The sequence below is a fragment of the Xiphias gladius genome, chromosome 3 (genome assembly GCF_016859285.1).
Source record: "Xiphias gladius isolate SHS-SW01 ecotype Sanya breed wild chromosome 3, ASM1685928v1, whole genome shotgun sequence".
NCBI lineage: Eukaryota > Metazoa > Chordata > Actinopteri > Istiophoriformes > Xiphiidae > Xiphias > Xiphias gladius.
Window position 1 is genome coordinate 12,515,324 of NC_053402.1, and position 123,963 is coordinate 12,639,286.

The 123,963-nt window shown below is 40.1% G+C and overlaps 9 protein-coding genes across 14 annotated transcripts; 3 read left to right on the plus strand and 6 right to left on the minus strand.

The window, feature by feature from the left end:
- Nucleotides 1–11,353: 11,353 nt before the first annotated feature.
- On the minus strand, nt 11,354–14,198 carry LOC120788060. 2 transcript variants are annotated; one of them, XM_040123551.1, is made up of 4 exons: nt 14,046–14,192; nt 13,555–13,890; nt 12,609–12,733; nt 11,354–11,857 (listed from the first exon to the last, which is right to left on the minus strand). In XM_040123551.1, exons 1-4 carry the CDS (start codon nt 14,110–14,112, stop codon nt 11,771–11,773), a joined length of 615 nt encoding a protein of 204 aa, XP_039979485.1. In that variant the 5' UTR covers nt 14,113–14,192; the 3' UTR covers nt 11,354–11,770. The 2 variants fall into 2 exon arrangements, with proteins under 2 accessions (XP_039979485.1, XP_039979486.1); XM_040123552.1 differs by lacking the exon at nt 13,555–13,890 and having other exon boundaries at nt 14,046–14,198.
- A 5,385-nt stretch (nt 14,199–19,583) lies between these two features.
- Nucleotides 19,584–28,921, minus strand: LOC120786278 (jupiter microtubule associated homolog 1-like). Its single transcript, XM_040121632.1, has 5 exons — nt 28,723–28,921; nt 26,059–26,201; nt 22,806–22,954; nt 22,038–22,068; nt 19,584–20,187 (listed from the first exon to the last, which is right to left on the minus strand). Exons 1-5 carry the CDS (start codon nt 28,776–28,778, stop codon nt 20,036–20,038), a joined length of 531 nt encoding a protein of 176 aa, XP_039977566.1. The 5' UTR covers nt 28,779–28,921; the 3' UTR covers nt 19,584–20,035.
- Nucleotides 28,922–29,916: 995 nt separating this feature from the next.
- Nucleotides 29,917–35,572, minus strand: LOC120786286 (small ubiquitin-related modifier 2-like). The gene is made up of 4 exons (XM_040121642.1): nt 35,443–35,572; nt 34,395–34,526; nt 31,111–31,182; nt 29,917–30,664 (listed from the first exon to the last, which is right to left on the minus strand). Exons 1-4 carry the CDS (start codon nt 35,461–35,463, stop codon nt 30,602–30,604), a joined length of 288 nt encoding a protein of 95 aa, XP_039977576.1. The 5' UTR covers nt 35,464–35,572; the 3' UTR covers nt 29,917–30,601.
- A 673-nt stretch (nt 35,573–36,245) lies between these two features.
- On the plus strand, nt 36,246–44,531 carry nup85 (nucleoporin 85). Its single transcript, XM_040155265.1, has 19 exons — nt 36,246–36,439; nt 36,967–37,057; nt 37,161–37,317; nt 37,450–37,520; nt 37,610–37,653; nt 38,054–38,123; nt 38,286–38,407; nt 38,690–38,824; nt 39,438–39,560; nt 39,966–40,097; nt 40,196–40,302; nt 40,616–40,699; nt 40,783–40,848; nt 41,174–41,325; nt 41,468–41,585; nt 41,967–42,067; nt 42,553–42,704; nt 43,921–44,022; nt 44,338–44,531. The coding sequence occupies exons 1-19, from the start codon at nt 36,407–36,409 to the stop codon at nt 44,434–44,436; spliced, it is 1,959 nt and encodes a 652-aa protein (XP_040011199.1). The 5' UTR covers nt 36,246–36,406; the 3' UTR covers nt 44,437–44,531.
- A 112-nt stretch (nt 44,532–44,643) lies between these two features.
- On the minus strand, nt 44,644–55,103 carry gga3b (golgi associated, gamma adaptin ear containing, ARF binding protein 3b). Of its 3 annotated transcripts, none has more exons than XM_040158032.1 (17): nt 55,049–55,103; nt 51,704–51,788; nt 51,527–51,602; nt 51,339–51,437; nt 51,112–51,235; nt 50,884–50,987; nt 50,478–50,558; nt 50,169–50,306; nt 49,525–49,606; nt 49,305–49,424; nt 48,926–49,174; nt 48,340–48,422; nt 48,097–48,236; nt 47,594–47,883; nt 47,311–47,480; nt 46,358–46,468; nt 44,644–46,155 (listed from the first exon to the last, which is right to left on the minus strand). In XM_040158032.1, exons 4-17 carry the CDS (start codon nt 51,420–51,422, stop codon nt 46,045–46,047), a joined length of 1,887 nt encoding a protein of 628 aa, XP_040013966.1. In that variant the 5' UTR covers nt 51,423–51,437; nt 51,527–51,602; nt 51,704–51,788; nt 55,049–55,103; the 3' UTR covers nt 44,644–46,044. The 3 variants fall into 3 exon arrangements, with proteins under 3 accessions (XP_040013966.1, XP_040013950.1, XP_040013959.1); XM_040158016.1 differs by lacking the exon at nt 55,049–55,103 and adding an exon at nt 53,776–54,050; XM_040158025.1 differs by lacking the exon at nt 55,049–55,103 and adding an exon at nt 53,618–53,805.
- Nucleotides 53,872–56,370, plus strand: mrps7 (mitochondrial ribosomal protein S7). The gene is made up of 5 exons (XM_040158061.1): nt 53,872–54,095; nt 55,092–55,283; nt 55,374–55,437; nt 55,553–55,720; nt 55,831–56,370. The coding sequence occupies exons 1-5, from the start codon at nt 54,052–54,054 to the stop codon at nt 56,050–56,052; spliced, it is 690 nt and encodes a 229-aa protein (XP_040013995.1). The 5' UTR covers nt 53,872–54,051; the 3' UTR covers nt 56,053–56,370.
- Nucleotides 56,371–56,779: 409 nt separating this feature from the next.
- Nucleotides 56,780–64,841, minus strand: mif4gdb (MIF4G domain containing b). 2 transcript variants are annotated; one of them, XM_040158077.1, is made up of 7 exons: nt 64,799–64,841; nt 62,980–63,361; nt 62,163–62,287; nt 61,940–62,049; nt 61,454–61,609; nt 60,831–60,923; nt 56,780–58,405 (listed from the first exon to the last, which is right to left on the minus strand). In XM_040158077.1, the coding sequence occupies exons 3-7, from the start codon at nt 62,239–62,241 to the stop codon at nt 58,178–58,180; spliced, it is 666 nt and encodes a 221-aa protein (XP_040014011.1). In that variant the 5' UTR covers nt 62,242–62,287; nt 62,980–63,361; nt 64,799–64,841; the 3' UTR covers nt 56,780–58,177. The 2 variants fall into 2 exon arrangements, with proteins under 2 accessions (XP_040014011.1, XP_040014004.1); XM_040158070.1 differs by lacking the exon at nt 64,799–64,841 and adding an exon at nt 63,451–64,238.
- On the plus strand, nt 63,652–69,763 carry slc25a19 (solute carrier family 25 member 19). Of its 2 annotated transcripts, none has more exons than XM_040158053.1 (7): nt 63,652–63,844; nt 66,452–66,612; nt 67,211–67,366; nt 67,464–67,634; nt 68,417–68,597; nt 68,711–68,841; nt 68,932–69,763. In XM_040158053.1, the coding sequence occupies exons 2-7, from the start codon at nt 66,481–66,483 to the stop codon at nt 69,115–69,117; spliced, it is 957 nt and encodes a 318-aa protein (XP_040013987.1). In that variant the 5' UTR covers nt 63,652–63,844; nt 66,452–66,480; the 3' UTR covers nt 69,118–69,763. The 2 variants fall into 2 exon arrangements, with proteins under 2 accessions (XP_040013987.1, XP_040013978.1); XM_040158044.1 differs by lacking the exon at nt 63,652–63,844 and adding an exon at nt 65,027–65,230.
- Nucleotides 69,764–71,947: 2,184 nt separating this feature from the next.
- On the minus strand, nt 71,948–112,160 carry pitpnc1a (phosphatidylinositol transfer protein cytoplasmic 1a). Its single transcript, XM_040123643.1, has 9 exons — nt 112,113–112,160; nt 89,013–89,161; nt 85,400–85,488; nt 83,852–83,859; nt 80,223–80,294; nt 78,315–78,410; nt 75,698–75,853; nt 74,968–75,031; nt 71,948–72,258 (listed from the first exon to the last, which is right to left on the minus strand). Exons 1-9 carry the CDS (start codon nt 112,158–112,160, stop codon nt 71,948–71,950), a joined length of 993 nt encoding a protein of 330 aa, XP_039979577.1.
- Nucleotides 112,161–123,963: the final 11,803 nt, after the last annotated feature.

The following is a 123,963-nucleotide window of genomic DNA, read 5'->3' on the forward strand; positions in this document are numbered from 1 at the left end:
TATCGCGTTAACCAAGGTTTTAAGGGTTTTAGCATCTGCATTTTTGCAGGGAGGATGTAAGTGTAGACAACTTAAAAAAACAATGTCATTCCATCTTAACACTGAAGCACTAAGCACCGTAGTGTTACCAATGTATGTGCTTATACAGGTCTGTGTGTTTGTATATTGGTGTGCATGAAAACCCTGGGCTAAATGTAACAAAAAGACTGTGTGTCACCATTATCTAAACTGTTGCAATACTGTTTCTGAACTACCATGTATGAACACTGGTCAAATTGAAACCGGAAACCACTGAAGTATGCCAATGCAGATAATGTTGATTCAACTCCTAGGTAGTTATGATCTTATAAAGAGTGGTTGTCTTGAATACTTCTTTGCTATAAATGAGATTATTTTACTAATTCAGGAGAGCAATCTCCGATCCACTAAGCTCTTTGAAAAGATCTGAATCACTAACACTTAATCTGATTGCTAGTTACAATATAATCTTTATTCATGTCATGACAGGACAAGGCTGCGCCTGTGAAACAGTAGAGTTGCTATCTCTTGCATTGGCTCTTTCTCTGTGGCTTGAGGAGGTGATCAGATCCATATTTCTTCATATGGACTTTTTCCTTAAGGATTAGTGGTAAAATCCTACTGATCAAGTCTCTAAGACAATATGGTGCAATAAACTTGAATTTAAGGTCACTTATAAGTTTGAAATATTTAAATTAATCCGGCTATTTGAAATGGTGAAATAAATGTATGAGTGCCTGTCCAAGCACTTCATCATTTTATTACCCATGTCTAGATGTAAGCGCACATGTTCTACCGCACATCAGAACATCTCTGAGCCTGCTATTATCTTTTTACAGGCTCTCTCCTGTCCTCAGGCCTTCAGTACAGGCAGTCTGTTGTATCAGTTGACACCCCCAGCAGCAGCAGCAGCAGCCAGCATCACAGAACTGCATTCTTGGCTGCAGATAATAAACACGGAGCGGAGTGGACACTTCAGAGCAGGCTCCACACGGCTGAGAGGGGAGGACCATACACAGCAGAGAAAAGAGAAAAGATATAGACTGTCATAGATAAGTCTCCTGCAACGGGGAGAGAACTCCACAATGCTAAGTGTATCAATGACACTGTGCTGCAAACACTTTAGAGTAGAGTGTAGTACAATGTGGTCAAGTTATGGATAAGTTAAATTCATGTGAGCCCTGTGCGAAGCCAGATAGGTTTGTGATTAATAACCTATCTACCTATATAAAAATACCTGTCAGACAAATGGCCCAGTTGACCGATTGCTAAGCCATGGCCCCTCATTGTTATTGTTGCTACACCTGTCAAGCTTTGCGTTCTGGCACTGCTATATACAGTTTGTAATGAAAACGGGCAATTCTTGTTTTTTTTGAATTTTTGAAACAATGGCTACTTGATTTCAATCAAAGTTATACAAAAGTAGTCCTCTAATCTCTAGCCAGCAAGCACTGATTTTGTCAGCTGGAATGATAACACCTTTAACAGATTTTATCAGCTTTAGCTAGGTAGTTAATTAAACCAACATTAGCTCTATGGTAAAAACTGTTTGACTTTTCCATTTCCAGCTGACTCGTTTTAAAACGAGAATCCTGTAAAGAGGTTTTCGAATATACGCTCGATGGCTAAATGCGTGATACTGTGCGAAAAGACTGAAGCTAAACCTGCACGTCCCAGGCAAAGCGTCAGCACCGGTTGATGATCGTTGAAGAGGACGTGAAAATAGAGGAGCAGCATTGTTCTTGTACTGTTGTTTAGAGCCTGATTGTCCTAGTATTACAAGTATGATGCAAAGTATAAGAAGGATGGAAATACACAACATTAATGCTACCTTAACTGTTTAGCTGCTTATTTTACATACTTGGTGAGTAGAGACAGAGGTAAGGTTTATGGTTCATTGTATTTTCAAACAGTATCTTTCACTTTTAACATTACATGAGAAAAAGCTTTTAGGATGAGGACCGACTGAAATGTCTGTTGAACATAATAGTGTCTCGACTAACAAGTTTGGATGGGGTTGCTGGAGTCCACTCTGATATAACCCCAGCATCCTGGACCACCTCCCACATAGTGGAGAAATACTACACAGTGGGATGTTTAACATAAGGCGTAGCCCGACAAAATAATGCAGTATGAAAAGCCTCTGACCTTGGAAGTATTACTGGCTAACTACATAGTAAGTTAGCTGGCTGGACATGCTAATGTTTAGCTTACACTTAATCAACTTCTTAACACTTTTGCTCTTGGATTTTTGGTTTTGGAAAGACAAAAAAAAAAAAAAAAAAATACACCCCAAACCTTTTATGTACAGAGTATTGCAATTACTACATCCCAATGTACATCATTTCACACGGTGGAAAAATCCAAAGCTCCACATGTTTGCCATGCCTCCTTAGCAAACGGTCAGTTATAGTGAGAAATTCAAAACCAGTTGTGAAAGTGAACATTTAAGAGGAGAATAAAGGTACATGTATTCTGACCAACAGGTTACAGTTCGGTTGTACTAACATGAATGGGTACAGTACACCACAAAATCAAACCATTTGAAATCCACATTTTGGTGTTTCCTTTGTCATTAGTTCATTCCGCGGGCAAATGTTAACTAGCCCACAGATGCGTCCTGCTTCCTTACACTTTCCTTACTGGCCTCTGATGCTGTTTTCAAAGCTATGCCCTAAACTCAAACCTGTAGCTCCATGACACCACTCTTCTAGATCATACCAAGCAGAGCACTGTACATGCATGTCCACGTGCTCCAATACCTTATTAGTATTATTATTCACAGGCTTCTAGGAAGCCAAATTGAGGGTTAGACCATCCTCGGCATGCTCTGCTAGATGACAGGGGAAATATGTCTCAACACAGTTTATAGCCCGACTTTCAAGTTACCATCCAACAATAGCTTTAGGCTCCAAATCAAAGCATCGCGGACTCTCCAGTATAAACAGGCTAAAAGCCGTAATGCGGCACAGAGTAAGGCATTTGTCATACAGGTACAAGTAGTCGAATTAGGTGTGTATGTGTGTCTGTTGAGTAGGACATAAAAGCACATACCAGTAGGAGTGTACTTAGAAAATAATGACTCTGTGTGTGTTTCTTGGAGTGGGCTGTAATTCATACGGGTTACTCATTGATCCAGACGACTCGAGGGAGTGGTGTGCAAGGCAGGGATCGGCTCCACGAGCAGGGTTCAGCTGTGAGGGGTTGGATGAGTGAACACAGGCACACACACACACACACACACACACACACACCTATTCATATATATACAACCCCCTGACATGTAGGCTACACACATTTCTATACATAAGGTCTAAAACTTCAGATGTGCCAGGTACACAATCAGTCAGTGTGTGTGTGTGTGCTGGTGTATGTGTGTGAAAAGGCATTTGCGTACAAAACATACACACCCATGCTGACACAAAGGCCAACCGTACTCTCTCAAAGTCACCCCTCCACATCTCTGACGCCTGTCTAAACACCCCTACACATTAGAGAGGAGAGCGTTTGACAACACACACACATCAGACTACACACACGCTTTGTTATTAGACTATTCCCCGAGTGTAGCCTTGACAAGGAATGTGACAGCTCCACACACGTCGCACGGCAGAGGGAGATCGCACACACAAACGCAGTAGGAGGAGAGGCAGCATGACCCAACATGCACTTGGCTCCGATAGAAAACCGTCCGACGCTCCATCGCACAAAGACTCAGGGAAGAGGAGCCGGGAAAGACGGCATTCCGGGGGATAGGGTTGTGTAAACCGGACTGAGCCTGAGCTTACAGGACGACAGAGGAGGGGGGGGGGGTCAGAAGAAGATGGAAGTGATAGTAAGCAGCGCTAACCTGGCTTTACCTGCACAAATCCGTATGATCACAATTCAGTCTTCCAGAGATTAGTGATGAGCTGCGGGCTGCCTCATACCAAGTTACCATCACCTCCACATCTTGTTAGACACAGTTTCATAATTAACCACACACAGATCCAGCCAGTCCCTAGAGTTAACTGAACCAGTGGGCTTGTGTAGATAAATCAAGTCATTCTTCAAGCAATTAGTGGGGAGCAGTAAAGGAACTGCACCATAAAACTGTCAATCAAAACAGATTATCAAGCAAATAGTCCTACAATTGTAGTAAACCGTAAGCTGTTATAAAATATTACTGTTTTTCTTCCACCAACTTTAAATCCTGCAACGCCAGTGAGCCCTCTTTGTTTTACTGTCCCTCAAGAATAAAACACCAGCAGAAGGGGCCATCAGCGATACATTTAGCTTTCTTTTTTGATATGTTCTCCTGAGCATAAAATAAACTCACACGTTGCCCGAGGACTTTTAGAAAAACTGAGCTCAGCTCATTGTGCCAGCTCTCGGTCATGATGTCATATGTGTTGGGCCATAGTCAGAGATTTGGAGTCCAAACCTGCCAGAAATGTTTTATAACCACACCCACAGATCCATGTGTGGGGCCCTTTTGCCAAGGGGGGATTAAAAAGAAGAGCAGTTAGAAATTGTCGCCTCATCTGTGGAGCTGAGGTATTTTGAAACGTAGACTATTCACTGTTAATGCTGTTAAATATTTCCCTGGAATTACATTATGTCGAGCCTTCCTAACTCTCTGTTTCTAGCACTTTGTCACATGGGCACACTCATGCACCCACACACCGATATTTCACAAGTTAAAGTCGTTTCACCAGGCTGCGACTAAAGTCTGGTCGCATCTTATAGGAAAACACACGATTAACCACTGTCACCTTATCTAAAGGCAACGCGCTTACCTGGATATGAAGATTTCCTCATTGTTGTGGATGTTTCCCCTCCTAGTCGTGAAGCGTTACTTCAGTTTTACTTCAGTCTTATCAGCTGATTATTCTCTCCGGTTTCTCGTTTTTGTTTTTGGTCAAGGGCACCTTTGCATCCGTAACTTTTCCAGGTTGTGTCTTTTGGTGCGCTCCTCTATCTCGCTTCTCTGCCAGTCCCTGACGGTCAGCTTTCCAAACGCACCTGGGCGCAGGTAAACTTGCTTCTTACTGTACTTATCAAACTAAATTCCCGTCTTTGTTTCCGCCGTGGACCACTTGGAAAGGGGGGGGCGGTCGTTTTTAGAATGAATACAATCACACCTGCGCGCCTGACTCACGCCCCGTCCAGGAGTGGCTTACTGTTACTCAGAAGTGGGGGTAAAGGCGGCTATCTGTGAATAATATTTGCAATGGGCTTGCGGTTTGAAGGCAACTATCTGAGGCAAATGAATGAACTGGACAGCTCAGTAATCCTGCCACGCAGCTGAACGAAAACTGTCAAGAGGTGATCAGACATGATAATTATCCCTAATGACTGACAAATACAACATGACGGGAATGTTGGGAATCCCTCTCTTTGTGTGGATGGTATAATTTAGCAAGGAACTCGTGCCATCACCCTCACACATCCCTATGTGTATTGTGTGTGCGGGCTTGTGCGTGTGTGTGTGTGTGTGTTTGGTGGTGGTGGGGGGGGCACAATTTGTTAGTAGTATAAACCTTGTGGCTGGGTGGGGCCACATGTTGAGGTAGCCCACATCTATTCAAATATTCAGCTGTGACCATGGCCTTTAACCTTTTTAAATTCCACATGTCAAACTGTGGCAACCTGCTTCATGTTGCTCAGACCTGAATGTACATTCTGCCACAAAGGGCTGCAGTTCTGAGCTGCAGAGACCTCTTGTGGCTGCTGCCTGGTCTCGTCCTCTCTCGTACTTTCTGGTCTGTGCTCAGCGGCTCAGCAACAGCAGATATCTATATTATCTGGCACGTTTGAGGTCCCCTGTCCAGCTCTGGGCCAATCAGTCGTTCAATTCAGGCAGAGGGTTTCCTGCTAAATGAACTGATACAAAGTTCATTTAAAGCACGTTCAGGTCTTTCCCTCTAGATGATTCAGAAAGCTAACATCCTCTCATTCTTTGGAGGGGCATCAGTGGGCAGAGATTAAAATTACTATGCAAGCGTTCACATTTAACTATCTGGCAGATGATTGGCAAATGCTTTCCCTCATTAAAATGTTAACAGGAATAACCGACTTTATGAGCGCCTCACTAACTGGGTGCTTCTGGGAACTGACTTGAGTTTTCAAACAAGAAAAAGAAAAAACAGGACTTGCTGTTACAATCGTGGTTGGACATGTAAGATGTCTGATACAGATAAACAAGCAAGAGTAGGCCGAATCAGATAGCAGGAATATCAGTCAAAGGTAAGGGCATGCATTTTCAACAAATGGGACCCATCTAGAAAGAACTTTAAGATCAGTGATTCTCTGTTTGGTTGCTTTGTTTAGACATTTATTTAGCACTTTAAAGCAAGACTATGTAACTTTTGCTGAACAGCTAAAGCCCACAAGAGACAGTTACAGGAAAATCTTAAATGTAAAAAATTTGCATAAAAGTAGCAGAATTCACAATGATCATAAAGTCAGATAAGTGATTCTGTAATGTCAGCTATACAGAAATATCAACCTAAAGTTGGCTAACATAAGCTAACATTAGTCAAAGTACTGAGCATACCAGACCAAGTACGGCTGTGGCAGCAAAACCCTTAAGTGTGTTGAAGTAAGCAACGTTAGGGTTTTCCATTGTAAAAGGAAGAATGTGTTGCTTCTTCACATGTTCTTACTTTAATACGGGGGTGGCAAAGGAAGTGACAGAGAAGATGCCAAATGAGACATCTTTATTCTCAGAAACCAGATGAATGTGAGTGGGGTGCATGGCATGGACCAGAGATGAAACCGAGTGTTTGCTTCTGACTTTGAAACCTTGATGCAGGTGTTAAACCGAAGATTGGAGGCTTCAGGCTCACAGAACACCTCTGAGGACAAGAATGAATTCAAAAGCTTGTCAAAGCATTTCTACCGTAAACCTCCACCCACAGGGTTTAAGTAGATACTGGATGGTTGGATAAGCATAAAAAAAGCAATGTAGTAAAAAAGAAGCATGTCCTCGAATAAGAACATTTGAATTATCAGGACATTTGAAAAAAGGCCTTTAATTAAAGCCTGGGTCACTGAAGTGAAAATACGATGCTGAGTCAGTTTCCTTTGTGTTCTGTAATGCTTCAAATGTGGGATGCTTTTGATCACAACGTCAGGAGACATGACCCTCTACAGGAACTGCATAATATCCCATGACTGCTGATTCAGAGGTTCAGTGGCTCTGTGTACCACATCTATCAAACAGTGGTGGCTGCAAGAAGCGACCACATAACTGGAGGACTCCAGGGTCCCACTATGCAGGGATACTGGGTCATCTGAGAATCAGTAAAATCTAAAACCCACCAAAAATCCGAAACATTCTGAATGAGAGCCGTTAAGAGTTTTTTTTGTCTTAATCCAACTAAATTGTCTTGCATTGTGAGACAAACCCTGTCCTAGTATTGTCCATCAAATCATCGTGCATTCAATCAGTTTGTATACGTAAACATTTTGACATTTAGCCACATACTTGCCTAATTGTGACCAAGCCACTAACACTGAAACCACGTCCTCTAATTTTAAGATTCGCTGAAAGGTTGTGTAGCATTTGAATGGAGACCCTTGTCATCCAGAAAAGCTGCTTTAAGTCAGGAATTTAAGCAAGAGGAAAGAGTTCTCAGCCATGGTATTTGGGGAAAAGGAGTGCCAGCTTTGGTGTGTAACAGGCGAGGCCTAAAGCTGCAGAATAATGCAGTTTGCACTAGCAGATGTTGATGAAAATATATTCATCTCCTGCACAGAGCTATTTCCAAGAAACTGTTTGCATCACAACTAATTCTTAATTTATGTCAAATTTATCCAAAGCCAAACATATTTCTCTAAAAGATAACCTCCGTGTGTTGCATTGCCTTCATGTTACATTTAACTTAAAAAGGCTGACTTGATACACATGAAGGGGCCTCTGCCCTGTGCTGTTACATTTAAGATCATAACCACATCCCCTTACTGTCTAGGTTACCCATCCTAAGGTATACTGTTAAACATCATGCGACTTGTATGGAAAACACTAATCGGATCATTTCAGAATTTGACACCAGACACTTTGACTCCAAACCCCTTTGCACCCAAAACCTTCCTACACTTCTGAAAGCGCCTCGTGAATGTCAGTTTCTGCTCATACCTCTGTCACAGAAAACAGCTTCTGATAAATTCAGTTCTGTAACAGCTCGAAAAACATGAAAAGTGAGTAATGAAGCCACATTTCAAGTGAACCGTTTTAGTCCTTCATCAGCAGCACCCGTGTGTGTATGGATCATCAAAGATGATACTGGGGCCTCTCAGAGGTTACATTAGAACAGATCAACTGTACATGTGTATTTTTGTAAACACACATCACAGTGCCTATTATCTGTGTAAAATGGTGGCAAATTGTTATCAGTTACGGTGAATTAAAGTATTTTTGCACGTCAGGTAGGCTGCCTTATCATTCGGTGTTTCCTGTAACAAGTTGTGACAGGTGTAGAAACTGCTGCAGTTGCACAATCCAAAGTTTTTATGTACTTTGTCTGTATCAGTCCAAATGGGTGGATGAAATGGAACATTTGCTAAGTTAAAAAAAAAAAAATCTACCTTAGAGTAATGGTGACATTGTGGTGTAGTTGCTCTTGGTTTCGTGGTTATAGAAGTGCTCGAATTGTTTTCTGTAAGAGGGGTCTCACTTTCCGTTTGTTCGTCACCACTTACCTGAAAGCACAGTTTCGTCTCATTGCTGGACTTTTTTGCAAGTTGTTCTAAGTGGTCTCCCTACACACATTCATCTCACAGAAAACGCACACTTGCAACAGTGATGCGTACCCCACAAACATGCGTAAACACACAATTCACACTTAAATGCGTTGTGTGATCTTTGCTGCTTCGGCAAGCAAAAGAATAGTCACAGCTTGTGACCACACAGACACCACACAAGTAAACACTCGCCTTTTTTTTCTGTATGACATTTTAATGTTGACTCGTACGGTTGCACTCGGTCCTGCGTTTGGATGCGCATTGTCTTGACTTATATTGTTTGAACTGTTTCTTGATTTACAGTGTCTGAAGGTTTAGTGTTTGCATTAGTGAGCAAATGCACTAGGCTCAACTTGGCACGGGTAATAAACTACTGTACTGTTTTTCAAAAGCTTGTTTATTCTTGTGTGGTTCAACATTGACTGTGACTTGTAGAATTTTTTTTTTTTTTTTAAAGATTTCATTTAACCTCAAAACAATTCTCTAAATTCTCCTGAGTTACAGTACTGTCAAAGAAGCAGTGTGTCTCAAAAAACTACAGTGGCTGATTGGATATGGGATGTTGTTGTCTGAGGCCGTTTGAAAATTTCCACCACAGACTAATTGCAAAATAATTCTGAAAACAGTAGAGGTTTTATCTGTATAGCTTGTTTGCTGCTGGGACCATCCGTTTTACAGTAAGTCAGTGTAAGGGAAATTTTACAGTATAACTCACAGATGTTAATTTCTGATTGAGGGGTTTCAGATCATTTCATTCCGTTTTGCTTTTTTATTTTTTATTTTTTTGTTGTGCTTCATCATGGCTGGGTGGTTAATCAGTGAGCATCCTGGTTTTCTGAAAATTCATTTCAGTAATTAATTTATTGTACCATCCTCAAGAAAAAAAAAGTGAATAATAAAGCTGATTATGTTAAACATGGCTACACATCGCACAAATGTATTGTTTTATATATGTAGATGGTAAATTACAGTTTTTATTATCACAATAGTATATATCTTATATGGCATTCAAATGAACTTTATTAATACAATTAATCATCTATAACTACTATACGAAATTACTGAAATTAAAGAAGACATATTTACATTTTTTAAAAAGTCCTGGTTGAAATTAACGGCACACCGGAATTTTAAGAACAGAAAATATCTTCAGAAATGAATGCAAATTAACCAATTTTGTATAATCAAAATATTTTAAAAAATTGTCCAAGGTTACTGAGCAAAAGAAAATTTAGAAAAACAAAACTTGCACAATAGTGAAATAATACAAACACAAAATGTAACCCTCGCACAATTATTGGCAACCTTCCCTGATTCTTGGTTACAGAACCTTTGGCTACAATGGCAGCCTCTAAACATTTCTTGTGACCGTCTAGAAGCTTCTTGCACCTGTCTGACGGTAGTTTTTGTTCTGCCGCTCCTCCATCGCTCTGCGTTAAGTTTGCAGGAGTCATTTTTGTAACGGCAGATTTCAGCTCTCTCCAAAGGCTTTTAATGGGATTAAGGTCAGGATTCATTGCTGGCCAGTTTAAAACAGTCCATCTTTTCCTTTTTAACCATTGTCTTGTGCAGTTGGATGTGTGCTTTGGGTCGTTGTCCTGCTGAAAGACCCAAGTCCTTCGCCTCAAACCTAGTTTTCTGACACTGGGTAACACATTTTGCTCTAAAATGCCTCGGTAATCTTCTGATTTCATCATTCCTCTTGATATATTCAATGCTTCCAGTACCAGAGGCAGCAAAGCAGCCCCAAAGCATGATAGAACCTCCACCATGTTTTACTAGGCAGGGTACTCTTTTCCTTATGGGCTTCATTTCGTCGCCTATATAACAAACTGAATTACTCTATTCCCAAACAGCTCTACTTTGGTTTAATCTGTCCATAGAACGTTACCCCAGACAGACTGTGGCTTATCTGTGAAAGCTTTTGCAAACATCAGTCTTTCCTTTTCGTGCCTTTCTTTCAATAGTAGTGTCCTCCTTGGCCTTTGCCAATGGAGCCCTACTTGGTCTAATGTGCGGCATATGGTACGGGCTGAAACCACCACTCCAAATTGCACCAGGTCAGCATGAAGCGCTATAGATGTCTTGCATGTTGTTTTTTCCACAATACACATCAACCTTTGCAGACTTCTCATCGAGTTTCTTCTTAGCACCATGCCCTGGAAGCTTCTTAACGGTTTTATGTCTGTGAAGCTTCTTGATAACATTACAAGGTGTGGTAACAGGGATTTCAAGATCTTTGGCGATTGCCTTGTAGCCTTTGGAATTGTTATGTTTTTTGATAATAGAATTTCTGATGCTCTCAGACAGCTCTCTTGTTTTCGCCATTGGGAAAAAGAAACTGGAAACAATTAACCTCTTTTTATGCAGTAAAATGATCATTCATGGTTAATTCACGTCATGTGCAAATGAAAATTAAGCACAGGTGAGTCTTATTTTTTTCTCTTTATTTTGTATGAGGAACTCATTTAAATTAATCAAAAAGGTGCAAATAATTGTGTCAAGCATACATTTTATGTCTGTATTTATTTTGCACTATATAAAGCATCTTTTTTTGTTGTTGTTGTTCAGTAACTTTGGACATTTTATTAAATATTAGGATTATACAAAATTGGTTAATTTGCATGTTTTTTCTGAAGATGTTCTAAATTCTGTACTTAAAATTCAGGGGTGTCAATAATTTCAACCAGGACTCTACATTGCATCAAAAGGTACAATCCACTTTTGATTATTTTTCCACTGAAAAACAAGACAAACTGCAACATTTGTGCCTCTCTACTACTTTCATAATAGTGGAGATGTGTTATGTAATTTTATACACTGTTCCAAACCGTGCAAATCAGGCACCATATTGCCGTAACTGTCCTTTGCTGACATACTCTGGCACACACAAAGCCTGCAGACCTATCAGGGTATGCTGGAGAACATGCTGAGTTGCTACATCGCTTCACATGCATCACTTGTACCTTAGTGGTGCAGAGTTTGTGGAGTTTCGGGTCGGTTGGTTGCTTGCAGGCTGACATTTTCAGTGTCTGACCGCACCACGCATGTCCTCATAAACATCATTGTTGGTGATGCGCCTTGGTTTCACTGAGGTGTGCAAAGTCTGGGTCTGGTAACAATGGATATTGTTGTCAACACGTTAGATTTGGCACTGTTATACAGCAGGTAATATGATTATCATTCAGTGTGTTTTTTTTTGCAACTTCTCCTTGATGAGGCTTCAGTCTAATTTTTGTTTTTTTCTCTAAGGTCATACTTTATCTTTGCAATGTTACAACTTGTTTGGAAACATTTTAAAGTGGTATTTCACATTCAACATTTCTTCTACATTTTCTCTTCAGGCGTAGTTTAAAACCTGACCATATCAAATATGTCAGATGCATTTAAAAGTAAACTGACAACAATAATGCAGTCTAATACATCAGTCCTGCAATAAATCCTACCTTCATGGAGATATTAATGCTCAGTTTCTCTTGAGTAGTTTGTGGTGCTGTTGAATTCAACTGCTTTACACTGACAGGTTTTATTTTTTCTCCAACCCATTTACATCAGTGAGGGTAGGCTATATAACATCTCTCTGAATTACGCAGTACAGTTACACAACAACACAAACTACATCCTCTAAAATGACCATAAATCTGATAACATGGTGCGGTTATATATCTGATTATGTGTGTGTATATACACACAAATAATACTGTGTTAGACAGAAAAAGCATAACAGGAAATGTAGTGGTAAGAATATCAGTAACATGGAAACAGCCCCTTAGATCCCATCAGGTCGTGCGAGTCAAAGCAAGAATACATTCAAATAAAGAAACACACTCACACATAAACACATTAAATCACTTAGGAGGTACCTTGACGAAGGTCCATATGAGGGCACCCATGATGACGCAGAGCAGCAAGGCAGCAGAGATTACAGTAGGCAACAGGACCGAGGAACCAAGATGAGACTGATTTGGTGTTTCACACTCCTGGTTCTCTAGAAATGAAGTTGGTATATGAACAACTTGTTTTCCCATTTACATCATGGTGACAAATAGGTAATTGCTGTCTGGTTTATGTTCGGAGGCAAAGTTTTTTTTTTAATGAATAAAGCATAATATTTATGAATTGCAGCGGAGTCTGTCCCTAACCTCAATCAAGCTTTGTCAGTGCCTAAAATAACGATAAAAGGTTTAATAATGCTGTAGACACAACAAGTAGATATTGTGTTGCAAGTTTGGATATTCTGCCGTGAAAAAAAAAACTTGTCAGTGAACATTTTACTGATAAGATCAGTATCAAGATTTTTATGACTACATTTCCCTGTAATGTTAATAAAGAATTTTATCCGCTGTTGCAGTGTACCTGTATATAAACATCATTTCTAGGAGACAGGATTGGTTATCGACACAATGACTCAAGGTTCAGTGTTTTCCTCTTTGTCCTTGCTACCACAATGTTATTTGTTTGTGGCCCTGGAATTGTTTGGTGGTATTTCGTTTGGCCATTGCTTAAGTGACTTTCCATTTTGAGTGAAACTCTTGCAATTCGTGAACACAGCGGTGCCTCAGAGAAATGACAAATTCCCCACTCAAACTAAAGCAGTAGTTTACAGTTTCTGTAACAGCCTTTGGTTTAAAATGGTGCAGAGAAGTTCAGAAGGTGTGTGAACTGAATGTGAAACTATTTACATCTCTTATTCAGATTAGGTAGTCATGCAAAAGCACCTTTGAATTACTCACACAGTGGAATAGTGACAAGGTTCATTTGTAAACTCAGTAGGTTTGGTGGCAAAAGAAATAATCTGAAGAGCCTCACCTGTCACAACCAGGAGGACAGATCCGTTGCCTTTCGTCTCTACGATCTGACTCGAAACTACGTCAAACTTTTTGTACACACACCAGTAGGGTCCTGTGTCGTTAGAGGTCAAGTTTTTGATGAAAATGTCCACGTTGGCAAATTCTTGATTTATCTGAACTCTTTCTTTGAATGGTGGGGCAATGACAACTTTTTTTGACTCATTTTCCGTATGAATAATTTGAAACTCCTCTCTGAGACCCATCTTCAAAGTCAGGTACTCTTCTGATTTTTGAAAGGGCCTGCACTGGATTGTGATGGCTTCTCCAAATCTTTTCCATACCACACTGCTTCCTTCTACATATATAAAGAGAAACAAAAACTAAGTCATCCCATTTCATCTCAATTTACTCTTGATAAAGCTTTATGAATTTGTCCTGCCTTACATTACTGTAATTACTTCAAAACATATTGGTTTCATTATTTATCATTACACATATAATCAGCCTTACCTGGGTCACTCTGGGCTGTGCAGGAGAGACAAAGGATGGTCATGAGCTTAAGCCAGACAGCAGACATGCTGACAGTGAGTGGTGTGCAAAGAGATATGGAGAGAGATATGGTTCTAACACTTCAGTAGGAACTGGAAGTGTGTTTTCGCCCCCAGAATTACTAGCAGCAACACGTGACCTACATAAAGACTCTGATGTGGGTGTCTGAAGATGACAGCCAGATCAGGCAGACAGCTTTCGGTATATTATCATTTGATACAGGTAGATTCATAAAAAACTGCTTCCCCTTGTGGTTGAACCACTCGTGGCGGAAGTGAAGATAAACCTTAAACTGTTTTTACCCTTCTCTAAAGCAATATTATGTTTTGCGAGCTTGCAGTAGTGCAAGTGCAGTGTTAGCAGACAGTGTAAGGGCCCCTGTTTTGCAGCGACTGTGTCTTGTGGTGGCAGAAGAACAAACATGTCTGAAAACTAATCAGATGAGATCCAGATGAGCTTTTATTTAAGCTAGCTGTCACAGCAATTAAAATCCTCAGACATTCTGTGTATGGTTTAACACGACTGTAGAATATATATTTTATTCTACAGTAGAGTATTCTGCGTAGGTATAGTCATATAGACAAAACAACAGAGAGAATGCCAGCCGATGCCATGTTTCAGATATAGGAGGAGAAACCACTTCATTGGCTCAGTACATCTCCAGCTGTGGAACAAAACAATTCTCAGTTACAAAAAAACAAATTTAAAGGTCCAGTAAATTTCTTCATGGACAGGCAGCCGTAACCACACCACCGATTTAACTAATTTCGCAACAGGAATTGGTAAAAAGGCATTGTCATTGGTCAATATATTTTTAGAGAACTTGCTCCACCGAGATCCAGTGTCAGTGCATATGCCACACCAAAAAGTCGGTCAGGAGTTCAGTGTCAGCAGAGAGGGGAGCGCAACTGTTTTGCAGTGCCCCCTAGTGGCTGGAGAATAAACAGGACTGAGTGTTTATTTACAGCGGTGGGGACAGTGGTTTACCTTGAACACCCATGTTTAGCAATTATAAGCAGTATATAAAAATTTAACAAATGGTTTATAACACGCTATAATGTTTTTTTAAGCAGATGGAAGTGTTTATGAACGTATTTGTCAGCAAATGTAACCCCTCCTGTGTACACCCATAAGTGGAGGCTGGTGTATAAACAAATAATCAATGACAGTACAGTAAAACACAGATGTAATAATGTAAAAATATGTCTTCATAGGAGGAGTAATGATTGTTAACAAATACTATATATTAATAAACACTTACAAATGTCCTTAAAACTACATTATAGTGTTTATAAACCACTTGATGTTTATATAGTACTTATAATTGCTAAATACAGGAGGTTAAAGTAAAGTGTTACTGATATGGGATATAACAGGATACATGGATATACTAAAATAGAGACAGCAACAGATAAAATGCCAGCCAATGCTATATTTAAGATCTATAGGAGGATAAACTACATTACTGACTCTACATTACTGTACATTTCCAGATGTGACATAAAACAACACTCACTTATATGAAAACAACGATGTCCTGTTTACACTGTCAATGTTTTTATAGGAACTATTTTGTTGCTAGAATGTAGTTCAGTTTAATTACAAAATAAACAGTGGTAAAGGAATTTAAAAAATGTAATTGAAGGGCTAAGATGAACAGAGATTTTCTGATGTGGAGTGACCATTTAAACACAGGGTCCAAGTTAGGATGCAAGTAATTTTACAAATCAGAATGTCAGTAGTAAACAAAGAATTGAATGAATAAAGCAAATCGGGTTATCATTATTTTCCTTTACAGCATTCGCGCATCCACAATCCTGGCATTTTGGTCGTCATCAGGTTTACTAACATAGGAATCTAATATAACGTAATAAAAAGAAGTCTATTAAACATTCAAACCAGCCACGAAATAACAAAATCCATGAAATATTAACCAAGAAAAATAACTGATAAGGTTGAAAGTGAAGTTGAAGTCTCAAAGACCTAAATAAAACAAAGCATAGAGTTGGTATTGATAACAAAATATCCCACCATATAGTCCAAGGCCAGGTGGGGAATTAATGACACAGCAAAATCACATTTATGTACCCACTGCTGACAAGGCTCTCGAATCTGGTAAGTACAATGTTACATATAAGATGACGGCCAAAGTAGTGTGACGCTGAAATGACCTCAACAAACTCCATTAAGTTGTCACTGTCCTGGGAGAATTGTAAACTCAACATCAGTAACATCAACACAGGCTTTCACAGTCTTTGGAGATAAATTAAAAAAAAAAAAAAAAAGTACCCACCCCCCTGCTCTCTCTGCCTCCATCTGGGACACAATAAAAAAGGTCCCTGTCCATCCCGCCGCTCTCTCTTCTATTAGTTCCCTTCCTCCAGTCTTATCCAGTTAAGGAGGGACAACGTGAGCCAGAACAGACGCTGCAACGAGGGCTTTTACGCTCCCTTTGTCGCTATGGAAATGGCCCTGTCCATTTGCCAGCCAGTGCTTCCTGTTTAGTGCTCCTGGTGGGTGGCGTTACATTTTTGAGACTGAAGGATAATCTGGAGGATCTGTCTCTGGTCACAGAGAGAGACGGGAAGACAACGCAAATAGGATGGAAGATTATAGAATTGTTTTAGTTTTTACTTAACACAGACAATACGACATATTAAACCTCGCTGTTACTGAGGACACTGAGCAACATGTTTAACAGCGTATCTCCTTGAATTCTCCATTAGGCTGCCTGAAGTAGTTGCTGAGTCAGTGCAGTATGACTGACCGGGGGTATTGATTGACTGATTGTTTGCCATGTCACTCAGAGATGACTCACCTCGTTTCCCCTATTCGTCATCCGTGGTCACGTACACTTTTCCTTTCCAGAGCTCTCCTGGGACACACATGGACTCATCTGGAGTGCACATGGTATAATGGCCCTGTCAGTAGACTAAAGTTGCAAATGAGCAAGGATGCTGAAGCAAATCATCACAGACATCAGTTAAATAACTTGGCATATGGCTGTGGGGGAGGAAAATGGTAATCTCCCGTCTCTCTAGAAAGATTAGTAGGATCATCAAGGGGGATAGACGAGAGAGTCTGTTTCTAATGTGGTTTTACTGATTAGCCGTTGACCAGGACAAAAGAGCCAACTGCAGTGTTGCATTTGTTTGGCACAGCAAATTCAAACGTCAATCAAAATGAACACTGGCTATCACCATGACTCATTTCTCATGTGTTTGCATGTTTCCAAAGTGGTGGAGGGAAGAAGTATTCAGATCTTTTACTTGGGTAGAACTAGCCATACCACAACTTAAAAATACTCAACTACAAGTAAAACTGCAGTATTAAAAATTTCATTTAAGTAAGAGTGTACAAGTATTATCAGCAAAATGAAGCTGAAAATGTAAAAGTAAAAGTATTCACTGTGCAGAGAAAATGTCTTTGTCAGTGTTACTTTATAGTACGTTATACTGTTGGATTGTTATTGTGGATGGATTAAGATGTATTCAGCATTTTAATATTGTAGCCAGCTGTGGTAGGGCTAACTGTACTCTTGTAAATCAGCAAAAGTCTGCAAATAAATAAATGTAGTGGAATAAATGTATAAAGTAGCATAGAGCTAAAACACTCAAGTGAAGTAAAAGTACCTCAGATTTGTTCTTAAGTACAGTACTTGAGTAAATATACTTGTTAACTTCCCACCACTGATCATATGTATAGCAGGAGCAGACTGAGGAAAGAGAGATCCAGGCTGACTCTGTGTCTTAAGGTAAAACTAAAAGGCACAGGACTTTCCCTGTGGGTACAGCGCTTACAGAAAACAAGCCTTCATTGACTGCTCTCCAACGTCCTGGCATTTCTCCAGGGCAGGAAGTTCTTTTCCTGATCTTGAGTGACCTCTGCATGCCTTTCACGGCAGATGAGGGCTGAAACACACCGCTGTGCCCCAGCACTCTTCACAGCCTGCTCAGGGCTTGGCTCTGAAGGAGCTCGGGTTGTAGCTTAGGAGGAAACAGAAAAGGAAAGAAAAGCCACTGAAACTGTTCTGACAGTAATTTTTGTGTAGGTGTAACTTCTGATCGAGACCTTTGCGGCTGGCAATGTAGACATAAGGAACTGGCACAATATATTTTAAAGACACTGTTTGGTTAAACACAAGGTGAGCGTGAAATGAAAACTTGCAGAAAAATACTAAACTCAGATGGTCTGGGTCAGCGCAACCTGTCAAATTATTTATCGCTGTCGTGCCCTCTTATTTCTAAAGAGGGTGTCGGAACTGCTAAAAACCTTGAATCAATGAAGATAAGATTAGTCATGGCCCAGCTTTACAGAAAAATCATCCCACAGTGATGACCTGCCTTCTAGACACTTTCAGCTGTGCAGTAACAGGCTTACGAAGAGTCATCAGGTCAATACACCGCCATTCACAGAAAAGCAACGAAGCAAAGACCAGATGACTTTCAGTCCAAGTGATTGTACAGTCACATATAATTAGAGGGGATCTCCTAATTTGCTGACAGTGTTAAGGTGTATTGTGAGCCCCTTACAAAATGGAAAATATATACAGTAGAAATGCATCAACTATAGGTAATATATCCCAAATCTCCCTTTTGTAGTTCACAACAAGGGCAGAATAAATCTCTTCTCCAAATACAACAGTACTAAATTGTACATTGGAAAGCTTTAATAAATTAGTCACAAAATTGGATAGAAAATAACCTCTACATTTGGTTGGTTACTTATTGGTAAAAAAAGGGTTGTAAATGATCTAACTAACTATAGACATGATTCACATCATTGGTGGTTTTATTCAGGGGATACATTTTCAAAATTAACATCTTAAAATTATCTAGGTCTAAGAAAAATCAAACCAACAGGAACTGGTATTAGAGTACTGCATCCCCTTTGTATGTTCCTAATGGTGCTTAAGAAGGCCAAGTGCTCAGATTAAGGCAAGCTTTCCCAAATAAAGCAATCTGCAGGAGTGCTATCAAAGCTAATGTTGCATAAGTAACATTACATCTTGCAGGAATCACGTTTCACCCTCTGAATCCGACTTTTGTTTAAAAAAAAAATCCCAACTTTGAGTTTGAACAAAACGCATCGCCTATCTTAAATCAGAATCAGAAACCCTGTAAAGAGAGCCAAATAACCAGAGTATGATGTAATGAAACGATACTGCAGTTTCTCTTTTGACAGAATTGGCGGCAGCTCTCATGATTACTTTGGCTGGGCAGATTTCCAGTCATGGAGCCTGTCTCTTCTCTCAACGGCCGCAGTCTTCAGGCTCCATCTCACTGCACATAAATAAAGTTCATCACAATGTGTGGATCCATTTCTGCACATGGAAACTTAAAAAGGAGATTTTTTGTGTCTACATTTTTACATTTGGAGTGCCTTTATCTACATTATTTTATGTTGCATAATATTCACTTCAGCATAATTAAATATCCCTAAAAAAAATACTATTACATCACTATTACTACATAAAAAAGAAAAAGAATCAGTCCCAGCAAATTCATATCAATCTTTATTGTATTTAGAAATCCACGCATCAAATCTTTTTTATTATTTTTTCCTTTACCATTTACAACAGGGAAGAATGAGAGACAAGCTAAACTTCATGCCTTTCCCAGCAGGCGCGATGCACTACAGGATGGGCTGAAATGGAAGGGGGGTGGGAGATACATAAAGTGCTTTTGTCAACAGTTTTCTTCTTTTTAATAGAAAAAAGGATCAAAACAAAAGGTTTGAGGGTGGAGGGCGAGGACTCGGGGGTCCATGGACGTGACAGCATGAGTGCATGTGAATTAGGGAAGAAAGTGACATGTTGATGAGGAGGAAGAGTGGTGGGGGTTTTTTTCTCTTAAAAAAAAACTAAAACAAAAAAAACCAAAAATGTTCGAATGAAAAAAAACAAAAACAAAAAAACAAAAAAACAAAAATAAAAAAAAAAAAAAGGGGTCTCAACCCAGGATGAGGCTGGACTTGCCACCAGGTGGGTTTCTTCGGCCACCCGCAGCGGCGTTGGCATCTCCCGATGGGGCAGAGGGCTGTGGCGTCTCCTGCTGTTCTTGCTCCTCTTGCTCCACCTCCACATCCACATGGTCAGGACACTCTACAGATGGAACAAAAAGACAACACGGTTGAAAGGTGAAAATGTCCTCAGCAGTACTGCCCAACAAAGACTATCTAAATTGGTGAACTGTGTAACAGATGGATATGATGTAATGCTTTCATTTTATGTCTTTTTAGACTCTTTACAACAAAAAACACTGACAGAGACCATAGACACAACCTAAAGACTCAACTCTGCCCTTGAAAAAAACTATGGAATATGAAGGAAAAACATAGTATTAGACAAAATATGTTCTTTCAGCTTTCCATCTACCATTTGTTAATAATTACCTTGATAAATATAATACATTAATTTACATTTTAATTAATTTAAATATATGACTTGTGAGTAGCTTAACCATTTCAAAACAGGAATTCCTCTATAGTCAAAAGCTGAGGTGGCAGTTACTACTAGTCTGCTATACCAGGCGAGTTACATTATAGCAGGAGCAGTTAAGCTGTTGTAATTCCCTATCACCAACTGGCTACCGTTTTATTAATGTGGGATAACAAACTAAATCACCAAAATGTTAGTTTATCAAACTTGACAGGATTTCAATTAGAGGAAGTAGCTAGGGGTAAAAATAAAGTAAATTAAGCTGTAGCCAAGGCTATCTGTCTCTCCAGCTAGCTGTAACGGGGTTTAACTGCCTTACTTTCACTGGTTTGTTTTGTAGTAATTGAAAATTTATCACATTTTTCTTTGAACTAAATACATTTTAAAAAGAAAACTTTTTTCCTTTTTGATTCGATTAAACTAATGACAACCAGCCAGACTCTGGGTTAACTAAATTCTGACAAAATATGTAATCACTGCATTTTGGCTTGCAAGAAGATGCATAAGTGAGGTGAGCCAGTTCTGTAATAAAATCACGCTTCTAAAGCACTGTGCTCTTGTTATCCATTAGTGCCTGAATTGCTGTAAAATCTGCACACTGAAGGGGACTTTCTACCTTAAATGTCACAAATAAGGGCAAAGCTTTATTTTTTCAACAATTTTAAAATCTTTTTTAGGCAGAAAGGACTCTCAGCTCCCAAATACTCTCTCCTTGACACCAGAGGGAGTGGAGGGGCTGCTGCAACAACTGCATTAATTATAGGTTTATAAGACTGGTGCCATGGATATCAGAACTGCACAGCCTGATGAAGCTCACACATTTAAACTGTGCCTGAGTAGGACAACGCACTCTTATCTACTCCAAACTGTCCACTCCTGACTGACCTACTCTGTGTAAGAGATATGTGGATAAACAAATTACTACTTACAATGGGTTAACAAACTGATTGCCCCAAAATGTTTTAATTTCCTATAAATATTAACAGACATATATAATACACTCGTTCACACACAATCCCATCACATTCAAAAGGAGAGCAAACAAGTGATCTTTGATTTCTAAATGGTCATAGAGCTATGTGGTCAAACCCTCCATTATCTGAGGAGCCAGCCACTCTCTTACAAACATGCACCTGGGAGGTTAATAAAAAGCTTTTCATACTGATTGAAGCCTGCTATCAAGAACAGCTGCCTGACTACAGACCATCACGCCATTATGACAGGGAAAAACCACATCAAAGAGATCATGTGATGTTGACTTAGAAATGGAGAGCATGTGTGCTGTATCTTACAAAAAAAAGTTGTGGTATGCCAGCAGCGTATGGGACAAGGCCAGTCACCACAATCTGATCCTTTAGAGGCGAGGGAGAGTGGACTTACCTGATCTGTTACAGTGTACCGTGGAGCTCCTCACTGAATAATCTAAGTCATGCATTGCTGTTTAGACATAGTGAGTGTGTGACAGAAACTTAAAAAGCCTTTCTATAAACAGCTGAAGAGTTCCGGATACTTACCATCATTTGCCTGTTCTTGGCCATTCTCAACCTACAATGAAAACATGAGACAAGAATATCAGATATCAAGAAAACCCTTTCTGCATTCCTTTATCTAAATCCTATTACTTCTACTTTGTGACAACACAGTGTCCTGACAGGCAGTCTGGACAACATCTAAAAATTGCCAATACTGTCAAATGTCACTTCCACTGCTGAATTTTCTTGGTGTGAGAGGAAGTGATATTATTCATAGCCCAAAGCCAAAAGAGAAAATAATGCAGAGGAAGATATTTTTTACAGTAAACCATTCAGGAGTTAATTACTCAAACAGAAGCTTCTTAGGACAGCCAGCTCATTCCCAATGATTAATAACACCAATACTGAGCATTCTGATTCTTGAGATAGTATATGTTTCTGGTAGGTAAGCCATGTCTTTGTTTACCAAAAGGTGGCTTGACTGATGACTGATATCCTGTTTCACTTTCTCTTTATACTTCATTCAAATTTCTCAATTGGAAAATTCAGCCCATGTCTTCAGTGAGGACTGGTTTATTCCCAGAATAAAAACTAAACCTCCACAGGGATTACAAATGTCAGTGGAGAATATCTATCAAACAACATCCTGGGTCAGTTTCAAATAGAAGGATAAAAGTCTTCCATCCCCCACTGATTTTTCCACTGAACTGTTTAGAATTATACTTAATCTATCACCATGTGCTTTTCAGTCCTAAACTAGTCTGTGGCACTGTTGTGAAAACAGCATCTGTCAGACTAAATGAGAGGTACCTCTCGTCTCTGGTTCCAGACCATGGCTGCCCCAGAGTTGTGGATGGTGGTCAGTTCCGGTTGAGGGTTCTTGGGGAAGAGGAGAGGCTGCTGGCACCGCCTCAGTGGGGCCGAGGGCTCCCCGCACAGGGTCCCTGTGGGTGCCCCGCCTGGGAAGGTAAGAGGTAGACAGATAGAGCAAGAACCCTATTAAAAGACTGAGCAGACACCAGATGTCTTTTTATTACTTTTTTTTTTGGGCCAACAAAATGTTATGTAACTATACGGGAAACAGAAGAGATAAATGACAAAACATGAGTCAGGTTTCAAAGCAGCAGGGTCATACCATATGGACACTAATCCAATTAGCGACAAAGCTACTCCAGACCCCTGATGTTTCTAACCCATGCTCACCACAAGATTCATCTTCTCAGATTTGACAAAACATCAGCTTTATGAGGGAATTTGACTGAAATAACATGAGACAAAATCACTGAGAATCAAGAGGAAACGTCACCAAATCCACTCGGGCGTCTGCAACAGACCCAGAAACACAGTGGAACACTTCCAGGCAGACAACCTGAATGCCAAAACTCACATAACCTTGTAACGCCTGCATTCTCCTTTAGCAGAAAGAGCATTAAAACCCAGTGTTTGGCCCGCTGTGGGGAAGCAGGCTGTGCTAACCAAAGCCACATAAGGTAACAGCCCAGCTCTAGCCTAGAGGGCCAGGGAGGGGACAGACTGTCTTTGTCATGAGGGAAACAATGACTGCTGAAGAAGCGGAGGAGTGGCCATTGTTGTTAATGAAGTGAAGTGAATCAGCACTGTTAAGAGCTTCTATCACTCAACAAGAGCCCCCTCACATGTTGTTCACTGGACAGTGAACAACAAATAGCAAATGGAAGAAGATTAAACTAGATTGATGGGCCAGATAGTGATGCATTATGTTATCATCACCATAACACATAACCTTCTACTTAACCGTACAGATCTCCTGATTCCATTATATAAATGTATGATATCACTGACCTTACTGGTCAACAAGCTTGGAGACAGGAACAGCAATCATGCTGCTGCTGGTAGTTTTGGCTTCCTCTCTGATTACAGAGCACTCATCATGTAGCCAGAAGCTTTGGGCAATCGAACAAACCAATAGCTCTGCTATCTTAAAACCCTAAAATCCAGACCAACAACCTGCCAGACACTCTGGCTCAATAACAATATGCTTATGTGTCAGCATAAACATAATACCAGCACATTCCCTGCAGTAAAATTTGTTTTTAAATATTTTTAAAATCCTAAACCAAGTACTAGAATTAGTATCACACATTTAAGGACTGACTTGTGAATAACATTATTCGTACACTCGAATACCTGTCAGTTGAAGGGTAGGTACGATTTCAGTCAACCAACATTTTTTTTGGGTGACTACAGCCTTAGAGGTTTCTGCCATCACCCCAGTACAGTCAAGGTGAATTCAATTTAATTGATCAAAGCATTAAAAAATGACACTTGAAAAACTCCACAGCAACATATCTTTTCCGGAAATAATGTCCTGGTCACTATGGATAATGCACAGACCTTGCTGTGAAAAGTTTTCACCGGAAATACTTCTACAGAAGAAATAGCCCATATAAAAACGCAGTTTATCCAGAGTGTACAGGACATTGTACTTGGTCTGAAGCTGTCAGGAGTTAAATATTTGAATTGTGAATGATCAAAAACTACAATAAAAAGGTGTGCAACCAGGCCTGCCCAATTTATTTATTTTTTAAAAATGTATTAAAAGAAAAAAAGACCAGGTCAGACCTTCAGTGATCATGAAAACCAGCTGTCATGGCTGTCAAAGACCTGTACTATGTAAAAGCATGTGTCTAGTTTGAATCCATGGTGGGACCTGTGTTGCTACAAAGAAGTGTTTTCTAACCTCTGTTAGTGTAGACAATGTTGCAAGAGCCTATCTTATTGTAATAAAGCTAACAGCGATTTTCAAAGGGTAAAGCATGAGAACGTACTGCAAGACAGTATTCACAACCAGACATATCTTAAGCTTATGAAAGACACATTTAAAAACAATCTACGCGGTACAGCATGCCAAAGCAAACAAACCTGTTCATCTGCACTAGGAGTTCATACCCAGGCCAGGCGGATCGCACAATGCTTATAAAGCCCGCTATTGTAAAAAACCTTGCTAAATCAGGCAGAGACAAATATCCTCATCCAGTTGTATCCGTTAAAGTGGGACAACTGAACTTGACCTAGGCCCAAGTGAAACAATGCAAACAGGAAAAGGCTTTACTGTCAGCAGCTGCTGGCTGTAGAGGTCAGAGGCTGAAATAATGATTTTATGGAGAATTCGTCATTGTCCACAACCAGAAAATTTGATAAACCCTGTTAACGGTTTTCTACAAAGTGGCCAGTGTGAAAACATGTGATCCTTGGCTTGTCAGAAACTGAGGGCTGTAGAATCCTACTGCTGTAAGGCTTGAATTATCCTCCTTACGTACTTTATCAAATCTTTGAGCCCTTACCAAACACTGACTAGCTTGGTAAAAATTTCAATCCTTAATTACAGGCAATAAAGATAATGCATACTCAAGAGTGAATTATATTCAGCTAAAGCCTTACCTGGATTATTATAAACATAATGGCAGGAACATTAATGTCAGCCCACATTAATTTTTAATTCAAGCCTTTGTAGCTGCATGCTTGCTGAGACCTTCACAACTCAAACCCATTTACAGGTCTCATATCCCCTGCTGCTGCATTTGCCTGCCTCTCCCTGTGTACTCAAAATAAAACTTCCCTCATGTCTGTAAAAGGCCACACATTTCACCAATTGACACATTTTTTTAACTGACCTATTTCTTTCCAGTGAGGGCTGATCCTCATCTCCGTTTAACAAAGCCTAGCTTCAAATTACCCTTATCCCAGTGCTCCAGGGCTTTTTGGCCATTACACTTGTGGGATGTTCTGACAAATGGAAAAATACTAAATAACATTCCAGTTTGTATCTTTTCCTAGCTCAAGTTAAAGGAATTAATTCCATGGTGCTTTTTGCTTGCTTAAGCCTTCTGATAGTTCTGCCTACTTTTGCAAGCTTGAACTTGCCCTAACATAGGTGCTTATACACTCTCCCTGGTGCAAAACTCAGACCACTGTTAATGTTACCTTGTAAAACAAAACCCTTTTGTTTTCATTCATTTGGCTCTGATATTATCACTAGGTAAAATGAACTAAGCTAGGTTAGAGTGATATTAGATTGAATTACTGGGTGGATTGTTCCTCCGATGAGCATGGGGGTCCTCGGGTTCAGCAAAGATGCTAGAGGCCATCTTGTTCTTGCGCTGGGGGGTCGTGTTGTCATCTGTGCCGAAGGAGAAGCTGGAGTCCCCGCCTGGCGGTCGTAGTACCCTGAGGAGCAACAAATGACTACTTTTAATGTCAGTTGATTGACATCCTGCTGACTAAGCTGCCATCCCCCACTCTTTAGGCCAATCTAAAATACCCAGCCTTCATGTCACACGCCACTGATCAGTTGCACAGTGTTAAAAAGGGAAAGGAAAAAAAAAAATAAAAAAAAAAATCAACAGTCAAATAAAACATGAGGATGCCTCAAGCTGCTAACAGCCTTCTCCCTGCTCCACCCTAACCCTTTCAAACACATACCACGCACACACACGCACTGGAAAAAAAAAACCCCACACAGGCTACCAGCAAGGTCTCCACTCTCTAAGCCCCGGCTGTCAGCCTGTCAGACAGTCACAATCTCTGCCCTGCAGCTGACTCCAGTCGCATATAATCACAGAGTTAGCTGACTAGCTGCTGCCTCTCCTCAGCACAGATTCCTTTGCAGTGACACAAGAGGGGTTGGTGTCAGGTACTGGTAGCATTTTTATTCCATTATTCAATGAGTAAATCCAATTCCATGCCCCTTTTTGGGTCAATATTACAAAAAAAGGGGTGAAAAGTTTGAGATCCACTGTTAATATAGGTCACCTAATAAAACAAACTGTTCTAGAACAATATTGAGAGCCTGCGTGCAACAATGCCCGCTTTCCACCGACATTCCTACCAACAAAAAGCTGAACAAAAAGGACACGATAATGTGTAGGGAAACCCTTTTTTCCTTGCTGTGCTGAAGGACAGTTGGGGTGGACACCAGAAACTGATGTGTTTGCAGAGCCCCTGCCGGACCCCTCCCTCTTCTTTCCAGCAAACTCTCCTCAGAGTCCCTATAGCCACCAGCTGACACACTGAGCAGCTGTCCAAGGGCCAGGCAGACAGATGGAGTCCAAAAAACAAGTCGGCTCTCGAAGCAGAACTACAAAGAAGGCAACTAGAGCAGGAATATCCACATCGTGTGGACCGCACCAAATTTTTCTTAATTAATTCTTGTATATACACTAGTGTCCATCAAGCTTGGTTGTGACAGTAATGCCTAAACCAGACTTCACCTCCCGGGCCAGAGAGGATGAGCTCATGCTTTCCACACGGATTGCGACGGGGGAAAAGCTTTTAGCTGCCTGGCAGCAGACCCCACCCTAGAATGAAACTGCACATAATATCAGTGAAATGGCATTAATGTCAAGACGCTGAGGGGCAGCTTCAGGCAGGTGGGGCTACGGCAGATAAAGCTGAGCTCCAAAGCCAAAGATGGCATGTCTGATAAGGCAGGGTAGGAGGCTTTTGATGGCCTACTAAGATTTTTGTCTAATTCTGCTCAAGTTGCTGCTCTGCGGGTCTCTTTGGTCAGCCAGCAGCAGAAATGACCAGCAGCCCGTACACGGGGGTTTTAAAGAGCAAAAGCAAAGAGCTAAGGAAAGATTTACAGGCTTAGCAAGCTAAAAGCCCCCACCCAAGCCCCCGCATCATCCGAAAACAGCATGCGACTTCAAAACGCTTGATGATTGACCGATATTTGACAATTTCACTCAGCAAAGGCTCTGAGTGCTAGCATTCCTTAAAAATCTGATTTAGAAGCCCTAAAATTGTGCCTCATTGTTGAGACTGTATTCATTTAAAGGCATTTTTCTTTGCATTGCTTTCACTGCAAAGTGGGGGGGGGGGGTTTACATCCAGACGAGACGCATCACTTACAGGAAAGCTATGACTGCGTGCTTAAAGGATGAGTGGTCTTCTTAAGGTGTTCCTCCATTTACATGAAGCTTTAACAGATAATGCGCGTCAGACAAATCTTCTGAAAACACAACATGGATATCATCTAAGTTTCTAAAACTTGCATTCTCCCTAACCAACGATGAACCGAATCAGAGATAATGACATATGCAGACCCAAGTCTAGTCTAGGATTCTTCCTGTAATCAATCACATATTTGGACTCTGGCTCATTAGCTGTTCCATTGGTCCTCCACTGAAAAAGAAGAAAAAAACGCAAAAAAAGCAACAAAATCCACAGTGTCAGATAGGGTAGAACATTATTCGTAGCTACAAAGCGCAGTACATTTAGAAATCACAGCAGGAGAGGAGCTGACTCGAACTACAAAAAAAAAAAAAAAAAAAAAAAGTTATTTTGCAGTCGGCCGCAGCCACTTGAGAGCTGACGTTAGGTAGCTTTGGCCATTTTCCCCCAAAAAACAGACGGAAAAGATCTCCTCGGGCACTTGGTTTCTCTCTTTTCTTTATTGAACTCGCATGACTACTTGTTCTACCAAGCTCAAACACGCTAACCAAACTAACTTGGTGTAACTAAAGGCTGTGGCGCATCAGTAACCCAATAAGATTAACTTAATTAGCGAGACTATGTGACAGTTCAGCTAAATCCAGAAAAATCCCTCGCCAGCCACAAGCGGGCTAATGTTAGGTAGCAGGCTGCCCTTAAAGCAAAAGCAGAAAAAGAGGCGTTTGCTAGCTGAGAGGCTTGCCCGCATCCCACTTCTTTTGTTCCTCCGTCAAAGGCTTTCAGCTCCTTTTACCTGGAACTGCTTTTAGCACCAGGGTCCATCCCTTGAAAGGTGGTTGTCGTCGTCATCTTTCAAGAGTATTTCGATGTCTTGGTAGTAACAAAGTCAGTGAAAAACTAATAAAAAAAAAATCCTCGTCGTTCCCCGCAGATGCGACGGGATGTAGACTCCACCCGACACTGAAAAACATAACGACGACCAGATCCGTTGGTTCTGCTGTGCCAGCCCATGAGACCCAGCCCACTAGCGTTCGATACGCTCTGATTGGACACAACACCACAGAACTCCTCTCTCATTGGACAGAACCTAGACGATTGCCTATCTTGTTGGTGGCAGGTCCCGACTTCATGTCAGTGGTCAGACAGGGGAGTCCAGATCCCTCAGGGGCCCTTTTTCCTGTCATCTAGTCTATTAGCATTGATTATGACAGTCTGCAAAACGTTTTAAGGGCGAAGAAAAACATGGTTAAACGGTGACCTCCAGCTGGTGAAGATCTCGGGACTAACTTTCAGTCTTAATGATCCCCTACAGGCAAATCTGAAGATGTAATATTCCGCTTTGAATATTTTTCTGCTTTTGCATAATAATGTGCCTGACATGGTTTTTCCACAAAAAAAGTTCAGTTACCTGCTCTACAACTCCTTCTTCATGAATATTATATGTATGTGATATATACAAATATACATACATATACACACGTATATATATATATATATATATATATATATATATATATATATACACACACACACACACACACACACACACGCAAATATTTTTCATTTTCAAACTTTTAACCAGTGGATACAAGGTGTCTCCTACATCACTGAAAGACATGTGCAATACAGGCCTCAAGTTTCCACATCACACTTGGTGTAAGTTGCCTATTAGACCAGGATTTAAACTTAGATTTTAGGTGAGCACAGAGAAACTTTCTTCCTTCAGCAGATGAATTTAAAAACCGCCTTCTAGTGTCAAACTGTGAACATACTGCAACTTTCTGCACAGTGAAGGTCAAGCATCCAAGAGAAGCAACAAGAACCGGAACACATTTTTGAGTGGAGGTGGACGTCAACAAAAGTTGGCAGAAAAATTACTACCTGGACTTGTTCTCCTAGATTAGCTCTACAAATTTATTTTGTATTGATTGTATTTCTGCACAGAAGAGGGTCAGAAAATTACACTGGAGAGCCAGACAAAAATAGATAAAGTTTGGAAAAAGACAATAGCTTTATTTTAACAGGCATCTTAATAGACAAGACAGATGTTTAACTGAAACATCTCTTCAGGCTTCCCAAAATTTGAAGCTTGGCCTAGTCAAATGATTAATCAAAACATTTCTCTACACATCAGCTACTATATAAAAATGTATAAAATCAAATATTTTTTTCTGAAGAGGACAGAAACCAAATGACAATCCAGCCCCATTCCCAAACTGGACATACCATTCACTAAGTGATAGCCAGTCCCCAAAAGAATACACTTTAAGAAGAGATTTGCTGGACACTGATCAAGCCTAGCCCAATGATATCCAACCAGTAAAGTCAGTTTCATTAATTCTCACTCTATCACCAGTCCTATCTGTCTGCAACTTTAGAAACAGCCCTTCAAATTGGGAAGGGAAGTCCTTAATTTTTACCACAATACGGTATAAACAAACAAAACCTGAACTCAGGGTGATCTCGATGTGGTTTATGTACAAAAACAGAAAAGTAACAGGGGCGAGAATGAAAATACTATACAGCAGTTATGTGTGGCAGAGAAATGACAGCTTCTTCTGAGTGGAATTCTGTCGAGATAATAGGACAAGTTGCAAAGAAGCAGCCGCTGTGTATCACAGGCCAGGAAGGTTTGTTGTGTTGACGAGGAAAACGGTGGCTCATGTGGTCGATTAAATCAGGCCTCCCGTCTGTTGTTGAAACACATCAATTGTATCTTCATCTTCCATTTCCAACTGTTAAGAGAGAAAAGGTTATCTAAACATGTGTGTCCCTGGGACATTTCATATAGCAAGACAGAGGGGGGCAGAGCATATGTCATGTCAAGGTGTTATAGTTACATGGTATGTGTCCAGAGGGCAACAGTATGGTCTATACAAACTCAAATTTGTCTTTGGCATAGGCAAAATGGCACCGTTGCAGCCAAAATGAAACACTGTATCAAGCACAATAAGATAAGCATCCCCTGCAAGGGCACAGAAAATAATGCATGAAATGTGCATACCTTACTGGTTGAAGATGGCACAAACGCATCAGCATGAATAATGACACATATGGAAGTGTATGAAGTATGTTTAAGGGCAACAGGGCGCCCTGTTAACGCACATTTTGTAAGCACACTCCTATATTCAGTAACTTGTTTTGAGCCGTTTCACTCCTTGTTTCAAGACTTCAAACTTACCTGTGCTGGTGTGTCTGTCTCATTTATTGGTTGTCCATCAAATCTGAACCTGATTTGCCTCATTGACAGTCCCTGGAGAGACAAAGACATAAAAACTTTTGTAGTAAACCAGGCCTGAACCCCCTCATCAGTCGTCAGAAAGAGCCCATTATCTTCATCCCTTCCCATAAATTGTTACACAGACAGTAATAACCAGGCGAATTTTACCAGTGCTTTGAACATTTAACAGCCTAACAGAGGGAATTAAGGACGGTTCGCAGAATGAAATCATAGGTTCAGGAGAGCAACAACAATGTAAGGGGAAGGCTTCCAGTTGCAGTAAGGATTCTCATATGGTGTCAGTGGCTGCGATTGCTTTTTGATTGTGCCATTTTACAATGAAAGTCGTATGCACTTTCAAAAGCTGATGCGAAATTCCTACACAGAAAGGATGAGTGAAAATCCTGCAAGTCTACTCACTAACAACAACTGACTACACGGTGATTTCATCTCCAAAAATAGAGATTCTCTGCGAGGGACATGCATACCACCACTGCGTTTTGTCTTTGCTTTTATATACTTTAGCTAAGTGGGTCTCAACAATGGATGGGTCTTTAAGGTGTAAGCACTACTATTACTATTACTACTATTTACAACTACCACTTTAACAAAGATACAAAGTGGAGTCACAAAAAAAGATAAGAGTGTAAACATATACCAGAACAGTAAAATATCAGTAATGTTTCTGGCAATACAAATAAAAAGAAATTTTATTTATAATGATGTAACAAATTAATTAGACAAGGCACAAAAATTGTACTTGCTGTCGAAATGCAAAATTAAAAAACATTTAAAATGAGTTTAAGTTGGGATTTGTCCCTTACAGATTTCTGTCACATACAGCACCAGAAGAACTTGACATGGAAATACTATTGTGAAAGCCAAGAAAAGAATAGACAGCAGACTATTTTAAAGCATGTATTGCCTCGTTTAAGATATGCCTGCTGAAATTTGAGGGTCACAGAAACACCATAATGAAAAAACATCTGGTTTTCACTGTAGTTTTAAAAATGAGTGGCATGACAAACATGTCTTTTTTGCCCTCCTGGCAGTCCAGGGAATAGACAATTCTGGGATTGGATTTTCAGTCTTCCAGAGAATTGCACCCTCATTTGACTTTCAGATAAAGAGGAATGCCAGAGGCTGTGTTTCATTAGATATTTTCTTTGTAACTTTTAGGTATAGATTTTTCAGAATGTATAAGTTATCGTCAAACCTTAGGATCTTTTTTTGTAGCCATGCGATCACAGCTGCAATCAAGATTACAATACAGTTTTAAGAACTGAACTGGCACTCATCCCAATGTTTACTCATTAGAATAAGTCATAAGAAGAAGCCAGCATTCCTGCATCCCATTATAGCAAGTGGCCTGACGAAGCACAACTTCAGAACTGATTTGGATCATAACTGCTGATGGAAAAGACGAGATATCTTTTTTGATTAACATGTGGAATACCAGATGTAGATAAGGCGGTTTGGTTTAGGGGATGAGAGAGAGGTAAAGCTTTCAGCTGTGCTCAGCTACTGAGGTAAGATTTGGATTGACCCTGTAGCCCTAACTGCGTTCGAGCAGGAAAGGAAAGCTGGGTCATAGCCAGTCAACAATGGACAATAACTCTTTCAGGAAAAAAAAATTACTGACCATGATGAATAACTTTTTAATGGACATAAACTGGCTTCTATTTTGGATTTGACGTTTTAACATACTGCTATGTCTTTAGATATCTTGTATGTGATGTTTCTGTAGGATATAACTGTGGTATTAGGGACTCAGGTAGATCAGCATGTCTCCAACATACTGAACTGTGAGCTTTAAAATTAAGCAAATATCTGCAGTCAACTGCATTCTTCATGTCAAATAAAAAGTTAACACATTTTGACCAGATAATTTATGTGGTGTGGGGGACTTTTAAAATGCACAGATAAAACTACTTGTTTGCTTGAGTTCAACTTTGCATCATTTAGAACACTGTAAAACTAAAGCTCCAATTACCGGTCACTAAGTGCATGCGTGATAAGTGTGAAAAGGCTGAAAATGATTACTTTCATCGCAGCCTTTTTCTCTTCAAACAAGATTAAACATGTGCATACCCTCAAGTTGTTGCTCTGAACCACCAGGTAGTTCCAATAATTATTTCCATATGATGTAAATGCAGAATAACTTCACAACATAGCTCCTGTAAGCCTTGCTCCACTACCCAAGCAAATCTTGTTCTTTCATAAATATTTAGGCCTACACGGTCTCTGCTATGCTAAAAATATTCCACTCTGACAGGCCTTTTAAATGGCAGACGTTTTGACATGTCATAGCAGCGAAAGCTTGGGTGTAATTAATAACTTAAATAGTGTCTGCATTACATTCAGATGTACCACTTCCAGGGCCCCCAGAAATGTGCATGCTGGCTCACTGGGGCACTTCAATGTTAAATGTTATTAGTTACACCTACGTTTTTTTTGACAAATCAAAAACATGCCGTGAAAAAGGCCAATTAAGAGACGGCAAGGGTTTTATTACAAATTTACAAGCGGGACTGGGGGCGTCACTTTACCAACATATTGCTTCAAAAATTCAATAAGCAAGTGGAAGTATTACATGAAGTAGTTATGAGTAATAGCAGAGGTGCTACACCTTTTCTTCCACTTCGAAAAGATTAAAAAGCTATAGGAAGCAGATCCTATCTGTACAGTACAAAAAGTGCAGTCTCAAAACTGCAAGTCCACTAAAGGCAAATTCAGAGAAATTCCAACTACACTCGCCTTAAAAAAAAAGGTTACTAATTAATGAAAAAGAGAGTGGAAGATATTTTACTTCCAAAATGGGCTCTCTTTTTCTTTGTTAACATTTTCCTGAGGGGCTGAAAAAACAAGCACACAGTTGAGGGTGAATATCAAAAAGGATCCTTCTTCGGATTATTCACTTCAATATAGATAAATCCTAAATCACAAAGGGGCAGTATGCACGAGAGAACAGTTAACGGCATCTGCACGTAATAGAAAATGTTGTATGTCAAATAGCTGTGAACTGCAATGCAATGCAGTGATTGTGCTGTTTGTTAGACCTGTGTCTGACAAGTCAAAATGTCTGCTGTGAAAAAGGTCTATGCAGCTATAGAGCACCCTGTGGAATAGCTTTGCACCCGCCTGTCTGGGAACCCCTGGTTTAGGGAGTTAACCTGTTACGTCATCCTGAATTTTCCCAATCAATCAGTGACAGCTGTCGCTTGCTGATATTGTGCCATGCCCACCTGTCTCTCGCAGTAGGCCTTCATGAGTTTGATGAGCGGCGTGTGTCTTTTGATCTTGAACTGCACTACAGATCCATCCTGACCTGCTACCTTCAGGTTTATGTGTTCGTTGTTTTCTGTCTTGACTGCTTCCTGGGGGATAGAGGCGGAGAGAAAAGAATAATTAACACAGACATGCAAGGAACCAGAGCTGGAATACTGATTCATTAGTTAGTGGATCAACAATAAAATGATCTGAAAGCTAGTTAGTCAGTTTTATCAACCAAAAACAACATGCGGGTTACAACTTTACAAATATGAAGAGCTGAATGTTTCTTTGCGTTAATAGCTAAACATTAACATAGAAGATTTTTGCATCAGCAGGATGCAAATGTGAAATATGAAATAATTAAATCACAGCGTTCGGCAAAAACAAACATCACCATGTGGTTTAGATATACATTAACGGTTCCTTAAACGAATTCCCGGTAAACTTTTAAAACTTTACTAGAGTACATTTTCCCTTTGTTTACATTCTGTTCCAGCGCCTGCAAGATCAGATCAGTACAAGCCACAGCCTGATATCAGCAAATAGAGGATCAAGATAAAAAAGAAAAAAAAAACTGCAGTTCCAGAAGCATATACCAGCTCTTACAGGTATACCACTGCTGAGTGCACAAACTTCCTCCCACTTGCACAAATGGTGATATATATATATATATACACACACACACACACACACACACACACACACACACACACACACACACACACACACACACACACACACACACACACACACACACACGTTGGTCAAATGGGGCATGCACTGCAGACGACACCGGTTGGTGGGCTGTGTGTGATCAAGCAAAAACCGATCTGCGCGCCTGCAGATGCGCGTTCACAAACCTTCCGGTCTAAAGTAGGGATAGCTAGTAGTTGAATTTTAGCTCTCAACTTTAACAAGGTAAAACAGAATACGTAGCAATGTGCGTTTTTTTCTACGAGCCCCTATGCAACAGATCCAGTGAAATGAAATGGTATTTTGACACAATGTGGAGACACTCACCTTTGGTTTTTCATCAGCCATGGTCACTCTTTTGGCGCTTCTCTACGCTGCCACACAAAGAATACGGGTACGCGCACGTACTCGTCCCCGTTTAAATTTTTCGAGCCGAACGTGCGCGGTCACGTGCCTTTGCGCGTCCACTGCACTGGGCTCTGAATGGCTGCAGGTAGTCACGAGGTTGAAAGCGCAGTCTGTGCATGGGCAGGAGAGTCTCAATGCGCGTTAAAGAGGCAGTCAGCAACACATGCACGCGCACAGCGGTGTTTTGCTTTTTGTTGTCGGGTTTAGAGGGGTAGTTATCCCACAACAAGCACCTGACCACCCCGCTGACTTCTCATTAATGTGGCATGGTTCAGCCATCATCACCATACTGTACATTACACGTACTGGGAATGTAGTATTGGCACTTTATGGTTTTCTTTTCTTTTCTTTTTTTTTTAACCCTATAAACCCCAGTGGCCATCTTGTTTTTCTGTCATAAATGAAGGTGCACTAAAACTATATTAATCAAATACTTTTACATAAAGAAAGTGTGTGTTTGCATACACCAATTCTTAACAGATTCCAGTGAAAATTTTTGTATGATTTTTTTTGCATTTGAATAACAGGAAAACATTCACCATATTTTGATAATTCATCAATTCCCTGTTGTATTTGAACCTAGTTCCCCGGAGCTTAAGGGTTACTGAATATGCGTGTTAATATCTGTATTAATCATATTTTTTCAAATTTCTATCTGTTTGTCGGGGCGAAACCACATCATGAGCCAAACCCACCAGACGTTAGAACAGGCAGGAGGAATGGCAGCCCTTTCTGTGACGTCATTACACATGCGCCGTTAGGGCTTTCGGCCGAATGACTGAGGCGCGTACGCATCACCACACCTGTAGTTCATGGGCTGAAGTGTTTCTAGCTGAAAAGCCAGTAATTTCACATTTTATTGTGTTTACAACATTGTTCACTGATGGAGGAGGTAGACGTCGAGCCGGCAATCACTGTGAGTAACCGGTGTAGCTTGGTTTTCTCTCTTTATTGCTAGTGAATAGCATTGCTAACAAGCTAACTGCATCGCAACAACCTATCAACTAATGTAAGTTGCACAAACACACAAAGTCACACAACGTGTGTCAAAAACATTAAGAATAATATCAAAGATACGTATGTGATGACATATGTGAAGGCAAAGAGCATGATAAATTAAATGCTAGAGGACTTGTTACAACAAATTCTAAGGATTTAAGTACATTTTCTTAATAAGTTGTGAATTTGGCTTGAATGTGAAAGCTACCATAGATCATTTCTGAGTCACAACTCAACCTACGCATGTTATTATGTGTGCATTAAAGCATTATGTCAAACAAATCTTGCTGGACTTTGAATCTAAGTTGCAGTCATGCGTGGAAAAAAAGAGATATCAATATTAAAGAAATTAAATTTTAGTCAGTATTTGATTGGAATCTTCCTATCACCCGTTTCACAAGATAATTACAATGTTATTACCCTGTCTCTCTTCTTTAAATGCAGAATATTCCTGCAGCCAGTGATGGGAAGCATTTGGGATTTGTGTGGGCTCCCGGTGATATCCTCGTGTATGAGACCCTTTACAAAGCATCAGGTAATTGTCTATATTAACTCAAGCTCCCTTTTTTTGACAATCTTGCTCTCTCTTTTGCCTGATGTTACTTACTCTCTCGCATCCTTCTGCCCCGTGTTTTCAGGTGCTACAGGGTTAGGCTGCTCCTACATCCATGAGGTCAGGAAAGACGAGGACATATATTCCCCCATTTTGCGCAAACTCTTCAATGAGTCACATCACATCTTTGTTGGCCTGCAGACGATTAGAGAGGACCTTCCCAGCAAGAACAAAAAACCCCAGTAAGTCTTGTCATCCTTTGTATGTCCCTGTATTGGTTCCCAGTAACATAATTCCTAGTTGCAAAAGGCAGATGAAGCAATCGCATAAATGATTGAGAAATAATATACGCTGGTCTCTGTCTTACCTCTTAGATTTGTCAGCATCAGTAAAAACTACAGATCTGTGATACGAGCCTGTATGGAAGAACTTCAGCAAGTTGCAGGTAACAATTTTGAAATATGATTTTGAAATTTTAATCTGAAGTGTGATTTCTCAGGGTTAGTCCAGTTGACCTTTTTGTCTTTTCTGCAGTTTCTACAAAAGATGCACAAGTGGCCATACAGTATGGAAATCAGGTATGTACTACTATTGTGTGTATATCTGTGCTACAACATGCAAACACATTAAACTCATTTTTGAAGAATGTACTAATGCACATACAGGATACCGTGGGTGTGTTAGTTTCTGGGTAGAGTTAGGCAATAATTTAGTATTAACATTTATCATCTTTTAGTTGAATGGTATTGTTGCAATATAGTAAGACACAATTCTGTTGTATACCAGTAACTTATGTGAACAAAAAACATTTTATTTTAAACTGAGACACATACGCATTAGCTACAGTAAGTAAACAAACAATTAATGCTAATGGAGAGGAATATATATTAATTTTTTTTTTTACTCAAATCAGCTTTTGGATGATTTTGGCTGTAGTGACACTGTCCTTACTTCAGTTTCTGCTTTGTTTTGTCACAGGTGTCAATTCTGTTGGCCATAGAGCTAATCTGGAATCTGTGTGAAGTGCTGTTCATCGACGCTGCTCCTGGTTAGATTTTACTTTGTTAATCTCCCCTCTTTATTTTTGTAATACATTCTGTTACATGACTTTGAGATTATGAATGCACCCAAGTAAACAAATCAGCTGTGTGTGTGTGTGTGTTTGTGTGTGTTTGTGTTTGTGTATATGTCTGTGTGTCTGTGTCCTTAGCGGGTTCTCTGTTGCTCCACCTTCTGGACTGGGTAAGGTTACACAAGGCTGATGTGGATGAGAAGGCCCGAGAGGTGCTGCAAAGCGAGAGCCCTGCTGAGCACAACGACTACTGGGATGTGGTAGGTGCAGGACTGTCACACATTAATGCCTTTAAAACTTGTTATACACACACACACACACACACACGCGCGCACGCACACACACACACACACACACACACACACACACACCTAGGCCTGCCTTTTAATGCTTGGTGCAAGGTGTGTGATGATTTTAAGCAGAGATGTTTTTTTTCCCAGGACCGCCAGCCAGATGCATTTCCCTCTTCATCTGCATTTTGCCTGATGTAGAGCTCAGTGTGAAATCTCAGTTATCACATTTTTTGTGTCTGCGCTGTGCAGGTGGTGAGTTATGTGATGCAGGGCAGGTTGGAAGAAGCCAGACAGATGCTGGTGAAGCAGGCCACCCTACAGCCTGCTGCTAGAAACATGTACAAGATGATGGATTCTCTGCTCAGCAAGATGCCTTTCTACAATGTAAGAACATTTTTCATTGGTTTATCTTATTGTGCAGCTTTAGACTGCCTTGGCAGAATGATATTTAATTTTATTTCATACTCTTGACACCCAGAATTATTTCATACATGGTTGGATGTCAGTTGTGAAGAAATTATGTTTATTAGTCAACTGGGGACCACTGAGTCAAATCAGCTTCTCCTCGTATATACTGCATATTGTAAAAAAGTGTCAGCAAAAGTTGAACACAATAAGCCTCACAGTAGGGCTATTGTATTAGAGTGCATTAAATGCACAGGTATTTATGTTATTGTGTTTACCACAACTTTATTTGATGCATTTTTTTGGCATATTAATGTCGATGAAAATAGGGATGTCTAAAGCTGGTCTTCAGGATTTGGTATTGTGGCTATGAAAGGTGTATTGTACATAAACTGCATTTATTCTTTATTCTCTTCTGTATTTTTCTCATGCTGGGGATAAGAAGAGACTCCTAGAGAGATATATCATAGTAAACATACTATTTATGTTCATCCAACATAGGGGTTACTTTTGCATAATTCAAACTAAATGTCAGCTCATAAACCAACCTATGGTGGCTCTCACCTCTGAACATTCTGTGATAATCCCTCAGCCTGGTGGCACCCAGACGTTAACGGAGTTTGATGTGAAGTGGAGACACTGGCACGAGGAGGTGGACCGCTGCCTACAGGACAACTCGTTTGCCAGCAACCAACATCTGGAGCTCATCTGCAAGGTCAGTGACCCTGTGGCCTTATTGGCCCTTGCTGTTGACCAGCTACCTCTTACATGTGTACTTGCCCACAAAACTGCAGTTTCCAAATTGATCATAAAGTTGATTCAACGCCTCTCTAAAACAATTTCAACAAAAACTGAACATTACCTTCATGAATGTAAGATTTATTGCAGGACTATTGTATTAGAATGCATTAGTTTTAGCTAGGTGTGTACCTATTCAACTGGCAACTGAGTGTATGTAGAATAATATCTGTAGTAAACTGTACATGCTATAGGAGATCCCATTGTCTAAGGCATTGCAATGTATTGTGTTGCTGTGTAAGTTAGTTTAAATAAATCCAACACCACTTTGACCTCTTCCCATTTTTGTTTTTTTGTTTGTCTGTCTGTTTTCTAATTTTAGATCCTAGTGGGGGATGAAGACACTTTGCTTGCACATAAGGAATTGCTGAGCACCTGGTACCACTTCCTGGTTACTAGACTGCTGTTCTGCCACCCCACAGTCAAGCCCACTGAGTTACATTACTATGCACAGGTACACAACTCTGACTGCTGCTGCATCACTCGACATTCATACTCTCTGCTATTGCATCCCTGTTATTTACTCTGTGTGTGCATGTGTGTATGATGCAGTCATGTATGACCATGTTTCTGGACTCGAGGAACGTCCCAGAGCCCCTGGACAGCATCTTACTGGCTGCCTTTGAGTTTGACATCCATCAGGTCATCAAGGACTGCAGGTAGGACATAGGATTTAGTAGGGCTCCCAAACCTTTGCACATGCCACAGTTACTGTATATTTATTTTTTTCTATTTTTTAAGTTCATGAACTAAGTAAAGGAAGTAACAGTGCATTAACATTTGAAGAATGTGTGTTTGCTGCAGGGGTTGTATTTACTTGTTTTCACTTCAAAAATCAAAAAAATTTGTAATTAGCCTAAACTTTGGCATACAACAGTACTACAACTGACTGTAGCAATACAACTAGATTTGTATCCCTACAGTCTATGATGTCACGCTGTTTCGTAATATCTCCACCATGTGTCTCTTCAGCATTGCTCTCAACAACTGGTGGTTTGTGGCCCATTTGACTGATCTCTTGGATCACTGCAAACTCCTGCAATCTCACAACCTACAGTAAGCGCTCAGTTTGGCTGCATTTGTGCTTGAAAACACTTTCTTCAGCTCACATTTACCATATCTTTCTGGTGTGTGTTCAGCTTTGGCTCCAACTTGAGGGAGTTTCTCCTGTTAGAATATGCGTCTGGTCTCTTCACTCATCACAGGTATGGCTATCTAAGGTTCAGTATGATAATTATATTATGGTATGGAAATTCTATTAATTAGTGTGTTCAATTACTTTGTCCCTTTTTAAAGGTTTCGCTTTATACAAAGTCTGAACACCATGGCTTTTGGAGCTGGAAATGATGATAATATTCCAAAGATATATTTTTCTGATTTATCAGTCATTTGCTCTGTAATTTCATCAGTTCAGTGCCCTAGAAGGTTTCAAAACAGTAGAAACATGGGCCAGCAGCATCATGATATTATAATTGACTTATATGATGCTCTTTTGTGTGTGTGCGTGTGTGTTTGTGTGTTTGTGTTAAGTCTGTGGCAGTTGGCCGTGGACTACTTTGACCACTGCCCAGAGTTTGGCCGTGTCTACCTGGAGCTGCAGATTGAGCGTGTTCCTTTGGACACAGAGCGCAAAGCCCTCAAGGTGCTCAGGATCTGTGAGCAGAGGCAAATGTCAGAGCAAGGTAGCACTTTGTCTCTCTGTACGTCTCTCATTCTCTATCAACCTGTGTTGCATAAATGCAGACACAAAGGTAAATCCATCTGTTTCTCAAAGGCAGTACACAATTAAACCTTCGATTTTTTTTTTTTTTTGTCTTTATTCAGTGCGTAGTATCTGTAAGATCATGGCTATGCGGGCCCTGAGGAACAACAGACTGGGCTCTGCTCTCTCCTGGAGCATCAGGGCCAAAGATGCTGCCTTTGCCACCCTCATTTCAGAGAGGTTAGTTCCCCCTAACAACACACTAATTCTTCAAGATGTCTCTGAACACTGTGAATAGCTATGCTGGAACCTTGTGTAGAGTAATCTTCAGAGAACTCCAGCAGTTAAAAAGGTCTTGATTTATTTTTTTTTTTTTTCTTCAGGCTTTCCCATGAATGCATTTTTGTTTTCTCCAAAAACTCTTAGAAAGGATTACATGGCTTGGATTCAAAACAAATTGAGCATTGTAGTCAGTTTGAGATCTCGGATAAACAGTTTGCCAGTGTCCCCGTGGATGCACTTTGTTGTGAATTTCACTCTTTCCAAGTGGTTTTAAAAGTGCGTGTGCGTGTGCATGTGCGTGTGTGTGTGTGTGTGTGTGTGTGTGTGTGTGTGTGTCAGGTTCCTTCAAGATTACTGCGCCAGAGGGACGTTCTCTGATCTGGACCTGATAGACAACTTGGGTCCAGCAATGCTGCTCAGCGACAGGCTCACTTTCCTTGGTATGGAGAGGGAGCGCGCACACACACGTGCATTGGTAGCACTTCTTGACTTGTGACTGAGCCACTTCAAGCTCTCTCACAAAATGGAATTTACACATCAAGTTATAGCACATTCAGTAAGGGCAGATTATATCTTGGGCAGCTTCCCTTATAGTCTCTCTTAGGCTGTCACATGAGCCTTACTCACATGGTCAAACGTTTACACACAGAAATATAAATAAAGCTTAATGCAACAGCATGTGACAGTGTGTTTTACTGGAGGAATATCAGTGAAAAGAGATGAACCATTTAATAAACCTTCTGAAGTTTAGATTCAACTACAGTTTAGTAAAAGCAGATTAGTTGTAAATAAGAGTGAGAACGATGCACACAGATGAAAGGTAACACGATACAAAGTTGTTAAACAGCACTTTTATACAGCATTAGCTCGGCAGTGATCAGAAACTAGGCCGGCGTTGCCATCTGAAAACTGTTTTCATTCCCAGGAAAGTACCGTGAGTTCCACAAGTTGTATGGAGAGAAGCGCTTCAGGGAGGCGGCTAAGCTGCTCCTCTCCCTCATGACAGCCAAGATCGCCCCCCGGAGCTTCTGGATGACTCTGCTGACTGACGCCCTGCCGCTGCTGGAGCAGAAAGAGGTCGGTCACCACAAAGTGTTCAGTATACTGTGGATTTGGACAAAATTGTTATCATTATAATCACAATATGGATTTATAACCAAGGTACATCAAAACATTACATTGATATTAATGGTTTGCTGGAGGTGCTATAAAACATAAGACATTTTCAAAGTAAATGTTCTGCTTTGTTTTAGATGACTTTGTAATTTCTTTAGAAAAAATAATAATGTATATTGAAAAAAGGGTATTGACAATGTCAGAGGCAACAAATAAAAATACTAAAATAATAATCGCTTAATTTCAGTACTGATTAATCTGCATATTCTTTTCTCTTTTCTTCATTAATTGGTCTATAAAACATCAGAAAACAGTGAAATAAATTCAAGGATATTCAGTTTATTGTCATAGCAGACTAAGAAAACCAGCAAATATTCATATTTGAGAAGCTTGAAGTAGAGATTAATACGCACGTTCGATTGAAAAACAGCTTAAATGATTAATTGATTATATAAAAATATTAGCTTATTCATTTTCTGTCAATCTAATAATCAGTTAACTGACTAATTCTTGGAGCTTTATACCAAGTTATATTCCAGTCCTGACTTACAGATATTTTTGACTGGCATTTATTAAAGTATAGGATAGACAAGCGTCCACACAAATTTGGTATCAGACAGTGATGAAAACATTTTCAGTCTGGTCAGATTTCAGCTGCATAATTGATTCTGTTTAGTCATTGGCGCCAAATAAAACTGCATATTGTTTTAGTCTGATGAAAAACTGTCGTCTGCAGTAGCTGATTTACTGCTGATTCACTCATTTATCTGTTGATTTGTGCCCATTCCTGTCGGGGAATTGGTTTACGGTGTAACTTTGTGCGTTGCTCACTGTTCTGCAGTGCATGTCTGTGCCTGGATAATAAACATATCCAATCATGATCATGAATTTTAAATGACTGATCTCAAGACTAAATCTTGGAGTGGATCATGCTCCTCTTTCATGTTTGGAGCTGTGATCTGCACAGTGTCATTCATGTTGTCCCCAAAAGAAACAAAATACAGTGTCAACTGTTGTCACGGTGCAGACATGAACTTCACATGCCAAAATTGGCAGTCCACATTATTATGTTAGACATGGGGACACAGGAATCATGAGCAAAAGAGAAACTGCAATGCTTGCAAAAAAGGCTGTTTTAATAGAAGGTGGCTTTGTTTGTCTTTTTTTTTTTTTAAAGGTGATCTTCTCAGCCGAGCAAACCTACGAGCTGATGTTCTGCTTAGAGGAGCTCACCTCCTCACTGAACACAACAGCTACTGGCACAGACCGGCCCGTGCAGGTATGTATCTCCTCCCACAGCCCTAATACTGCTCAATTGATGGTGTTACGCTGATGCTTTTCACTGTTTGTTTAATATTTGATTCTCTTGAGGACATTTTAAAAAGCCTGCCAACTAGATGCATATACTAGAGGTTAGTTTTCCTCCCTGGAGAAGTGTTTAACCCTAATACATTGCTTCTGTTATAACACACAGAGGCAAACCTGGTCCTGTAAAGTGTACCTCTTACGCTCCAGCTGTGATACAAGCATTTGCTGCAATATTAAAGACATAAAATCCACTCCACCTCTGATTCGAGTGTATCTGTCTTTACAGGAGGAAGACATAGAGCTGACCAAAGTGGAGCTCCTGAGACTCGCTCTGGCCAGGAATCTGGCTATGTCTATAGTCAAAGAGGGAACAGTGGAAACATGAATGGTGACATTAAAAGGAAAGCTCTTCTTTTGAATTTTTGTACTGTATATACAATTCAAGTAATCAAAGTATGCTCTTTCATAATAAATTTTTTCATGATGTACAATGTTTTGAAACCTCACTTTTAGTAATCATGTATATGAACAAGCTAAATAACCTCACAATATCAGTCATCCATTGAAAGAATGATTTATTTTTTCATGCAGCAAACAAATAGCACATCATACAGTATGTACAGACCTAACACTCTCCCAGAATCTACATGTCGCATGTTCACATAACTTGTCATACAACAAACAATAGTTGCATTACATTACATACTATGTACATTAAACACACACTTCTGTACATCCCATATGACGATAAGCTGAGGACTACCAGAGAGGGGACCTAAAGGAGGATTGGGTCGAATTATTTATGAAAATTTACACACAGCACAGTTCCACTCCATCCCACTGCTGCACACTGCACGGATACCTGCCTGCTGACAGATTTCCCTTTCAAGACCAAATTTAAATTCTGATTTTTCAGTTCATGTTTTCTAGCTTCAGTGATGCACTGAAATACTTATAACAGAAAATAATAAATATGACAAATGTACTCTCAATACTTAGACTAGTGGAAGAGTAAACATCTTTAAATACAGAACAAAAATATGGATATCCACTGCTTTAAAAAAAAAAAAAGTGAAATGCTGACAGTCTGGGCAAATCACTTTTTTATTTACTTTCAAAAGAAAAAAACTAATCACATGAAATAAAACTAGTGTTGGATTCAGTAGACTCTATGCCGGCATATCCATTATTTAAAATGAATGCTGCCGGTTGCCTTACTTTGCCTTTCCAACTCAGTATTCAACATTGTTTCTCCACTAATCTAGGACAGGGCTACATTAGGTAGCATAATTGTTAAACACAGCTTACTTAACCATGTCAAACATCTTGATGGCTAAAATAATCACGTAATCAGTCCACTATCTTCCTGCAGAAATAAATGTGTGACAGTACTTTTTAATTAATGGAGGAATTTTCCAGTGTATCTCCATCGTAAGAAATCTAGATACCATTTCCAAATCTCTGGATACATTCAAGTATATTTTTTGCAGGCTGGATAAGTGTTTAGTCAGAGGAATAAGTAAAAGCACAACAGTTGTCTCTTAGGCTCTGTTAACGCAGTGGTTAATTTCTTTTCAAAAATTTGCTATGCTGCAGTGCAACATTTCAGTCTGAGGCAGAGCTGTAATGCATTTACTATTTAAAATACATTCAGGAAAAATCCATGAAAACACTGATCTCAAAACCATCAACCGGTTAACACCACGACTGTCTCTCTCACCAGTGTACATCTTTACTTTGCTATTTGCAGAAAAGCACAAGCTCTGTATAAATCAAACTTTTAGTATCTGTTAAAAACTCACTGCCAGGAATAATGAAAAACAACTTTAAAGGAATGTGAAGCAGAAAGTTATTGTTACTGTAACAATGCAGCTGAATTTCCCCACCTTCCCTCCGTTTGTCTCTCTGGGATGCATGTGAATACACACATACACACCCCTTCATGGAGTATGAACCAGTCCGTCCCTGCTGACGCTAGCAGGCCTGCACGCTGCTATAGATGACCCCATGCCTCTGGTGGGGGGAACTGGTCGACCTCTCCAACCTCGTTGCACAGACGGTCTCCTAGTGTGAAAGCCAGCTTGTAGCGCAGACGCACTTTCTCCTATGAAGACGCACGGGCACACGCACGCACGCGCACACGCACGCACAAAAACACATGCACACAGATCTCTAATCATTATCACCATCTCCCCCACAACTTTTCAGGGCCTTGCTGCCATGATGAGCGCCAGTTGTGTGACTCAGAAAGTCTTTGTGGTTTTGTGTACTGCTAGGTCCGGAAGTGTTACGATCATGTCACCTACCTTTGCGGGATTAGCCAGCAACATGATCTGGGTAATGGAGGCTGGAGGTAGGATGGGGTTGAATGGTGCAAGTTCTGTTCCTGATGGAGGCTGCAGCTTCACCTTCATAGACTGGCGGAGGATGAAAGGAAGAGTCAAGTGCTGCATTTTTATGCCTTTATTAAATGGCAGGTTCACTTTTTTTCAAGTCTATCTTTGTGTTTCCACACGCCACGGAGGAGGACTGAAGGCGGCTAAGGGAAAGTGACACAAAGAGGAAATTTCGCACTAAAAAGACCCTTGTTTGAATAACGTAGACTGCTGAAGCCTCATACCAGAGGACTGTGTATTGGTCTCCTATCACTTACATTAAAATCCTGTTAGAAAAGGTCTTTTCACAGCCAATCTGGAGAGGAGGAATGATTACAGAGCCCAATTCATATTTCAATGTACATACTAGCATGTGAGTATTGTTTCAAGACTTGAAAAAATGCGAACCTACCCTTTAATAAGTTAACAGCAGAGAGATGACAGGCAACGGGAGGAGAGAGAAGGGGCACGACATGAATCAAGGAAAGCCAGCGGAGAACTTGGACCTGGGACGCCTTAAACCCTGAGCCACCAGGGCAGCCCGCTCTGTTACTATTACATGTTCCATGCTAAAGTTTCTATCAGTCGAAATAGGTTATTTATAATGCAAAATATTTTAGTGGTGATGTAGATACATTGGATCATGGGCTGTATGGAAAATGGTGTGAAAAGGTTTCTTCTATAGTATGGATCAAGTCAAGCTGATCAAGCATGCCCTCTAAGTGTTTCGAGGAAAAAACGTATAAATCCTGTAGCAGTTGAGGGACAGCAACATTGAGGACTTCCAACCAAAGCAAACAATAGGTGAAGCTTACGCACTGACAACACAGCAAACAAAGGAACATATGAAACATATGAATGAACAGAGCAATTAATTCCTCTACCTTGGGCACAGCAGCTTGCAGTACCACATTATGAACAGAAAGGGGCGCTGTATTGAGCATGGACACCACCATGACCAGCACGTCAGGCCTGCCGGGGGGACAGTCAGATGCAAAGTTGAGCAGCATGCGGACACCGTCCTTATCGTAGGCCGTCACAGGCAGCACTTTACCTGAGGACAGGAGCAGGGAGACATGAGCTATCCATATCCAAAGAGTTTACACCCACATATGTTTTGTTTTTTTTAATAATTTATTATTCCATTAATCTCCCCTCTGTCCTTACTGGGTCTGATGGCCTCCAGAGGGACTTGCACGTGGCTGAGGGAGATGTCCGTGGCTCTGGCCGGGCTGCCATGGAGGGGAGTGTGGCAGGGGGACAGAGAGCGGAACAGTGGGCTGCCCGGGGCCGAGCCCAGGCTCTGGGCCTTAGCGTGGGAAAGGGCAGGGGAGCCGGGCATTGTACCCTGGAGAAAAGAGGCTGAGGAGGGAGAGCCCTGCCCAGTTACGAGGGGAGATGCTGTGGCCGGGGCGATCCCAAAGCTGCTTCCTCTGGCTATCATCTGGCTGGACAGACTGAAAATCACATTTGATAGATCATTATGAGACCTTAAAGTACTACTTTTGAGAAATTAAGAGCACCACCTTCAATTCTGTAGAAAGGTCTGCATAAGAGAACTTATAAGAGAAAATTCTATGGCGATATACTGTGTTTGCTATTTTTACAATCAGAAAGAACTCATTTCCAATGAAACAGAGAAGAGAAAATTACTGTGGATAAATCTGTACCTCTTGTGATCTGGAAACCCTATCATGGCCAGGTCTTGCAGGTTCTGGAGACTGTGTATGCCGGTGACTTGCTCAGCTGGGGGCCCCACTGGACCTGAACAAGCCATACTGCCAAACATATCCACACTTGATGCTGGAGCCTGCAGAGGAGATGAGGAGACAAGATTATTTACCTTTCTCATTACACCGTGACTAGCAGTGGGTGGTTTGGTTGAAGTAGCTCACAAACTATTTTAGATGTACCTGCAAGGAAGTCCACTGATTGGACACTTCGTTCAACCTGGGTTGTACTTGGCTGCTCAGAGAGGTAGGGGGGTCATTTAGGCCTGAAAAAAGCATTGGTATCATCACAAAAGAGCTCTTTAAAAAACATCTTTTATGCAGTTCTGTACAAGCAGAATTCAAGTATTTAAAGTTTGTTTTAGCCCAGAGTACAGCTTTTCTGTTCAATAGTCATAAACCACATCACGGAAACTGCTACATTGAAGCAATAGTTCGACATTTTGAGAAATACGCTTATTCGCTTCCTGGCAGACAGTTAGATGAGAGGGTCGACACCACTCAGGAAAATGGTGGCCTTAGCTGAGCACAAAGACTGGAAACAGCTAGCCCAGTTCTGTCTGAAGGTAACAAAAACTGGAGTGTAATACAGTACAATAATATAATATAATATACAATCCATTTTAAAGTGGGGGTATATGCCTGACTATTTCTTGGCTGGGAAACTTTTTAGTGAGTTGTAAGGTGGTGGTAGGCAGATTTTGTAACCATTGGACAGAGACGTAATTTCCAAAATCCTTTAAATGGAGTCACAATCAGGACATACTACCTAGGGACAGCAGCTCATCATCAAGGAGTGAGAGAGCAGTGGAGGCCTTCTCGAGGGGGGGGTGACTCGGGCTGCTGCTCTGACTGCAATGGGTTCCGGCCAGGCGTTTGGGAGGAGGAGGCAGGACAGGTATGGGGGAAGCCCTGGGATTGACGGAGAATGGATGTGAGGACTGGGAGGGAGAGATGGTGGGTTGAGGAGGGCTCGGAGTGTCCAGGCCGGTGAGGTCGATCAGCGTATCTGTGGTCTCTGTGGAGCGACAAGGAGAGGAAGATTGAATGCAGCAGCTGAATTAATCACACAGAGGCCGGAAAGCAAAGCAATTGCGTTCCTTATGCCAAACGCATAAACATGTGCGCGATCATAAAATGTCTCTCACCACTCTCACTGTGACCAGCTGCAGGCTCCTCACTGTCGCCGTTGATCGGCTGCCCCTCCACGACCTTCTTATAGGAGTTGATGACTCTGGAGAGGTCATCACTGGCCTGCAGGATGTCACCTGCGGAGTCAAAGGCAGGGGTCGCAGATCACACACAGTGACGTGATGCAAATGTGAGGACAGGGCTTCTTCAGATCGAGAGAATACCAAGCTGGCAAACCTAAACTGGTGTCATTGTCCTCTGTCTCAGTGGCCATTTTGAAAGCAGCACGCCTCAGCTTGTCGCACCGCTCGTAGAGCTCCTGAGGAGAAATACAGAGGAGGTGCTGTCAACCTTATATGCTGACTGATATGGCTCGCTGACAATTAGACCCGTGCAGTGTATGCTCAGACGCAGGATCCTTTAGGTCAAATAAAAACGCAGGACCAGATGTCTAAAAATTTTGAGTTTCAAAACCTCAAATCGTGTTTAGTTTTCAATAAGCAATAATCAATGTTTTCTACACTGACTGCCTTTGACTGTATCATTGCAAATAACACTGAAAAGAGATTAAATCACCTATGTGCCATTTCAACTTTCTCAGGATGATGATCGTTTGAATTTCCCTTTCTCTTTATTGTTTCTATTTATTTATTTTTGAATGTATTTAAACATAAAATTCAGATCTAGCGCTGAAGTGGAGTGAGCTGGGATAATGCCTCGATGGCTACATCCAGTAAATGTGTTGTTCCTTTTTTGATGCTCTGTGAGGGAACTTTTTCCAGTTTCATATTTGTAAATTAAAGAACTGATTTAAGTTTACCATCTGTCTGTGTGTGTGTGTGTGTGTGTGTGTGTGTGTGTGTGAATGCACAGAAACACACCTTAATGATCTCCTTGTCGGAGTCAGTGGAGCTGTCTTTATTGTAGTGGGACAGCATCTCAGTCAACAGCTTGACGTTGATGTTCATCTCCTCCAGCGTGTGCAGTCGCTTTGTGACCTTCTGCACTCGTGCCTCATCCTGACAAAGACGACAAGACACAGTGTACTGTCTGCTACACCTAAAACTGTTGGTGTCACATATGTAAAATATATATATCTTAGCCAAAGCCCAGCAGTTTAGTAAGTTATTTTCAGCAATGCAAAATCAACATTGGTGAATGTGACTGTTAAATATCCTGACATGTCTCACCTCTTTCACCATGTTTTTGATTAATCTGTTGGCTTCCTGGAGGTCTTCAGGATTTTTACTCCGGAGAAGCTCAGCAAGCAGCTACGCACACACACACACACACACACACACACACACACACACACACGACATCAGTTTGCTTTTGTAATAGCAGAAATGCGTCTTTTCCTGATAAATGGACAGCCCATGTTTCCTCTCGAACAAAGGATTCTGGTACAGTTATGAGAGCGAGTCAATGAACTTGAATTTCTTTTCTTTCAATTCATTTGTCTGTGTGATGATGATGATGACGACAGCCTTCATTTCCGGCTTCATCCAGACATAAGAAACAGTAGTGATTTAGGAAGGAGCTATGTGCTCTTTGATTCCAATTTAAAGCAGGTTTTGTTTTCCGTCAATCCCTCACCTTTCCCATGTCCTCGTTGTCGAACACCGGATGTTTGGGTCGTGTCGGAGGAGAGGGAACAAGGGTCCTGTCCAGCGGTAACTCTGGATCCCGTGTCACGAGACCTGGTGAGGAGAGTGAGGACTGGATTAATCAGATTCCTTTAAGGCAGGTGTGTTTTGTGTGTGTTCCGCCTGATGAAGTGAGAAGAAAGAGAAATCGCTGTGTTCTTTCCACATCTCAACACACCCTGTCTTCTCAGCGTCTGGTAGGCTTCACTGATCTTGGCTTCATTGGGAAAAGCAATCGTCCAGCTGTACAGCATCTCTACAATCTTCATCTTCACCTTCTCGGGCGCACTGTCACCCATGTACTGGAAACAAGGGGTGATGAAAAAGAGGCTGGACATTAGGGCATACAATTAGGATAAAGTTTTTCATTAGCATAAAGTCTAAGTGCATGTGGAGATAGCTCACCTTTGGGGAGACAACTTTAATCAGCTCATTCAAAAATCTGTATTTTCCCACTTCATTGTGAAACCTTCTCCCGCAGTTCTTCATACATGCCTCCAAAACCTGTAGACAAAATATCCATGTGAATGACTGGTTCAGTAGTTGAGAAAAACAACTGCTTGTTGTTGACTATTGATGACAGCATTTCTTACCGTCAGAGCCTGAAGTGCTTCCCATTCTTGTGGTGAGTGGATTTTGTGGACGAGCAGAGTTACCGCTATCTGAGGGCTGCAAGATGAAATTCCAAATGAATTTTTTTTTCTTCCTGAGCTGACCGAAGCTTAAAAAAAAAACCAAAAACATGTTTTGCGAGTATTTCACAGACATACCCCTCCAGTTCCTTGTTGATCTGATCACAGAAGCCTATGATGTACTCCCAGTCCTCTTGTCTGTTTGTTGGATGGGTGGCTTTATCTGTTAGAGAAAGACATTTACACTAACTGGTGGGTTTGAACAGTACTGTACTATGCCGCGCAATGTACATCTGAATGCACATCACATCAAGTGGGGGAAGAAGTATTCGGATCCTTTACTTAAGTAAAAGTACCAATAAATTCCGGTAAAAATGCTCCATCACAAGTAAAAGTCCTGCATTTAACATACGTAAACATACAGAAGTATTCTCAGCTAAAAATACCTAAAGTATCAAAAATAAAAGCCCCACTCTGTCAGAAAATGGCCCCTGTAAGTGATATATTACTATATGTGACATTATAACATTGTAAATACTGATGTATCAATGTGTAAGTAGCAGTTAATTATTATTGCTGATTGAGGTGCAGTTAGGTTTAATTACTTTATAAGCAGTTAGGAGGTTTAGACTCATGGTTCTCAACCTGGGGGTCGTACCTCTTCGACAGGGTCACGAGATAAAATCTGAGGGGTGGCGTGATGATTAATGGGGTAGGAAGTAGGAAAAAAAGAAAGAAAGATTGCTGATACAAATTTTTATTCATTTTTTTTTGACTATTTCCTTATCTTTGTTTTGTTGTGAATTATTGGAGATTTTTATCCCTTTGGGCCTTCAGCAATTACTTGAATGACACGAAACTGATAACTTAAGACGGGGCAATCCCTTTTTGCTGCCAACAACCCACATACATCTGAAAATTAGGGAGCCCGAGCAGCTTTTTTCCAAGGGGTCACAAGCCAAGAAGGTTGGAAACCACTAGTGTAATCTTAACAGTGCATTTTATTTTAACAAGAATACTGTTGTATGCAAAGGTTTGGACACCCTGCAGAAGACAGACATTAAAGGAAATTTTCACCCACTTTTTAAGCTGTCCAGGACACACAACATGTTTAAGATCTGACAGTTTTAAAAAAAAAAAAAACAGTACATTTGTTGTTGTGTCATTTGTTTAAAGCAAAAATGTCAAATATTTGCTGTTTGTAGCTTCTAACATGTATAGGATTTAATGCTTTTCATGTTGATACATGACAGTGAACTGAATTTCTTTATGTTTTGGACTGTTGGTCAAACAAAACCAGACACCCGAAGACGTCACCTTGGTCTGTGGGAAATTAGAACGGGCGTGTTTTTAATATTTACTGGCATTTTATAGACAAAACCATTATTTGATTAATTATATTCAGTGAAAGTTATCGTTAGTTGCCGCCCTAGTTTTCTGCAGGAGCAGTTATCTGCTTCTTTTCACCTCACAAAATGCGGAAAATATGTAACTTGTCCAAACTTTTGCATACCACTGTATCATGTTTTTTTTTTGTTTTTTTTTTTTTAATATAAAATTTGTCCCATCAAATAAATGTAGTAAAAAGTACAACACTTCCCTCTGAAATGTAGTGGAGTAAAAGTATAAAATAGCATAAAATGGAATTGCTCAAGCAAAGTAAAAGTACCTCAAAATCATACAGTACTTGAGGAAATGTAGGCTACTTAGTTCCTTTCCACTGACTGCTGATCACATCCCACTGTGACTATGGATCCCTGTGAGTCTGGTGATCCACATGACAATGCAGTACTTGTTGTCATCCTTTTTCGTTTGTAAATACCGCCGTGGTGTTCATTGTGCTGTCAGTGCAGCTCATTCACCCCCCCAGACCAATCTGTGTCTCCCCTCCAGAAGGTATTGAGCTGAGCTGGGGGAAACAGCTGTCTGTAGAGCTTCATGTCACTGCACAGTCACTGGTGTGAGAGTGAGTGTGTGTGTGTGTGTGTGTGTGTGTGTGTGTGTGGGTGTCCCACACTGTGTCTCATTACAGCTCTCCACCCATCCTGCTACCTTAATGCTGCAGACACTGGCCCGACAACCTCCACCAGCAGCCGAACGGCGCGCTGACAGCCTCTCTACAGACCGACGCACTGCCCTGCCATCCTCAGCAGCGTAATCTAGCTAATTTCAGATGTTATTTAATTCATAAAATGGGATTAAACACTCACTGAGCCAAGATTCAAGCGACTCCCCTTCCTGGTACGCCATAGCACTTTAAAACATCGCGTGATGTCACCGACGCGTGCGCGAGAGTCCAAAATTGATGCTCGGAATTACTTACAAAATAATACACAGTTATCGGACATCTGAAAAAAAAATCGCCTTGGTGTTGAAATTAAAATCTGCCGAATGAGACACTACTTATCCTTTTTTTTTTTTTTTTTGGTGACGGCATGCGCAGGCGCTACTAAGCCGGGGTCCTAAATGACACTCACATTGTGAAGATGGCTGCCTCTCTGTCAGGACTATTAAAACCCTGGACACCAAGGTAATAATGACTTTTATGAAGATATAAACAATTAACTATTTGTTTGATATTACTGTGGTGTGGACGTATAATTCCTGCCATTCAGATTCAAAACACTAATATAACGTTACGCTATGTGGTTAAGTAGTTCTAGCTAATTATGTAACGTTTTATCAGCCGCTGCTGCAGAAAACTATTATTTAAATTATTTAAAAGTGTCTCAAATAATGACATATTCCCATCACGTTAAGAGAGCAGAGAAAAATGTCTTCAGTAAGCCTGATTGATCACCGTCCCGATATATTTCCTCGATTAATCGGTAACTTATTTCGTCAATAATATGTCAGAATATGATAATCTCCAACAGCCCCAGTGTAATGTCCTCAAACCTCCTTGTTTTTCTGAAACCCAAAAATATCCGGTTTGGTATCATGTACAAAGAAATGCATCAAACTTTCACATTTTAGAGGCAAATATTTGGAACTCAAGTATTAGTTTTCTTTCGATAGACTAATTGATTAATGGACTAGTTGTTGCAGTTCTAATTGTTTAATCTATAAAATGTCACAAGACAGCATAAAAGGCCCGTCACACGTTTCCAGAGCCTAAGGATCAGGTTTTAAGTCAAAACTCATAGATATTCAGTTTACAATGATGTAAACAGAGAAAAGCAGCAAAGTTTCACATTTGAAAGGCAGGAAGATGTTTGGTGTTTTTTCTCAAATTTCCAAATTTGAGAAGTCAAGACCAGTGAATATTTTGCATGCTTGCTTAAAAATGAGTTAATCAATTAATCAATTACCACAATAGTTACCGATTCATTTCTTGCCTATTGACTAATTGTTGGAGCGTTCATTCAAACATGTCAAATCAAACACGTTTGACATTTTTAACTTGGTTGATGATACAATTAAGTATAAAACAAAATTAAAATTGGTTAAGAGATGCTGAATTTGATACACACACAAACTCACTGGTTAATTAATGAAACTCCCCTTGTGTGTCTTTCATCGTCAGAGTGTTCCTGGTGAGATGGAGCAGGTATAATCCATACTACCTGGAGCCAGAGGTCAGGAAGGAGGCGTACAGCAGACCAGAGGCAGAGCTGACTGCTGAGGAGAAGGAGCAGCGGCAGCTCAAAGTGCTACGACCCATCAAGGCAGCAAACAATGGAGTCACCAGCTCTGTTTTCAACGACCCAGTCCTCAGGTAAAACAGCCGTCCCAGGTCACTGCAGAGGGGCATCACTCGTCGCACCTGTTCAGTCAAAGCTGATCATCTCTTGTGTTTGCTTTTCAGTAAATTCATCAACATGATGATGAAACACGGAAACAAGATTTTGGCCAGAGAGATCATGACGCAAGTAAGAAAACACAGATCTTTACGAACACCGCCCATAGTCTCTAAACTGATGCTCAGAGATTTGCTGTTGGCCTAATAATATACTGAACTAATTGCTGCCTTTTCTCTCTTCCCAGACACTGGAGAACATAAAGAGGAAACAGGTGGAAAAATATCACAAAGCTCCAGAGGGGAAGAAGGAAGAGATCGAGTGTAACCCCTACACCATCTTTCACCAGGCTCTGGAGAACTGCAAGCCTGTTGTTGGGCTGGCCAGCATACAGAAGGGTGGGAAGTACTATCAGGTCAGTGATAGGTCACTGAAGTTTGTTCTTCAGAGGGGGAAAAAAAAAATTAACAAAAGTTTTGCAACAAAACATAAACATAAAAAAGTCTAACTGTGTTCTCCTCCCAGGTGCCAATCCCTCTTACTGACAACCGACGTCGCTTCCTCGCCATGAAATGGATGATCACAGAGTGCAGGGACAGCAAACACAGACGCACGCACATGTATGAAAAACTTTCCCAGGAAGTGATGGCAGCCTCCGTCAAGGAGGGCAATGTTATCAAGAAGAAACATGAGCTGCACAAGATGGCCGAGGCCAACAGAGCCTACGCCCACTACCGCTGGTGGTAGAAAGAAACGCCTCCGGACTGAAACGCTGTCAAGTCAAAATGTCTCTTCCGATTGACAGACCAGGCAGATGTTGAGTCGGTCATGGAATATTCAGGGACACATTGCGTTGCTCGAAGTGCTACTGTAAATAGTAAACACCATGAAAATCCTTTGGTGGAGGGACTACGCTGTAAAAAGTGCTGTTGAAGTGAAATATGTATAAACTGAGCGAACATGGCTTACTGTCACTTTTTGTATTGAGAAATTGTATCATGTACCACAAACAGTCCTACTCAGTTGTATAAATTGAAACACAATAAACACATTGAACTGAATTAAGGAAAGACTTCCAGAGATTTATTAGAAGAAATAAATTTACGTTAAATGAACAACCCAACCATAAAAAATGGAAATGATTGATGTAAAAATGTTGCAACACTGTAATAAAATATAGAAACGTATTGCAGTCAGGTCTGTGCCCTTTCATTAAAGGACTTTATTTTTTCTACAGCATTCGAACTTGGTATTTTCTAATCGCATTTAGTCAATTTAACTTTTTAGGATCAGTTCAATACATCATAACCTCTTTGTTTCTGGTCTGAATGTAGTGACAAATACGTAAATCTTCAAACAGTACTAGAAAAAAGGATTCAGTGAGACATTATACAAAAATTTCCTAAATCCTGACAATGGCTGGGGTTTCCATGGTTAATGTTTCGCTTAGCTCTTAAGAGCTTTTTATAATTCATTTTTTTTTTTTTAAAAACACTGAGGATTCTTTTCTGGGAATTCATCATGTTTGGTTTCATTGTCTGACTGCTGTGAGCGTTAACTTTATATTAAGCTTTACTTATTTACATTTTACAGATACAGGGTTTTCAAAATCATGACATTTCACAGAGGTGTAATAGTTAACCACATGACGTTGGTCCTATGCTTGTGTCTGTCCGATTCCAAGGCACAGGTTTGGTCGAAGACTTTAGAGCCATCACTGAGTACAATAAACAAAAGGTGACAACAGACTCAAACGTAAAACTTGAGTTCAGCTACATAGTGTTGCCAGTGCTGGTGGAACCTGAATTCAAATGCAAAACACTTTTCTGCCAGTTTTATACTCATATGACCTGCGTATACGTGACGGGAGGAAAACAGCTACTCCTCTAGCACCTCGGCTAAAAATTAAGAGTTTAAGCTCTGTCAAGTCAGCTGTATTGGATGATCCTGTGCATATTACATTGGCACGACTTGTTTACAAACGGAACTTGTGAATCCAGAAATCAATTAAATATTTGACCCATTTATCTGTAGAAACAATTTAAATATGAAATGTAACCCATCTCTTGGTCTTTTATTTAGAAGTTGAGCTGTAACAAAAAAAGAAAGAAAAGAAAATCCCTGAATTAAGACACAGTGTTTCATCTGAGCGTCACATACCTAGTTGCAAAGAAACAGTAACACAGGAATCCTACAGGGTAAATTAGGCAGAAAATTCCTCTGAACTGCAATTCAAACCTTATTAAATTAAATTCTACACTAAAATATTTAATTAAAATATTATTAATATTTATTTATTTAACAACATTAAAAAAGGTAAAGCAAAGAGCAAATCGGCTTGCATCTGACTGGAATGTCTTTTCCAACTCCTTTAGATTTGGTAAAATAAGTTGAAATGTTTTTTCAAAAACAGGAATGCCAGAAAGATTTAAAAAAAAAAAAAAAAAAAAAAAAAAAAAGAAAAGAAAACTTCAGCTTCTCTAGCTGTAATCAACCTTTAAAACAAATTCCTTTTAAACAAAGTGTACCTGAATGTGGCTAAACCTCGTTAACTGAACTTCAGCTCCTTGTGAACTATTGCACGTTCCACATCCACGGCACCATGTGTCAGTAATATTATCAAACATAGGGAAGAATCCAACAAAATCAAAGTCTTTTTACACTTTATGTGCCGCCATCTTCACAAGTCCGCCACGTTTTTACCTGGAAGATGTCACACTCCGTCATGAAACTGCTGGTTTCACACTCAGTGGCGACTGAGCACAGGTGTCCAAGGTCCAAGGTGCTTAAAAGGTTTCCTAACGCAGCTGCAAAAAAAATAAAAAAAAGAAAGAAAAAGAAGCTGCTCGGCACCCTCGTCCTTGCAACCGCCCTAGTCTGCAATTTCACTGTAGTAGTACTTGTGGGCAGTGCTGCTAAGCATCCAACCTCCAGCCCTGAACTCCAGGATCTCCAGCAGCAGCAGACGGGCCATTGAGGTGAGGCCCTCCTGGAGCAGGAAGCCGTCCCGCAGCAGGAAGAACAGCTCGTCCATCCGCTGGCCGTTCACTTTCTCCAGCTGCTCGCCAATGCGATGAAGCTGCAGCACCAGGCAGTCCACCTGCAGGGGGAGGCGGAGGAGACATCTCAGCTACACACTGACTCTTTAAGGTCTGACTTCTTTAACTGCATTCTCTCATGAAATTTGATGACTTTAAGCCTGATATGACACTTAAAAATTCCACAAAAACAAAAGGATGTGAATTACAAAAATACTTATACGCTTGTGCACACATTTGTTAATATTTACAACATAAACAATGTGGAACCGAGTCAAAATATTACAACAGAATGTGTGTCCGGTATTATATTGTAGATATAACACCAGGGCTGACTTGGGGGCTTCATGCGTGGAGTTTGCAATTTCCTGAGAATTCCTCTCATATGTTGGACATTATAAATACTCCTCAAAATTAAAAACACATTGCACAGCTCTTCTCCAGCGCACCCTGCTTTAGTCAGCAAATGCGTCTGAATAAACACATTTTTATTCAGCTCTTTTGATGCCTTGTATTGAACATGGGGATATTCAATCTTTTTACCCATGAATGGCTTCAGATGAAAGACTATATTTCCTAAAGAATATTCTGGAAAGATGGTTGGAATATCACATAGTGACCTTTTAACGTTCTGACATGAAAATATTCTTTGACAAGTTTTTAATATTTTTTGTAGGTTGAATGTAAGTTGAATGTCTTTTTTTTTTTTTAAGTCTTCTTTGAATTTGTAGTTTGAGTTGATGATAATCACTTAAACTACTGACAAAGTTTAGAGATGACAGCAATTATGGCTGGATATTTAATATGACTATCATTTAAAGTCTTTGATTTGACAAAATGTTTTAGTATCTAAAATAAAGCATGTTGCTGAATTGTTGTCTGTGCCAAAACGTGTTCTATCATAGTTTCACGTAAAACTTAAAACTGATTTTGTGTATGGAAACAAAGTACTAGAATTACCGCCTCGTGGTTGTACGCCTTTGCCAACCAGTCAACTTGCAGTTTACATCCATGTCTGTCCAGACTCACATAATATATGAAGTGAGGAATTTGAATAAATTTTATTTTTTAAAAAAGTATATTTTAATCATAATTAACGTATGAATTCTTGAGTTTTTTGTGAGGTCACAGTGACCTTGACCTTTGACCTCCAAAAATCCAATCAGTTCATCTTCGAATCCAAGTGAATGTTTGTGCCAAATTTGAAAAAAAATTCCCTCAAGGCGTTCCTGAGATATTGTGTTCACGAGAATGAGACAGACGGACAGACAACCCAAAAACACAAAGCCCTGGCCACGGCTTTCGCCAGCGTGGAGCCGTTAAGCCTAGAATGTCAACTTCTTTCAAGAAAACCGTAGTTTTTTTTTGTCTTGGTTAACAAAATAATTCGAAGTGAAAAACGAGTTCTTGGTATTAAAAAGGGTTCAAGTTGCAAAACCCCTGCTCTAAAAAACCCCATTTAAAAAATGTGAAGGTACAAATAACAGGCTCCCTATTAGCAGAATACATAACATCAAAGAAAAGGGAACTTTGTTGTATATCAGGATGTTAAAAACTTTGAACCACTCGGAAGCTTGTAATTCGAAGGTTGTGATGTAATGCCCTTATTTAAATCTGTCTTGTAATTTTTGTATCCACTAAAAATAACTGTCTTGTAGATATAATTTCTGGACGATGTCCTTGGTGATTTATCAGTCACATGACTGATCAACGGACTGTATATAGACAAGACAGTCAAATATGTTTGGTGAATACAGCACGGTGTCCTGGGGACGACCACAGTTTGATTTTGATGGACTTGCACTGAATCTCTCACCTCACTGGCCAAAAAAAATAAAATAAATAAAAAATAAATAAATAAATAAATAAATATTTTTAAAAAAGATTGCTCATCAATACTAAAAGGTTCCATGTGGAGTTTTTGAGCACTAGTCGTGCTCTGCAGTTTTTCTACGAGCGGGTCCCCTTTTTTCACACTATTCAACTGAACTACAGGAGGCGGTAATGCACCAAGAAATGCAGAGATGTGCCAACAAAGGCAGGGAAGAAGAAGACAGCAAGTTAATAAACATAGATGTAAACCACACTGGAATCAAACTTAAGTAAAATCAGCTTTACAGAGGTTTGATGAGAAAGAAAAAAAACAAAACAACTATGATGTTTGTTAGAACTCAAGGATGAAAATGCCTCCAATACTGAATGTAAACATAATTTGTTTGATTTTTTCCCAGCAAAACTTCACAGGGCACCTTTCAGATGGGACAAATTTTTCAACTAGCATAATATCTATTAATATCAATACTGTTCTTATAACAAAAAGGAACAGTAGTTCTCATGTATGATATACAAGCGTTAGGTCCAAAAAAACAAAAACAAAAACAAAACAAGTGCTACAGAGAAAAAGTGAGTCGATTTAGAGGAATTTAATGATTTTACCTAATAAAATGTATATAACAAAAGAAGAAATAACCACATGCTCTTCCTCACCTCTTCCTCATTCATTAGAGCATCCGGTTGGGCCAGCCTCATCAGACAGTCATAGACAGGATGGACCAGGGCCACCATCGGCATGTCGTTCACCTAAATGTCAACATATACATAGAGAGTGTTGACAGCAGCTGACTGTTAATAATATTAAAAAGAGCACAACTCTCACTGAGGCAACTGCATTAAGTCCTTGCCTATGCTTTCCCTTTTCACACAAGTGAAGAATGAACATCGGCTGTCACTACAAAAGCCACCTGAGTAAACTGACAGAGCTAAACAACAGGCCATTATACAGGATGAAACCTGAGTCAGCCTCCTGTTGATGTTGAAGGGTGCTGGGGCCACACCCTCCAGGCTCATTTCCTTTCTGTACAAGCGAGGTGTTAAATATGAAGCACTGACGGGAGCACATCAGTGTCAGTGGTTTTGAGAAGTTTTAGGAAATTTAAACCTGCTACATTGACCACAAGTTGTAATCAAAGACATCACGATGTGACAGCTAGATACAGAAAATACACAGAAGGCATTTGACAGAGGCTTTGATCCAGAGTAAATTAACAATGCTGCTTTTTATTCAGGATTAAGACATGACAACATCTGACAACTCTCTGGCTCTTACTTACTTTGAGGTAGTCAAAGATGTTACAGATGAACGTGACGTAGCACACCCACTCCTGCAGCGAGCGGCCCCGGGTCTCCTCGCGGCCCTTGAACTCCTGCTGCAGTCGGTTCAACAAGTTTCTCCTGAACACGTTTCCATTGCTCTGCTTGGCCTCGGCCTGCGTGGCGTGACCAAGAGCGAGGGAGGGAGAGAGACAGAGAGAGAGAGTCAGATAATATCGGGTGAAGTATGGACAAAAAGTCAGGAAACACAGCGGTGTAGGTACAATGGCTTAAAAGCCTCCCATTGCTCGAATGTGATCTACCAGTTAGGCATTGATGAGTTAAGAGGATTATGAATTTGGTTCAAAGAGGCTCAATCAGATGTTTAAGTCTTGTTCTAGTTTCTTAAATCCCTCTGCCTCAATGGCGCTCAGTGTCTTAGCTAATGCACTGCTGTAAACAAGCTAACACGGAGAACAGCCCCTCAAACTGCTGCGAGTATGAACCTGCACAATGGTGTAGCAGATGCGTCCGGCCTCTTTGCTGAAAACCTGGTCCTTCAAAGACTGATCCACAATGATGTTGGAGACCTTCTCCAGGTTCACTGCACCTGGATCTGAAAGAAACAAAAATGTGTTTACAAAAGGATTGTTTGAGATGCTCATCATCCACACAATGAATGCAGAGAAGAGTACAGTTAGAAAAAAAGAAAGAAAGAAAAAAGCTGACCTTTCAAGGCTGTTTTCAGCAACACCTGTGTGTCCTGGTCAAAAGACTGGATCCTGTAGTCTTCAGTGGAGTTTTCCATTATAGACGGTAGCACTCAAATTAGACCTGAGAGCTGTCCTGTCAAGCTGTGAAGATCCGACGACACGTTTTAGTTTTGCGCTTTGGAACAGCCAAACGTATGACAGGTGTTTTCAAAGGAAATACAAGCTCTCCCAAACACAGATTAAGGCTCTGCTCCAGGCCTGGGGCACACATTATATTACAGACGGAGACCAGAGGACAATTTGTGGGACAACAATAACCACGAAATCCTGTACTGTCATCAAACCGGCTGCTCCCCACAGCTCATTCACTGAGGGATAGGAGGGATTACACCGGCAAACTCGGGTCAACTAAAAGGTCACTCAAAACCCCAAATCAATAGATTTAACTCACAACACAAGAACAAAGTATGCTTTCCTGTGTAGCGATATATTGAACACCAATGTGTTAGCCACGCAGCCACTACAAGTAGCCAACTGCATGTAGCGTTAACGTTAGCTCAACTTGGGTAACGTTATTTTGGTCTCTTTGGGTTAACGAGTGTAAATGTAACGTTAACACAGTTTAGTTGTCCTGTAAAGACACTGATAGAAACCGTTAACCGAGAGTGAATTAGCTAGCGTGCCTGTTAATGCGAGTTAGCGTCAAGTTTTATACCCATCCCACATTTACGTTTCAGCCGCCCGCCAAAACAAACAAAAACGTGAAAACTACACATTGAGAGAGTAGCAAAGGCAGATCACTTACATGGCGATGGTAAGGTGCGAAAACGTACCTGTTTCACGTCAATTCTTCACATCTACGCTGGTCTCTCCCGGGGTGGATGTAGACGTTAAGCAGACACAGCCTTTCAAAGCTGAAGTGTCACGCCAAGATGAATCCCTGCCTCCTTCGTCTTCTTCCTCCTCGTCTTCCTCCTCCTCTTCTTCTTTGAAGTTTTACCGCAGTTGGCATCCGCGTCGTTGCATTACTGCCACCTTCAGTTTATATTCTCCCTCAGTGTCCATTCTTTTCTTTTCTTTTTTTTTTAAGCCGCCTGTCCACTCCACTCACCCTAAAAAACACGAGATAACCATTTCCTCCCTTGAACACTGTCTCCGCACCAACGTTGTCCTCCACCCGCCGTATTTTCCATAATTTCTTGTCTTTCCTGTTTCCTGCATGATATAAGGATATTAAGATTATTTGTTGTCAATTGTCGCGGCCTCGTGGCATAGATGGATGTTTTTCTACGATGTAAACATACCCACTCTGTCCTGGGTTGAGTGTAAATGGGTCCCTTATATGGCGCCAGCCCAGTGCTGTTGCCACTGTTGATTTACCCTTTTTTCCATACTATGCCTTTTTGTCTACGCTCTCGTTTCCCAGAACACCCGAATGTACAGGGATCCCCATGAATGTGATACCCCCCCCCCTTGCCTAATTATTCTTGAGTCAGCAGACCAGGTTTCACTGAATCGCTCCATATTACCATGGTGCTGCAGCTGACCTGTTCAGTCCACTCTAATGCCACCAACACGGCATACAAATACAACACTATACGCACCGAAACGATCAGATATTCTCAAGTTAAATCTCACTAACCAGGCACATTAACTACAGACCCTGCTGCGTCTGTCTGCGGATCCTTTGATTCAGCCGTAAGTATTCACTTGGTTAAATCCGCGGTTTTATCACGGCGCTTAATGGTGTTTAGCTTGGTGTTGATGGTGTGGTTTTTACCGGCTGTGACCGCTAGAGGGCGGTTATAGTCGCATGGCGCCACGCGACATGGTATGTCGATAAATGCGCTGCCTTCCTTTATTCTGATTAGCTTCGATAAAACAGCACATTGCCTCTGCGATATGAGTGCAGCACTTAATTTAAGCCCTTCACATGAAAAATGATGATAATTGGAGAAACAAACTGGGACCAAAGCAAACTTGCTGCCAGTAAAAATACACCAGATGTCATTTAATAATATTTTGAAAGCAAACTTTAGGTTTGTCTCTACGTAATTTACTTTCTCATTTGACTTTCCCACTGAGTTTTGTAATTCAGCTGCCGAGTTAGTGAATATGCTGACGCCATCTTGCGGTCACAGTGAGCAACTACAACATAATAAGACTTCCGGTTAACACATTCAAAATAAGTTTGTTTGTTTTGTTTTTTTTTTTGAATTTCATTGGTAAAGGTGTTATGAAGAATAACCACATAAATACAACACTGGTTAAAGGGTAGATAAAACATAAAAAACAACAATAATTATAATAAATAAATACTAAAAATAAAATAAACACAAAATAAAAAAAAGACAATTATATTATCTGTCTTGATAGGTTGAGGTATTGTGTCGGTAGATTGCTGAATGGTTTGAACGCAGTATTCGAAATTGTGAAATTTTTGCCAAAATGACAAAAAGATTTATTTATAAAAAAGTACCTTTTTAGTTTTGCGCTACACACATCATAAAAGCCAAAGAAGCACGTGTTTATCAAGTGTAGGGCTTTTTCACCATCAATTACAGCAGTTGGAATCATGTCCACTTATTCATTTCAAATAATGTTATGTTGGATAATGTGCAAACGAAATATCAGAATAATTCATTAAAATACCTTAATTTAAAAGTTGGTTTGCCAAAAAGTTTTACTGCTAAACCAATTCGGCGGATGAGATTAGTACACGCAGGTGTAGTTACGCACTGTGACCACAGGGAGGGCGGTGTTTACGCATCGTTATTCTACTCGTCAAGCCAGGCAGAAAGTTGTACTTCCGGTAGTGACGTTCAAAATAAGATTTTTAAGCCAGAGGGGCGGGTGTTCTGTGACTATACGCATGCGATGGGCGTTGACGCGGTGAAACATCTTGCCGAAGTATTGCTTCTTTGACGGGAGGAGACGTTACCCTCTATGTGACCTGGACGTAATAGCCGCGGTGCATCGCGCGCGACTGGGACCTGCTGTCCTGAGAGTGTTGGGCTGAGCTTGTCCGGGTCCGAGTCCTCCCGCGTTAGTCGTATTTATGACGGATTGTTGTTCTACTTTGAGGTAAGCGCTTGTCCACCCGTGTCCAAGCCGCAGCGCTGAGCCTCGGCACGAAAGCAAGCAGCCGCTCTGTTGTTTTTCCCTTATGTCTCAAGGTCCCACTGCTTGTCCTCTACATGCTGTGGCACGTTATCTGCTCTCTATACTATTCCATACCTGTTTCTGTTAATATTATATCATAGTATAGTCCCGGTAATTAGATCATTTGACTAGATATCGATGTCTTCGCAACATTGGGGTCAACTACAGTATCCAAAACGTTGCCCATCAAAGATGACGTGCCACTAACTTCTGCTCCGACTCTTAAAAAAGCATGAGAATAAATGAAATTGGTCATATTTTGTGTCAGGCGCACAGCTACGGGGGCTCACGAGGCACCACGAGTTCGCCTGTAAGCCAGGTCCAGAAACCTACTTTTTAGATTTGATCTCAAAACAGATCCAAGAATCATCGTCCAGAATTCGCAGCATCCGATTTTCATACTTTCATGTCTGCAGCAAAACGAATTGCATTTCTGTGTAAACATGTACAGCATGACGGCGGCTGAAAGTAGCTACACCCATTCACTCAACTTAACGCAGGTCCAGTTTTGAAATACCTGTACTTTACCTGAATGTGTGCATTTTCTTCTCCAGTACATTTCTCAAGGCCCAAATCTTAAACGCTTTACTCAGCTGCATGCACCTGACAGCTGTTTTTTCATTGCAGATTTAGATTGTGTGATCACTTTATAAAATGTGATGCTTTGTGATTGACTGATCTATCCAGCAGTATATAAAGCAGTGCACATCAGCACTATATTGACCTGCTATGATAGGCAATGATAATCCAATAACATAACATGTACATAATAATACAATGCTGGAAGGGGCCATTATGCATTATGACTACATTTGGTTGCTAATATCTCTGACTTTTAATATAGTAGAAACTTTAAATGCAGGACTTCAACTTGTAAAGCGCTACTTTTAAGCTTTCGCTACTTTTACTTAGGTAGAGGATCAGAATACTTTTTCCACCACTGATGTATGATACTGGAAAAAATCAGAAAATCGTTTTAGTGAACTTAATCACATGAAAACTGAACTACCATTCTGGTTTTTGTCATCCACCGCACCGGAATAGTTCAGGGTTTCACCACTTAATAAAAGCTTTAGTTTAATGGAACCAACAGTGCAACACAAAGGATTCATTTTTTTTTTTTTTTTTTTCCCCCGTCTGCAGTGCTAACGGGAACCTGAGGTCGGGGAGACATGGTGGGCTATGACCCCGGGGCTCAGGGTGCAGCTCTCAGCCCGGAGCAGGCAGCCCTGGCTGGGTCATCCGCTGGGATGGTCACTCGAGCCCTCGTCAGCCCGTTCGACGTCCTCAAAATCAGATTTCAGGTAATGATGTAGCGGTGCACCTGCTCGCTGTGCAGCAGCTGGGACTGACTGCTGCGTGCAGGGAGCTCGGTGAGGATTCATGCTGACTTTGAACATGTTTGAATCAAAGCAAAACACTGTAACTTGGATGGACAAGGAAAATGTCAAAACTTCGACGAAATAGAGTCAAATACTGTAAATTATATTTCATGTTCAGATATGGGAAATAGTCTTCTATATCAACCAATTTTTATTCCAAGCCTCACATTAAGTTATATTATAGTTCTAAAGCACATCTGTCGTCAGTGGTCGATTGGTTTGGCATCCGTGCGCTAAATGTCTCATCTTAGCAACCGAATAATCATCAGAAGTTGTGTCAGAAATGATGGCAACCAGATATGCCGTTAATGGTGTTTGCATTGCATTTATTTGACTGTTTATCCGAGTTTATGTTTACGCTGACTTGTCAGAATACCTTTGCACTAAAACCTTGAGGAACCTGGTAGAGGTACACAAGTAGTAACAGTCTACTTTACTACTAGTTTTCTTTGCAGGAGCGATTGATTGATTGCGTCGACAAGCCTGCGTGTTCATCAGTATTTCTGCCCCCCCCCAACAGCTGCAGATTGAGCGAGTGTCTTCACAGAAGCCGGAGGGGAAGTACTGGGGTTTATTTCAGGCAGCGCGCTGCATTCATTCCGAGGAGGGGCTCTCTGCTTTCTGGAAGGGCCACATCCCGGCACAGCTCCTGTCCATCTGCTTCGGGGCTGTCCAGGTAGTGCCTGCGCGCGCACACAAACAAACGTCTCAGAGCGCTCCTGAAAACACGAACGGCCGTATTTGCAAGATTTGTGTGTGCATGTGCGTTGCAGTTTGCCAGTTTTGAGTGTCTGACCGAGGCGGTCCACGTGTCGACAGCGTATGACAGCCAGAGAGCAGGAGTTCACTTTGTATGCGGTGGCCTGGCTGCCTGCACTGCTACAGTGGCCTGCCAGCCCCTGGACACGCTGCGGACACGCTTTGCAGCTCAGGGAGAACCCAAGGTAGGACACGCCACCCATGATGTACTGTAGCTGTCAGAAAGTTTTCCATAGTAGCGAAGATTTTACTATGGTAACTCACAGTCACAGTTTTTTTTCCTGATTAATTTGATGAATTGATTTTTATTGAGGGGAAAAAAAAAAAACAGCCGGCCCTCTGTTCAGTTCTTTATGGGCACTGTGAATTTAGCAGGGGATAAGAAAACAAAAGTTGAGCAATTCTGCATTGTCTTTTAAGCTTTTGGCTCCCCCTTCCCAAAGTTGGAAACTCGGGAGGTCAGTGGAAATCAAACTAGTGAAGACGAGTATCACAATCCTTCTGTGCACCAAATGAAAGCGAGTAAAGGAAATGTCGCGTGGTCCATTTTTTTCTTTGCTGGACTCAACTACCCACAGACGGAGATATTCATTTTTTTTTTTTTTCTAGATAATTATTTGGGCCTATGTTTAGCCTTTGTTGACAGCAGATAGTAGAGATGGAAAACACTGAGGGGGGATGTATACAACTTAGGCCACTACACCAACATGGCACCCTGTAGTTTAACTATCTACCTATCTCAGTCCTATTCAGCAAAACTTTAAATAAACTTAAATGAATGAATCCTTTTTAACTGGTTTATCCATCCTTCTATTTTATGCTGCTTACCTGTGTCCCGGTAGCATGAATTGAATTAATTATTGTTATTTACTGCTGGGATGTACTGGGAAAAAAACCTGAAAAATTGTGATCACTAGTACCAGAATGTACCAGAATACCCTGTATTATGCTTCATTTCCCTTCTCAGGTGTACAGGAACCTGCGACATGCCGTGTCTAGCATGTGCCGCTCCGAGGGAGTACTGACTTTTTATCGTGGACTGTCTCCAACACTCATGGCGGTGTTTCCGTACGCTGGGCTGCAGTTCTTCTTCTACAATGTCTTTAAAAAGCTGTTGGCTCCACCGCCCAAAGCTGGAAACTCGGGGGGTCAGTGGAGCTCAAACGTTTGGTCCTGCGCGTTAGAGCGCACGTGTGCAGTATTTGCAGTTCCAAGTGCTGTAACTTTTTTTTTTTTTTTTTTTTTTCCCCCCCTCTTCAAGGAAACCTGAGAAGCCTGGTCTGTGGCAGTGGAGCTGGAATGATCAGCAAAACAATCACATACCCCTTTGACCTCTTCAAGAAGAGACTGCAGGTGGGGGGCTTCGAGGCAGCCAGACTTCGCTTTGGACAGGTAAGCTCTTCTACAACATGTTTCGCGTCTTTGGAGCACACATTTTGGGTCTGGTGTCTAATTATTATTATCTTTGTGTCTGATGTGCAGGTGCGGAGTTATAGCGGCCTGGTGGACTGCATGGTTCAAATAGCCAAAGAGGAGGGCGCCCGTGGCTTCTTCAAAGGCCTCTCACCCAGCCTCGTGAAGGCCGCACTGTCCACCGGCTTCACCTTTTTTTGGTATGAATTTTTCCTCAATGCCATGCGTAACCTGAAGGAGAGAGGAAGAGAATAAAAGACCTCACCAAAGACCTAGAGGAAAGATGATGAAAGGAAAAAGTAAGGATGGCATAAATACGCACATCAGAAATACACTTATGCCTTGTTCTTTGCACTTAACAAATCGGTCAACTGGGTTGATGTTTGGTGGTGGTTTTATTGTGTTTACATATAAGGATGGGAAAACACAACCTCATTTTACTTGTTTTTGTGCTGTCATTAGACCTTGTGTTGTACTTGCATTGCATTTAAAAAAAAAAGTATTTAATATGTTATCCTGGGGTTTTTTTTATGGATGGTTGCTTGCTCTTCAAAGACACAATAATTGTCATAACTTTTTTTTTTTTTTTGTTCATACTGAATTTTGCACATTTTAAGCTCTGACTTACATTAACAAGTCACAACTTTGCCGTCGTTGACTCATTTTCATGACGTTCAGTCATTAATTTGGAAAAGAGCATTCAGCAAAAAATGCTTTGGGGTTGTGTGGTGGTATTGTGCAAAGAGAAAAACATGAACACATAATATATTGACTATATTATGTATCCTGGTGGACAAAACAGTATTCTCTTGGGTAAAGACCAAATGCACTGCTGATTAAGAGTTCAACTCTTAAGAGGGATAGCATTTGTGCCGACATGTCTGTCCATTACTGTAACTTGAGGTCATTATTTGTAAAATAAAAGTTTAAAGTTTTTGAAAGACTGAGTTGTGCGTTGTCCGTTGACAAGAGGCTACATGAATATTTGTGCCGCCATGTGTGAAAAATTGTGTTTTTTAAAACATATTGACTATACAGTAACGAAGGATGATTATGTTATGAGTGAGAGTGAACTTTATTACATTCAAGTCATTATTTCCCCGTCACTGATCTTTTAATTTTATCCTCAACTGTGACTCTTTTAACATGAGCGCTATAAATACTTTCGGCATGTTCCAGTGGCTGTTTACTACGTATACCGGGTGCGGACCTCTAAACTCTAAATGTATCGAATGTCATATTTTCACGTGTATTAGTTGTGGTAAATATACAAAACCTGTATGTTGTATCATGACAGTAGCACGAGACAATAGAGATAAACCTATTGATATAAAAATGCAAAACAATTAACACTAACAGGCACCAAAAGTTGTGTAACTTTACTAAACTGCAGCAGCCACTGTCTTCAAAGTCCGCAGGCTAACCAACAATGAGTTTACTGCCTGACTGTGGTACATGCATGATTGCGGCGAGCCCCCAAACACCCAAGCAGTCTACTCGGCGAATGTTGCGAGTTCAGCATCAAACTTCCTTTACTTGCCAAGAGCTGTCTCTAGCGGTGGAAAGCAGCGCCAATGTTAACTCTGGTTTTGCTTCCATTTCTGTCACTACTTTTTCTTCTACTAAATTTAGCATGCTAACTAGCTAGCCCCATCCCCTAATACTACTTTGCGACAGTGAGTCACTAACATCCAGTCTGGCCTCAGTTCAGCATGAGAGGGTAAAAAAAAGCAGCACTGCTCAGAGGGAGTTTTCTAACTTCTTGTAAACGCAACAATGGCTGAAGCTCTTGGCAAGCGACCATTATCACCACCATCATCATCACCTGCTCCCGGCAAGAAACCACATTTGGCGGCAGAGAAAACTTAAATATAGCACCTTTAAGTTATGAGTTCATGATTTTTACTTGCTTATTACTTTTAATTCAATTCAGATAAATGATACTAACAAAGAAACTTTACACAATTATGGATACAACAGTATTTAATTTAATTCAGTTTACTGAATACAAAACCCATCAACAGTATGACTAAATATTAATACAGCTGAAATGAAGGAAGCAGAAAAACAACATACAAACCAGAATACCAGTCGGTAAGAACTCAGTTAAAACACAACATCAAGTATGAGGTCCAGATAACAAACAAAACATTTAATTCACAAATATTTAAAAGCAGCTTCTGCAGTCAACATCATGCGATTACATAAGTAATTTACAGACATCATGGCTGAAAGAACTCACTATAATATATAAGCACTTAAAAGAAGACAGAGACCTGAAGATAGTCCTGTCCTTTAAAATACACAAACAATTTCATAGAGGTAGCATCACTGAATATGATGTTCTTTGTGAAGTACCGACATTTTACTGGTTATTTAATGTTCATACTGTACTGTATATACAAGAATACACAATCACCTTACACCTCACTGTGAAAACTATAATACTTAACTGATGCAGTTGCCAAAAAGAATCTGTAAGAAAGTGCCCATCACATACATAGATATGTCAAACCACAAGCTCTAGTTAACAACGCCAGAGACTCTGATGTTTAAAGGTAAAGTGGAAAAAAACAAACAAATTTTGTACATGTAAAGTTTACTGTATGTGCAGCGACTGAATCTCAACATACCTTGTCGACACACCTTAAGCTTGGATGAAAACAAGGTGATGTTTGTATGGGATAAAACATTTTCAGGAATGTACGCTATGCTCAATCTGACTAATTTGACTCCATACTGTCGGATGCATGGTACTGGCTGGCTGGCCGTTTCTGAGGAGGAGAGAAGAATGAGTAGCCTCCAGCTGCTTTTGTTAAACTCTCAATGGGACGCACTATACCTTTAGACCTCACAGGACTTTTTGCTGTGGAGATCAGGCTGCCTGTCTGTACCTGTAAAGGTAGGCTGAGAGCTATTGGCTTTGCTGTAACACTGGCGAGTCTGCTGAGATGGCTGGGACCACCAGGACAGTGAAAAGTCTCCTTCACTTCATCTGGCTGAGGGGGTATTGTGGGATGTGCTGGGCAGGCATCCTCCACTGATCCACAGGTCGCGGGCGTTCACCAGTGGCACAGCCCTGCTCTCATTCTGGCTGCGGACTGGAGTTCCAGGAGAAAAAGCTGGGCAGTTTGAATACTGAATCCCTGCGGCCTGGGTCCGGCAGGGTCAAGGTCTCTGGAGCTGACTTCTTCCTGGGACGCTCCTTTGGCACTGACAGGAACTCGGGGGCTTCGGTGGAGAGGGGAGTGGATGGGGCGCTGTTAGGGCCGCTGCGGGTGCTGGATGGCAGGGGGGTCTCAGAGATGGAGATGGCAGGGGGGAAGGAGCCAATCTTCAGGTTGGTGGCTTCTTGTGTGGCACGCTCATACTCTCTTACTTCCTCCATGGTCATGTCTGTTGGGATGGAGGTTTTACAGACTTAGAAAAAGAGAACTGTTTGTTTTGTGAGAATAACAAAGTAGGTTCATAATTTAATCCTACAGAAGGCAGTGAAACATTGTCGAATGTCTCATGATTATCATTAAAATAGTTGATTATTCAGGAAATTAAATGGTAATTGGCTATGATTATACTTGATTAAATATTCCAGCTATTTCAGCGTAAATTAATGAGAAGAGCAGAAAAAAGGAATAATGTTGGTAATAAAAATATGGTCATATGATGACTTTTGTCAGGTCATAGGACATCCTAGAAAAGTGATTCCCAACCAGGGCTACTTGATTTTGTTATATTTGTGTTGGTGAGAGAAAAAAACAGTCAAAGGATTACAAATAAGTGTAACTCTGATCTTTATTTTATTTACAAAAAAACAAACAAACAGTAAGCTGCCCATCAACCTCAGTCAGCTGTAAGTGGTGTAAAAAGTTAACTAAAACTATGTATAAATAGTTGAAATAAGTAAAAGTAATGGATAAATGTTGACACATCCAGCTTGTGCTTCTCCAAGTGGGAGTAGAGAACAAATGCAAACTTGACCAAAGAAACTTAAGCATTGACGGTTATGAAAAAAATGATCTAACACTGTTAAACAAGCTTTTGGCCAGGAGAAGATGTTGACGCCACCTGAAAACATCTTCTCCTGGCCAAAAGCTTCAGTCATAATTAAGTGACTGAGGGTGTTAGCATCTAGATGTATCTAATTGTAAATCCCCTGGGGCACCAGTGACTTCCAGAAAAGGCTGGATGGAAACCAAGATAGATTGGTGACTCTGGAAAGGCAGATGACCTTCAAGAAAGACTGGCCCTGAGTGAGGCTAGGAACCTCATTCGCAGCACTCGCAAGATGGAACCAGCAAAAGCTACAGAACCGAACGATGAGCTATACCCCCAGAGTCTTCTGACTGGCGGGCTGCAAGACTGCACTTAACCAGGGGAGATACAGATGGCATCACAACAAGGTCCTCAGGGCACTGGCTGACATTTGGAGCAGGAGAGACGGAAGAAGCGTCAGACTCACGTGAGGCCAGCCCCATCCATCCAGTTCATCGGGGGGGGGGCACCCTCCTTTCCCCAGGTCATTCAAAAATCACTGAGGCCTGACACAGTCATATGGTATGAGGAGGCGAAGAGGATCATCCTGATTGAACTGATGGTCCCATGGGAAGACAGATGCAAATAGGCCTCGGGGAGGAAAGCCACCAAGTATCAGGACCTGGTCCAACAATGCAGGGACGAAGGGTGGCAGGCCTGGCTATTTCCAATTGAGGTAGGCTGCAGGGGTTTCCCGGCGCAGTCTGTGTGGAAGATACTCACAACTCTGGGAATGGCAGGAAGGGAGAGTAAGAAAAGCTGCTCGCAGGCTGGGGGAGGCATCGGAAAGAGCCTCTTGTTTGCCTCTGAACAGGCAGGAGGAGTTGAGCTGGAAGCCAGGAGAAGATGGCCATCACTGCCAAACCGCCAACTGGAGGATGTTGCGGTTCAGGGCCGAAACGTCAGAGGAAAGTTGGATACCACCTGACAACATCTTCTCCTGGCCAAAAGCTTCAGTCATAAGAAAGTCACTGAAGATGTTAGCATCCAGATGTATCTAATAGTAAGACATCCACTTTTTAATCCATTCGTAAGAACATGTTTGGAAGTTGAGTAGTGTAGTGTAAATGGGGGGTGCCTCATCTGATAGGGGATGCATTTAACAAAAAAGGTTAGGAAGCACGTTCCTAGAAGTATTAAATACAATGACTGCTGTTTAGTCTTGACAATATTTTTAACACCTTTTTAAGAGGCTTTCTGAGTTTCTTCTACGTAGCCAAATGTCCTCTTTTCAAAGAAACATTTAACAATGTCTCCAGTGCACTGGCTTATAAAAATAGTTTCTTTTGAAATATTCGCGCTTGGAAATTGCTTGGAAACAACACTGCAGTGATGGTTAACTTTACTTGCTAGAGATGCAGTCTCAGATCTCAGATCAGATCTCTATTAAAACCTACATTAATCCAAGGATTCTTCAAACAGAAAGCTACAAAGCATGAAACAGTTGTGGGTAGAAAGATCTGAGAGGGTTCATATTGAGTGGTTCAAATCCAATACCTAGCACAGGGGTGAACATAGTATTGTATGTGTGCTTCTTGGTAGGTGCATGGTTACATTGGTGCATCTGTTAATGCATCGGTTTGTGCAAAGCCAATAATGAACACATGTATGATAGGCTGCCTGTAGTACAGTATCTGGGAAGCTAATTAAATAATAATGGCTCAGAGGAGGCATGAAATGAATCATCAAATAGTGGAGGTGAAAAGAAGGTTTCACTTTAATAATATTTGCTATGATGTATACTTTGAATTTGAGTCGTACAGTTTGGACTTAAAAAGCGAGTAAACATTATTCTATATGAGGGTAAATTTTAGGTGAGTTTAGGTTCCACTGCAATGTCTATAATGGCCATTAACAAAAATATAATATAAGTATATATTTCTCCTTTTTTTATGTCTGTACTCAGGTCTCTCTTGCAAAAGAAATCTTGATCCCAATGAGATATCCTGATTAAATAAAGGTTAGATATAATTAGGGTTTTGCCACAACAGCAAACTGTAATCTTGGGATGAGTTACAATTTAAACAATGTTTCATGAGCACTGCCATTTCCTTCACTAATAGGAACACTTACCGATCCACTCATCCACCCAGGCAATGGCCTGCCTGTGTCCTAACAGCAGGACATCTCGAATCACCTGAGCAGAATTAGACGAAGAGAAGAAAAGGAAGAGAAAGAGGCAAGATCACAAAGGAAGAAAGGCAGCTATGGGCTCAGGCAGGAAAGAAGTTCAAGGAAAGAGGATGTGAATCAGAGTGAGTTAACTCTGAGGGCCATAAAGAGTTTTATAACATTTTAAGTTTTAAATGTTTTTCTTCACCCTTGGAGGAATGTGTATGAGTCACTCCTGGTGTTACCATGCGAGTAATGGCCATGCCTCTGTGTGTGTGTGTGTGTGTGTGTGTGTGTGTGTGTGTGTGTGTGTGTGTGTGTGTGTGTGTGTGTGTGTGTGTTTGTGCGTGTGTGCGCCTTGGGCAAGGAGAGGACAGGGACAGTGCACCCCAGGGACAGATGCTGTAGAGGGCTCGGCTAAATGGATTTGGGAAATTGGAGATATGAAGTTTAAATTCTGCAGCCAAGGTAAAGAGAGGAGGTGCAAGGCAAATCTGTAGAATGTGAACAGTGCAGATATTGTAGATGTCTGACTTGGCTCATGGCCAGCAGGTTGTGTATCACATGGTTTCAGAGCAAAAAATGAAACCCCTCTGGCCCTGACAAGGTTGGTTGAGCAAGGAGAGGGTTTTTCTATTTACAACGTGTCTTCACAAAAAAAGAAAACATAGAAAAACTTTTATATCCTGACCTTGTGTACAAACTGCTCCACACGTGTTTGTAGGCCCCAGACCTCAAACTTGACTGTGACCAATTTGTAGGAGCACATGATGGGGTCCTGTGAGTTGATCCATCCTTCCTGCAGGAGGCCTCGGTTAGTCTTCTTTGACTTAAAATAGCGCAGGTCCTACAAGGCCGTGAGACACCAGGTTCAGAAAAATAAGATGGTCTTCATTAGGAAAAAACAAATCTTATGTCATGTTTCTCATAAGCTTTGCACAAGTAGCAGAAATCCTCATAAAAAATTGTTTTGTTTCCTGCCATTTATCTGTCGCTCTCACTCACACACACACAAAAACACACACATTTCTCCCTCCCTGTCCATAGCACAGGAACACCTGTGTTCATTACATGCCTCATGCAGAGTACAGCCAGGCAGCACAGTGGGAGTCCCTAATCACAAACTTTGCGTGCATTAATCACTGCTCCCTGTAGACTAATTGTGATGTAGTGCTCAGTTGTCTTAGGGTCATGTGCCTGACTGTGACAGAGTGTGTGCGGGGGTGACACACAACTCTCTCCATCCCTGCTGGGAAAGCGCTTGCAGTGGAGTTGGAGGAGGCCTGTTACATTTGTCTGCGCGCATGTCATGAAGTTTCTTGGCAGACAAAGACGGAAAAGATGAGGAATGCAAATAAGAACTTGGTCTGCTTTAAACATATATAAATATATATACACACACACACACACACACACATACACAGACACACACACGTATGTATCCTTTCAAAAGATACTTTACTTCAATTTCTTCCACTTCTCCTGGACCAATTCCAATTTCCAATATTTCCCTGTGATAGAGCCTTTATAAAATGTGGTACACCACAGTGTAAGTCTGCAAACAGCCAGCCTCTAACTTATCATGAACGAATTGAACAGGAATGAATGAACGAATGAATAAATAAATTAAAAAAATAAACCAAGTGAGTGGTACCAGTACAGGTACCACGGGCTGTCAAAAATTGAGTTTAACATCATGACAAGCTACGCAGGAGTATGAAACGGGTATAAATGTTATTTTTCTTTTTTTTTGGTATGTATTTTTGCCATTAGATGGTTGTGTTGTGAAGTTGTAATCTACTGTTTACTCCATAAGTAGTTCCTCTTGATTAAAAACATGGTTATTGGCACTGTTAAAAAGAGAAAGAATGTTATTTTATATATTTTACAAAGGAAGGTGAAAAACAAATAAACAAACCACCAAGAAATACTGAGTACATGTTAGCATTGTCTTTTATTTAATGTCCATAAGAAAGGAAATGAATTCCCCAAAAAGATCTTTTCTTTTTTTTTCTTGTAATTTTTTTTTAATTCAATGTTATTTTTTTCTTTTCCAATTTCTTTTATTTATTTATTGTGTGATTTATTTACTTGTATAGCTTGGTTTCAAGAAAATCTATATGTATATATATTTCATTAGTATTATTTTTGTTCATTCAGTGAGTATTGAGGTCAGGTGTAATGAGGGAGCCGTGTAAATACTCAGGTGTGTGATTAAAGCTTGTACTTAATTCACTTGTCTGTGTGACTGTTTCACCCTGACGTGGTCGATGTGTATTGGTCTTGTATTTAATCATTTATTGGTTATAAGAAAGGCTTTTTAACTTTTATAACTTAATGTGACAGTTTGCCTTGACATTTTGGGGAATTCATTTCCTTTCTTGTGTACACTTATTGCCTACCTGTGACTCAGGAGAACCTGCTTTGAGTTACATTACTGTCATATCCCTGAACCCCCTCGTTTTGGTCTTTATCCAGTGTCTTTCATTTAAAGTAGGAAAGTGGGATGATATCCGGTATTTAAAGAAAAAATACACACATGCTTTAAGTCCACTGATGCTTTTGAGGTGTCTGACCACACTGGTAACAGTGGTTCATTCATGAAGGAGACTGGTCTCTGTTGTGCAGTGAGGTGGGACTCTGCTTTACTCTAAGCCCATTTGTTTTTAAAATTATATTTACATTGGCCTTGTGAAATGCTCTTTTAGCTCTGTGCTATTCTTAGATCTGAGTGAACAAAAGCAGAAGACCATAAAGCTCAGTGCGAGGTATGTGCACGAGTGTGTAAGTAGGGGTGTCAATAATAAAGCACCACTGCAGTGCTTTCATGACCTCCCTTGATTATTAATAGTTCAGCTTTTTATGACCATCACATCCTGATAGAGAGGCACACACACACACACACACACACATACAAATGTCAAATCACAACAGCTGATGTCCATTAGCTCCCCCGCACATAAACATGTATTTCCCTCCCTTCCATTGCTCAGAGGAGGCAGATGGCCAGCTGGTGGTCAAAAATGAGCTGGCACTGCTCGGAAAAGATAACACACTATTCTGTTAATCTGCAAATAAAGTACACCCCATCCCTTTTCTTCATTTCTCATTTGTTGACATCCCCCCCACCCTCCCGTTTTTCTGTTCATCTCTATCTTAAATCCCTCTGTTTCCAGTCTTCCTTCATTCTTCTTTCCACCTTCCTCTTTCTCTCCCATGTGTGCATGTATTTATTCACTCTGTACTCCTGTACACACATATATACTAAAAAATGCATATCCTGAGGTCAGTGACTTGACCTGCCTAACCTCTGACTCCTTGTAGTGGCGCTCGGGGATCTCATCATAGGCAATGTCCACGAAGCACACCTCTGTTTCCTCGTCTCTGGGCTCGCTGCCAAAAATCTGAGGAAACAGGGAACCGTTCAGTGTGTGAGGAGGACAGCTAAATCAATATTACACTTTACAGGGTGAAAAATGCAATAGGATGACGTGCTGTGATTTCCCCTGTCACTTGTTAAGGCAGTGGAGGGGCAGCTACACATACATTGGAGGGGTGAAGAGTCGTTTTAGTCTGAAGGGTGAAGAAAATCATGAAATATTGCACGGGAAAGCGGAGGTTCAAAGAACTTCATGCTAGTTATGAAAGTACAGAGCCCGGATGACACGATGAGCACCTACCTTCCTACTGGCTTTACCCTCAGACAATACACTAAACAAATTTTGAGGATAAATGTGACTCACACAGTCAGTGACACATCATGTGGTCAGTGATTACTCACACAGGAACAGCAAAGCAATGCCATCTAGTTATCCGCTCCTTTCAGAACGATTTCACCTCTTCGTGTCACAGAGAGTTGAGCACACTTCTTATATACTACTATACTTTTATACAGGTTTAGCGGAAGGGAGAAAGGGCAGTAAGAGGGATGGAAAGGTTATTAAAAGAGATGAGGGAGAAGAATAGAGGAAGAAACGAGTAAGAATAGCTGTACAAATGGTCAAGGCGATGGTGGAAAGTGTAAATTTTCAGTGAAGGAGCAAACACTTCAACTGAATTCATCTCCACTTGGTACGATCAGTTTGAAAGGTGAAATCATAACCATTTGTGAATCTGTTTGCAACTCCCCTGACCCACCACTAAGAGGAGCTGCGGCCTTTTGTCTTCAGATACATTATGGCTCGAGACGGTATTGCATAACCTTCAGACTTGCTCCTACTGCCATCAAAGTGTTAATTGGCACTAAAGGGGGCGTGAGGAGCAAGCAGGGGGCCTCTAACAGTGATGAAAGACTCAACAAAACCAAGAGTAGCTTCTCCCATTTCCATAGGTGAAAGTCTTCACTTACTTTCTTTTATACAGAAATGATGTTAAAATCCTTTTTTGCTCTTGGTATTGTTATTTGAATGATTGATATGTGTCTGTGCTGTACCTATTTTCTTTGGCAGCAATGTTCCAAAACATTCACGCCAATAACAACCATTAATATGAACTGAACTGAATAAATTGTTATGTGATGTCTGTGACTTTTAGCTGCTAATGGGGGTGTAACCACAGAACCAGGGCAGGTGGTGAAGTGTTTATGATTCTGTGATTCACTGTGTGTTTTTGCTATTGGTGCTTATCTGTCAGAACTCTTGGTCATTGCCATAACTTTACATAATGATTTCCTTTTTAGTGATATTACAGTTTCAATGTAAAGACATCTGATAGCATTGAAAGATTTAAGGGGTGTGAGAAAAGAAAAGACATTTTTTTTGCAGCAAGGCCACTCACAACTTGGATGTAAATAAAAATAATTAGGGCACTGAAAGACTTGATAACACCATGTGTGTAAAAACCAACTGTTTACAGGAACAACTGCTAATTCTATTCATATTCTTCCCTTAATAAAAAGAGGAGAATAATGAACAAAACCTCACAATTAAATTAAACACAATGGTACAATAAACCTCTGACAAAGCTAATTCACCAGTTCTGATTTGGAGGCTTTGAAACAAGAAGATTGGTGAGAATATGGGAAGGAAAAAAGATTACGCAATAAAACAGACGGAGAGGTCTGCAACAGGGTACTGCCAAATGTACAGGAGGATATTGTGCTGAAAGCTTGAAAAAGCAAATCTGAAATCTGTTGAAAAGCCATGCTGAGATCCCCTCTGTCTTTTCAGAGCTACCCATACAACATGCTTACACATGACACTCTGAGCTCTACTCACATTATCATTGCTCCCTTTGTTGTCCTCGTATTTGGTCTCTATGTGGATGGAAAACTTAGGCAGGAAGGAGCACTGGAGGGGGGGAAAAAAAAAGACGAGACAGTGAGAAATCGATATGGACAGGGATAACTTTGTCAGATGATAATTGCATAGCTTAATGTAGGTTTGGACCAGATCACATCACACAGCTAGAAGATTTCTGTAAACTGATCCACAGGATGAGATGTGAGACTAATTGTGTGTCCACGTCTTTATCGCCATAACCAGATGAGCTATAATGATTATTCTCTCACTGTGTAGATATACAACTGCATTGCACATGCTCCCATTCCACATAAGCAACACTACACACACACACACACACACACACACACACACACACACACACACACACACACACACACACACACACACACACACACACACAAACAGCTCTTAAACACAGCAGTTTGATTAGATTAAAGCTCAACACTTCAAATTATTATACAACCAAAGAGTTGAATACTGGTTATATAAGCTGTTGATGTACAAGCCTGTGTGTGTCTGTCTGTGTGTTTATGTGTGGCACAGCAGGACAGAGACAACACAGTGGATCAATTTTGCCCTGCAGCACTGCAAAGAATGAGCTATAGGGTCGAATGCTTGAAGCTCATGGATTCACCATGAGCTTAGGTGTGTGTGTAAAAAAGGGTGTGCATTGTTATTGTAATTACTGTGCACAGTGCAGTAGTCGGTGCTGCCTAGTCAAGCTTACTGGCCTTGTTAGTCTAAGAAGGAGACAATAAGACAAGTGTGTGTACACGTTGTGTGTTTGTATGACAGAAACTGAAAGCACTAAGATAAGCACATAAACCTTCATCTTGGAGGAGATAAAGTCATTCACAGAAGACTGACTGAGCTATTATTTGACATTATCATTGACTCCATCTAATGGAATCTCCATTAGTATAGACTTCACAGTATGCTCCGCTTTCACGGACTGATGCATTCACATTTCACATGTTGTATTCATGCAGCGATTACTATCCAAAGATGTGGTTTTTGTGCGCTTTCTTTTTCAATATCTTTAATCCGTTATCTTTTTTTTTTTCTTGCAAAAGTTAACCAATGAAATTCCTGCATCTCTAACAGACGCAATGGTGCTTTGAGTGAAGTGCTAAAGTTAACATGCTAAAATGTTCACGTTGACACATCTTACATGCAAATGATTAGCTAAGTACCACAAAGTACCACCAAAATGATTACAATTCATCCTGAGCTGGGCATGAATGTGTGTACCATATTTCATTGCAATCTATCCAATAGTTGTGAAAGCATCGCACTAAAAGACAACCTCTGTCAACCTACTGGTGGCAGGAGAAGTCAGCAGATCACCAAAGTCAGTAGACTTCATCCTGTGTGGACTATAAATTCCTGTATAAAATTGAACGACAATCCATTTAGTAGTTGTTGAGATATCTGAGACTGGACCAGAGTGGTGGACCTAACGACTGACTGTCAGACCAACAGACTGAGAGACCTACTGTATATTGCCATCCTGAGAATAACTGCAATTTGAATGTAACATGACTTTGTAACAAGACTACCTATTTTGTCTAACACAGTCATTGCCACGACCATTCAAGATCTTCATCTTCTGCATCATCACCACCCACTTCGGGCTAACAATAACAAAACATTCACAAGATGAATCAGTCCCGTGAGGCAGTATGACTACACAAGCACCATTAACACATACTATAAATACTTGCTTAATTTACAAGTGGTGCTCTGTCTTGTTAGAGGCTTGTATCTAAATCATGATGATTGCTGATTTGAGAATACTGTGAGTTGCTTTTCAAACCTACAGCATGTTGTACCAAGAAAAGGCTACTATTTTTCACTAACACTCGTATTCTTGAGGTTGTTATGTCAGAAAACGTTATTTGTTCACTTTCATGTGAGCCGGCACGACCTCCTCAAACATCCAGATGTTTCATGTATCTTTGCAGTTACAGGGCAAAAGAACAGCCTGCTGCTGATATTATGTGCGCTTCATTGATGTTTCCTTGCTGCCTTAGACATAAGGCGGGCAGGCTAATGTCCATCTGATGTCACAGAGCAAATCATTAGTGCTTTTCTCAGTGACAGTCGATTAAACTAGGTATACCGCTGAGAGATGTGGGGTTTGTTAATGTCTTCAACTGGAAATTTCCTTGATTAGTTGATATTGACAGGTGGATTTGTGCAGCAGGGATGGAGGTGTTTTATCAAACCATATTGATGAGTAGAGATCTGGGCTCTTACAAGTTGATTTACATTTCAATCTTCATCTTTGGTCCTGAGCTCTGGAGTAGTAAATAATTAATTTGACTTCAAATACGGCTGAAATAGATGACTTTTCATTATCAATTTATCAGACGATTATTTTTTATGATTAACTGCTTGGTCGTTTGGCTTATAAAACATCAGTAACTAGTGAAAAAGAACATTATAAAGACCCACAACACACTAGAAGGATTACATATTGCTACTGGCCTAAGAACACCTGGAGCTTCCCCAGGAGGAGCAAGAGAAGTGGCTGGGTAGAAGAACATCTGGATTAACTGGTTTAGGCTGCTGCCACCATGGTTTAGACTAAATAATTGATGCTGATTACTAATGTTTCCTGGGTGCCCTTTTTAAGAGCCTGTCATCACATTACTTGTATGTACAGTACATTTTACTTCAATTTTCTTTTGCAGTAATTTGAGTGCTATTCTCATTTTTCACAATTATGTACAATACAAAATAACCAACAAAAGGAGAAACGAAACAAAACAAAAAGTAAAAATAAAATATAAATCATTCTGTTTGGATTTAATTGAGATTCCCGATCACACTGGGTTTTTGACTGGTGTGAAATTACGTGTTTCAAATATGGGCTGGTTGTAGGTAAATTGAACTGCATGGAAAATGCTAAAATTTGAGACAAGATTTTGTTTCTATTTTGGATTAGACTTCATTTTTTGTGAGCACAATCTGATGAATGAAGGTCAGAATAATATGATGAATGTCACAAACACATGCAAAACTCTCTCTCACACTCAAACATACTGTAACTATGAAACTTCTGAAATGATAATTTCACATTATGTTAGTCATGCGTATTCTGCTTTACATGATAAGCATACAAGGTAGTTGTGTTTGATATTTCACAATATCTGCGTAACTGAAGAGGTAAACATACCTTTGAAGAAAAGCTGTCATCAGTTATATACTGATGCTAATATTCATTTAGTGCTTCACACGTGCCTTATTCTCATGACATGTTATGAACATCTGAGATGTACCAGTATGTACAGTATCAAATTGCATATGAATACAGAGCCACATGAATACATGTGCCATCATTTAAATGTCAGCCAGATACTATGGATGGTGCAGCAAGATATTTGTATGTCACAGATTCTTCTCCCTCATCTCTGTTGGAGACAGGATTTTATCAGAATAGGCACTTCACACACATCTGTTGTCCGGTGCCAGCGGCATTATGAAAGTGTAGCCACTCTCACATTTAACCTTCACCATACTGATTTACATGTCAGCTGTTTGTATCAAAGTTTTTTTTTGCGTATGTACAGGGGTGCAGACACGTTTAAACTACTCACCGTGTACTCTGACCATATTCCCAGCAGAGGCCATCAGTATAACAGACGGAAATGGGAGGTATGGGAGGGGGTCAGACAGGTAGAAGAGAACAAAGAAATGAAACAGAACGAGAGAGATAAGAAGACAGTAGAGGAGAAAAAAATAATTTCCTTCAAAATTGAAAAAGGACCATTAAGCCTCAGCAATAGCACTTCCTTCCCTCATGAGAGGAGCCCATTTTGTTATGACAGTCCCATTTTTTGAATCTGTGACGCTGCTAATTATTTTATGTGCATGGTTGAAGGCATATTTAGTCACATGTGTCTGCTACATGAACATACTGTACATACAGGAGAGCTGCATGTCCCTGTGAGACTGCTTCCATACGGTTTTGCATGCTTCAGTGCTCAGAGTTACTGAAAGCTCAAAATAACAATGACGTAATGTGATAGTCTATTACCTGTCAGTATTTTGTGACATTTAAAGCAGTTCTTCCTCTGTTTAAATGTTTGATACACTTTCAAAAGCTGTATGAGAGACTGTAATGGTGAGACTTTAAATGAAACACTTTACAGGACTCCCTCATATTTAGGATGACTGAAGAAAAACTTCAACACAGCTGTCTGCCATAGGTACAAATATCAACACCACCATGGCATCAACAGATGATAAAAACCACCACTTAAAGTGTCAGGTGTACTGATTGTGTCACAATAACATATGACATAATATGTCATTGAAAAGCTGCCATTATGGCGCGGTCATTTTTATTTATTTATATCAACATATCTTTTAAACTTTTGAGACTGGTGCTGCAAAAACAAAGGTAGTAAAAAACAAAAAAAAAAGGCAACGCATTTTTGTGTGCAGGGGGTCATGTCATCACTAGTTTGCTGCTGTACCCACTATGGGGTGCTCTGAATTAAAGCATCCCTTTTAAATGAAGCAGCAGCAAAATAGTGATGCAACTTGTTTAAGTCAAATCATGTTCGATTGTCAGACACAAACTACAATAAAAAAAGCACATATGTGAGGGTGTCTTAAACTTGTGTTCATGTCTAGCCTTACACTTCAGTCTTTATCTTTCAGTTAAACCTGCCCATCCTCTCCCCATCACTTGCACCATTCCTCCTGACCTCTGTCTCTCCACCTCCCCTCCCTTCTGCTCATGGTGGATTGGGTTGAACAGAATATTGCTTCCATATCCTTTTGCCCTCACAATGATCCCATATAATGGCTGCCAGCAGGTGAACAGAGCCACATTTCTAGAGACCTGCAGAAAATGGAAGTCTGTGTGTGTGCGTATGTTTGTGTGTGTGTGTGTGTGTGTGTGTGTGTGTTGTTCTTGTAAAAATCACCAGAAAGCCATGTTATTACAGAGAGAGATCCTTTCGTGAGACATTGGTTTTCTACCAAACTGATGCTTATTTTTGTTACATAATATAATGTACTGTAGATAATAATAGCTTGACAAATGTGTATGAAAACATATGCCATTACATGAATGTTTGTACTTTTTGAATGTACATTGACGATAAAAGCACAGGGATGTGTAATTAAAGCATTACCTGTTATAGTGTATGGGTAATAGTTCCAAGCCTTCTCTGTGACGTAGAAAATTTTAGGGACCACTGCTCTGGCCCAACTGGGCAGCTTGCTGAAACAGAGAGAAAAAAAGGGAGGATGGATTAGTGAATGGAAGGAGGAGAAGAATAAAAAAGGGGGAGAAAAGCGAGAGGTTTAATGAGACAAATAGCTTGTATGCTGTGCAGTCAAAGTAGTCCTCTCCTAACGTTTCACCACTTTTTTCCTTGGCTTTATCACTCAGGATAGGCAATGATAAGCATCCAGCTATTTGCAGCCATTATTGAAGCCATACAAGGCTGCCATGATGGCCCCTGGAGAAGTTGATTACATTGATTACACCCTGGACACTGCAGCGGAGTCTCACCATAGCTTGGACTGTGATAGATCTAGGGGGGGCATGGAGGGTGGAAAATACAGAGAACTAGCTATTACTCAGTACAAATGGAGTCTAAATGCTGACAGTTGCAGCCAAGTAGCCGATCACCTTACTGGGCGCCCAATTAAAAAGGGAAACGACTGCTGAAAGAGGGGAACAGGGGAAAAACTTGGTTTAGGTGGAGGGAAATTGCCATGCCATAGAGTGAGGAATGAATGAATTCACAAGTGAAGAGAGCAGAATTCCTTCTACAACTTTGATTCTTTTAACAAGGGAACAGTCCTGATTGGCAATGGATGCTGAGAGAAAAAGTGAGTGCAGACTGTCTCATTTTTGAGTCCCATCAGAAACTGCAGCCCAAATCACAGTTGGTCCAGATTTCTACTGACTGAATATCAGCTTATCAAGCATGGCAAATAGCACCATAGTTGGACCCAAGCCATCATTATGTTGTACCAAATTTCACTTTTCAATTCCCACATTACTACCTTCTTCCCTTCTTCTTCTGTGTTAAGTAGTGGCAAGTGAATGCAGAGATTATACCAATTTGTAACTGTGAGTCTGTATGGGCCACCGGGACATGAAACCGACAGTTCCCTTGGTCTCCCTGCATTGGCCTGTCAAACAGCCAGGGGAGTGTCCAGACACAGCACAGTGGTCACATGTCCTCACACTGTCTTGACTACGAGCCACACACACACGCACGCGCGTGCATGCACAGACTGCAGCTTTGAGATGATAACAGGTGGTAGGTGGGTGGAGAGAGGCAGGCGCGGCGTCCGACAGAGACTGCTCAAATTATCCATCACTTACACTGACCTCAACTCCTACTGCCCACACACACGGTAACATTCAGACATGCATGCCATTATACACACACGTGCGCGCGTGCATAACAGCACAAAACCTTCCTCTCCTCTGAGTTTGTCAATGACACTTTACTTTTCCCAAGGGCCCATTTACTTGTCACTTCTAACCACAAAACCTCCCCCTCTCTGCCTCTCACTATGTTTCTCCATGTGGCTCTCTTTTCATCTCTGTCTCATTGTCTTACTTTTGGGTATGACTGACCCAGTTCTCTGTGTGTCAGTGTTTTATTCTGCTCAGTGTGGACTTCTTTTTACAACAGGAGAAGAAATGAAAATGAAATTCTGATGAAATACTTTGTGGCAACTGTCCAGGACTATGAACAGAATGAAAGAGAACCATATGAAATCAACCCCAAACTATCTTTTCATTATTGTAAAGATAGGCAACTTTTTTGCTTTATACCTCTAATGTAATATTTATATTAATTGGCACCTAAAATGGCTAAATAAGTTTGGATACCTATTTTATGTCATAGTTTCATCTGATTTATCCTCTTCTAACACTACACATTATCTCCTTGGGTTGAAGTCAGCTACCATGGAAGAAAATGCCTGCCTCCACCGTTGTTATGTCTCTTGTTCCATTATTCAGTGTAAGCATAGCCCAGTGTATCCCCGGTCCCCTAGAAACTAGGTTTATATAGTATTAAGTTGTTTTCCCAATTGTGTGATGAATATAGTCCTGGAAACAACTCAGTGAATAATTATACCTTGTAAAACTGAACTGTTAAAACCTTCATCCATTTCAGTGCTGCCTAAATGCCCATATGTCCCACCTTGGTTCATGTCGGCAAGTGCTTGAGCAAAACGCTGAATCTATATCAGCTCAAGTGCGCGTCTCTGCATGCAGCTGACCCCGTGCTCTGATCTGTCTATGGAAATCAATAGTTTCAAATTACATTACTTAGATGGGAGATGGCTATATTGATGGATTTGTGCTCCTGCCAACTGTTTTCTGTGGATTTATTGGACTTATTGGACCGGGTGATGATAGGCCTACAGTAACTGGCCAAGAGCTAACTGATTTATTGCTGTAGAAGTAAGCCATGCAATGAGTAATGCACCAAAACCAGCTAAGATTAAAAACATTCATGCTGGGAAAGAGAAAACCAGTGGAACATTTGAGGTCTGTATTATTCATGATGTTTATACACAATACACTCACCGTCAACTTTATTAGGTCCAGCTGCATAGTGTAATGCAAAGCATTACAACTGTTCTGCCATAATGTTTCCTTTCATGATGCCTATAATGTTCAGTTCTCATTGATACCTACATAGAGCTGTTAATCACATTTCAAAGAGTACCAAAGACCACTGAGTGTAAAAACTTTTAGCAGTTTATCCCTGATATAAACTTACAGGTTACTATTTAAAATCCATGTTTCAATTGTTTCCAAGCTTTAGTATTCTTCTCAAATTCATCTATTCTCTTTGTCTACATCTCAACCTTTGTAGTCGTTATAGATTTAATAAGGGAAATTAATGAGGTGCTGAGCCAGGCTGAGTCACCCTATCAGTGTATTCAATGAATGGTCCTAGTCCATAATATTGTGTATGAATATACAAAATATTATTTATGCTGAAATGCGGCACAGAAAAAATTTTTCATGTGCATGATGAGGAGGCCACACTTCAGACTTCAGACAGCCTAATTCATTTGTAATCTGCATAACAGAAAATCAAATACTCAATTTCACGCTTATCAAGTTTAACAAAGCACAGGGTCCGTTATGAGCTGGAAAATAGTCTTGGAGAGAGATGAAAAGGGACACCTAACTACATTTTTCCCTTGCTCATTCGAGAAACAAAAGAGCAGCTTGCACAATGATATTTGATATTTGCTTATGTTATGATTATCGTAAGATAAGCAAAATGTGACTATTTATACTCAGCTATTTGTTTTAATAAGAGGGCTTACAGATGTACGCATCATTAGTCACCTAACGAATGGCTAATATATGTGTTAACACCAAGGATTGCTACAAGGATGAGTGGCAGCCATGCAGTGAAAAAATGTCACATCATCTTTTCTTTGTCAAACCTCTCCAGACAGCTTTATCAGCAGCAGCCTGAAGAATGGTTACTTGCGATTAAATGCTGAGGAATTTTTAGTGTGATATGAAATACAATAGAATATTAGATATAATGGATATAAAATAGATATAACAGAAAATAAAGTCTACAGCAAGATGTGTGGGCTCTGATGTTTCTGTGGTTATAGTCAAAGACAGGTTTTGCCTTTGGGGATCAATGGAGTATATAAAAAAAAAAACAAATTCATACATCATGAAAATAATTTATTTGATTAAACTGAAGATATGGTACATGGCAAAAGAAAGACACTCACTTGTTGAGGTAGATTCGTTTCTCGGTGAACTGGCCTGGTCCATGCTCGGGGTCCTCATATGGCTCATTCTGGACCACCTCCACTCCCTCCCCGCGTTCACTCTGTTCATGACTGTGTTTACTGATCATATACAGCTGGCCAATTCGGTACTGAAAGACAGACATGACACAAACAAACAGAGAAGCCTGATATTAGATTGATTGTTTTATTATATCTAGTGAGATGATTAAGGTAGGAGGAAGAGGTCAACCTGACATATTAACATTGTTATGGCAACAAACTGTCCTTATAGGTAAGTATCTCGGGTACAGTTCTAATGAGGGTGCTTTGAATGGAAAGAATATGTTCTTGCTTGAAGTCCAACAGTTGACGCAATGGTATAATTTCATAGCTGCCGTAAAAATAAACGCAGAAGGGAAAATACCAGGATTACAGCTCACACCATATGGTCATGACACCTGGGGACAGTCGCCATAGTGAAAGAAAGCTGGGGGATTAGGAGCTGTCTGCAGCATAGTGACAAAGGCCTCATATCAGGTCAGGACCAAGCAGCACAACACTAATAATGGCAGCAGCAGCAGCCAGTTTGGTGAACCTCTCCCACGGCCCCTTATTACACCTCAGTCAACAACCACAATCTTTCACTCTCTTTCACTCATCACTGACAGACCCACTTGGCCCAATGACAATGTCACTCTTGGCCGCCTTGACAGATTGGACTGGGGTGTCACATGGGAACTATTTTCCATACATTTGGAAAACGACAGGCGTTGTAGTGAAACTGCTCCACAACGAAGATTTCCAAATGCTAGTAAGCCTATTTCCGGGCTGGGGAAATCGATATGGCCCTGATGGTGACTTATGCCGCTGTGTTGGAATGCCAAGGGGTCATGTAGGACTCGACTGCGCCCCCACCCAACAAACACACACACACACACACACACACACACACACACACACACACACACACACACACACACACACACACACACACACACACACACACACACACACACACAGATCCAACCAAGGACAGCTATGTTAAGCTAATGGAAAAAAAGACAACGACTGCCTGGGATGTTGACTTGTGACTCTACAATCAGCCACAAAAAGCAAGGAATGCAGAGAAGAGAAATGTGATAGTGTAGTGGAAAAAAAAGCCAAGTCAGTGTGTACCAGTAAACAAGCTCAGGTTGTAACCTATATGACATTGCCAACTTTTTCCATCTGTCGCCCATGAGAGAAAAGCAAGGGTCTGCAACAAACTATTCCCACCTGGAATGTTGATGTGTTTCTGACTGAACAGCTGTTTGAATCTGGCATTATTTTCTTGCTGCACTGACAGTCACGAGCCCGGCATAAAAGAGGAGGACCCTGTGTTTAGTCACACACAAACACATATTTGTGCTCACATTTAGATCTGAAATGATTAGTAGATCAATCGATCAACTGAACAAAAAGGCCAAACATTCTGTGGTGCCAGCTTCTCAAATGTGAGAAATTTCCTGAGAATTTTTGGAGTAAATTTGAATTTGAATATTTTTGGCTTTTGGACTGTTGGTCGAACAATACAAGATGTTTTAAGACATCACCTTGTGCTTTAAGACTTTGTGAGGGGCATTTTTTCACTGTTTTCAGATCATTTATAGATGAATTGATTAATCAAAAAAATAACTGGCAGATTAATCGCTAATGAAAATAATCAATCTGTTGCACCCAAGCAGTAAATGTATGAATGATGTGTGCATAAACAATATGGAATAAAATGCTGAAGATGGACCAAACCATGTTAACAGCTCACGAAAAAGGGCTTACTCTCTATAATAACTTAAAGGTGCTCTACAGTTTTATTTCTTAAGAATGGATTAAATGAGTACACGTGTGTGAAAGGATAGCTTGTAGTGATGAACCCACTGACAAAGGCTCATGACAAACACATATTGTATAAATAACACTGACGGAGAGGAATAGCAGTAACAAGGTGAAACTAACCACCGGAGACGTAGCATCAGCTGCTGAACTAGTAAAACTAATCTTTGTCACTGTGTTTGCAAAAGCAAGTTAGTTATTTCAAAGAGCAAGTAATAGTTGTATTGACTTTACATTATTTTATCCCTCCACTGTAATTCATCACAGCATTACAGTGTTGTTGGTTGAATAGTTCGGGCAACCTGTATGTGATGTATCCTGTAAATGTCTTTTGGGTGAGAGAAATGGAGAGTTCATGACATTCAGACAGCTAAGAGGAGGAGGATGTTTCCGTACAAATCAATGCAATCAATCACTGCATTTCTGGCGCTTACTGTTTGAGCAGAAAGTACAACACAGATGATGAGATGACAGACTGTTGAACAAATCTCGCCGCTGGATGAAAAGCATCAAGGCTTAGTACCACTTGAGAGGACCGCTGATCACACTGATGGTTAACAACAGTGTATTAACATTAAGCACCATCTTTATTGTTTCCCCCTTGGCTCATTCAGGGATCAGAAATACTGTGAAAACTCTGTCTTTCCTACCCCCGCCCCTGTATTCTGCCCCTGTCTGCTGTCTACCTGAGAGCTGTAGTTGATTGGAATTATGCCTCTCTAAATGTTTCTATGAACCTATTCATAGAACAGTTTTACTGGTAATTGTAGGTTGCAGCGGTTTACAGAATATTGAACTTTTCCTTTAACAAGGGGATAATGAAAATGCAACAATGATATGGTAATATCAGTTCAACAAAGTAACGGCAGCAATGTCCTGGTTACATTTAAACGTCGTCCCAGACAAATGGGAATTAATTAATTAATTGAAACAAATCGTGATATATGGAAAAAATTCAAGATATATGCTGATTGCCACTTACACATGCAACTGAGTCAACCTTGCTTAATATGGAAATATAAAATGTAAAATACCATTTAAAGATGAACGCACTGAGCATACTGTGACTAAACTCTCTTCTGGCTCTCTGTTCTAACACAACAGCAGGTGGTGGGGAGCTTCGGTCATTGTGCTACAGCTAAGGAGTGTGTTACTGTGAGTGTACATAAGAATCCTGACACACACACAAACACACTTACACACACATGAGACAATACCAGACACACTGCTAAGATGTAATTAAAATTCAATCACAAACAGAGTGATTACTACTTTGAGAGCTCAGTATTCTTGGATAATTGACTGGGCTCCCGTCGAGATAAATAGCTTCTGCGGTTTGATGTCCATTTTAGGCTCTGGCGTGTGTGTGTGTTTGTGTGTATGTTAATTAATGAGAGAAAGCAAAAGAGATGGAAAGATCTTTATCTGCACGCACACATATGAAAAACATGCAGATAGTCTTTATCTAACCCAGTACTCATACAATGGGGATCAATAAAGTCTAAATAATTATTAAAATTATTGGCCCAGTTAATGTGGCAATCACTGTATAATCATTTATAAGTGAAATGTACAATTCCTTGACAGTATACTGATTTATACTGAGCATTATTAGTACCTGGCGTTTAACATACAATGTGTGTAAAACACAAAGTCTCCAACTCAGAGTTATTCCCTACAAAGTACCATCATTTACTACATCTGTGCGAAATCCATCCATATTGTTTTATCTCATCTGCCCATATGGTGGATGAATTATTTTAACATCAGAAGGCACACACAGATATAGACACCCTGCCTCTCGCAGCAGATGCATACAAACACTGGCCAAAAGAAAATGTCCAATATGTATATGGAAACATATTTATTTATGCTGGCAAAGGTTAATCCTAATAAATCAAACCATTTGCTAACAAACATATTCCAAAACTTGGACCACAAATGTATTCTGTATTTGGAATGATTAACACTGCAGTAGTAGATGTATCTTTAAAAATCAATAGCCATTTAAGCTTAAAACAACAGTTATCTCTCCTCAGAATTCCCTAACTTCACATTTTGTTCCCTTGTACCTACATGCATGTTTCAGTATGTACTGTACTGATACACCATTACTGCAAAAAATTATGCTGTAAATTGAGAAGAATTATGCTGTACGATGAATGCTGTTATCAAACGAATTAGCATCATAATCTAAACTCATACTGAATAAGGATATCAGGCGACATATTACATATGGATATGTGGGTGTACAGCACATGTCAATAATTCCATCTGCATCAAACAGTTGTAATATCTTCCAGCAGATGAAACACACATTGCAACACTGTATGTGTGTGAGAGGGCTACCGCCATTTACTTCTTCATCTTACAGACCACCATCCTGGTAAACAGACAAGTGCTAAATATCAGGCATCAGATGATAGAGTGCCATTAAAAATATCATCAGGAGGCCTGGTGCGGAAGTGCACAAGCTCATACGCTGCCGTAAATGGCAGTTTTTCATCAGGGAAGAGCTGTGTCAGGGGTGTGGGAGTAACACAGAAGACCTCTGACATAAAGAAAAACATGTAAATAGGATGAATCCACAGAAAGTTTAATTTAGTTAAATCTATCCGTACATCAGACATGACAGATCTCACAGTATGTGTGGTGGGAAAACATTGAAGAAAATGTCAGGACCAAAATATTATTTAATGCTTGCATAATAACCATAAAGCTCTCCCAAAATTTGTAAGAGTAAGAAAAGTAAAAAATAGACAACATCAGGGCAATAAAATCAAATCACAGCCATGTTGTTTTGATTAGAAAGATCTGTGTCTTAGCTTTTTACATGGACCACACAACTTATGGCTCATCGCAGCTGAAAAAAGAGATACAGGGGTTTTGTCAAATATGGAGAAAACATTCCTGAATGAAGTGATTTAGAACTGCTTACTGCCTGACCTCAGGAATCAACTCAATTTGAAACCAGACAACAGAGATATGAAGGGAAGCCTACCGAGAAATGTATATAACTTATTGAGGCCTTCATTTGGGGGATAAAGCTCACCTCTTGCCAAATAGAGTGGCAAAGTGGCAAAGAGCCAAGTAAAGTAGATTAGGAGTGAGAACTTACTGCTCTGTGGTCTGATGCATGGCTGGCAGATCATAACAGATCAGTGTCACCACTAAAACGCTAATGAAAGATAAATTTCCTAAAGTAAGGAGATAGTTTCAAAAGATGATAGTAATTCCTCAATTCCTTAACCCAGACAAAGTTACCTCACTTTGCAAAATTTTTTTTTCAGCCTTGAGCTCTAAAACTGTCATGTTTTTTTCCACAAGGACTAAAGAACAAGAACACTCGCACGCGTTAAACTCTGCTATCTCAGCACAAATGTGGGCACGCTACTGAGAGAGAGTGTATAAAGTATGACTGACTGTATTTCCTCTATTTGTGCTGATTCAGTAAAATGTGAAGGTGAATGTTAACTCGTCTGTAATAGTTTGATAAATTCACATGCCGTAGTAGTGACACTGGCAGTGTAGGAGGATGCCAAGGATTGCAGCCTGCTAGAGGAAGCAATGTGTTGTGGTAGCTCAACACTAGTGTCTGCTGTGCCACAAAAATGGTCAAAGCCTTTCCTAATTTCATGGCCTCACTTTGGTATTCAGTCTGCCAGTCTAGCAGCCATGAGTAATGGGGAGTGACAGCTCTGAGAGCAATATAACCTAGTGCCAATGCCTTTTCTTCAGGAAGAACAGCAGGTTCAATTTCTACCGAAGAGGCTCACAGTATGCCTTTTGCATTTTGAATGATGGTTGCTTGCTACCTCAGGTCAACCTCAATTGAAAGGTATTGTCTAAAGTCAAAAATCTATTGCAAGAATTCATTATGCAGCAGTTGATTTATAATACAGTATGTAACACACACAAAAAAATGCTATGGCAAGCCATCTTACACAACATGTACAGATGTATTTAATTCTGCCCTTCTTAATGTACTTTAACTCCAAAAGGAAACCAAACTCGAATGGATGGAACAGACCACATACTGTAGATCCTATGTTTTAGGCTAATCATTTTTTTTGCTTTTTAAAGGGAAAATTTAAGGTAAAGTTTGAGGTAGGAATGGAAAATATAAACAACTGTGTGTCATAAAATTACCCATTAAAGGACCAATACATTCCTAATATATATACTGTCTAACTACCACTATTTTGATGAAGAACAGCATTAGACATTTGTATAGATATCATTTTAATATAACCAGTTACTGAGTCAAGACTTTTGCCTATATCTCAGTACACTGAAAATCAATGGAATTTCATTTGTGGAACTCAAAATGAACATCACATTGTGACATTTACACTCAATTTAGTTTTGGTAACAAATAAAATGTTATTATGAATGGATTGAAGTGAATATAATACCAGCCCTAATAAGCACAGAGAGGTATTCTTGAAGCCACTAGCCAGAAGCAAGAGCATGTTACATAAACTTTGTCAAAGACGTGTGGTGGGGTGTAACTTATTAATACCGATTGCTTGAGGTGGGAGAGAGCACTCTCCTGACATGCCTCTCTCTCTCTACCTGTTTTCTTGTTCTCTTCCTCTCCTACCGGTCTTCTCATCCTGCATCTCTGCAGTGTCTGAGGTCACTGAACCAAATATTACATAACGTCAAGATCACTCACTACGGATCACTCCACTGTGCATCAGCTTTACTCCCTGCCTGGCTGCACACTGGGTGGCCTGCTGAAGTAGAAGGGTGGGAGAGGACTGGATTGAGGTAGAATGTCAAAGAGACGTAGGGAAGATGAGCAGGAATAAGAGAGCAAAAAGAAGGCAGTGCTACTGAAGAGGGAAGTTTAGGAAACTGACAGACTGATGAGCCATTACATAAGAGGACTTGACTAAGGACAGCTGTCTGTCTCTCCCCACTTCTCCTATTCATCTTCTGATTTATACTCTCTTCCTTGATGCATGTTATCTTCTCCTTCAAAATTTTCTCTACTGAAAGCAGTGCATCCCCTTAACTCCTTACTTCAAACACCACAATTACACCTTTGACAATATATCAAAGCTTGTTTTTAACACACTTCAGACCATGACTGGACTAGCAGTGACAGCAGAGGTTATAATAGTCTTATTATCATCATCATTATTATTATAATTCATCTTTATGCGAACCCTGCATTGTGCTATGTTCTCTTTAATCCAAACCCCCCCCAATCCAACCGGTAGAGGCAGACGGCCACCCACCATGAGCCGGGTTCTGTTTATGGTTTCTTCCACTTAAAAGCACAGCCAAGTGCTTACTCCTGGGGGAATGTTGGGTCTCCGTAAATATAACTATAAAGAATACAGTCTAGACCTACTCTCTATGAAAAGTGCCCTGAGACAACTTCTGTTATGATTTGATGCTATATATGTTATTTTTTAAGGATTGTTGATGCAAGACAAATTCCTTCATTTATAAGAAAAGGAAATGTTATTGAATCACTGTCGTGTATGTTCAAGTGTATGTTTTCAAGAAATTTAAGGCATGGAAATTAATTTGTCATTAGGCTGTAATTTTTTGGCTTTTAGGTAAATGTCAAGTAGTGGATTGATTTTCATGACATTTGGTACAGAGATCAATGGTGCCCAAAGGATTAGCAAATGCTAGCATGCTAACACACTAAGCCAAGATGGTGAAAATATTACAGTGTTATACCTGATAATTGTTAGCACTTTGGTATAATGATTGCAGGGTTTAACTCAAAGCACCACCGTGCCTAACAATATTCTCAAAGAGCTGCTAGCATGGCTGTAGACTCTTAGACTTGTCTTTCTGATATTTGCATATTCAAAAACCAGTAAGAAAAAAAGTATCTTTTAGCATTTGGTGTATGTTTAATTGCTGACACCCTTTGATGTTGGTTCATTTACTGAGATCCTGAAGTGCAGAGAGTGTTCTACGGATGAGTAGAGCCTGGAAGATGGGATCGATTTTTGTGTGATATGAGAGGAAAGTCAGATTCCCGCATCCCAGAAACTCTGAAACCTCTGAGGCTTCTCACAGTGAACTAGTAAGAGGCATCAGTCAAAGAGAGAAAGATAGAGAGAACCTCATCATCTATCACATTTTCACCTCCATTTTTCAGAGAATTAAGCCTTGTGTAAGAACCAGGTGTTTTTTTGTACAGTCCTCATTCTGTTGTTTGATAAACAAGTCTCCTTACATATTATGTAAGTCTTTTGTCCCCTCTTTTGGTACAGCTTGAATTTCATGTTGCTTGGGGAAAACCATCTCATTTATTATGCATAGTGTACTTCTTACAGCGCTGCTGAGATAGAGAGAGATGGGAAACGGTGAGCACGAAAAGCAGAGCAAGAGAGGAAGAATGAGAGAGATAGGGAATGACATAAAGTGTTATCTTGGTCTGGTCTTGCATATAATATCAGCCTCTCCATATACTTGTCACTACCTCAATTTTGTCTGCCTTAGTGGAGCCAAATGTAGGCCGAGAAAGCTGTGCATACCCATTGCTTATGGGAAAGGGCAAGTTAAAGGCTCAACATAGATGAAGAAGCAATTGCAAAAAGAGAAGCCTGTTACAAACCTAAGATGTTGGCATGGGGATAGTTAAGGTGAAGTTTAACAAGTTATAGCATGAAGATGTTACCCACGGAAAGTCTCTGCTCCTCCCTCTCTACACTGTATATACTGCATGCATATATATGTATATATATATATATAAATAGAGAGCAGCTAAGGAATATGTGTCAGGGAAAGAGTCAAACTGAAACTGACAGCCATGTCACTTGGATTTGTTTTTGATAAAAGTTATAGGCATTGGTCGGATTTCTGGCGGGCAGACTTCTACCGCATAAGATTCCTGGTCTAAGTGGTCCACCACACCTTGCCAAGCCTAATAAACCTCCACACATGGGGCAAGGCGGAAACACCTTCCTGCCCTTGCTGTGCTGGGAGAGGGTCACTTCACCATCTCCTCAGCAGCTGCCCCAAAGCCACAGATGATGGACCCTACCACTGGTGCCATGACCAGGTGCTCAAGGCAACTGTAGAAGTGGTCGCCATGGCATTACAATCCAACATCTGAGAGATGTATCTTACAACCTCTATATCTTGTAAGCCTGGACCTTTGAAAGTACAACATGCAGCACATTGCAAAAAATTCTCATCTGAAAAAACTGAATGAAAAGAGTGGAAATGTCAAATGTATAACTATAGTAATAACTACAGCTTGACATTTCACGGATATAAAAAAAAGGTCAATAAGGAAATGGATGTTACTCACCCAGGCTGAGAGGAAAGAAAAGAAAATTATAAATGTGCACGTTTTTATATGAATAAAAAACCCGCAAGAGAGAGCTTGTCTGCCACACAGTACTTAAGTTTACAGGTAAAAAGAAATAAATACTGCTACTCTGGAATGTCAACACAATGACAACTAATGGCACCGTCCTGCTGCTATGGGAAAATTCCTGCTGTATGCTTCAATACTTTACTATTCTTATTAATTAAAGAATTGAAAATGATACTATTGCAGATGACAGTTCTTGGAATAGGACTGCAGTTGTGTGTGAAATTCTTAATTAATAACTATATATTAATTTAATTTATAGTTCAATTAATTTATAGCAATAAAAAAAATGATAATGCAAACACAAAACCAAATACAAACAAATACAGTTTTCTTTGAAACTTAAAACTGGCTTGAAAGTGTTTTGAAAACAAACATGTCTTTTTGGTGCTTTTTGGCAAGCTCCAACACATAGTACTGAACCTGGCTTGTGAATAATAACTTTTTAATTGCAAAATTGATCAAGTTTATCTATTTTATCTTTGATCCTTTTTCCCAACATTCATGTTTTCTTATTTTTTCAATGAGTTTCAGTCTAAACTCATCTCATTTGGTCATGTTATAATGGTTACATGACATCAAACCAAGGCAACTAAATGTTTATTGTGAAGTATGTCTAGAAAGTCTCTGCAAGCAGAATTTCATACCTCACTCAAATAAACACAACACAAGGGCTGGTTTCTATTTGTTTCAGTATGTTATGGTCCACTGACAATCAGTGTTTATTTCTCGTAAGCTGTCTGGGAAAAAAGGATGAAAACAAATGAAACCACATCAATTACACGAGTGATAGAACACATATTAGGAAATCTGGTAAAGTTTGGAGTGAACCAGAATAATTACGCTTATAATGTTCATACTTATTCCCTTTTTTCATACCAAGAAATGGATAAAAATATCTTTTCATTAAATTCTGACTAGGTCAGAATTTATATAATGTATGATGTGAAAATACATTTAATTAACACAGTGACAACATATAAAGACACACAATCACTACAACTACTTGTACTCAAAGTGTGTAACGATAGAGTAAAGTTAATTTTGGGTTGTCTTTCAGTTTATTTCCTCATTCTTTGACATCTGTTTACAACCTCATACTTTCAAATCACAGTCCATTTATTTGAGAGGTTTAAACAGCAGTTTACAGAACTGTTTTTGTATATTTTTATATATGAGTAAATACAGATATTGTCCAAAATGTAATTAATTAAACTGAATTAATTACTTTATAATCAGAAAATATTGTTTCTAATCTGCTAGATTATTATTAATTCTGATTCAGTTAGTGGGCTGCAGCTGTAGCTTGACTATTTTTAATATTACCGTTGTTATTGAGGCCTTTTTTATTTAAGTCTAGTTCTGATGAGCTTCAACATGTTGAGTGTTATTTACCTTTAGTCTTTGTTGCAGCTGACTTGTCTAGTTTCCATCTGTACACATCACCTTTGCATGTAGATCGGTAATGTAATGCATATTTGTAAGCCAGGGAACATGCATAGATGTAGGGATTTTGCTATTCCAAATGAGTTCTCCTTTTTGATAGTCTGCATAGTAGACTTCGTCACCTTCCAGTGTCTCATATTCAGGATATAGACTTCTCAAGGTTGATTGTGCTAGATGCAACCTTGTTAAACCACTTAAACTGAGAAACATAAATAACAATGAACACAAATTGTATCAATCAAAACTTTCAGAATCTTGTAAATATTCATCCCATACAAATACAGCCATTCACAGTGGCCATGACTACTAGAACCCCAATGGAGTAACAACAGGAAAAAAAGCTGTTTCAAGATAAGTTTTTTGTTTGGCTTCCTCCTTATGCTTTGACTCTCTTTACGTCCCTATAGTTTCACAGTTCCTTTATTTGACAGGTTAATTAAGCAAAACAGTTTCCTCTTTCAGGAAAGGGGCAAATTGAAGTCAAGGTCATATTCCATATATTTCCATGTTTGCATGTTTTGATTACTGAATCGTTTTTTATATCATTATTATACTTATTTGCTCAATTCATCACAATTTAGACAATGTAAATATGTTTAATCCTTGTATTTTTACTTTCCAATTTTAGAAAACAATGTGTTATTACATTATTTTATTACATTACATTTACTCATTTGAAAGACGCTTTTATCCAAGCTGGAGATCGAACGGCCTACCGTGCAATCAGTTGACAACCCACTCTACCACCTGAGCCACAGCCACCCCAATTATTTTGATTTAAAGATTTGATTATTTAGAGCAAGTTCCCTTTATATATTCATTAGCAACAATGTGAAAGTGAAGGGCGTTGATTCCATATTTAAAATAATGAAAGATGAAAGAATAATTATGATAAATAATTCTGCTTATTTCAGGCCTAGCCATGCAGCCCTTTTCATTGCAGTGCACATCACAATATGGCCTGGCTAATTGGGCATCAGACACTCCAACCTGGACAATGGTAATGAAACAAGAAGGGTGCTCACTGAGGCTCATGGACACTGAAACAATTCCCTTCACAGCTCAGCTCACTGCACAGTATGGGTGCAGCTCAGAGAGAAGAGCTAAAGCAAGAGCCATCTGTATCTATGTTTGTGGGAAATTATTTCATATTAAAGAAGATGTGTTTGCCCTATCCTGCTCAAAGGGCATGCACACATGACAGACAAGACATGCACCTCCAGTATGTTCAAATGCAACACGCCGGGCCTTTACTGTATGGATCTGCATTGGGTGATTGCAAGATTTAAAATTAGTGTGTTTGCTCTGAGTACTGTGCATTTCTGTATGCGTCTTTATGTATGTGTTTGAATGATTAAACTGATTTGATGGAAGACTGACTCAGACCTTTTTATGATAATGGTAAAATAAAGTTACACTAAATCAGCACAATTCTTTTCCCTCCTTGGAAATCTGTATCAATGTACCTTTTCCACTTAGGCTTAGAAAAATATTCTGTTTTTAAGAAAATTGTGTGTTTTTTCAGTACATGGATCATAAGACTGCCCTGTGACTGTTTAGTACAACACTGTCACAGCTTCGACAGACAGCACATGGCTACTGTAATATAGCTCCGTGTCATGACTTCCAATCTACAAGCTGACAAACAGACCAAAGAACAGTCGGCAGCTGGTGGCATGTGTCTAAGGTCTGAACACAAAGTATCTAATATGTGGAGATGTTGCTCTATGTCAAATAAATGACCCAGAAAGAGAATATCCTTTATGTTACACTAATGTAATTAAATCATAGCTGAATAAATATAACATAATAATAAATTTCAGCACACCTGTCAGCTAACTTGACAAGTTTATAAGAGGCAAAACATTTCCCAGTTCAAATGGAAAAAGAAAAAGAAATAACACAGTGGGTGTGAATTATGTTTGTCAAATGGCTGAAATGACTTATTCAGTATCTGTCACAATGATACTTTGTCTAGTCTTTGCTATGCACATTTGTACAGTGCATGTAAAAGTCAGCCAAAAATCAAGTTATGCATATACAGTACATTGCAAAGAAACTGGCTTTCTCCAGCTAAATCTAGCTGGAGAGGATCCATGCTGCTGGCCACCTGCACTCATTGCACTGACTAGCTGCATTGAGTCAGATAAAAACCAGGCAGGGACAAATACAAGTGAAAAAAATATTCTGACACACAGTGTTTGTGGAAATACTAAAGGAAGGACATACAAGGGGAAGAATGCCATAATCAGCTCATATTCCACAAGATGAGAGGGCTTTCATTCCTTTTGAGTGGTTGATTTAACAAAAATATTTGTCATGTAAAAGCTTGTTCCAGTTACTTTCCTACTCTTTGTACATGTTTCCCCAGATAAGTTAACTCAAAGATGTACTCTTGGTAAAATGTACTTCTCTCTAACTTTGTTTGTTACTCTCTGAAGATTTTCTGAGTGATGCATATTTGTCACAGGAACCATCTTGGAATAGGGCACATTTACTCATTCATAGAGGTAAACAGAGGGATTTCTTTTTGTTCCATAACTTAAGTAGTAGCCTATTCTTGTTTGGTGTTGCCTCAATACAAAAACACAGCAGATATTCTATAACAGTTCCAAACACTTGATGCTGGTTAGCTCAAGGCGCTGAATTTGATGTAACAGGATGCTTTATCTGATCATTTTATAACAGTTGTTTTGTGTATGTTCTCAATCAGGCTGATTACAAAAAACCTGGCCCCCTAGTTGAACCAGACTCAACCTTTGCTGCAACAAAACCTGATGTCATCCAGTAGGATGCAGCATTGGCCACAATGCCTGGTTGTATGTAACGGAACACTGTTTGTCTACTGTTTATCTTGTGATCGGCACAACAAAAGATAAAAAATTTGTTGCCATGATAACTTCCCAGAGTTTTAAAATCCTGTTTAAGAGTATTATAATCCGCTGTACAGTGTTTTGGTGTCTGATAATCCTTCAAATTCATGAATCTGTTACTTAAACTTGACTTCTTGGATTGTATTTCATGCTTCAGTCGCACCTGAAGCAGCACCCCCCCACCAACACAAACCCTTAATGTATTTTAACGCAGAGATGATTTCAGTCTGAATGCCCAATTTTAGGTCACTCAGGAAGAGAGAGGAAAGTTTTTTTTTAATGGATTTCTGAGTATGTCTTCTGTGTGTGCCTGTCTAATGTGGGTGTTAAATAGGGATGGAGTTCAACAGCATTTTATCTCATCTGAGCCCAGTTCAACATCAATTTATCGAATCCAAATCCTTTCAAATCCCATACAAAATCTTTTCAAGTAGTTTGTTTGATGGGGAATGAAGACGTCTGTTAATTTAAAAATTACTGTTTTTTATTTCACTCACTTAAATAACAAAACAAATTTCAATTGTTTTGTGAAACAAAAGAAAAAACTTGATATTTAAGAATCAAGATTTTTCCAATCATGTTAATAACACAATTGGTAATTTTAATTCTCATTTAGGCACAAATTACCAGACAAGCAACACTGACATTAATAAGAACTACAATATCACTTATCAAAGCTAAAATATGGACGTTCTGCTGTGTTGAAGGGGTGTAGGGCTTTAACCATTTCACCATTTTGTCAACGCTCTGTCACATTCATTAACCCTGTTATTTCGCTCCTCGCTGGGGGGCTGTCCTGCAGCTGCAGAAGCTGTAAAATCTAAAGTAAACACAACAATGAAAATATTATTGTAATACCATATTAATTATGCTTTTCATTCAGTGAATATTAATTTAATAAATCACTGATGTTTTGCATGCGCAATGTTGCACTGCTACAGGCCACAGAATCTGACAGGTTAAAGAACATGGCATAACACCGGTGGTAGGCTGAGGCTGAGCACTCGTCCCTCTCAAGTTATCAAAAATGCCACAAGTTCTTACTTTCCTACTATATTTGAACAAAAGACTTCTCGTTCCCCCCTTCGTTGTGAGTACCCTCCAGTTTTTGCAGTTGTTCGGTCGACTTTGGAATATTAAAGATGGTCCGCCACGTTTGTTGTTAACAATAGAGTTACAGAGTTATCACGTGTTTGTATACATCATCAGTCCTTTTTTTCCTTTGTTTATGCCTTTAGTGTCAGACAGAGAGGCAAAAGACTCTAACCAAACAGAGAACATAGAGCTTAATGAAACCTGGCATTTACCGATGTAGAGAAAACTAAGAAACCAGAAAACTGAAATCAATTTCACCACAATGACAGTGTAATATCTGTGAAACAAACATGAAAGAATTTGGATTCATCGACCTAAATGGACGGGATAATGGCAAGATGGGCAACAATATTAAGTGCACTGAAGGGTAATTTGTTTTCGTAGATGATCACTTGTGGCAGTGCTAGTATGCTGAAATATATTTCCAAACTAGAAAAAAAAAATATAGAAACCATCCCAAAAGAGACAGAGATTGTAGGCTGAATATGAGACTGAATAACTTGTTTGGATGGATGTTTTTCTTGAAGTTAGAAGTTGTATTTTAATTCTGTAAATTCAGCAACCTCCCTGCGTGAATCAGTGTAATTTTGAAAATGGCAAATAACACGTCACTTTCCATTATCATATAACGAGTCTGAACACATATACAATTCATCACCAGTCGGAGTGCACAATGTACATTGTGATCACATTATAGTGTGGCATGGCCAGCTGCTCCCCTTCTCATGCTGCATCTCCCCTAACACCTGTCCCATAACTCTACTGACACATTCACAGTGTGTCAGCACAGCTTCTATTCTCAGTGGCCATTGTTTCTCCTTGTTTAGACAGGAAGTTGACAGTGAGTAAGGTTTAGAGGTACAGGAAGAGAGGGGGTAGGTTACAGGCAGAAACGAAGGGACAGACGATTAAGAGTTTCCTGTTCTGATAAGGTGAATGATGTTAGCTTCCCATTAAACTGCTGGGGTTGCAGCCTGCTCTGTAGCACACAAACAGATGCCTGCATTTTTCACACCAGTGCTGTCCAAGCAAGATAGACAAGTTCGACCATCCACACCACAACAAATTAAAAAAAAGAATAAATACACTTAACTCTGCTACTTCATTGTGCTACAAACTCTGGTTATGTGGACAAGCTTTATTATTTAATTTGAAATTCAAATTAAATAACATGACGAGGCCAGCAGGTGATGAGATTAATTGAATGTAATGCTGAAAAGATGTGTAGTCAGTGTGGACAATGCTTGAGTGTCGTGTCCTAGTCCTTACTGTCCAAGTCTGAATAAAAATTCAGTCCAAATAAATAAATCCATTTTGCAATCGACAGGAGGTTTGTCTCTTTTGTAGAGTAGGAGCAGACTCAGCCTGACCCTGTAAGTCCTTCAAACTGTCACCTCAAAACAGCTAATATCTTCAAATTGAAGTGAAAACATTATTTAAAAATATGCATGTATTTTTCATTTGTTTCTTCACATGGTTTATCTCCATGGTGATCTGTTTGTCCCTTTTTAACAGTTATTTATTTGCTTTAATGTAAATGTTTAATAGTTTATGCCTCTGACCAACTGTTGTTGACTTGGTGATCATTTCTACTATCTCCTAGGACCTTTATCTTAATCTGTAAGGCCCCAGCAATAGGGTTACTTATTGATGTGGCTGACCACCAACTGAAGAAATAATTCACTAAATGAGGGGAGGCATTTAATTTATGGACTTTGATTTCTCAATATAGTATTGTCTAGTACATAGTTCTCTGTTCAAGGATAAGCAGGTACAGGTAATGGATGCATGGATGGATGGGCATCATGTTGTGTTATCATCCCCTTTGTCTGTCTGAGTCTCCCTCTCTTCGCTGTCGCACAGCTACAGATGTAGATATAAAAATATAAAAGGCAAAAGATAAAAAGACCTAAAATTAATATACTGCTTTGGTACAAATATTCCTCCTTAGCTTTATTCTATTTGTCTCTGAAATATCTCCCTGTTAATCACTGTTTGACTGTTTGACTGTTATTCTTCCCAGCTCACCTCCACCTTTGCGTCTGCTCTTTATTGACTGTGTGCCTTTAAATTAATAAATGCACTGGGTGCACTGTGTTCCAGTCAATATTAAAGGCTACATTGTATCATTGTATCATTGTATCTAACTAAATCCTATGTTTAAAGGCTTTGCTTGTGTCATGGAGACAAAGGTATGGGCTCTCTCTGCCCCCAGGACTCATTTCTCACCTGTCCACTTGTCACCCCTGTTCCCACAACCTCCAGTCACCTGACCAACTGTTCCTGTACTGCTCTTAATTTAGTCCTCAGCTTCCTACTATAAATAGAAAACTGTTGACCCTCCATGTTTACCAGATCATTAATGTTGCTACGTAGCCATTGCAGTTGAGCCTTTTCTGCCTGCTTGTTTGTTCCAGTGTGTAACCTTGCCACACAGTCTCAGTTAATTGTACTGAAAACTTTATTCTTAAATCTGCATGTAAAACTGAGGCTTTTAGCAACCTTCTACATGGCTCTGTCTGCCCTTCTTTCTTTGTGGGTATTTCAGACCTGTTTACTGTGGGTGATTTATTCCACCAATTTATGTTTAAGAAAAAAAAAACTGCATGTGTGTTCTGACAGAATTACTGAAAGAAAGATTAACGTGATTCGGGCACCTGCATAGAGGGATAGGGTTAGAGGTTGGGAATCCTTGTGTGCGTTTTTCAACACAATCCATTTACAGGTGAAGTCAGAAAAAGCTGTTATTGCATATTAAATCTGTAATGTTCTCTTTAGATGTGTAGTTGAAAAACCTGGATAGTAAAAAGTCTGCAGGTTATGTGAGGAGAGAGAAAGAGAGAGAAACATAGAGACAGATTTTCAAAAAGTGCCAGACAAAACAAAGATACAAACACAGCATATGCAGGCATCAAGTACATGCAAGAGTATTCCAGCTCTCACTCTGCTGTGTAACATCTCTTAGGTGCCACTGCTTCACTAATCCAGTACACCAAAATCTGAATCCCCCAGTCCACCAACTCATCAGAGGATCACAAAACAAGCAAACACAAACTCAGTCATGTAGCCCATTACCAATTATTATTATTAATTAGTATTGTCTGGAGACAAATTAACTGCCTTAAATTGCCCATTGTTCCCCAAAAGATCTATGCCCTGCCAACCACATTTTAATGAACTGTTGTAATGCCAGTGTAGCAGGACCTCACAAAGATGCATTACAGAAAAAAACAGCAACAGCCAGACATTGAAAGAAAGGTTCTCAGCTGCAGAAGCACAGAAAATTGGATTGAATAGAGCAGCCATAATTGAAGACAAAGTGTGTGAGTGCAACCTGGAGAATACCACCAGGGTTTCAATTATCCTTATAGCAGGGACTCATTCAGTGCTGTCCTATGAGCCAGCAGAGTGGCTGCTGGATAACCATAGAAGTCTGGCAAATGGAAGCAATCCAAGTAATCGAATGCTGATAAATAAAAGGACAGACTGCATGTAGAGAACTGACTAATCACTATCAGCAACAACCAGTGGTGAAATGTAACAAAGCCATATAGAATGAACTGCTGTTGAAAGCGCATACTGAGTATAGACCATCGAACACAGTCCAACAGAGAAAGCAACTAATACAACTTGTGATTGGAAAACATAAAGCAAAGTCCAACGGGAGTCAGCAAATAAGTGCCGCGTACTAAGCATCAGCACTCATTGAGCAGGTCAGATATAGTTCTAAAAAATATCTCTAGCTTACAACAACTGAGTCAAACAATACTATATCATAAGAAATTTATATTTTCTTATGATGTTCCTCTACTTCATGGAGAGGTAACATCAGAAGTGGTCTTTAGAAATCAGAGGCCAATCGGTAGCTTTAATGCAAGCACCGAAAGTGAAATTGAGCTCCATTCTCATGACTTAGGGGGCTAATTTAGACTACTACCATTATTAAATGATGATGGGAAACAGATACATCTCCTTTTAACAGAGCAAAGATGGTGTTCTTGTTCCCTGGACCCACAGTCGAAAGCTCATTACTCAGGAGCTGATCAAGCAAGCAGTCAGAGTAATTCAACTGTTGTTCAGGTGCAGAAAAGACAATCTCCGTTCTTTAACCAGTGAATGGTTAATTAATTGCAGGAGAAGATGCATGGTAATTGATGAGCCAGTGAAAGCTCTGCTCAGTGTAGTATGAAAATGAATGTCAGGGTGAAGCTCTTATAGCTGCACATACTGAAGTGTCTCTATAACTGTGCGTACTGAAGATATCATTAGACAGTAATATTGTATAGTAATTTATCCTTATGAGGAAACTAGTTTACTAGCTTTGAGGCATTTTCAAAAAAACACAGGATAAAAATAATCAAATAGAAGCAACTAAAATAGAGGAGAACACACTTGACAACAGACATTTTCAACTCTGTGCAATATTTATAAAAAGGGCTACAACAGCAGCAGTTCACCAAACCAGATAGGCTGAGTGTAATGAAGTTTGTTGAACTAATACTAACATTTTGGAAAATAGGAAAATTTGCTTCCTGAGAGTAAGTTGATAAGATTGATACGATACTCATGTCTTAACAGTAAATCCAATAGCTGGCTGGAGCTAGCAGTTGGCTAGCTTAGCTTAGCTTTAAAACTGGAAACCAGGAAACAGCAAGCCTGACTCTGTCCAAGGGTAACAAAATCCGCCTACTTGCACCTCTAAACCTCACTAACTAACATGTTGTATCTCGTATGTTTAATATGTACATAACTGTGTAATTTGTGTCTTTGTTCTAAGCTAAGCTAACCTGCTGAAGATGATCTCTCTTACACAGATGGAAACAAAGCAGTTGGCAGTATCTGGCCTCTTATGAATCTGTAGTTTTAGGGGTGTGTTGTATTGAGCATGTAATTTACATACTCTTTCTGACGGGGCAGTTGTTTTCTGACATATCCGCCGCCGCCAGACACACCAATAATGTGGCGATTTGTTTCCACACATCGTTCTTCTTTTTTATATCCACACACGTCATAGAGAATATGGAAGCCTGAGACTGCAATTATCAGCTTTAACTCCATTTTGTTTAAAGTTCATTCCCATAGTGGATTAGAGTCGTAAACAACTCTGTGCAAGAGTTTTTCTCTTGCCTGGCTGTCGCTCGCACTGCATCAGAGGATATTTACATAAAGTTGAGCCTTTGATTCTGTTGAGCTCAGCAAGGGGCATATGGCTGCTTAGCCAGGTCTGGTTCACAATAAATACAGTGTTTTCTGTAAATTAAAACATTAGTCACGGTGTGGGGATGCCACATCCTAAGACTGCCCCAATGTCTGTATAGCCTACTCTGTGCATATAGATACAAATGCTTCAGAGAATCAACTACCTAGGATTAAAGTGGCCAGAAAAAAATCATGCTGACTTAGGTCGACTCAGACAGTTACTCAAAGTGATCAGTCGCCTTCTCAACACACATGCATTCTCTCTTTCTTTCTCTCTCTCTTTCTCTCTCCCTGGCTCATCCTTTGACGTCTGGCAGATTATCTGAGTAAGCATGTTTCTCTCCATCTGGTGTGTGTGAGCCAGGTCACTGTCTGGCTGAGCTACGAGCTACCTCGGGGAACGACGAAGGAACAGGCTTCTCGGTAGTCAGAGCACAGAGCCTCCACTCTGGGGACGTAAACAAGATCTTGGGCCGGGACTGGACGTGCTGTGGGGCATGTCAGTATGCAGGGACACATACGGAAACCCCCAGAGACTGACCTTACATTGACTGGCTGATGTCACCTTAATCAAAACAGGGGTCCATCTCTCATGCTGGAGTAGAACATGGAAGATTGTTAGGTGCTAGGTGTTAGGTGTTATCAGCGCAAGGACTACGACTCCACAGGAGAATCCAGAGACCATTAAGAGTGAAAGCCTTGCGCTATGATTAGTTACTGTGCCCTGAATCCATACCTAAGGAGATTTTTTAGCATTTAAATATTTTTCATCCTTTTTCAATTTCTTAAATTGTCAGTCTAAACTTCACAACAGTTTTTTCCTGACTAACAAGGCAATCGGACACAACGAGACCTAGATTTGACAATGAATTCAATGAAGTGACATGTTTTGATGGACAGTTGTCTGGCAGATTTTTGTTTTCCTCCTGTGGCTATAAGATGACTGACATGAACACAAAGGATGTCAGCATTTGATGACAGGGTTTGTGGATATCCAGTGTTTACACTGTGAGAGATACATCCTCTAGCCCCTCTCATTCTATTACAGAGACTGAAATGTTTTCTGATCAGTTTTGTTGCATGATAGGAAAGAAACAAGTAATGCAGCTATATTTTAGTTCAATATTTCAAGTACAGGTCAATTGAATTGCACTTATGCCATGACAAGATCATCATGTCAGTGTCTCCAATCTTTTTTCTCAACAGTTCTTGAACTTAATCATAATTCGAAGAAGACAGTCTCCTTAAGAAGCCTGTTTAAGATTGTTGGTGATAAAATTCTTGAGCTGTCTAGTCATGTCTTCATGCAAACAAGCTGTCCACATCACTAACGCATTCACATGAATCTGAAGAGGAGCCTGTTGGTTCTAATTTTTGACTCCTATGATGTGTTCGGTAAGCAGTGTATATAATATAAGCAGGATATCAAAGCCCTAAATGAATCATTACTCATCATGAATCCAAGGTAAAATACAGCATACTGACTGTGAGATGAAGATGTGTTCTATCATGCATCCCATCTTCACAGGAGCACATAGAAGTACAATATGTGATTTGCACCAGTCCAGATGACAGCCCCGCTGAAAGATACTGATTATTTCCAAATTTCAACGGTTGCGGGTGCATGGATCTAGGAAAGAGCAGTAAATGGTTTTCCTTTTACTTTATGTTTGCATTAGAAAATGATTTTCTACCTAAAGCCAGAAACTGTTTTAGAAGAGGAGAGATCTACTCACATTTACTTTTTTATCATCTCCAGTTGTGTTAAGAGTTGAGATGTACCTGTATTTAAACACCTCTGAGATCATATCTGTTTATCTCTCTCTCTCTCTCTCTCTCTCTCACACACACACACACACACACACACACACACACACACACACACACACACACACACACAATACTGATGATTACTGTATGATTTATGTGTTTTTGTGTGTGTGTGGGCAAGTATTTATATGCTGCAAAAATTAATAGATTACAAATGTTCATTTGTCAAATCAATGACAGATCAATAGATTGGGTTGGGCCCCATTATTATGATTACAACAACAGATGTAATTGCCTTTAGCTGGCCACAGAGGACAACAGTGTCTTCCATCACCACTGGAGCGAAGCAAAGCAGGGGAGCCAATCACTTTTAGGACAAGATGTGATAAAGCAGCATCCTGGTAATTATAAACATGAAGACTCACAGAAACTGCTTAATGGCACAAAGGCAGAACAATGACATTTGTTCGACTGCAGAAAAGGACTGTATCTTCACAAACAGCACAGCTGACTAAGATACAATTAATCATAGTGATGATAAACTGCTATGGTAACACACTTATTCAGAAGTGCACTGAGTCCCTATAAGTGGCATCTAAAGTCACATCATAAACTGAGTTAAATGGTGTATAAAACCTTTATGACACAGTTAAACTCAATGAAACACTTCAGCTAAACTGTTGTTTAGCTTCAGGTAATATTGGAATGAAGACTATCTTCCTTTACAGCAGGAAGGCAAGTAAATGCAGCCCCAGCTACAAATGTGTTACACCTCTTATGACATCACATACCACCACTGTTTGAAAAAAGCATAAACATGAAACATGGGTGTCCATTCATGTATCTCTCCAAATGAAAGGTAATCAGAAATGTGCATTTGATCTACATTTTAGTTATTCAACTCTGACATAGAATGATATAGAATGCACGGACAAGGAGGGCAAAGGTATTAGCCCCTGTGTTCTTCTTACATTTTGTGACCATGGAATAATAAAAATGCAGTGGTGTTTGGAAGAGAATAAACAGAGTAAGAGCAGTGAACAGAGGAAGAAAGCGATGTGTTTTGCACACACATTGCGCTTAACTATTCACAAAGCACACAATCACAAGCTAAATACTCAAAATAAAAAAGATGCACGATTTGTCTTTTACTACCTACACTATAATAATCAAAGGGTTCGCTCTGCTCCCGCTGCTGCGGTACACAGTCTGTCTTAGACTCCTCTTCAACACAAAACAGTCGAGTAAAAGAGAGACAACAACAGCTCCACCGCGCGATGGCTGCCCGGCCGTACCTCGGTTGTAGGAGTTCAATCGTGTCCTTTGGTGCAAAATGACAAGCGCATCACTGACAACTTGTTCCACAGTAAATCAAACAAAACGTGCTGACCAGCAACTCTGTGGCCGTTAGTCACTGATTTGTGGTGGAAGAGTAGACAACCAGCAGACAGAGCAGATTCGAAACATCACAAAAACCAAGAAAACTTCGCCTACCTCCTCCACTGTGAGAGGCATGCAGATGCGGTACTCCTTCATCAACATAGTCCTTGCACAACGGTGATGGCAACACAGAGGAAGATGTAGGTTGTCGGGCTTCAGTCTTGGGGGCGATCCTGCAAATCAGTCATTTAAATGAAATCATTTGCTCAGTGAAACGAGGCCACTGACGTCCACAAATTCACTAAATCCTTCCTCACTTGTGCATCAGCAACACCTCCTGCAACGGCTCAACTAAGCCTACGTGAGTTTCTACAAACACCAAGTCTCAAGTGGGTCTTCCAAGGGCTAAAATAATCCCTCAGCAGTTGGCAAGTGTCTAAAGTCCTCCAACAGCTCGAGCTTGCCCCTGGATGAGGTCTGCCGTGTAAAAAGTGTAAAGAAGTCGCACCAAACTCCCGAACAAGTCGCTTTCAAAAACGACCGGAGCTTTGAGCAGCTCTTTGCAGCCGCTCGTGTCCCGGACGAGGACTGAACCTTTCGTCGTTCCCTGAGTCTTCGGACCTCGACACCCTTCGTTAAGCCGCGGTGACTTCCAAGCAGTTCCCAGGATGTACCAGCGTGTCTCTTGCTCCTGTGAGTTTCCCCGACAGCTCCGTCCGGGGATGCGCCGCCGTGTGGAGCAGCTGCCTCCAATGAGCGGCAGAGAGGCAGCATTCTACAGGAAATAAGGGGACTCGGCCCTCGTCATAAAAGCATCCCTTTAAACAACGACGCAACTATTGAGCTACTGTATAAAAAGTGGAAGTAATAGTAACCGTGTATTAACGCTCATCAGTCGGAATTCTACTGATTGATTCGATTCCATATTGGCGTTGGCACCAAACATTCATTAAGATCTTATTTTTTTAATGCACGACCGGAAGTCCCTCGTGGGGTTTTTTCGGGCCCTTCTGGAGTTTGCTCTCCGCACAGGCAGCACGAGCAAAGCGCTTTAGGACCTCAGGGATTTCAAAAGAGCAGCAGAATCACAACCGATGCGAAAACAGAAACGTGAACCGACTTTTAACATGTGGGAAAGTAAAGTAGCATCTATCTCACAAAAACTTGGCAGAAGTAAGCTGATGAAATGTAACAACCATGTGCAGCATTGCATAACGATGTTTCGTAATTATGCACCTGAAATCATTTTTGTTCGCCTCTTTTTTATATTGTCATCTGAACAGAATCCCTTTTATTTGGTTTATGAGAACCATCTACGGTTTGTATATAATATACGTATATATAGATGATATATAAGGTCTTTAATAATATATACAGTATAACATAGTAGGTCTATATAGGGCATCGTTAGGTCTTCTGCCCCATGATGCTCTTACTGCCCCGGTTCTGACCTAGGACTGACCACAGTTGTAGAACTGACCTTGGTGCTGGTTTGGAGCTGACCGTGGTTCTGAAATTCAGCCAGGATTTAAAGTATCCTGCATGAATAAAAAGACGTTCATAGCTAAAAAATAGAATTTTAAAACAGAACCAAAGTTAATAAATCATTTATAGATTCTTTATAGGTTACTGACAAACTCATAATAATAACTTTTGGGTTGCCAGGTTGTGAAACCTTTCTCTAATAACTAAGACATTAATATTCTTTAGTAAAGTCATTAATTATTTTTTTTTTCTCATTTTCTAAAAAGCCAGCGGTCTATTGTTTTATTCCAAACTTATTAAAAACGTTATTGTCATTACTGTAAGTCATTACTAAAGGGTGATGAACACTGAGTCTGCAATTATATATATCAATAATTCCTTAATAACGGATCATGAGTTTTTCCCTTTTTAATAATGCAACAGCAAATGTTAGAAAGCAACCTGTAATTGTAAATGTCAGTAACTGAATAAATGTTTCTGATAATAATCTGATTCTACAGTTATACATTTTAATATGTTGTTTTAAACCTGAATTCTCGACCATATGTTCTGCAGCTCTTTTCCAGAAGGTCAGAGGTCAAACTCTCCACTCGAGGAAACTTCCTGATAAGTGAAAGAGCCAAAAAAACCAAAAACAAATCAGGAGGAGGACAAACACAAGACACAACCTGCCAACGCAAACGTTGTTCTCCATTTTTGTTTATAACTGATCTGTAATGCATTATTGAATGATTTAGAAACACTGACAAAGCAACTAACTTAAAAACCTTTCATAAAGGGTTCCTTATTATGTTGCATAATGCAAGGAGTAGGCATTTATATTTATGATCCCTGTCCCCTACTCCCATGCAGGTATAGCGATTTAGTCAACTAACTCACTGCTGTATGCTCTACATGTATTCCTGGTATATTTTGTTGTATGATTTTGTACTGCAGTCTTGCATCCATGTGTAACCGTGTACAATGATTCTTGCTCCTCTAGGTTAACTAGCGTTAAACTAGCGGCGAAAGCTACTTGCAGTTATGTTAACGAGCTAACTAGCTAACATAAGTAGCGTTAAACTAGCTGCCAAAGCTACTTGCAGTTATATTAGCGAGCTATCTAGTTAACATGCCAATAGCCTATATTCTTGATTCTGTCAGACTTATTTGGTCTGGGGCACTTACCAGGAGGTGTATAGTTTCTTGTCTCATTTTAATCTTTATTTTATCTTCATTTTTGTTGTTTCTTCTAGTCTTTTGGCAGACTATTATCCGCAAGTGTGTTACCTAGCAACCCGCCACCGAGCACTGTTGAAACTGTCTGCTTTGGTTCAAACTTTCTTACTAATAAGTTAATTTGAGAGTTTATCATTTAATTAACTCAAAATGCACTAATGTTCTAGCTAGTATTATTGGGCTCATCTGTCTTTGTTACTGTTTCAGAGGAAAATCAAATGTCTTCATTACTCCCGAAGGACCTGCAGTCGGTCACCGAGCAAGCCGTGCATATGAATGTATGGCGGTTGTGGTAATAGACACAATCATGTACTGCTTTTTAAACGTTTGCATTGGGTTTTGTTAGTCTTGGGGCATTTACAAACGGAGCGTAAAAATGTGATGTGCAGTACTCGCTTCAGACGGTAGATGTCACCAGAGATCTTCATTCAATGAGCAGTGTCTCAGGGAAGTCAAGTACGTGTATGACCTAAAATATGTGTTTAATTTGTTTTAAAGAGATCACACATATCAAGGGTGATTCTCTCTCTTTTTTTTTTTTTTAGCCCCCTTCAGTATAAGAAATGAACAGGTTATAAGAAAGAAATGATAAGACCTTCTAATTTTTTGGACAATTGACTGCACGATACAATTATTAGTAACTTCGGCTACAAAAAATGTATTATAGGGTCTACAATACACTTTGCTATGCATTCCTATTATGTTGAATTTTATTATTTACACAGGAGAGTGCAGAGTCTATGACCTCTGGGTAAATATACAGCACATATATATAGTTGAACCTTTGAGACCTTTGCTTAAATTGGAGTGAAAAGACTATAAGAAACCCGTTTTTTTATTTTACATTTTTGTGTTCTTTCTTTAAAAAAATATACTGTATATGATTATTTTCTTCTGTTCAATGTGTACCATTACAAACAAAATGTCTCTCTCTCTTTGAATGAAGATTCATTCTTTGTCTCTGGGTATGGCATGGGTGTACCTCATAAAAAATGACATAGGGAGTTTAATTTTCATACCAGCAGTAGTTTGAAAGGGTTCCTGTTCCTCCTTTTCAGCTGATGAAACTCTAGTTAAACTGGAGTTTAACTAGTTTTGCATAAATCAACTCAGTGTTGTGGCTGGAGGATTCAGAGTTGGTGAAATAAACCTTTCCCTCTGTGCTGTGAAGGAAGGAAACAGTTATCGCGTCTTAACTGAAGAGGGTGCAATGCATCTGCATGTGTTGTGTATCTGAAATACATCTCTTACACTGTTAGTGTGTGTGTGTGTGTGTGTGTGTGTATATATATAATATATATATATATATATATATATAGAGAGAGAGAGAGAGTATATAAAAAGCATGCACACAAACAAAAATGGGACGTTCTGTATATGTCACAATTCAAGCTGTAACTCGCGAACCATTAGTGAAACACAAATGCACACACAGCAGCAAAAAACCTCAAACACATAAAGTTAACACATTACACTTAGCCAGAAGAGCAGAAGAGCAAAGGCAGGACTGGACTCTTGACTGTTGTAATGAATTTTCAGAATATTTTTACAGTAAGTTTGACATCAACAAAGTTGAGCTGAAGGACAGTTCAAGTTCCTTGAGCTGAGCAGCTGAACACAACTAATGACTGTGTTGTAAGTAGTTGTACGTAAAAGTCTGGGCATAAATATTTTGTTGATTGTTGAAGTGAAAATAGATGAATAGCTGACAAGAAAAATGAACCTCTTTTCAAATGTCAATACACCGTCACATTTTATCTCAAGAACTTATAAATAAATTAAAAAAAACAGTAACTGTGGTATATACAACTGTTTGTACATCATTACTAGGTCAGTACTTAGTAATCCCGCCTTTGGCAGAATTGGCAATTTCTGAGATATTTTTAGGCTGTGTTGCGTGCACAGCTTGTGTAAGAGATTTTCAGTGATGTTCAAGTCGGGACTGTGAGGGAGCATTCCAAAAGCTTCAGCTTATGTTTTTTGAAATAGTTCATGGTGGATTTTGACATATGCTTCGGATCCTTGTCCTGTTGTAGAATCCAGCCTCTTTTCAGTTTCACTTTCTTGACTGACTGCTGGACATTTTCATCCAGAATTTGCTCATATTCAGTGTAATCAATTCTTTCGCTATATGTGCCATGTTCCTTGTGCCACTATCTGCCACACAACCCCAAATCAGAATACTTCCAACCCTATGCTTAACAGTTGGCAAGTATTTCTTTTCATCAAATGCCGCTCCTTCTTTCGCCAAACACCTTTTGGTGATTGTGTCCAAAGAGCTTGTTTTTAACTTCATCTGTCCGAAGCACTCGCTTCCCGAAACGACTCTGGCTTATCCAGATGTTGCTTTTTGCAGACCTTCATAAGTGACTTTTGTGATGAGGTAGCAGTAAGGTCTCCCTCTGATGACTCCTCCATGTAGTCCTAGGAACGGTGCACAGCCACTCCTGTGTCAGCTAAACCTTTCCGCAGCTCCTTCGCGGTCTTATGGGAGGTTTTGCTTTGCCTCTCTGCCCAGCAGACATGAAGTTTATCTGAAAGTTTTCTTGATCTTCCAGATCCTGTCTTGGCTTTCCACAGTTCCCCTTAACTATCATTTCTTAATGACATTTCAGACAGTGGAAATTTCAAGCTGGAAATATTTTTTTTTAAATCTTTTTATAGCCACCCCTGCTTCGTTGGCATCAGTTAGCTTCATCCTAGATCCTCAGTCAGTTTCTCAGAGGTGCCCGTGCTTGTTCCAGGGTTTGAAGAGTCAGAGTATTTATCATTAGACGACAGTTCCTAGTGACAGCTCTTGACCTGCCTTACAAGTCCTGATGAGTCAATTAAGGCCTAGCAAGTTAATGAAATTCTGAGTGTTCTTTATGTGTGTGTGTTTCACTGGTATGTGTTTGGGGTTTTTTCAATCACCTGTGTAAACAGTGTGGTTTTCCTAATGTGTGTGTGTGGTTTCAGTGGGGCCTGTGCCTCATTTAACTGGGGCATGTTAAGACGATTTCAATGGTCTGTGTGTATGTGTGCATGGTTTTGCTTGTAAATGTGTGGTGAGAGTTATAGTGGGAAGGTATGGTATGGTCAGAGTGCATGCTCTTACAGAGCAGATAAAATACCTGTACATGCAGCACACTTATACACACAGTCAGCCACAGAAGCATACTACCAAAATAGCTTTACTAATGGGCCAAACAGTGGATGATTGGCACATGACGTAAAATCTCTTCTATGTTCTGCTGATCTCCGGCTGAATTCATTACAACCCACACACAAGACAAACACACAAACACAGACACACACACACACACACACACACACAAGAAACCAAAACACCACGAACAAGTGATTTTTAGGTTTTTTGAGTTGCCACAATATGACAATAGAAATCCTCTGTAATTTGATTTAAAAGGAAAATAATGTGACATTATGCTGAGATGTTTGTATTGTCAAACTGATGACACCTGCTACAGTTAGGCAGAAACACATATCTGCTCGCACAGACACACAAACACACACACACACACACACACCCTTGTATTACTATATACGTGGGGAACCGTCATTGGCATAATGCATTCCTTAGCCCCTTACCCTAACCTTAACCATCACAACTGAATACCTACCCCCAAAGCTTACCCTAAAACCAAGTCTTAACCCTCAGACAGTCATTTAAACTTGTTGAGTCCAGCATTATGGACTCAACAATGTGGAGAAAGGAGCTTGTTTCTCAGCTTGTGGGCTCCGGGTTTTCAGAGCCCACAAATATAATAAAACAAGCCCCCCCCCCACATACACACACCCACACAAGCCAAAATCTGTTTATTCCAGCCGGTACCACTGTCGGCAGAGAGGAGAAACTGTTGCTAAGAAACCTGGTTTCCTCGCTGCTCGACATCATTAGTTGGCCTTTACTGTCACTTTCCTAACCTCTCAGCCCAGTCAGTCCACTGTTAATGTGGAGAAAGGAGCTTGTTTCTCAGCTTGTTCAATAGAGGGGCTGTGCTGGAGCCAAAATTAATAAGCAGTTTACTGAAGCCATGGGTCTGGCAAAGGGACCACTGGTCTTACATTGAGCGTCACAGGCCAGTTTAATGATCGCATTACATCCAGGTGAATAGGCTGGGGGAGGGGTGGATGTCTTTTATGCTCCCTTTGTGTGAGTTTTTTTGCTACTCTAGTAGGGCATGATTTAACCCATGTTAAGTCCAACATGGAAAATTGGACTGTTCAGTGTCCAATAAGGATTTTGGTTTAGTTAGCTCAAAAGTGTGACATCTTGGATCCTCCTGTTACTTCGTGGAAAATTTGTCCGTGTGCTGTTCTGGTTTTTCATCTTATTCTTCACTCGCTGAGCAAAATACTGTGAAAACAGTTGGTATCACACATTTAAAGCTCCTAAAACACTTTTTTTTTTTTTTTTGGATCAGCTTACAGTGAGGGATGGGGTCCAACTAGAACTGTACCAGCTCCGTCAAAGTTAAAACAGTTTTGGGCATTTACAGGAGTGACCTCTGTATTTCTGTTAATATCTGTGCTCTTCTCACTGGGATGAAGTGGGTGAGGCTATGTTTGACAAATGTGATGTCACATGCTTCCATGCAACAATCAGGATTTAGCAATATTTTAACCAAAATGTGGTGAGAGTTGTGGAGTTGTTTGCTTATCATGCCAGCAGGGTTGCCCCTCAAACACTGAGACCAATGTAGGCTGTTACAAGGGGTTAATGTGGCGGCAGCTCTGCAGGTGAGTTGGACTGGACTGTAACTGGGTGGATGCTGTGAATAATATATTTCTCATAATTGTAGGTAAGATTTATTGAAGAAAAAATGTGGGGTATTTATCTATAGATACTTATCCATTTATTTTTACCTATAGATAAGACACCTCACTCACCCTCACTGAGTCTGTGCATCAGCATGAAGTACTGACTCTGAGTTGACTCTGAATATCCTAATTTAGGTACAGCTGTAGTTATCAAACCACCGTCCATCACATCTGATCAAATCACACCCACACAGTTCTGATAAGGCAGATTTGTTTTTGAGTGTTGCATCCCTAATAAATGATACCTGAGGATGTTTCCTTTATGAGCTTCAACTTTGATTGTTGTGCAGGTAGTTATGAATATTCAATGTTACAGAAAAATATTTAAAAAGCAGGTTTCCAGGGGCTTTAATCGCGGAATTGATCCACAGACGCATGATCACTTTGAGATTTTTCAAGGTTTTAGTTTGATAAATCTAATCAATCATGTTTGACAGAGTCTAGAAAAAATATGTCTGCAGCAGAAATTTAAATGCTGAACTTTTGCGTATTACTTGTTCAGTGTAGACCAGTGAAACCTCCGAATGTGTTTTTGGTGATTATAGCACTCTCATATTTTCATGATAAAATCCACATAAAACCCTCAATTGGTAAGAAATTCTGAGTCAGCATATCTGCGGTATTATCTTTTGTGTGTGTGTGTGTGTGTGTGTGTGTGTGTGTGTGTGTGTGTGTGTGTGTGTGTGTGTGTGTGTGTGTGTGTGTGTGTGTGTGTGTGTGTGGTCTTATGAAATGGATCCCTATAATCATGTAGAGTTAGTGCAATCATAGTTGGTTTGGATCTATTGTGTTGACAACACACAATCCATAGTGCTTGTTTCCATGTCATTTATGAACTGGACATTAAGCACCATGACTTGCCGGAATCGGGCCTCTGCAGAGTAGTGAATGGTGGCTGGTTCATCAGTGAGAGGAGAAGGGGGATGGAGGGGCTGGAGAGTGTGAGGGGATTATGTCATACAATAAAATTTGGAAATCTTGCAAGGTTCTGTTCTCGGCACTGTGTGTTTTCACCACAGGGATTCACACACAGAGATGCCTGCCGCTCATCAGCATATGATACATGCATGGACACACATATACGCACACATCCCAAGATATATCTAGATCGATACTTTGACATACACACACACACAAACTACCAGAAAGTACACTTATTCCAACACTCTCTTTCTAAAGCGTGCTGTCAAATGTACACTAGTGAGGCGACAATTGAGATTTGAGAGATGACATAAACGGGAACACTAACAGCAATTTAAAGACCGAAAACCTTTGAGGGATTTTATGAGGTGAGGTGACAAGGATTGTCTGCAGATAAATTGCTATCTGTCTCTGTTGCTGCACTGGAACTGTAAAAACAGCACTTTCAGCAGTAGCAGCTGTTCCTAGCTCCTTGAGGCCTGATCTTATCAGAAATCTATAGGGACCTTGACCTTGATTGGTACTTGAAAGTATATACATTTTAATTAATATAGAGATTAAGGGATCTTAATCCAATCAAAAGTACAGGAAGCAGATGCTTATGATGAATGCAGCAGGATAATTCTTTAGAGTTGATTATAAAATCAAGGGATTTATAAATTACTATAAAAACAACTCCACTTGAAAAATGTAAAAGTTTTCTTAAGGGTGGCCTTGTTGATTTACCATAAATACAGGACAATTACTGTGGGACGGAACAGTGGACCACTTCTTCACAATCAGAAAGAAGAACTGTGGACACAGAAAAAACAACAACAAGACCCATGAGAATGCAGCATCAAGTGGCTTTACCCTTCATCACTTTCAAATGTGGATTATTTACAAATTGACGATGAGGAGACTTTTCCAACACATTGCTCACAATCGCCCCTCTTCTGTCTCTTCTGCCACATCTGCGCTCATCCATATCAATCATGCAGATGCAACCTTTTAGAGCGATGACTGACACCTCGATGTCAAGACTGTTTCCATGGATACACTAGGATCCAATCCATTTCTCAGCTTTCCCTCTCACTGGTCGAAAAACCCAAACATTAGGGAGTGGTGGTGCGTCAGGACCAGCCCTACCATGAAAAGAAAATGTATCAATCCTATAAACGAGGTACCATAATGTGTTTTTTTATCCAGGTAATTTCAGACTTCCCATTTCCCAATTTACTGGGTCAGACAGCCATCTAGGTGTCATGCACATTTCATTTAGAGCAGAAGATTGTCTCTTGCATAATGTATAATGAAATCTGAACTTATTGCCACTGGAGAGATATCGCTGTGAGAGATGTGGCATCTTTTTTCATCTTGGGGCTCAGCTTGCATTTCTTCTTGAAGATTAAATGACAACTGCTCAATATCACAGCTATTAGGGTGTGATGTTTTAAGTGAGAAGATTGCTTTGAAATGTGCATGTATGTGCATGTGTTTTGGTTTCCTGTGCATGTGTGTTGCCTTGTGTCTTTGTGCATATACTATGTGTGCTTGTGACTGCGAGTGCTAGAATTGCAGGTTTTTTACGGACGTGATATTTCTGCTTCATCACAGTAGCCGCAGTACATTTTAGGCCTGCTGATAATCCCCTGTTCACAGCCACGCTGCTGCCTCCATGTCACTATGGAGACACTGGTTGCTATACATCAGCCAATCACTGCAGAGTAGGAGATGTTAAAAAGTAGTCAGTGTAAAGATTCTCTGTGTTGTTTGGTGTCTGCTCAGGAAATCAGTCTGTCTCTGTATGTGTCGTTTTGTGTCTCTTCCTATTCCTCTCCATTGGGGGGTTTCCATCCGTGTTTTTATTCTTGTAATATTATGATCTATAGAAATAAAAAAGCAGAATGGAAATGGCAAAATTCAACACAATGTTCTCATTATCATGAAATACTTTTCACCATCACTTAATGGAGAAAAGTTTTTTGTCAATGATGGAATCTTTCCAAAAAAAAAAAAAAAAAAGTAACATGCCACAATCTAGTGAATAAATAATGACTGGCTTGGTACATTTAGTTTAGTTAGAAGTTAAGATTCACCTGAAGGTTCCATGAAAGCTTACCTTATCTTTCTATTTTAGTCTCGGTCCTGTTTTCACATCCTTTAGGTGGTTTCGTGCTGCATGTCCGCTGAACTCACATCACGAGGACAGCTCGAGACAAGTGATCAAATTGTCATAAAGAATAAGAAGACATCCTGGCATCTCAGAGCTGAGTTGAATTTTTATGGACCTGAAAAGTGCCTTTTACTTAAAGTGGCAATCTTAAAGATTTTCATTTAAATAAATGTCTGTTAAGTCCCTATCTATCGCTGAATGAAGCAACACAATGGTGATTGAGCCTATGGCCCACTGATGAAAGTATTGCAATATTTATAAGTTTGAATTGTTACAAACTGGGTGTCTGTGGTGATATTTCCTGCAAATAATACTGTATAAAGTTACTGCGGATGCAAACTGAAAATTTCCTACTGATGCAGCTTCACAGTAAAAGCATTCAGCTGGCGAAACATAGGTTGACTTTTATTATGAAGTAGTCGAAGGAAATGAAACGTATTTGTCAGTGGGTTTAGTACTGACAGCTTTCGTTCATCAAAAATGCATCTACAAAACAAGAGAGCAGTCATTTTCAGCAGGCTGCACACGTCCAATGAAGTGAGGTAAACTCTTTTCACTGTGCCCTGATGTTTGCAGACTCATGCTGTGCGCAGAATAAAATTAGATCACGGTTGCTCACAGAATGATGGAAAAAGGCCAATTATTGCCTGACTTCTTTATTAAAATGACAGTAGTTTGTTTGCTGCCCCCAGAATTCTGTGATCTGTAGTATTTGCTCTTACCACCAGGAATCAACCAGGAATGAAATCTTTGAGATTGCCATTTTAAATTAGCCTAATTTGCCTTCATTTTAAATACTGACTGACTTTGTGTTAAACCTTTGACCTTCCATAGAAATGGAAGAAATACAAACATAAGACGCCAAAAACAAAGTCATTCTCTTAAGTGACCATTTACAGGATTATGGTTGCTTTTTAAATGACAGTGACAATAACGAACAATGGCAGAACGGGAGGAAGCAGCTGAGAACAAAATGAAAGAAAAGAGGAGGAACTGGGGAAGAGATGGAGGATGAAAAGGGAGGATTGGGAAGAGTTCAAACAAGTAAGGTTAGAGAGAAAAAGAGCTGGGAAAGGTGAGTTAATGATCCTTCAGAGGGAGGCTAATGAGATCATATGAGGGGCTCTAAGTTGCTGTCTAGACTATGATGAAAGTTAGACACACAAATGCATACACACACACGCACGCGCACACACGCACACACACACACACACACACACACGCACACACACACACACACACACACACACACACACACACACACACACATGACACACATGCGTCCCCTCAGCCCTCCTCCTCCCTCCCACCTGTGGAGTGGGAACAAAGACAAGCCATGAATTGATGAGCTCCTTCCTCCAGTGT

What these genes read in the sequence shown, in the direction of transcription:
- gga3b (XM_040158016.1), bottom strand. Translation starts at nt 53,815, where the DNA reads ATGGCGTACCAGGAAGGGGAGTCGCTTGAATCTTGGCTCA. An exon ending in ATCAACAAGGAACTGGAGGG is followed by an intron (nt 51,603 to 51,703) that starts GTATGTCTGTGA and finishes TTCATCTTGCAG; the next exon opens with CCCTCAGATAGCGGTAACTC. An exon ending in TCAAAAACATGGTGAAAGAG is followed by an intron (nt 50,307 to 50,477) that starts GTGAGACATGTC and finishes CGTCTTTGTCAG; the next exon opens with GATGAGGCACGAGTGCAGAA.
- nup85 (XM_040155265.1), top strand. Translation starts at nt 36,407, where the DNA reads ATGGAGGAGGTAGACGTCGAGCCGGCAATCACT. An exon ending in AGCAAGAACAAAAAACCCCA is followed by an intron (nt 37,318 to 37,449) that starts GTAAGTCTTGTC and finishes CTTACCTCTTAG; the next exon opens with ATTTGTCAGCATCAGTAAAA. An exon ending in GCACAGACCGGCCCGTGCAG is followed by an intron (nt 44,023 to 44,337) that starts GTATGTATCTCC and finishes CTGTCTTTACAG; the next exon opens with GAGGAAGACATAGAGCTGAC.
- mrps7 (XM_040158061.1), top strand. Translation starts at nt 54,052, where the DNA reads ATGGCTGCCTCTCTGTCAGGACTATTAAAACCCTGGACACCAAG. An exon ending in TTCAACGACCCAGTCCTCAG is followed by an intron (nt 55,284 to 55,373) that starts GTAAAACAGCCG and finishes TTTGCTTTTCAG; the next exon opens with TAAATTCATCAACATGATGA. An exon ending in CCAGAGAGATCATGACGCAA is followed by an intron (nt 55,438 to 55,552) that starts GTAAGAAAACAC and finishes CTCTCTTCCCAG; the next exon opens with ACACTGGAGAACATAAAGAG.
- LOC120788060 (XM_040123551.1), bottom strand. Translation starts at nt 14,112, where the DNA reads ATGTCTGCTGTCTGGCTTAAGCTCATGACCATCCTTTGTCTCTCCTGC. An exon ending in CACAGCCCAGAGTGACCCAG is followed by an intron (nt 13,891 to 14,045) that starts GTAAGGCTGATT and finishes TTATATATGTAG; the next exon opens with AAGGAAGCAGTGTGGTATGG. An exon ending in TGTCCTCCTGGTTGTGACAG is followed by an intron (nt 12,734 to 13,554) that starts GTGAGGCTCTTC and finishes CTTCATTTCTAG; the next exon opens with AGAACCAGGAGTGTGAAACA.
- mif4gdb (XM_040158077.1), bottom strand. Translation starts at nt 62,241, where the DNA reads ATGGAAAACTCCACTGAAGACTACAGGATCCAGTCTTTTGACCAGGAC. An exon ending in TCTGCTACACCATTGTGCAG is followed by an intron (nt 61,610 to 61,939) that starts GTTCATACTCGC and finishes CACGCCACGCAG; the next exon opens with GCCGAGGCCAAGCAGAGCAA. An exon ending in ACATCTTTGACTACCTCAAA is followed by an intron (nt 60,924 to 61,453) that starts GTAAGTAAGAGC and finishes GTTGACATTTAG; the next exon opens with GTGAACGACATGCCGATGGT.
- slc25a19 (XM_040158053.1), top strand. Translation starts at nt 66,481, where the DNA reads ATGGTGGGCTATGACCCCGGGGCTCAGGGTGCAGCTCTCAGCCCGGAG. An exon ending in TCCTCAAAATCAGATTTCAG is followed by an intron (nt 66,613 to 67,210) that starts GTAATGATGTAG and finishes CCCCCCCAACAG; the next exon opens with CTGCAGATTGAGCGAGTGTC. An exon ending in CCAGACTTCGCTTTGGACAG is followed by an intron (nt 68,842 to 68,931) that starts GTAAGCTCTTCT and finishes TCTGATGTGCAG; the next exon opens with GTGCGGAGTTATAGCGGCCT.
- LOC120786278 (XM_040121632.1), bottom strand. Translation starts at nt 28,778, where the DNA reads ATGACGACGACAACCACCTTTCAAGGGATGGACCCTGGTGCTAAAAGC. An exon ending in GGTGCTAAAAGCAGTTCCAG is followed by an intron (nt 26,202 to 28,722) that starts GTAAAAGGAGCT and finishes GTTGCTCCTCAG; the next exon opens with GGTACTACGACCGCCAGGCG. An exon ending in TCGGAGGAACAATCCACCCA is followed by an intron (nt 22,955 to 26,058) that starts GTAATTCAATCT and finishes TTACCTTCCCAG; the next exon opens with GCGGGGCACCCACAGGGACC.
- pitpnc1a (XM_040123643.1), bottom strand. Translation starts at nt 112,160, where the DNA reads ATGTTGATGAAGGAGTACCGCATCTGCATGCCTCTCACAGTGGAGGAG. An exon ending in TGCCTCTCACAGTGGAGGAG is followed by an intron (nt 89,162 to 112,112) that starts GTAGGCGAAGTT and finishes TCTGTCTTTCAG; the next exon opens with TACCGAATTGGCCAGCTGTA. An exon ending in ACAAAGGGAGCAATGATAAT is followed by an intron (nt 78,411 to 80,222) that starts GTGAGTAGAGCT and finishes CTGTTTCCTCAG; the next exon opens with ATTTTTGGCAGCGAGCCCAG.
- LOC120786286 (XM_040121642.1), bottom strand. Translation starts at nt 35,463, where the DNA reads ATGGCTGATGAAAAACCAAAG. An exon ending in AGGCCTACTGCGAGAGACAG is followed by an intron (nt 31,183 to 34,394) that starts GTGGGCATGGCA and finishes TTGTCTCTCCAG; the next exon opens with GGACTGTCAATGAGGCAAAT. An exon ending in AGACAGACACACCAGCACAG is followed by an intron (nt 30,665 to 31,110) that starts GTAAGTTTGAAG and finishes CTCTCTTAACAG; the next exon opens with TTGGAAATGGAAGATGAAGA.